The sequence below is a fragment of the Zosterops lateralis genome (genome assembly GCF_965231275.1).
Source record: "Zosterops lateralis genome assembly, chromosome: 24".
In the NCBI taxonomy this organism is placed as follows: domain Eukaryota; kingdom Metazoa; phylum Chordata; class Aves; order Passeriformes; family Zosteropidae; genus Zosterops; species Zosterops lateralis.
The window spans coordinates 5,537,993-5,679,365 of record NC_139784.1 but is presented as its reverse complement, the minus strand read 5'-3'; the positions used below and the strand labels follow the sequence as shown (position 1 = coordinate 5,679,365).

The following is a 141,373-nucleotide window of genomic DNA, read 5'->3' as shown; positions in this document are numbered from 1 at the left end:
CAGGCCTGGGCAGGAAGTTCCCAGCCCTGGAGGTGGCCGAGGTGACACTCGGTGCCCTGGGCTGGTGACAAGGAGGGAGCACAGGTTGGACTTGGTGACCCTGGAGAGCTTTTCCAGCCTGGCCCATCCCAGATTTCTCCAGAGTGCCACCGAGGTCAGACTGGGATATTGGGATTCCAGGGGGGCTGGGGAGGGAAGGAGCTCCAGGGATGGGCAGAGTGGGATTTGGGGACCCAAACCGGGAATTTGGGGAGCTGTGCTGGGAGCAGGGTGGGGCCTTGATGTGGTCCCGGCTTTGGGACAAGTTTTCCAATGTTTTTCTCTGTTCCCAGTGCTGGGATCATCCCAAATCCTGGGATAAAGTCCCAAATACTGGGATAAAGTCCCAAATGCTGGGATAAAGTCCCAAATGCTGGGATAAAGTCCCAAATACTGGGGTAATGTCCCAAATGCTGGGGTAATGTCCCAAGTGCTCGACTAAAGTCCCAAATGCTGGGATAATGTTCCCAGTCTTGGGATAATGTTCCATATGCTGGGATAAAGTCCCAAATGCTGAAATAAAGTCCTAAATACTGGGATAAAATCCCCAGTGCTGGAATAATGTCCCAAGTACTCGAAAAAAGTCCCAAATACTGAGATAATGTCCCAAATTCTGGGATAACATTCCCAGTGCTGGGATAAATCACAAATACTGCAATAATGTCCTCAGTGTTGGGATAATGTCCCAAAAGCTGGGATAATGTCCCCAGTGCTGGGGCAATGTCCCATCCTGGCCTGGGGGTGGTGTCCCCATGCAGGAGCAGCATCCCTGTTTTCCCACCACTGGGAATTCAGACTCCAGCCCTTGGTTTGGGGGTGCTGGACCTCTGAGGGGGGCTCAGCACCCGAATTCCTGGTGGGATGTGCTCGGGAGGGGCAGTGGGGGGGATCAGAGGGTCAGAGGGGGCACCGAGCCCCTGTTTGGGACAGTCTGAGACTCCTCCAGCCATGGCTTTTCCCTTCTCTGGCTCCTTCCCTGCAGCTGTGGCCGAGTCTGGGAACTCTCCTTGGCCTCTTTGTTATTTATTCTTTATTGTCTTTATTAGTTGGTATTTATTCTCTTTACTACTTGGTATTTATTCTCTTTATTATTTATTGTCGTGGTTTGTGACTCGCCCCAAGGTGGGAAATGGAGCAATGGGGGTCCTGCTCAGGTGGGGTTTGGGATGAGAGGACCCCACATTTGGGATGAGAGGATCCCACGTTTGGGATGAGAGGATCCCACAGGGTTGGGATGAGAGGATCTCCCATGGTTGGAATAACAGGATCTCCCATGGTTGGGACGAGAGGATCCCACATTTGAGATTAAAGGATCCCACATTTGGGATGAGAGCATCTCCCATGGTTGGAATAACAGGATCTCCCATGGTTGCATCAGAGGATCCCACAGGGTTGGGATGAGAAGATCCTACAGTGTTTGGATTAGAAGATCCCACAGGGTTGAGATGAGAAGATCCTACAGTGTTTGGATTAGAAGATCCCACAGGGTTGGGATGAGAAGATCCTACAGTGTTTGGATTAGAAGATCCCACAGAATTGGGACGAGAGGATCCCATGGCTGGGATGAGAGGATCCCACATTGGGGATGAGAGGATCCCATGGTTGAGATAATGGGATCTCCCATGGTTGGGACAAGAGGATCCCACAGGGTTGGGACAAGAAGATCCCACAGGGTTGAGATGAGAAGATCCTACAGTGTTTGAATGAGAATATCCCACAGGTTTGGGGTGAGAGGATCCCATGGCTGGGATGAGAGGATCCCACATTTGGAATAAGAGGATCCCATGGTTGAGATAATGGGATCTCCCATGGCTGGGACGAGAGGGTTGGGATGAGAGGATTCTCCATGTCTCTGCACCCCAAACCCTCCCACAATCCCAAAATCCCTCCAAACTCCAGCTCCAACATCCCCAGGACAAACACTCAAGTCCATTTCCCTGAACCTCACAAGATCCTTTCACCCCAAATCCCAAAAACTGTGACTCTGAACCCCTGAACCAACATCTCCATCCCCTCCCAGCCCTGGGGGACACCCCAAATCCATCCCCAGAGCTGTTTTCCCTCCCTGCCCTCCCTCCCCGTGCCGGCTGCAGGTGCTCGGGGCCTCGAGGGCTCTCCAGGCTCAGCCCTCCCTCATTTGCAGCTCAGGGACAATGAAACTTTTGCCGTCAGCTGGTTTTTATTTTATCCCTCCCCTCCCTCCCTCCCTCCCCTGCTCGCTTTCCACTTTCAGAATCCGCGCAAATTATGAGGTTTAGGGGGAAAAAAAATTAAATTTTTTTCAAAAAAAAATTTTTTTTTGAAAGATTCATCTCCAGCAGATTGTGGAGAGGGTGGGAGGGAAAGGAAGGGAAGGGAAGGGGAAGGGAAAGGGAGGGGGGACAAAAACATTTGGGGGTTGTTTGTGTTGTTCTCCCTCTGCTGAAATGTTCTGATTGCGGAGGCAGAGGAGGAGCTGGGTGAGACGGGAACGGGGAAAAGGATGGGAGATGTGGGAGCTGAATCCCAGCTCTGAATCCCTGAATTCCAGCTCCAGACTGGGATTTGTGGGAGCTGAATCCCAGCTCTGAATCCCTGAATTCCAGCTCCAGACTGGGAATTGTGGGAGCTGAATCCCAGCTCCAAACTGGGAGCCAGCGTTCCAGGATTGGGAAAAGGGCTCAGGAAGAGGCTTCTCTCCCCATTCCCACCTCATCATTCCCTGGATTTTCCCCCATCCCGACCCCATTATTCCATGTTTTTCCCCCATTCCTGACCCCATTTTCCCCTGGATTCTCCCCCTGGTGACTCCAGGACATCTTTAGGGTTTGGACCTTGGGAAAGGAGACCGGGAAAAGGGAGTGGGGAGAGGATCTGGATCCAGGTCCTGTCAGGGTGTGTCACTGTCCCCAGGTCCTGTCAGGGTGTGGTGATGTCCCCAGGTCCTGTCAGGTGTGTCACTGTCCCCAGGTCCTGTCAGGTGTGGCAATGTCCCCAGGTCCTGTCAGGTGTGGTGTGTCACTGTCCCAAGGTCCTGTCAGGTGTGGCGTGTCCCCAGGTCCTGTCAGGTGTGGTGTGTCACTGTCCCCAGGTCCTGTCAGGTGTGGCAATGTCCCCAGGTCCTGTCAGGTGTGGTGTGTCACTGTCCCCAGGTCCTGTCAGGTGTGGCAGAGTCCCCAGGTCCTGTCAGGTGTGTCACTGTCCCCAGGTCCTGTCAGGGTGTGACAATGTCCCCAGGTCCTGTCAGGTGTGGCGTGTCCCCAGGTCCTGTCAGGGTGTGTCACTGTCCCCAGGTCCTGTCAGGTGTGGCAGTCCCCAGGTCCTGTCAGGTGTGTCACTGTCCCCAGGTCCTGTCAGGGTGTGACAATGTCCCCAGGTCCTGTCAGGTGTGTCACTGTCCCCAGGTCCTGTCAGGTGTGGCGTGTCCCCAGGTCCTGTCAGATGTGGCAGAGTCCCCAGGTCCTGTCAGGGTGTGACAATGTCCCCAGGTCCTGTCAGGGAGGGTGTGTCACTGTGCCCAGGTCCTGTCAGGTGTGGCAATGTCCCCAGGTCCTGTCAGGTGTGGCGTGTCCCCAGGTCCTGTCAGGGTGTGGTGATGTCCCCAGGTCCTGTCAGGTGTGGCGATGTCCCCAGGTCCTGTCAGGTGTGGTGTGTCACTGTCCCCAGGTCCTGTCAGGTGTGGCAGTCCCCAGGTCCTGTCAGGTGTGGCGTGTCCCCAGGTCCTGTCAGGTGTGGCAGAGTCCCCAGGTCCTGTCAGGTGTGTCACTGTCCCCAGGTCCTGTCAGGGTGGGTCACTGTGCCCAGGTCCTGTCAGGTGTGGTGTGTCCCCAGGTCCTGTCAGGTGTGGTGTGTCACTGTGCCCAGGTCCTGTCAGGTGTGGCAGTCCCCAGGTCCTGTCAGGTGTGTCACTGTCCCCAGGTCCTGTCAGGTGTGGCAGTGTCCCCAGGTCCTGTCAGGGTGTGATGATGTCCCCAGGTCCTGTCAGGGTGTGGTGCTGTCCCCAGGTCCTGTCAGGTGTGGTGTGTCCCCAGGTCCTGTCAGGTGTGTCACTGTCCCCAGGTCCTGTCAGGTGTGGCAGTGTCCCCAGGTCCTGTCAGGGTGTGATGATGTCCCCAGGTCCTGTCAGGGTGTGGTGCTGTCCCCAGGTCCTGTCAGGTGTGGTGTGTCCCCAGGTCCTGTCAGGTGTGTCACTGTCCCCAGGTCCTGTCAGGGTGTGGTGCTGTCCCCAGGTCCTGTCAGGGTGTGGTGCTGTCCCCAGGTCCTGTCAGGTGTGGCGATGTCCCCAGGTCCTGTCAGGGTGTGGTGCTGTCCCCAGGTCCTGTCAGGGTGTGACAATGTCCCCAGGTCCTGTCAGGTGTGTCACTGTCCCCAGGTCCTGTCAGGGTGTGGTGCTGTCCCCAGGTCCTGTCAGGGTGTAGCGATGGCTCCAGGTCCTGTCAGGTGTGGTGATGTCTCCAGGTCCCCTCCTCCTCTCCCAAATCCATCCCCTTGTCCCTTTCGTCCCCCCCATCCTCCCCCTCCAGGGCCTCGGGTGGGCTCCGGGCTGGGGGATTCCAGATCCCAAAAAATTCCCTTTTCCTGCAGAATCCCGGGAATCATCTCAGGGCAGGTGGATTCTCCACGGGATTCACATTCCCGGATTTTGAGGGAATTTTTGGCCGCCCCATCCCGGCCGAGATAACTCCGGAGGGTGAAAATCGGGAGCTTTTCCTGGGTTTTGTCTCCCTTCCGTCCAAATTTTGGGAATCTCGGGTGTTCCCAGGGCAGGTCCTGGGATTTGGGGCTGGGAGCAAAGCCTGGGAATTCATGGTTCCAACTGGGAATTCATGATTCCAACTGGGAATTCATGGTTCCAACTGGGAATTCATTATTCCAACTGGGAATTCATGATTCCAGCTGGGAATTCATGATTCTGACTGGGAATTTACGGTTCCAACTGGGAATTCATGGTTCCAATTGGGAACTCATGATTCCAACTGGGAATTCATGGTTCCAGCTGGGAATTCATGATTCCAACTGGGAATTCATAGTTCCAGCCAGAAATTCATTATTCCAACTGGGAATTCGTGATTCCAACTGGGAATTCATTATTTTGACTGGGAATTCATGGTTCTGACTGGGAATTCATGGTTCCAACTGGGAATTCATAGTTCCAGCCAGGAATTCAGGATTCCAACTGGGAATTCATGGTTCCAACTGGGAATTCATTATTCCAACTGAGAATTCACAGTTCCAACAGGGAATTTATGGTTCCAACTGGGAATTCACGATTCCAGCTGGGAATCCAAACTGGGAACACCCTTGACCTTTCCCCTTCCCTCCAAATTCCCAAGGCGGGCTCGGACAGCTCCGCTCTCCCCGGAAAACCCAAAAGGAGCCACCTTTGTCCTCCTCTTTTCTCCTTTTTCCCGGCTAAAATTCCCAAATTTTCCCCTCTCAGGTGTCACGGGAGACAAAGGAGATTCCCGCAGGTTCCTCTGGCACGTTACAAAATGCGGCATAAATAATTCAGGTTCCTCCGCAATTATCAAAACAAAGGAATAAAGCGAATTTCCCGAGGATTTTCCGCTCACATTCCATGGCTTTTATCCTCTTTTTTTTTTTTCGTTTGTTTCCCTGCCTTTTTAAATTTTTTTTTTTTTTTTTTTTTGATGATTTGCTCGTGCCGGGCGTGAAATTTGTTCCCGGATTTGGGATCCGTGGGCCGGGAGCCGCCAAAATCCCATTTTTTTTAGAGGTGGAACCACCCCAAAAATCCAGGGGAAAAGGATGAAAGGGCTCGGATTGGGGTTTTTTAAAAATCCATTCCAAGGATTCAGCGACGCTCCAGGGAATGCCGAGTCCTCTGGGAGGGTTTTGGGGTGAAGGAAAGGTCATGGGATTTTTGTGGGGTTTGAGTTGCTTCTCACCCTGTCCTGCTCATCCCAAAACCCTAAAAATGAAGGATCAGAGCAGCTCTGGGATGTTTTGTAGGATCAGGGAATGTTTTGGGATCAGCAGACTGGGAATGGGGTTTTCCAGGTCTGGATCCATGGGGTAGGAGGGGCTGTGAATCCTCTTTTCCCTCCCCCAGTTCCCCAATATCCATCATGGGATCCCAGACCTCATGGGAATGAGGTCTGACCACAAAACTGGGCGTGGGAATGGGATTTTTGGGATTTGGGGCCGGCAGGATGAGTGGGATGCTCCCACTCTCGATCCATGGGATAGGAGGGGATGTGAATCCCCTTTTCCCTCCCCAAATTCCCCCATATCCATTATGGGATCGTGGTTGTTCACAGGGGCAGTGCCAGGGAATGGGGTCAGACCCCAAAACTGGGTTGTGAATGGGATTTTGGGATTTGGGGCCGGAAGGATGAGTGGGATGCTCCCAGTCTGGATCCATGGGATAGGAGGGGATGTGAATCCCCTTTTCCCTCCCCAAATTCCCCCATATCCATTATGGGATCGTGGTGGCTCACAGGGATCAGGGCAGTGCCAGGGAATGGGGTCAGACCCCAAAACAGGGTGTGGGAATGGGATTTTTGGGGTTTGGGGCCAGCAGGACACCAAGCCCATGCAGCTTCACTTTAGGGTAAAAAGATCCTTTCTCCAGAAAAAAAAAAAAAAACCACAAAATTCCATGATTTTTATCTTTCCATGCCCTTGACTCTTCCCAATAAAAACCCTCCCGGACCTGAGCCCTGGGACCCCACAGGTATGGGGTGGGATCTTTTGGGGTCAGTTTGCAGCCTGGTTTGGGACATTTCTCTTCCTGTTATGGGACATTTCTCTCCCTGTTTTGGGACATTTCTCTCCCTGTTTTGGGACATTTTTCTCCCTATTTCGGGATATTTCTCTCTCTATTTTGGGATATTTCTCTCCTTATTTCAGGATATTCTTCTCCCTGTTATAGGATATTCTTCCCCTTGTTTTGGGATATTCCCCTCCCTGTTTTGGGATATTCCTCCCCTTGTTTTGGGGTATTCCTCTCCTTCTTTACGGATGTTCCCATCCCTGTTTTGGGATATTCTCCTCCTTCCTTTGGGATATTCCTCTCCTTGTTCTGGGAATTTTTTTCCCCTTTCAGGATATTCTTCCCCTTGTTCTGGGATGTTCCCCTCCCTATTTCGGGATATTCCTCTCCCTGTTTTGGGATATTCCTCTCCTTATTTCGAGATGTGTCTCTCATTTCAGGATATTCTTACCCTTGTTTTGGGATGTTCCCCTCCACATTTTGGGATATTTCTCTCCACAGTTTGGGATATTCCCCTCCTTATTTTGGGATACTCCTCCCCTTGCTTTGGCATATTCTGATCCCTGGTTTGGGATATTCCTGTCTCTGTTTTGTGATGTTCCTCTGCATATTTTGGGATATTTCTCTCCCTGGTTTGGGATTCTCCTCTCCCTATTTCTGGATATTCTTCTCCCTGTTTTGGTATAGTTCTCTCCGTATTTTGGGATATTCCTCTCCCTTTTTTGGGATATTCCCCTCCTTGGTTTAGGATATTTCTCTCCCTATTTTGGGATATTCCTCTCCTTGATTTGGGAAGTTCTCTCCCTTTTTTGGGATATTTCTCTTCCTGGTTTGGGATGTTCCTCTCCCTATTTTGGGATATTCCCCTCCTTGGTTTGGGATATTTCTCTCCCTGGTTTGGGATATTTCTCTCCTTGTTTTGCGATATTTCTCCCCTTATTTTGGGATGTTCCTCTCCCTTTTTTGGGATATTTTGCTTCCTGGTTTGGGATATTTCTCTCCCTATTTCGGGATATTCCTCTCCTTGTTTTGGGATATTTCTCTCCTTGTTTTGGGATATTTCTCCCTTGTTTTGGGATATTCCTCCCCTTGCTTTGGGATATTTCTCCCCTTGTTTTGTGATATTCCCAGCCCCATATCCATGGGATCCATTGGGATTTTCCCTCTTTCCTCCATCCCTCTCCACTTCTCCCCTCCCAGCCCTCTAGTATTTTGGATTTTTCTTTCGCTGCATTTCGCTTGCTCCGCTTCGTTTCTTTCTTTTTGCCCTCCTCCTCCATCTGAATTCCTGGCAAAATAAAATAAAATAAAATAAATAATAATAATAATAATAATGAAAAAAATTCCCATCTGGAATTTCCCGCGGACATTCATCAATCTCCTCCTTTCCTGTCCCTACCCAGGGCTCCATGGAATTGCGGGCGGGAAGAAGCCAGGACTGTGTTCCCTTTGTTTAAAGTCTCCAGGTCAGTAACCCGGGGGTCCAGCACCGTCCTCCCCTTTTTCCCTGATTTTTTTTCCTTTATTTTTTCCATAATTCCATGATTTTCACTCTTTCCCTGCCCCTCTCCCCGAAGCCGGGCCAGGGCAGCACCTGGAACCCGATTTTTGGGATGTTTTTAGGAAGGTCCTGCCCGATTTTGGAATTTTAGGAGGGTCCTGCCTGATTTTCAGGATGTTTTAGAGGCTCTTGCCCAATTTTTGGATATTTTTAGAAGGTTCCTGCCTGGATTTTGGAATTTTAGGAGGGTCCTGCCCAGTTCTGGGATGTTTTAGAGTGTCCTGCCTGGATTTTGGAATTTTAGGGGGTCCTGCCTGGATTTTGGGATGTTTTAGGAGGGTTCTGCCCAATTTTTGGGATGTTTTAGAGGTTTCTGCCCAATTTTGGGGATTTTTTAGGAGGGTTCTGCCCGATTTTGGTATTTTAGGAGGGTCCTACCTGGATTTTGGGATGTTTTAGGAGGGTTCTGCCCAATTTTTGGGATGTTTTAGAGGTTTCTGCCCAATTTTGGGGATTTTTTAGGAGGGTTCTGCCCGATTTTGGTATTTTAGGAGGGTCCTACCTGGATTTTGGGATGTTTTAGAGGGTTCTACTTGGATTCTGTAATTTTAGGAGGGTCCTGCCCAATTTTTGGGATGTTTTAGAGGGTCCTCTCTGATTTTTGGGATGTTTTTGGGAAGGTTCTGCCTGATCTTGGGATGTTTTTGAGAGTCCTGCCTGATTTTGGTTGTCATCCATGGCTGAGGCGTCACTTCCCAAACTTTTGGCGGAGAACATGGTGGATTTGTGGAGTTTCATGATCTTGGAGGATCCTTGGTGATCCTAAAAGGATCCCTGGTGACCCTGGAGAGATTTTGGGTGTTCCTAAAGGGATTCCTGGTGCTCTGAGGGATCCCTGGTGTTCCCAAAAGGATCCTGAGTGTTTCTCTTTTTTTTGGGTTTTATTTTTTGTGATTTAAAAAAAAAGTTGTAATTATTTTTGGGATTCAGTGGCAATGGTCCTTTGGGATTCAATGGTGACATTTTTGGGATTGAATTGCAATGGTTCTTTGGAAATCAATTGTGATTTTTTTAGGATTCAGTGGTGACTTTTTGGGATTCAATGATGATGCTCCTGTGGGATTCACTGGTGATGAGATTTCGGGATTCAGTGGTGACTTTTTGAGGGGATTCAGTGGTGATGTTTCTTTGGGATTTAATGATGATTTTTTTTGGAATCCAGTGGTGATGGGTTTTTGGGATTCAATGGTGGCAGTATTTTGGGATTCAGTGGTGACTTTTTGGGATTCAATGGCTACTCTTTTGGGATTCAACTGTGATTTTTTGGGGGACAACAATGGTTCTTTGGGATACAACGATGATGTTTTCTTGGAATTCAGTGGCAATGGTTCTTTGGGATTCACTGGTGACTATTTTAGGATTCAATGGTGATATTTCTTTGGGATTCAATGGCGACAGCATTTTGGAATTCAGTGGTGATGGGTTTTTGGGATTCAATGGTGACTTTTTGGGATTCAATGGTGACTTTTTGGGATTCAATGGTGATGGTTTTTAGGGATTCAGTGGTGACAGTATTTGAGGATTCAGTGGTGACTTTTATGGGATTCAATGGTGATGTTTTCTTGGGATTCAATGGTGACATTTTTGGGATTGAATTGCAATGGTTCTTTGGGATTCAGTAGTGACTTTTTGGGATTCAATGATGATGCTCCTGTGGGATTCAGTGGTGATGAGATTTCGGGATTCAGTGGTGACTTTTTTGGGGGGATTCAATAGTGATGTTTCTTTGGGATTCAATAGTGATTTTTTTTTTTGAAATTCAGTGGCAATGGTTCTTTGGGATTCACTGGTGACTGTTTTAGGATTCAATGGTGATATTTCTTTGGGATTCAATGGTGACAGCATTTTGGGATTCAGTGGTGATGGGTTTTGGGGATTCAATGGTGATGTTTCTTGGGGATTCAATGGTGACGGTTTTTAGGGATTCAATGGTGACAGTATTTGGGGATTCAGTGGTGACTTTTTGGGATTCGATGGTGATGGTTCTTTGGGATTCAACAGTGACTTTTTTGGGATTGAATTGCAATGGTTCTTTGGAAATCAATGGTGATTTTTTGGGATTCAATGATGATGCTCCTTTGGGATTTAGTGGCGATGGGTTTTTGGGATTCAATGGTGGCAGTATTTTGGGATTCAGTGGTGACTTTTTGGGATTCAATGGCTACTTTTTTTGGGATTCAACGATGGTTTTTAGGGGGATTGAGTGATGATGGTTCTTTGGGATATAACAATGATGTTTTCTTGGAATTCAGTGGCAATGGTTCTTTAGGATTCAATGGCGACAGCATTTTGGAATTCAGTGCTGATGGGTTTTTGGGATTCAATGGTGACTTTTTGGGATTCAATGGTAACGTTTCTTTGGGATTCAGTGGTGACAGTATTTGGGGATTCAGTGGTGACTTTTGTGAGATTCAATGGTGATGTTTTCTTGGGATTCAGTGGTGACTGTTTTGGGATTCAGCAGTGATGTTTCTTTGGGATTCAACGGTGATGTTTCTTTGGAATTCAGTGGTGACTGTTTTGGGATTCAATGATGATTCTCTGGGACTCGGTGATGACGTTTTTTGGGGATTCAATGGTGACGTTTCTTTGGGATTCAGTGGTGATGGGATTTTGGGATTCAGTGGCGACTTTTTGGGGGGATTCAATAGTGATGTTTCTTTGGGATTCAATAGTGATTTTTTTTGGAATTCAGTGGTGATGGGTTTTTGGGATTCAATGGTGGCAGTATTTTGGGATTCAGTGGTGACTTTTTGGGATTCAATGGCTACTTTTTTTGGGATTCAACAATGGTTTTTAGGGGGATTGAGTGATGATGGTTCTTTGGGATATAACAATGATGTTTTCTTGGAATTCAGTGGCAATGGTTCTTAGGGATTCAATGGTGACAGCATTTTGGAATTCAGTGGCAATGGGTCTTGAGATTCAGTGGTGATGGTTCTTTGGGATTCAATGGTGATTTTTTTTGGAATTCAGTGGCAATGGGTTTTTGGGATTCAGTGGTAACTGTTTTGGGATTCAATGGTGACAGTATTTGGGGATTCAGTGGTGACTTTTGTGGGATTCAATGGTGATGTTTTCTTGGGATTCAGTGGTGACTGTTTTGGGATTCAATGATGATTCTCTGGGACTCAGTGGTGATTTTTTTTGGGATTCAATGGTGACGTTTCTTTGGGATTCAATGGTGATGGGATTTTGGGATTCAGTGACAATGGAGTTTTGAGATTCAATAGTGATGCTTCTTTGGGATTCAATGGTGACTTTTTTGGGATTCAGCAGTGATGATCCTTTGGGATCCAGCAGTTGAATGGATCAGGCAGCTCCTGGATGTGTCAAACCCAGCACAGCAAGCACAGCAGAGGGCTGGCTGTAGGATTTGTAGGATTTGTGGGATTTGGGGAATCTTTTCCAACCAACAAATCCCCTCCTGACCCCTTTCCCCCCCCCCAGCTCCAAACCAGGGCCCACAAACCCTCTGTGGCATCTCCTGAGCGCCAGGGTGACATCCCAAAGGACGTTTCTGTGGGATCAGGGGCCGGAATGACGGAAAAAAATCCCCTTTTCCCGACCCTTTGGAACACTTTTCCTGCCTCCTGTCTGCTCCTCCCGCCTCCGTCTGGGGGGATGAAAGCGCCTGGCGGAGGTGACAGCGCCGGCGAGGCCACCGCTAATGGGGACATTAATGAGTTTTGTCTCCCTGCTCCAAAGCTCCTCCTGACCCTTCCCAAAGGTCGGGAACACCCGGAGCCACTTTCATCCCAATGTTCCGGCCGGGAAAAACGCCGGAGATTGTGGAGGTGGCTTTTGTCCCCAAATGTCCTCGAGTTTTGTCACCGAAGTGCCGCTGTGAGGTGGCTGGGACGTGTTGGAGGAGCTGAGGGGGAAAGAGGGAGAGTCTGGGATGGGATGAGCCGGGAATTCTGTGTGGGAAGGATGGGAATGGTCGCGGGTGGCCAGGGGAAGGGGTGGTGGCTCTGCCAGAGCAGGGGACAGGTGGCACAGGGACAGGGGCAGGGTTGTCCCCAAACCTATGGGATAGAGGAAAGTGTCCCCGTGCCACAGGGACAGGGAAAGAGTTGTCCCCAACCCCATGGGACAGGGGAAAGTGTCCGAATCCCAGTAGGACAGGAAAATGTTCCCATCCCAGGGTGGGGGGACAGGGAAAGGGTTGTCCCCATCCCAGTGGGAAACCAGAAAGTGTCCCCATCCCATAGAGACAGGTGTCCCCAACCCCATGGGACAAGGGAAGGGTTGTCCCCATCCCACGGGGACAGGGGCAGGGCTGTCCCCAACCCCATGGGACAAGGGAAAGGGTCCTCATTGCCCAGTGGGACATGGAAAGGGTGGTCCCCATCCTACAGGGACAGGGAAAAGTGTCCCCAACCCCATGGGACAGGGGAAAGTGTTCCCATCCCAGGGGGACATGGAAGGCTTGTCCCAATCCCAGTGGAAAAGGGGAAAGAGTCCCACAGGGATGGGGGCAGGGTTATCCCCATCCCATGGGACAGGGAAAGGGTTGTCCCCAAACGCTCTGGGACACGGGAAAGAGTTGTCCCCATTGCCCTGTGACAGGGGAAAGATTGTCCTCATTGTCCTGGGAGAAAGGAAAGTGTTGTCCCCAACCCTGTGGGATAGAGGAAGTTTGTCCCCATCATGGAGACAGGGGAATGTTCCCACTGGGAAACATCCCCAACCTTGTGGGACAGGGAAATGTCCCCATCCCAGTGGGACAGGGAAACGTCCCCAACCCCATGGGACAGGGAAATGTCCCCAACCCAGTGGGACAGGGAAATATCCCCATCGTGTGGGACAGAGAAATGTCCCCATCTCAGTGGGACAGGGAAATGTCCCCAACCCAGTGGGACAGGTGAATGTCCCCATTGTGTGGGACAGAGAATGTCCCCAGCCCAGTGGGACAGAGAAATGGCCCATTGTGTGGAACAGGGGAATTGTCCCAAACCCTGTGGGACAGGGGAATGTCCCCATCCCAGTAGGACAGGGAAATGTCCCCAACCCAGTGGGACAGGGAAATATCACCATCGTGTGGGACAGAGAAATGTCCCCATCTCAGTGGGACAGGGAAATGTCCCCAACCCAGTGGGACAGGTGAATGTCCCCATCATGTGGAACAGGGAATTGTCCCCAAGGCCCGGTCCCCCCTCCCCTGTCCCCTGTCCCCGTTCTGTCCCTTTCCCAGGGCCCTGCAGGGTCACTCCCGCAGCCGGAGCTTCTCCACAGCCCCGCGTTCCCAGCGCCGCCGTTCGCTTTTAATTACAGCAATCGCAATTAGCACAATTATGGCTCCTCCCGCCGCAGGCAGCTGCATCCCCCTCCTGTAAAATCGGGGAACAAGCAGTGGTGGCCTCACCCTCCTCATCATCATCATCCTCATTCTCCTTCTCCTTCTCCTCCTCACCCTCCTCATGCTCATCATCTTGGTCATGCTCCTCCTCATCCTCCTCCTCATCATCCTCATCCTGCTTCTCCTTGTCCTCATTTTCAATCCTCCTCATTACCCTTATCCTGCTTCTCCTCCTCACCCTCCTCATCCTTATCCTTATCTTCATCCTCCTCATCCTCCTCATCTCTGCATTCTGGTCGTGCTCCTCCTCATCCTCCTCATCATCCTCATCCTGGTCATGCTCGTCCTCATGCTCCTCCTTATCATCCTCATCCTGCTTCTCCTTGTCCTCACTCTCAATCCTCCTCATTACCCTTATCCTGCTTCTCCTCCTCCTCCTCATCATCCTTATCCTCATCTTCATCTTCCTCATCCTGCTCACCCTCCTCATCCTCCTCGTCCTGGTCATGCTCCTCCTCATCACCTTCATCATCCTCATCATCCTCATCCTTCTCTTCCTCCTCATCCTCGTCCTCCTCTTCCTCCTCCTCTTCTTCATCCTCGTCCTCTTCCTCCTCCTCCTCCTCATTCTCCTCCTCCTCACTCTTATCCTTCTTCTCTCCGTCTTCCTCATCCTGCTCATCCTCATCCTCATCATCCTCATCCTGCTTCTCCTCATCCTCCTCCTCCTCCTCCTCCCTGGATCTCTCTGCTCTCCCCAGCCCCTCTCTGCCTCCTGGTTTCCCCGTATCCAGCCCACACCCCCAGACCCTTCCTGGTGGCAATTTTGGATCCACGAGCCATCCATGGGCAGTGCAATCCCCGGGGGTGGAAATTCCCCAGGATCAGCGTCCTGGAGCCTTGGGGACCCACGCGGTGTCGGAGCCATTTTTCCATCCCCAGGTAGAACAGGATGAGGCCGGCGCTCCTCCCGCGGCATGAGCAGCTGTCCGGGGGCCGGGGCAGCGCCGAGAGAGCCCCAAAATAGAGCCGGGAGCGGGGGGAGAGGAGAGGAGGAGAGGAGGAGAGGATGAGGCCCCGGCTCCCCGCGGGGCACCGGCAGCTCCTGCCAGAGCCGCCTGACGGCATCGTCAGAGCTGTACCTATAATTACTGCACCTATAATTACCGTCTGATTTGTGCCGCAATTAGAGCGCCAGCAGAGGAGTTGGAGCAGACGGGAGCGGCCTTGGCTGCCTGCGAGAGCTTTCAGCCATTCCTGGTTCCCTCCAGCCATTCCCAGTGCCTTCTAGACATTCCCAGTGCCTTCTAGACATTCCCAGTGCCTTCCAGACATTCCTGGTTCCAGCCATCCCTTCCCAGTGCCTTCCATCCCTTCCCAGTGCCTTCCAGACATTCCCGGTGCCTTCCAAACATTCCTGGTGCCCTTCATCCCTTCCCGGTGCCTTTCAGACATTCCCAGTGCCTTCCAGCCATTCCTGGTTCCAGCCATCCCCTCCCAGTGCCTTCCATCCCTTCCCAATGCCTTCCAGACTTTCCCAGTGCCTTCCATCCCTTCCCAGTGCCTTCTAGACATTCCCAGTGCCTTCCAAACATTCCTGGTGCCCTCCAGCCCTTCCTTGTGCCTTCCAAATATTCCTGGTGCCTTCCAGCCCTTCCTGGTCCCTTCCAAACATTCCTGGAGTCTTCCATTCCCTCCTGGTGCCCTCCAGTTCCTCCTGGAACCTTCCAGCACTTCCTGGTCTCTTCCAGCCCTTTCTGGTGCCTTCCAAACCTTCCTGGTGCCTTCCAAACATTCCTGGTGTCTTCCAACCATTCCTGGTGCCTTCCAAACATTCCTGGTGCCCTCCAGCCCCTTATAATGCCTTCCAGCATTTCCTGGTCCCTTCCATCCCCTCCTGGAGCTTTCCAGCCCTTCCCGGTCTCTTCCAGCCTTCCAGCCCTTCCCGGAGCCTTCCATCCCCTCCTGGTGCTTTCTCCCAGTCCCTTCCAGCACTTCCCGGTCTCTTCCAGCCCCTCCTGGTGCCCTCCAGCCCTTCCCGGAGCCTTGCAACCCTTCCTGGTGCCTTCCAAACATTTCTGGTGCCCTCCAGCACTTCTTGGAACTTTCCATCCCTTCCCAGAGGTTTCCATCTCCTCCTGGTGCCACCTTCTGGTCCCTTCCAGCACTTCTCCATCTCTTCCAGCCTTGTCTGGAGCCTTCCAGACATTCCTGGAGCCTTCCAGCTCCTCCTGGTGCTTTCTCCCAGTCCCTTCCAGCAGTTCCCGGTCTCTTCCAGCCCCTCCTGGTGCCCTCCAGCCCTTTCTGGAACCTTCCAAACATTCCTGGTGCCTTCCAGCCCTTCCCGGAGCCTTGCAACCCTTCCTGGTGCCTTCCAAACATTTCTGGTGCCTTCCAGCACTTCCTGGAACTTTCCATCCCTTCCCAGAGGTTTCCATCTCCTCCTGGTGCCACCTTCTGGTCCCTTCCAGCACTTCCCAGTGCCCTCCAGCCCCTTCTGGAGCCTCCCAGACCTTCCCAGTCTCTTCCAGCCCCTCCTGGTGCCCTCAAGCCTCTCCTGGAGCCTCCCAGACCTTCCCAGTGTCTTCCATCCCCTCTTGGTGTCTTTCATCTCCCCCAGGTCCCTCCCATCCCATCCCAGCTGTGTCTATCCCTCCTGCACCGCCAGGAGATGGATTTTGGGGGAAATGGGAGATAATGGGGTCGGCCCCACACCCGGGACCTGCAGTGTTGATGTGGAGTGGGGTCCCTGTGGGATCAGGGAATGGGATTTTTCTGGGATCAGGGAATGGTTTGGGATGGAAGGACCTGAAATCCCACCTCCCACCACCCCAGCCCTGTCCAGCCTGGCCTGGGACACTTCCAGGGATCCAGAGGTGCTCTGGGAATTCCATCCCAGCCCTTCTCCACCCTCACAGGCAGGAATTCCATCCCAAAATCCCTTCCCGAGCCCATTTCTCCACCTGTAGAAGAGAAGCAGCGATCCCTGGAGGTGTAAAGGGCTGGAATTTCGGAAGGATTTGGGTTGGAAGGGTTGTCCAAATTCACCCACTCCCACCCCCTGAAGTGGACAGGGGCACCTCCCACCATCCCAAGCCCTGTCCAAATTCCTATTTCACCCATAAAACCCCCAAATCCCTGAGATTTTATCCCATAAAACCCCAAATCCCCCCTCTCAGCGGGGATCCCTCATCCCCACCCTCAGGCCTGAGCTTCCCCACACCCTCCAAACACCCCAAATTATTTCTGATCACAAAATCCTTACACAAAGTCACAAAAATTCCGCAAAAAATTCCCCCAGGAGGGCTGTGAACATCCCTCAACTCCCTCATTTCCTGCTTCCCTCCTATTTTTCCCCCCCAATTCCCTCTTTTTCACCCCCAACCCCAGTTCAAACCACAACTCCCAGCCCCGAGGCGAAGGTTTTAAAGCTTTAATCGGAGCCCGGGGCCCGAAATCCTCAATAAAACCCCACAAAACAACAATGATTCAGAACCTCTCCGCTGCCAAGAGCCGGGCCAGGGCCTCAATTAAGCCATTTGTAAATCGTTAATTTAAGAATTGCTCTCGGATGCCTTTAAAACCCGCTCCCTCCTGCAGGTTTTTCCAGATATAAAGGGAGAAGTCGGGAAATGCCATTTCACCTCTGATTTCGGCACCTTGATTTGAAACCCCGGGGTGGTTTTTGGAGGGAGGGCAGAGGTCCCCAGGTGAGGTGGGACCTGCTGGGAGCTGCCAAAACGCCTGGAAAACATCCAGGATCGCTTCATTTTTAGGCCCTGGAGATGGTTAAAGCCAGAGGAAATTAATGGGGATTTTTTTAAAGCCAGGTGAGGTTTGGTTTTCCTGAAGAATCCCTGGGGTGGGGTTTATCCCACCCTGCAGAGTGTCCCCAGGGACAAGGACAGGCTGGCAGTGTCACAGACAGGAGGTTTGGGCAGTCCTGGGCCTCTCCTGTGGTGTTTTGGGATCTTCTGAACTAAAAAGGGGAAAAAATTTGGGTCTGTCTCATCCCTGGGAGTGTCCAAGGCCAGGCTGGAGCAGCCTGGGACAGTGGGAGATGTTCCTGCCCATGGGAATTAGAGGAGTTTTAGGGTCTCCTCCATCCCAAACCCTCCTGGGATCCTTCCAGCCATCCCAGATCTGTGTGAGGAGAGGATTTCTGCCCTCCAAACCCCCCTGGGATCCTTCCAACCATCCCAGATCTCCATCAGGAGAGGATTTGTGTCCCCAAACCCTCCTGGGATCCTTCCAGCCATCCCAGATCTGTGTGAGGAGAGGATTTGTGCCCCCCAAGCCCCTCTGGGATCCTTCCAACCATCCCAGATCTCCGTGAGGAGGATTTGTATCCCCTGAATTCTCCTAGGATCCTTCCAACCATCCCAGATCTCCATCAGGAGAGGATTTTTGCCCCTCAAACCCTCCTGGGATCCTTCCAACCATCCCAGATCTGTGTGAGGAGGATTTGTGCCCCTCAACCCTCCTGTGATCCTTCCAACCATCCCAAATCTCCATCAGGAGAGGATTTGTGTCCCCAAACCCTCCTGGGATCCGTCCAACCATCCCAGATCTGTGTGAGGAGAGGATTTGTGTCCCCTAAACACCTCTAGGATCCTTCCAACCATCCCAAATCTCCATCAGGAGAGGATCTGTGCCCCCCAAACACTCCTGGGATCCTTCCAACCATCCCAGATCTGTGTGAGGATTTGTGCCCTCCAAACCCTCCTGGGATCCTTCCAGCCATCCCAAATCTCCATCAGGAGAGGATTTGTGCCCTCTGAATTCACCTGGGTCCTTCCAGCCACCCCAAATCTCCATCAGGAGAGGATTTGTGCCCCTGAACCCTCCTGGGATCCTTCCAGCCACCCCAAATCTCCATCAGGAGAGGATTTGTGCCCCCAAACCCTCCTGGGATCCTTCCAACCATCCCAGATCTCCATCAGGAGAGGATTTGTGCCCCCTGAATTCTCTTGGGATCCTTCCAGCCATCCCAGATCTGTGTGAGAGGAGGATTTGTGTCCACTGAATTCTCCTGGGATCCTTCCAGCCATCCCAGATCTCCATCAGGAGAGGATTTGTGCCCCCCAAACCCCCCAGCACTGCCCTCACCGAGGTTTTTTCCTCTCTCCAAACCCAAAATCCTCCTCCTGGCCCCGTCCCTGCCTCCAGCTCTGCCGCAGCCTCTCCTGGCTCTTCTCCCTCTCCCTTCCCACCTCCCTGGGGTGGATTTTGGGGATTATTTCAAAGGCAGAACCGGGCACGTCTCCGCATCTGAGCAAAGTGAGCAAAGGAAAAGGAAGGGAACAAACCCCAAGGTTGTGGAGCAGAGGGGATTTTTGGGGCCCTGCCAGCACCACCGGGTGCAGGGAGTGGGCTCTGGGCTCGCCGGGCGCCAGCCGGGCCCCGGAGGTGTCACTGCAAGCCCCAGGAGGTTGTGCCAGGCTCGCTTTAACTTCGGGGAGGAACAAAAAATTCTCACTTCTCCAGGAGGGGCCGGGTTGGTTCCGTTCGCCAGCTGGGGAGCAAAAGGCCCAAAACCTGCAGAGCGATGCCGCAGGAACAGATTGGGGATGGGAGAGGAGCCCGTGGGAGGCTGGAGGGGACCCGAGGGTGCCAAAATTCACTTGGGCTCCACCTGGCAGAGCTTGGCAGGTCCCGTCTGCCAGAGCGGGGGGCGATGCCAGGCTCGGCAGATGTTGCCCGCAGCCTGTGCCTGTTCCTGAGCTCTGCCTCGACACCTCCGGCTTCTTCTCATCGGGCTTTGAGGAGTTTTTTTGGATTATTTTTTTTCCTTCTTCTTCTTTTTTTGTGTGATTTGAGAACTCATCAGCCGTCACTTGGCTGGGTTTGATCAGGATCCGCATTTCCTGGCCCTGCAGCTGTGAAAGGCTCGGAGCCACGCGGTGCCAAAAGGTCTTTAAAGGAGCTTTTTTGGATTTTTTTGGATTTTTTTTTTTTGTCGCCGCTTAACTCAGTTTCCTACCAGCAAATCCGATGATAACTCCGCCGGCAGCGAGTGGAAAAGGTTTTCCTGTCCACCTCAACGAGGGGATTTTTTTCCCCCTGAGGGTTGGGGTTGGGTGAGGTGTTGTCACTGTCCCCAGCTCTGCCACCCCCGCCCGGGGGTACAGCTCGTGTCCTTTTCCCAGTGCAGGGATTGGGGTTGTGGAGAGAGGAATGGGAATTTGGGGATTTGGGAATTTGGGGAAGCGCTTCCTGACCCGGCTCTGATTTTCCAGCAGCTTCAAGTGTTGTCCTCGTGTTCTTTTCCAGTTGTGTCCTGGGGACAGGCAGGAAATGTTCTCTATCTGTCTGTCTGTCTGTCTGTCTGTCCGTCCTCAGGGGGACAGATGGACTGACAGTGCCGGGAAAAGCTCAAATCCCAAATCTCTGCATCCAGGAATGGGGAACATCCATGCCCACATGGCACTGCCTGAGGGAATGGGGAACATCCAATCCCACCTGGCACGGCCATCCAGGAATGGGGACATCCATCCCTGGCACTGCACATCCCCCTGCCAGGACAACCCCAATGTCCCCTGCCAGGACAATCCCAGTGTCCCCCTGCCCAGGACACCCCAGTGTCCCTGTGCCAGGAGAACCCCAGTGTCCCCCTGCCCAGACAACCCCAGTGTCCCCCTGCCCAGACAACCCCAGTGTCCCCTGCCCAGACAACCCCAGTGTCCCTGTACCAGGACAACCCCAGTGTCCCCTGCCCAGACAACCCCAGTGTCCCTGTGCCAGGAGAACCCCAGTGTCCCCTGCCCAGACAACCCCAGTGTCCCTGTACCAGGACAACCCCAGTGTCCCCTGCCCAGACAACCCCAGTGTCCCTGTGCCAGGACAACCCCAGTGTCCCTGTGCCAGGACAATCCCAGTGTCCCTGTACCAGGACAACCCCAGTGTCCCCTGCCCAGACAACCCCAGTGTCCCTGTGCCAGGACAACCCCAGTGTCCCCTGCCCAGACAACCCCAGTGTCCCTGTACCAGGACAACCCCAGTGTCCCCCTGCCCAGGAAACCCCAGTGTCCCTCTGGAGCGTCCCCGGCACGGCACATCCCCCCCAGGGTTTGTCCCCGCTCCCTGGTGGCCGTGCTGGTGACACAAAGGCCCCTCTGTGTCCCCGTGCCAGGGCACGGCATGTGTGAATATTGCTCTATAGACTCTGCGAGGGAGGGGACAAAGCCCCGCTGTCTGTCCCGGCTCCGGGAAGGCGCCGGCATTCCCCGGACATGACTGTCCCTGTTCCCTGTTCCCTATCCCTGACTGTCCCTGTTCCCGATCTGTGACTATCCCTCTGTCCCTATTTCCATTACTGTCCCTGTCCCCAATCCATGACTGTCCCTATTCCCAACCCATGACTGTCCCTCTGTCCCAAGCCACGACTGTCCCTGTTCCCAATTCATGACTGTCCCTGTTCCAAATCCATGGCTGTCCCTCTGTCCCTATTCCCATGACTGTCCCTATTCCACATCCCTGACTGTCTCTGTTCCTGATCTGTGATTGTCCCTATGTCTCTAATCCCAATCCATGACTGTCCCTATTCCCGACCCATGACTGTCCCTATTCCCAATCCCCATCCACGACCGTCCCTGTTCTCAATCCATGACTGTCCCTCTGTCCCCACCCCTGACTGTCCCTCTGTCCCCATCCCTGACTGTCCCTATTCTCCATCCATGACTATCCCTATTCCAAATCCCAATCCATGACTGTCCCTGTTCCCACCCATGACTGTCCCTATTCCCCATCCCTGACTGTCCCTCTGTTCCCATCCCAAGCCCCACCAGCCACCCCAGGGCATGGCCGGGCCTCTTTGTGCTGCTCTGGGGGGTTTGTGAGGGGGTTTTGTGACCCCTGAGAAGCTCCAGGGGGTTTGTGAGGAGATTTTTGTGACCCCTGTGGAGCTCTGGGGGGTTTGTGAGGGGAGTTTTTGAGCCCTGAGAAGCTCCAGGGGGTTTGTGAGGGGGTTTTGTGACCCCTGAGAAGCTCCAGGGGGTATTGGGGGGTTTTATGAACCATGAGGAGCTTCAGGAGACTTTTTGAGCCCTGAGGAGCTCTGGGGGGGGGGGTTCTGAGGGGGTTTTGTGAGCCCTGAGAAACTCCAGGGGGTTTTGTGAGCCCTGAGAACCTCCAGGGTTTTTTGTGAGGGGTTTTTGTGAGCCCTGAGGAGTTCCAGGGCATTTTGTGAGCCCTGAGGAGCTCTGGGGGTTTTGCAAGGGAGTTTTGTGAGCCCTGTGGAGCTCTGGGGGGTTTGTGACCCCTGAGGATCTCCAGAGGGTTTTGAGGAGTTTTATGAGCCCCGAGGATCTCCAGGATTTATCGAGGGACGTGCTGGGGTGCAGAGGAGGGGACGGAGCAGGGAACGGAGCAGGGAATGAAGGCAGCATCCTCACCCCAAGGGCAGCTCCTGAGAGCAAAACCATGTCTGGGAGCTCAGGTGTGAATGCAGATGTCTCACCCCAGAGCTGCTTTTAGCAGCTTTTTTTAATTTTTTTTTTTTTTTTTTTTTTTGCCTGGGAATTGCTTCGTGGACACTCTGTGTTTCCAGCGGTGTCACCAGCGGGGAGGTGACACCTTTGTCACCGCGCTGCCACCTCAGGGGAGTCACCGCCCTGGGGAAGCCCAAATTGAGGGGGAAAAAGTGGGGACAGTGGGGACAGTCGGGACAGTGGGGACAGTGAGGGGACAGTGGGGACAGTGGGGATAGTGGGGACAGTGGGGGACAGTGGAGACAGTGTCGGGACAGTGTGGGACAGTGGGGACAGTGGGGACAGTCGGGGACAGTGGAGACAGTGGGGACAGTCGGGACAGTGGGGACAGTGGGGACAGTGGGGACAGTGGGGACAGTGTGGGGACAGTGGGGACAGTGGGGGACAGTGGGGACACTGGGGACAGTGGGGGACAGTGGGGGACAGTGGGGAGACAGTTGGGGACAGTGGGGACAGTGTGGGGACAGTGGGGACAGTGGGGACAGTGTGGGGACAGTGTGAGGACAGTGGGGACAGTGTGGGGACAGTGGGGACAGTGGGGACAGTGGGGACAGTTGGGGACAGTGGGAACAGTTGGGGACAGTGGGGACAGTGGGGACAGTGGGGACATGGGGACAGTGGGGACAGTTGGGGACAGTGGGGACAGTGGGGGACAGTGGGGACACTGGGGACAGTGGGGATAGTGGGGGGACAGTTGGGGACAGTTGGGGACAGTGGGGACAGTGGGGACAATGGGGGACAGTGAGGACAGTGGGGGGACAGTGGGGACAGTGGGGGACAGTGAGGACAGTGGGGGGACAGTGGGAACAGTTGGGGACAGTGGGGACAGTGGGGACAGTGGGGACAGTGGGGACAGTGGGGACAGTGTGGGGACGGTGGGGACAGTGGGGACAGTCGGGGACGATTCACCCTCCAGAGTTTTCCCCCCAGTCTCCGCCATTCTCGAGTTATTCCTGGGGCAGGAGAGGGAATTCCTGCGGTCCCGGAGCTGCAGGTTCTGAGCAAAATCCCAGATCTGGCTCTGCCCTGCAGAGTGTCCTTGGTCTCCTCTGCTCGCCCTTTGCTGCCTCAGATGCATCGCCAGGGTTGAGCCAAGCTTTAATTATTTTTAATTATTTTTAATTTTTTAGTATTATTTTTAATTTTAAAAAAAATTAAATTTTTATTTTTTTATATTTTAAAATTATTTTTATGTCTAAGTTTTCTAAATTTTTGCTTTTTATTTTTTATTTTTATTATTTATTTTTAAATAAATATTTTATTATTTTTAATTCTTATTTTTATTACTTTTATTTTAAATTTTTATTTTTAATTTTAATTTTTTATTTTAATTTATTTTAATTTTTGTTATTTATTTTCTACTTTTAAATTTTAATTTTTATTTTTAAATTTTAATTTTAAAATTTATTATAGTTCTTATTAAATTTTTATTTTCAATTTTAGAAATATTTTTATTTTCAATTTTTTCTTTGTTATTTTCTATTTTTTTAATTTTTTAAAAAAATTAAATTTAAAAAAAAATTAAATTTTTAATTTTTTTTTTTTTTGGTGCAATCCCCACCTCTCCTCCTCAACCTCACCTGAACAATACCGAATATTAACAATTCATAAACGTGCAAGGAAAAATTCCCTCAACCCCAAACCGAGTGAGAAAACGAAGGGGAAAATCCAGGAGGGCTCAGCTGGGAGGAGAAGGAATTTTTTGGGGGAAGATTCCTCATGTCGTGAGCACCTCCTGTGCCAGCTGTGACTCAGGGCTGCGGCTGTTGGAGAGTCTGGAAAAGCTCCAGGCAGGAAAAAAACTCTGGAATTTCTCCCTTTTTGGCCCTGCCCCACCTGAGCTGGGATTTGGGAGCTCCATCCGTGCCTCAGTTTCCCCAGCATTAAAAACAGGGAAAATCCAAACTGGTGTGAGCAACCCTGAATTCCAGCTCTTCCCACACTGAGCCCTCAAGGCTCAGGGAGAATTTTTGGGGTGCCAGAAATGGGGGGAATGGGGAGGACAGAAATGAGATTGAAGTTCAAATTGGATATTTTGGACAATTTCTTGGTGGGAAAGGTCGGAAATGCCAAGGTGGGACCTTCCAGCCTGACAGTGACACAGTGACAGTGTCCTTGGGGTTTTAGGGTGACAGGAAAGGTGCCAGGAGAAGTTTAAATTGGATATTTTGGACAATTTCTTGGTGGGAAAGGTGGGAAGTTCTGAGGTGAAAAGGTTGGAAGTGCCAAGGTGGGACCTTCCACCATGACAGTGACATGGTGACAGTGTCCTCACAATTTTAGGGTGACAGGAAAGGTGCCAGGGCAAGCTTAAATTGGAAATTTTGGACAATTTCTTGGTGGAAAAGGTTGGAAATGCCAATGTGGGAAAGGTTGGAAGTGCCAAGGTAGGACCTTCCGTCCTGACAGTGACATGGTGAGAGCGTCCTTGGGGTTTTAGGGTGACAGGAAAGGTGCTGGGAGAAGTTTAAATTGGATATTTGGGACAATTTCTTTGGGGAAAAGGTTGGAAGTGCCAAGGTGGGACCTCCCAGCCTGACAGTGACACGGTGACAATGTCCTCATGTTTTTAGGATGACAGGAAAGGTGCCAGGAGAAGTTTAAATCAGATATTTTGGGACAATTTCTTTGGGGAAAAGGTTGGAAATGCCAAGGTGGGAAAGGTTGGAAGTTACAAGGTGGGAAAGGTGGGAAGTTCTGAGGTGGGAAAGGTTGGAAGTGCCAAGGTGGGACCTTCCAGCCTGACAGTGACACAGTGACAGTGTCCTTGGGGTTTTAGGGTGACAGGAAAGGTGCCAGGAGAAGTTTAAATTGGATATTTTGGACAATTTCTTGGTGGGAAAGGTGGGAAGTTCTGAGGTGAAAAGGTTGGAAGTGCCAAGGTGGGACCTTCCAGCCTGACAGTGACATGGTGACAGTGTCCTCACAATTTTAGGGTGACAGGAAAGGTGCCAGGGCAAGCTTAAATTGGAAATTTTGGACAATTTCTTGGTGGAAAAGGTTGGAAATGCCAATGTGGGAAAGGTTGGAAGTGCCAAGGTAGGACCTTCCGTCCTGACAGTGACATGGTGAGAGCGTCCTTGGGGTTTTAGGGTGACAGGAAAGGTGCTGGGAGAAGTTTAAATTGGATATTTGGGACAATTTCTTTGGGGAAAAGGTTGGAAGTGCCAAGGTGGGACCTCCCAGCCTGACAGTGACACGGTGACAATGTCCTCATGTTTTTAGGATGACAGGAAAGGTGCCAGGAGAAGTTTAAATCAGATATTTTGGGACAATTTCTTTGGGGAAAAGGTTGGAAATGCCAAGGTGGGAAAGGTTGGAGGTTACAAGGTGGGAAAGGTGGGAAGTTCTGAGGTGGGAAAGGTTGGAAGTGCCAAGGTGGGTCCTTCCAGTGTGACACTGACACAGTGACAGTGTCCTTGGGGTTTTAGGGTGACAGGAAAGGTGCCAGGAGAAGTTTAAATTGGATATTTTGGACAATTTCTTGGTGGAAAAGGTTGGAAATGCCAATGTGGGAAAGGTTGGAAGTGCCAAGGTGGGACCTTCCACCATGACAGTGACATGGTGACAGTGTCCTCACAATTTTAGGGTGACAGGAAAGGTGCCAGGGCAAGTTTAAATTGGAAATTTTGGACAACTTCTTGGTGGAAAAGGTTGGAAATGCCAATGTGGGAAAGGTGGGAAGTGCCAAGGTGGGAAAGGTGGGAAGTTCTGAGGTGGGAAAGGTTGGAAGTGCCAAGGTGGGACCTTCCAGCCTGACACTGACACAGTGACAGTGTCCTTGGGGTTTTTGAGTGACAGGAAAGGTGCCAGGAGAAGTTTAAATTGGATATTTTGGAGAATTTCTTGGTGGGAAAGGTTGGAAGTGCCAAGGTGGGACCTTCCAGCCTGACAGTGACACGGTGACAGTGTCCTCTTGGTTTTAATGAGCTTTTAATCAGTGTTTGGGGCTGAGGGACCCTGTGGGGTGAGGTTGGGTTTGGGGTCCCTGAGGATCTCCCTTGGGGGTGAAATCGTGTGAAAACTCCCCAAAATGCGGGAGCAGGAAGGGTTTTATGGGTTTGGATGGAGCGGGAGGAGCGGGCTGAGCCCCTCAAGTGTTCTCCACCTCCTTCCTCCGGGGGAATCTCCTCACCCTGCGAATTTGGGAATGGACAATTCCATCCTGGACCCGTCCAGGTTGTGACCTGAGTGACCAGTGCTGTGTCCTGGGGACAAACCCTCTGCAATTCCTGCCCCGAAGTCCCTTGGGGCTGCTCTGGGATCAGCCACAGGGACATTTTAGGGTGACATCAGGGACATCCCGGTGTCCAGGTTGTGACCTGAGTGACCAATGCCATGTCCTGGGGACAAACCCTCTGCTCTCCCAGGAGCCAGAGCTGGAATTCCTTCCCCAAGCTCCCTTGGGGCTGCTCTGGGATCATCCACGGGGACATTTTGGGGTGACATCAGGGACATCCTGGTGTCCAGGTTGTGACCAGTACCGCCATGTCCTGGGGCCAAACCCTTCACAGACAGGAATTCCTTCCCCGAGCTCCCTCAGGGCTGCTGTGGGATCAACCACAGGGACATTTTGGGGGTGACATCAGGGACATCCTGGTGTCCAGGTTGTGACCAGAGCTGTGCCCTGGGGACAAACCCTCCACAGCCAGGCTCTGCCTGGAGCCAGAGCTGGAATTCCTTCCCCGAGGGAAGGGGAGGAAAAAATAAAACATAAAATAAAATATAAAATAAAATAAAAAAATAAAATAAAATAAAATAAAATAAAATAAAATAAAATAAAATAAAATAAAATAAAATAAAATAAAATAATATCCTCGGGGGCTCTTCAGGGAGCTCCAGAACGGCATAAAAAAAACCCCAAAAAACCGAGCGAGACCCGTCCGCGGAGAGAGCGGAGGGATCCACCGGGAAAAAGCGGGGAAAAGTTCCCAGGGCAGGGAGAGGACGCGAGCGAGAAGCGATGGGAGCTGGCGGAGCATCCGGAGCCCGGAATGTCGCCATGGGGGTGGCCCTGGGAACCGCTCGGTAGCGGGGAGGACTCGGAGCCGGCGGTGAGGTGGCGGTGACGGTGGCGGTGGTGGCTCTGAGGTGACAGCGGTGGTGGCATTGAGGTGACAGCGGCGGCGCTGGATGCGCGGTGACAGCCGCCGCACGGCTGCGGGGTCAGAGCTGCGCGATCAGTTCCCTTCCCTCCCTCCCCGCGTTAATTAACACCATCATCATCATCATCATCATCATCATCATCATCAGCCAGAACCGCCCGATCCCGCTCCCCCCCGACCCTGCCGTGGGGTCACTTTAAGCTGCCCAAAGCGCCCAGCCCCACCGGCCCAGCCCGGTTTAGGGAGATGAGATGAGCCGCGTGTGTTTGTCGCGCAGATTTATTTGGGGACAGAGCCGAGCCGCCCCCCCGCTGTCGCTGTCGCTGTCGCTGTGGCGATGTTGCCTCGCTGGGTAAAACACCCCCCTGGAGCTCCTTCCCCCCGGGCCGTGGGGAGGCTGCGGGAGCCGGGAGCGGCCGGCAGGGCCGGGGAGAGCCGCCCGCCAGCGCTGCTCCTGGGTACGGACCGGGATGGGGTCTGGGGATGGGACTGAGGGGTCTGAGGGGTCCTGGGGGGGGCAGGGGGTGGGAGTGATGGAGGGGGTGTGGGGTGGGGGTGGTGCCAGCTCGGAACAGGGGGGTCTGGGAGGGGGTTATTGTGCCTCGCAGGGGGCTCTGGAGTGGCCTGGGGGTGGTCCCTGTCCCTCATAGGAGGTTCTGGAGGAGCCTGGGGATGATCTCAGCTCTTCACAGGTGCTCTGGGGTGGCCTGGGGATGGTCCCTGTACCTCACAGGGGGCTCTGGATGGCCTGGGGTGGTCCTTGTACCTCCCAGGGGGCTCTGGAGGGGCCTGGGGGTGGTCCCTGTCCCTCATAGGAGGTTCTGGAGTGGCCTGGGGAAGGTCTCAGCTCTTCACAGGGACACTGGAGGGGCCTGGGGATGGTCTCAGTCCCTCACAAGGGACTCTGGAGTGGTCTGGGGATGGTCCTTGTACCTCACAGGGGCTTTGGAGTGGCCTGGGGGTGGTCCCAGCCCCTCACAGGGGGCTCTGGTGTGTCCTGAGGATACCAGTCCCCCACAGGTGGGCTCTGCCTGGCACCTGATGGATTTTGTGGCTGGGGGTTGATCTCTACTCCTCCCAGGTGGGCCCTGGGGTGGCCTGGGGGTGGTCCCAGGCCCTCAGAGGTGGACTCTGCCCCTGAATGAGAGATTGTGTTGGCTGGGGTGGTCCCAGGTGACCCCTGGGGTGGCCTGGGGATGATCTCAGCCCCTCACAGGGGGTTCTGGTGTGTCCTGAGGATCCCAGTTCCCCACAGGTGATGGATGCTGTGGCCGGGGGTTGATCTCTGCCCCTCCCAGGTGACCCCTGGTGTGCCCTGGGGGTGCTCCCAGCCCCTCACAGGGGGCTCTGGTGTGGCCTGAGGGTCCCAGTCCCCCACAGGTGGGCTCTGGTGTGCCCTGGGGGTGCTCCCAGCCCCTCACAGGTGGGCACAGATGGCTCAGGCTGTGTCGTGCCGGGCTCTGAAGGGAGAAGGAGGAGAAGGAGGAGGAGGAGGAGAAGGAGGAGGCTCAGGGCTGCAGGCAGCTGCTGCTGCCCTCCTTTTGCTTGACTAACCCCCGCTGCCTGGACAGCTTCTGACTGCCGCTGGTAGGAGGCGGCGGACGGGGGGGACACGGCTGTGCCCCCCCTGTGCCCGGCAGGGGACACCAGGGGACACCAGGGGACACCAGGAGACAGCAGGGGACAGCAGGGGACACCAGGGGACACCAGGGGACACCAGGGTCTGCTCAGCCCACCGAGGGGTGACATCCCCCCCTGGGGACAGCGCGGTGGCCTTGTCCTTGTGTCACCCCCAGCGTGTCGAGGTGGGATGTGCGAGGCCGGCTCGGTGTCCCCGAGCCCCCCGGGCAGGGGGATGTGTCACTTGTCCCCACAGCCTCCCTGTCCCCGTGGCTGCTCAGGCTGACAGCGAATCCTTGCAGGATTTCACCCCATGTTTTCCATCCCCGAGCACGTTTTCTCTCCCTGCGTTCTCAGAGGCCTCTGAGATTATTTTTTTTTTCTTCTTTTTTCTTTTTTTTCCTCTCAGCCTTTCTGGTTTTTAACGAGCTGTGACTAACAGGGCTGGCACGGCAGGCGGTGACCAACCACCAACGTGCTACCTGTGCTGGGCTCAGAAATAGGGTCTGTTCTCCATCCACACCCCCGCTGGGAGCCTCCTGGGCCCCTCCCCGGGACACCCACCCAGCTTTTCCCAGCTTTTCCTGGCTTTTCCCAGCTTTTTTCCCAGCCTGGCAGTGCCCAGCTCCCTGCAGGACTCACCCAAAGGAGCAGGGACACCCCAAATCCTGCCTGGAAGATTTGGGATCAGGGCTTCGGGCCCCTGGTGGGGGTGGCAGAGCCAAAATTTGGGTGAGTTGGGTCTGCTGTGCCAAGGGTGGGGCTGGGCTGAGCGTGGCCGTGGTCCCAAACCCTGAGAGCCAGGAAAAAATCCCCTTCCCAAGATTTTCCTCATGGAATTGAGGCCTTTGGAGACTCCAGCTTTGTGAGGCAAAGGGTTGGATCCTCCTTGTGAGGATTTGTCCCTCGTGGAGAGGGATTTGGGATGCCAAAGGCCCCGTGCCCAGCCCTGGGCTCGGCCCTGGCAGCTGCTGGTGGCCACAGGACACGCTGGAGGGTCACAGTCCCCTCTGCTGCTCCTCCCATCGGGGAAGTGATGGGGTTTGGGTGGGATTTTGGGAAGAAATTCTTCCCTGTGAGGGTGAGGAGGAGCTGGGATGGAATTCCCTGAGCAGCTGTGGCTGATCCATCCTTGGAAGTGTCCCAGGCTGGGTTGGATGGGGTTTGGAGCCACCTGGGACAAGGGGAGGTGGCCCTGGGACAGGGGGAGGTGGCCCTGCCATGGCAGGGGTGGCACTGGAGGAGATCAAAGGTCCCTTCCCACCCAAACCATTCCAGGATTCTGTGCTGGTGGAGGCCTCGATGTGTTTAGGAATCTCCTCGGTGTCTGATTAAGGGAATTGATTTTTGGTCTTGATGTTTGTCCCCTCCAGACCCTTCTCCTCCTCCTCCTCCTCCTCCTCCTCCCAGCCCTTCCCCGCCCCTGTCCAGCTCCGGGGCCTCTCCAGCCTCTGCCCTTGGCTCTGCCTGTGCAGAGATGAGATCAGAACCAAATCCCAAACCCTGGGATGGGGCCCTGGGTCATCCCAGCAAAGCCTGGGAGTCGGGAAAGGCTGGAGCTGGAACTTCCTGATTGTTCCCTGTCCATCCCTCCATCCCTCCATCCCTCCATCCATCCCTCCATCCATCCATCCATCCCTCCCTCCATCCATCCATCCATCCATCCCTCCATCCATCCCTCCCTCCATCCATCCATCCCTCCCTCCATCCATCCCTCCATCCATCCCTCCATCCATCCATCCCTCCATCCATCCATCCATCCATCCATCCATCCATCCATCCATCCATCCCTCCCTCCATCCATCCCTCCATCCATCCATCCATCCATCCATCCCTCCATCCATCCCTCCATCCATCCCTCCATCCATCCATCCATCCATCCATCCATCCATCCATCCATCCATCCCTCCCTCCATCCATCCCTCCATCCCTCCATCCATCCCTCCATCCATCCCTCCATCCATCCCTCCATCCATCCATCCATCCATCCATCCATCCATCCATCCATCCATCCCTCCCTCCATCCATCCCTCCATCCCTCCATCCATCCCTCCCTCCATCCATCCATCCCTCCCTCCATCCATCCCTCCATCCATCCCTCCATCCATCCATCCCTCCATCCATCCATCCATCCATCCATCCATCCATCCATCCATCCATCCATCCATCCATCCCTCCATCCATCCCTCCATCCATCCCTCCATCCATCCCTCCATCCATCCATCCATCCATCCATCCATCCATCCATCCATCCATCCCTCCATCCATCCATCCATCCATTTTTGCACACAAATTTCCAACTTCCCTTCCCTTCTCCACATCCCGAGCTGTTTTTGGGGCCGTTTCCTCTCACCCAGACCCATCAGGATCCCCATCCCAATCCCAATCCCCTCTGTCCCCTCCCTGCTCCTCTCCCATCTCCCTGCACTGCTCTGGGCAGACAGAATTCATTATTTCCATGTCCTGAGGGAGCAGCTTCTCCCTTTCCCGGCGCCTAATCGATCACAATCCATTTCCAGAACAATTTTCTCAAGTCAGGAATCTGGGATTTGCGCTTTGCCGGGCTGGGGAGGTGACACCCGTGTCCAGGAGGGTGACACTGTGACACTGTGACACTGCTCAGTGCTGGGAACCCTCCCAGAGCAGACCAGCTTCTCCCAGCAGCAAAATTCCCAAAATTTCTCAAGGAAAACGAGGATGGAGCCGCAGCTGTGGGGGTGATGTGGAGGCTCCGGGTCCTGCTGCTGCCTTGGGCTCATCCCAAAGGCTCCTCCCGGCAGGATGAGGATTAGGGGGAGGAGGATGGGGCTCGCAGGGAGAGCTGGCTCTGCTTCCCCACACGAGCGCAGGGCTGAGTCACGGCCCCACGGCTGAGTCACCGCCCCACATCCGCCCCGAGCTGCCGGGAGCCAAAATCCTGCAAAAAACCCCTCCGGTTCTTTCCATTCCCACTGAATTATCCCTCTGCTCCCACTCTGAGAGTGACCCCACTTTCCCTCTCAGCTGCTGCTGGGTGCTCTCAGCACCGCCGGACTGTGTCCCTCTTCTCTGCCTCAGTTTCCCCACCCTGGGTTTGACCCCACCTCTCCTCTCAGCACTCTGGACCCGTGTCGCTCTATTCCCTGCCTCAGTTTCCCTGTAATCCTGCAAAAACTCCGGCTCTTTTCAATTCCCACTGAATTATCTCCCTGCTCCCACCCTGGGTGTGACCCCACCTCCCCTCTCAGCACCGCTGGACCCGCGCCGCCCTCTTTTCTGCCTCAGTTTCCCTGTAATCCTGCAAAAAAACCTTCTTCTTTCCATTCCCACTGAATTGTCCCCCTGCTCCCACCTTGGGTGTGACTCCACCTCCCCTCTCAGCACCGCTGGACGCGCTCCGCTCTTCCCTGCCTCAGTTTCCCCACCCTGGGTTTGACCCCTCCTCCCCTCTCAGCACCGCCAGATTGTGTCGCTCTTCCGTGCCTCAGTTTCCTTGTAATCCTGCAAAAAAACTTCTTCTCCTTTCCATTCCCACAGCGTTTTCCTCCTGCTCCCACCTTGGGTGTGACCCCACTTTCCCTCTCAGCACCTCTGGACCTGTATCGCTCTCTTCCGTGCCTCAGTTTCCCCACCCTGGGTGTGACCCCTGCTCCCCTCTCAGCACTCTGGACCCGTGTCGCTCTCTTCCCTGCTCAGTTTCCCTGTAATCCTGCAAAAAAACTCCGACTCGTTTCCATTCCAACAGAATTATCCCCCTGCTCCCACCCTGGGTGTGACTCCACCTCCCCTCTCAGCACCGCCGGACCCATGTCCCTCTTCTCTGCCTCAGTTTCCCTACCCTGGGTTTAACTTCACCTCCCCTCTCAGCACTCTGGACCCGTGTCACTCTATTCCCTGCCTCAGTTTCCCTGTAATCCTGCAAAAACTCCGGCTCTTTTCAATTCCCACTGAATTATCCCCTGGTCCCACCCTGGGTGTGACCCCGCTTTCCCTCTCAGCACCGCTGGACCCGCGCCCCTCTTCCCTGCCTCAGTTTCCCCACTTTGAGTGTGACCCCACTTTCCCTCTCAGCACCGCCAGACTCATGTCGCTCTTCCGTGCCTCAGTTTCCCTGTCCCGAGGGAGATCCCCGGGTTATTCCCATCGGACTGTGTGGATGGGGGGGAAAGAGTCCACGAAGGCCAGCCTGGCCTCACCTTTATTTTTATTTTTATTTATTTATTTATTTATTTATTTTTATTTTTATTTATTTTTATCCCATGTCCCCAAGCTTCCTTGGCTTGTCAAGGGCAGAGGGAAGATTTTCCCACCCTCTGCCCCTCATTTTTCCTTGGCTTTCCCAATTCTCTGGGAATTGCTTGGGAAGATTTTCCTGTCTCTCCCAGTTGGAATTTGTTCTTCCCTCCCTCTGCTCCTCATTTTCTCCTTGACTTGTCAAGGGCAATTCCCAATTCTCTGGGAATTGGCTTGGGAAGATATTCCTGTCTCTCTCAGTTGGAATTTGTCCTTCCCTCATTCTTTCTGCCCCTCATTTTTTTTTCCTTGGCTTGTCAAGGGCAGAGGGAAGATTTTCCCACCCTCTGCCCCTCATTTTTTCTTTGGCTTGTCAAGGGCAATTCCCAGTTCTCTGGGAAGATGTTCCCAGCTCTCCCAGTTGGAATTTGTCCTTCCCTCCATTCCTCTGCCCCTCATTTTTCCTTGGCTTTCCCAATTCTCTGAGAATTGGCTTGGGAAGATGTTCCTGTCTCTCCCAGCTGGAATTTGTCTTTCCCTCATTCTTTCTGCCCCTCATTTTTCCCCTTGGCTTGTGAAGGGCAATTCCCAATTCTCTGGGAATTGGCTTGGGAAGATGTTCCCGACTCTCCCAGCAGGAATTTGTCCTTCCCTCATTCTTTCTGCCCCTCATTTTTCCTTGGCTTTCCCAATTCCCTGGGAATTGGCATGGGAAGATTTTCCCGACTTTCCCAGCTGGAATTTGTCCTTCCCTCATTCTTTCTGCCCCTCATTTTTCCTTGGCTTTTTGAGAGCAGAGGGAAGATTTTCCCACCCTCTGTCCCTCATCTTTCCCCTTGGCTTGTGAAGGGCAATTCCCAATTTTCTGAGAATTGGCTTGGGAAGATTTTCCCAGCTCTCCCAGCTGGAATTTGTCCTTCTCTCCATCCTTCTACCCCTCATTTTTCCTTGGCTTTTCCAATTCTCTGGGAATTGGCTTGGGAAGATGTTCCCGACTCTCCCAGCCGGAATTTGTCCTTCCCTCATTCTTTCTGCCCCTCATTTTTCCTTGGCTTTTCCAATTCTCTGGGAATTGGCTTGGGAAGATGTTCCTGTCTCTCAAACCTGAAATTTGTCCTTCCCTCCTTCCCTCTGCCCCTCATTTTTTTCCCCCTTGGCTCTCTCCTTCCCTCATGGCTCCGAGCGAGCATCCAGGTGTGCCCGGCCCTTCCCTTGGCACCGCATTCCCGGGATTTTTGGGAGGCTGAACTCGTCTCCCCGGTCTCCATGTGTCCGCGTGGGCGCGATCACACCCGGCGAGGTGGGAAAAGAAGCGGCGGCTGCTTTTTCCAGGCCCGGCCAGATGGGATCATCATCCCCTCATCGATTTTTGGGCTCTGACAAGTGACAGGCAGGATTTATCAGCACTTCCAAAGGCAGGGGCAGCGCCAAAGTGGGGAAAAAACACCAGCTGAGCCCCTGGAGCGGCTTTGGGCCTGAGCTCCGTGTCCTGAGTGGGAATTAACGGGATGGGAACGGGCCAGGATCCCGGGATTTGTCACCGAGAGCGGGCACGGTGCCCCTGCCCCAGGCCAGGCGGGATCCAGGCTCGGCGGGGAAGTTCCTGAAGGAACAATGTTGGATTTTCCGCGCTCTCGCCGAGATTTGGGAGTGAAAGGCGCGGCGGGGAGCCCCGGCAGGGATCCTTGGGAATGGGGGATGAGGCGGGAGAACAATTCCTGCATCCCAGGGACATCCTGGAGTGAGTCTTGTCCCTCATTGTCCCCTGCGGGTGGCCCTGGCTTTTCCCAGAGGACATCCCGGATGGGTTTGTCCCTCATTGTCCCCTGCAGGTGGCCCTGGCATCACCCAGGGGACATCCTGGAGTGGGGTTTGTCCCTCACTGTCCCCTACAGGGGTGGCCCTGGTGTCACCCGGCTTTTCCCAGGGGACATCCTGGGGGGGTTTGTCACTCATTGTCCCCTGCGGGTGGCCCTGACTTTTCCCAGGGGACATCCTGGGGGGGTTTGTCCCTCCCTGTCCCCTACAGAGGTGGCCCTGGCTTTTCCCAGGGGACGTTCGGGGTGGGGTTTGTCCCTCACTGTCCCCTCCAGGAGCGGCCCTGGCGTCCCCCAGCTTTTCCCCGGGGATTTGGTGGCCGCTCCACGAGCAAAGGGAGGATGAGGAATTTCCATCCCAGCTTTGGCTGCTGTGTCGCTGTGAGGGGGACAAAGACAGTCCCCTCATTTCCACGTCCTGGGGCTCTGCTCCCGGCATTCCCACAGCCCCAAACAAGGCTGGAATTCTCTGAGAATTGGCTTTAAATGACCTCACCCGGCCAGGGCCGGAGCTGGCGGTGACAGGAGTGGGGGACACTGGTGTCCCCCGGTGTCACCGCCTTGTCCCTGCTCCTGGCTGTGATTTTGAGCACCTGAGCAGCTCCCAGCTCTTTTTGGGGTGTGAAACCATCTCAAAATGATCGGACATGACCCAGGGACAGCACAGGCTGACTCTGATCCACCTGGCGAGGCGGAATCTCCCTGATCACCGCAGGAATTGACTCTGCCTGATTTCCCCCACCATCAAAATTCCCAAATCTCCCTCCCGCAGGCCTGACTGGGGCCTGACTCTCATTCCCATCTCCGTCTCTGCAGCACCGCACGGGTTAACCCGCTGTGCTCAGGAGCTCCCCCCTCGCTCTCCTCACCTTTCCCGGCAGGGAAGGGGTTATCTCGGGGCCGGGCCGGGCTCTCCGGGGCCGGGGCAGTGCGGCAGTGCAGCCCCGGGAGGGAGAGAGGGAGAGCATCCCCTCCTCCGGCTGCGCCAATGGCCGGGCGCGGGGGATCCGCATCCCTGCCGGGGCTTCCCACCCTGCCGGGCCCTGAATGCGCTCCCCTCCTCCTTTCTCCTCGTCTCTTTTCGTGCCGGAGCTTTCTCGGCCGATTTTTCACGCCTCGTTGACTTTTTATTATTATTATTATTATTATTATTATTATTATTATTATTCTCTTTTTTTTTTTTTTTTTCCCCGCGACCCGCGCGAGATTTTTTTCTTTTTTTTTTAATTTTTTTTTTCCCTCTCTGCCGCCTCACAGGAAGATTTATGGGACTGCAGTAATAAACTGTGTTTGAGAGATTCCTGTGGATGAGAACAAACCCCCGGCCAGCCCCGCGAACAGCGGTGCGGGGAGGAGAGGGGAGGAGAGGAGAGGAGGGATCTCAGGCGGATCCCGCAGCGCGGGGAGGTTTTCGGGAGCTTTTCTCTCACCAACTCCCTCCGAGGCGATTCCTGGAGATTATCCCCTAACCCGGCACCGCTGTTTTCCCGGGATAAAGGACACCATGGCCGGGCCCTGCTAGCAGCTCGGGGCCCCGGCCCCGGGTACCAAACCCTCCGCTGGCAGGTGGGGACGATGGGTGGATGAATCGGCAAAGAGAACCGCGTTCCCTCAACCTCCCTCTGCTCGGGGAAGGGCTGGCCAGGCTCTACCGCGGCATTCTGGCCGTGGTGGGAGCCCTTCGCCCGCCCAAGGAGCCGCCGGTGGCCCCCGGGGAGCGGAGAGCGGCTCCTGCCGCCCCCCCGGAGCCGCTGCCGCCGCCGCCTCCGCCACCGGGCCGGGGGAGCCGCGCCGCGCCCGCGGGTAAGAGACGGGACGGGACCGGGGCGGGGATGGGCCCCGGTGTGGGGATGGTACCCAGTGCGGGGACACGGCCCCAGGGATGTCCCGCCGGGCTGGGATGGATGGGATGGGATGGGATGGGGTGGGGTGGGATGGGATGGGATGGGATGGGGATGGGATGGGATGGGATGGGATGGGATGGGATGGGATGGGATGGGATGGGATGGGATGGGATGGGATGGGGTGGGGATGGGATGGGATGGGATGGGATGGGATGGGATGGGATGGGATGGGATGGGATGGGGATGGGGATAATGGGATGGGATGGGATGGGATGGGGTGGGATGGGATGGGATGGGGTGGGGATGGGATGGGATGGGATGGGATGGGATGGGATGGGATGGGATGGGATGGGATGGGATGGGATGGGATGGGGATGGGGATAATGGGATGGGATGGGATGGGATGGGGATGGGATGGGGATGGGATGGGCAGCGCCTCTGTCACCCCAGTGACCTACTTGGAAACAGCGTCCGGAAAGGGCTGTGAGGAAGGGAATGTTTCTGGTGTGAGAGAGGGAATATTTCTGTGTGAGAGAGGGAATATTCCGGGTTTTAGGAAGGGAATTTTTCTGGTGTGAGGGGGAGAATCCCCAGGTTGTGAGGAAGGGAATATTCCGAGTGTGGGAAAGGGATTTTTTCTGGTGTGAGGAGGGAAATATTTCTGGTGTGAGGAGGGGAATTTTTCTGGTGTGAGGAAGGGAATATTCCTGGTGTGGGGAACGGAATCTCCCAGGTGTGTGAGGCAGGTTTTAGGAAGGGAATATTCCGCTGTGAGGAAGGGAATATTCCAGGTGTGAGGAAAAGAATCTCCCAGGTGTGAGGAGGACAATCCCCCAGGTGTGTGAGGAGGACAATCTCCCAGGTGTGTGAGGAGCAGAATTTTCCAGGTGTGAGGAAAAGAATCCCCCAGTTTGTGAGGAGGAGAATCTCCCAGGTGTGTGAGGAAAACAATTCCCAGGGATCTGCTCTGTGGGTACCTCCATGTTCCTGAACTGCTGGATGAGGAGAGAAAAAACAACCCAAACTTTGTGAGGGATTTGAGATGGAATTAAGCCCAGGAGGGCAGGATGAACACTTTCCTCCTGGCACTGAGGGTTTTCAGGATCCTTTCCTTTTGGGGGGACCTGCTGGTGACACCCTGGAGCTCAGGGCTGGTGGCTTTTCCTCCTTCTCGCCTCCAAAGGGCTTCGCGCATCACAAAATTTGTGCCGTTTTGTGCTGGCTCCGGATGCCGGGGATGGGCCCGGCGGTGGATGCGGCTCCTCCGAGGGGGTGGAAGAGCGGCTGGGGGGGATCCAGCTCCTCCCTGAGCCTGTTCAGATCATCCCTGGAGCGGGGCTGGCGCGTTCCGCTCCCGGAGCGTGAAATGAGGGGAGCGGGAGGGGAAGGGGGAAAGGAGCTGCAAACGCGGCCTCGGAGCCCCGGGGCTGCTGCAGCGAGGCTGGAACAGGCACCAGGAGCTGGTGGAGGAGAACAAACCCCGCTCTCACCGCCCTAAAAAATCCCTGCAGCTTCTTCTGGCTCTGGGAGGGAGAGAGGCTGCAGCTCCTTCCTGCCAGCCCCGGCTCTGCTGCAGCTGCGGCTCCATCCTTGTTCCCGGACAGACAATTCCAGTGGGATGAGGGAAATCTGGGAGTCCTGCGGCTTCATGCCTGGTCCCTGGACCACAATTTCAATGGGATGAGGGAAATTTGGGAATCTCACAGCTCCATCCCTGTCCCTGGACCACACAATTCCAATGGGATGAGGGAAATTTGGGAGTGCTGCAGCTTCATCCCCATCCCTGGACCACAATTCCAATGGGAAATGGGGAATGTGGGAGTGCTGCAGCTTCATCCCCGTCCCTGGACACATAATTCCCATGGGATGAGGGAAATCTGGGAGTGCTGCAGCTTCATCCCCATCCCTGGACCACAATTCCAATGGGATGTGGGAAATGTGGGAGTGCTGCAGCTTCATCCCTGTCCCCGGACATGCAATTCCCATGGGATGAGGGAAATCTGGGAGTCCTGCAGCTTCATGCCTGGTCCCTGGACCACAATTTCAATGGGATGAGGGTAATGTGGGAGTCCTGCGGCTTCATCCCTGTCCCCAGACACACAATTCCAGTGGGATGAGGGAAATGTGGGAGTGCTGCAGCTTCATCCCTGTCCCTGGACCACAGTTCCAATGGGATGAGGGAAATTTGGGGATCCTGCAGCTTCATCCCCGTCCCTGGACACACAATTTCAATGGGAAATGGGAAATGTGGGAGTGCTGCGGCTTCATCCCCGTCCCCGGACACAGAATTCCCATGGGATGAGGGAAATCTGGGAGTGCTGCAGCTTCATCCCCATCCCCAGACACACAATTCCCATGGGATGAGGGAAATCTGGGGGTCTTGGAGCTTCATCCCTGTCCCCAGACCACAATTCCAATGGTATGAGGGAAATGTGGGAATCCTACAGCTTCATCTCCATCCCCAGACATGCAATTCCAATGAGATGAGGGAAATCTGGGAGTCCTGCAGCTTCATCCCCATCCCCGGACACACAATTCCCATGGAATGAGGGAAATCTGGGAATTCTGTGGCGCTCAGGGATTGTTTTGGTGGGCTCAGAGCACACTGTGGGTACCCCAGGATCCGATCCCCGCATCCAAAGCTGCTCCAGAGTTTTCCCAATGCGCTCCAAGGATACAATTCGGGTGTAGTTCGTGCCCAAATTTCTGCTCTGGGGTCACGGGAGAGCGGCCGAGGCAGGGAAGGAGTTTCCCAGCCTGGATCCCGCTGAGGACTGTGAGCTGTGGGGCTGTTGGGGCGGCAGGGAGAGGGGCAGCAGCTCCTGGCTGTCCCAGGTGGGCAGGACACTGAGGACTGTGAGCTGTGGGGCTGTGGGGGCCGCAGGGAGAGGGGCAGCAGCTCCTGGCTGTCCCAGGCTAGCAGGACAAGCTGCTCCATGGGGATTTTCCTGTTGGGGCTGGAATTCCGCAGCCACTGGGAGCTCGTGGTGATGCTCTGGCTGTGTCCCCTCTGCTGTCAGGGTCCCCTGGGGGAATTTGGGGTGTTTGGTGAGGTGGAGGTGCTGCTGTGACCTCCCTGGTGCCACCATGACCTCCTTGGAGACACAGGGACCCCCTCAGTGCCACTGCGACCTCCCCGGTGCCACCATGAGCCCCTTGGTGCCACTGTGATCTCTCTGGTGCCACCATGACCCCCTTGGTGCCACCGTGACCTCCTTGGTGTCACTGTGACCTCCTCAGTGCCACCATGAAACCCTTGGTGCCAGCATGACCCTCTTGATGCCACCATGACCTTCTCATGCCACCACCAGGAGCCCCGTAGTGCCACCATGACCCCCTTAGTGCCACCATGATCTCCCCAGTGCCACCGTGACCTCCTTGGTGCCACCATGACCTCCCTAGTGCCACCATGACCCTCTTGGTGCCACCATGACCTCCTTGGTGCCACTGTGACCTCCTTGGTGCCACCATGACCTTCCTGGTGCCACCATGACCCCCTTGGTGACATGGGGACCCATCAAAGACAGGGAAAGGTTCAGGATCTTCATCCCACCTCCATTCCCTGTGAGAAGGGGGTGACAACCCGGCCAAGGTCACGCTCAGTGTGGGGACAGGAGCTGCTCCAGTGTTTTTTTTTTTGGAAGGGGAAAGCTCTGGGACGTCCCCGTGGTGTTTGTGGAGCGCGTGACGTCCCCGCCGGGCTCGTGCTGGAGCCGCTTGTGCGACCTTGAGAGGAGGAACCACCTCCATGGCCTCGCTGATAACGGTTTATATCGGTTTGATATCAAACTGACCCCGCTGGGCTGATAAATAATTGAAGGAAAAGGGGAAAAAAAAAAACCTCACCGTGATTTCTGTAACCCGGGAGGGAAGGCACGGGGGGAGGGAAGGAGGAGATGAATTATGGACCAAGGTTAAAAGAGGAGCAGGAGGAGAGGGCTGAGTGCTGCAAAATCCATCAGCGGCGGCGATGTGGCCTCGGGCCAGGCTGGCTCTGGCCCAAAGCTGGGTGACATCCCCCAAAGTGGCTTTTTGGGGTGACGCTGCGGCTCCTGGAGCTGCCCCAGGACTGCAGGGTGTCCCCTTGGCGCGGTGACCGAGGCGGTGCCAGGCCCTGGCAGAGCTCGGGGAATTCCAGGCATCTGGAGCCTCTTTCCAGCTTCCCTGGAAGTCAAATCCCAGCGTGCGCTGAATGAGCCATCAGGACGAGTTCCTGTCGCCTCTCTGCGCCCTGGGACCCTCCGGGTGTGCTCCTGTGCCCTCCCCGGCCTGCCCGGGCTGGGCTGAGTGCCGGGAGGGGATTGGGATGGGGCAGAGCATCCCCAATTCCCGGGTCTGGTACCCCGGGCTGGGCTGAGCTCCGGGAGGGGTTTGGGATGGGGCAGAGCATCCCCAATTCCCGATTTGGTGCCCTGGGCTGGGCTGAGCTCCGGGAAGGGCTGGGATGGGACAGAGCATCCCAGAGATCCTGGGTTTGGTGCCCGAGGGCACCGGGAGAGGTTTGGGATGGGGCAGAACATCCCGGAGATCCAGGATTTGGTGCCCCGGGCTGGGCTGAGTGCCAGGAAGGGGCTGGGATAAGGGAGATCCTGAGTTTGGTGCCCGAGGGTGCTGGGAAGGGCTGGGATGGGGCAGAGCATCTCCGTGTTGCCGGATTTGGTGCCCTGGGGCTGGGCTGAGCTCAGGGAAGGGCTGGGATGGGACAGAGCATCCCAGAGATCCTGGGTTTAGTGCCCGAGGGCACCGGGAGAGGTTTGGGATGGGGCAGAGCATCTCCGTGATGTTGGATTTGGTGCTCCGGGCTGGGCTGAGCTCCGGGAAGGGTTTGGGATGGGACAGAACATCCCGGAGATCCCGGGTTTGGTTCTCCCGGGCTGGGCTGAGCACCGGGAACGGCTGGAACAGGGAGAGCATCTCCGTGATGCCGGATTTGGTGCCCTGGGGCTGGGCTGAGCTCTGGGAATGGTTTAGGATGGGACAGAAAATCCCTGGTTTGGTTCTCTCGGGCTGGTCTGAGCGCCGGGAGGGGTTTGGGATGGGACAGAACATCCCGGAGATCCCAGACTGGGGCCGAGCTGGGCCCTGTGAGCAGGATGGGGACTGAACCCCCGTTGGGGTCTTTGGGGGACTGAGCCCCCCGTTGGGGTCTCTGACAGAACTCGGGGGGTCTGTTCCCTCCCCCACCCCCCACAGTGCCGCACACACCACCCTCCCCCCACCCTGCCTGATTTAATTTTCTTTTTGTTCTGTCCTGTGTCCGTGTCCCCCGTGGTGTCCCCTGTGGTGTCCCCCGTGTCCCCCCCGTGTCCCCCCCGTGTCCCCCCGTGTGTCCGTGCTCCGGAGCCGTGCCCCGTGTCTCGTCTGTGCCGTTTTCAGTCACCCAGGGCTGGTTTTGTTCCCGTTTCGCTGCCATCATGTCGGGTTTGGTGGGATCACCCCGTCCCCTCACAGTCCCTGTCCCTCCATCCGCACTGTCCCCTCCCCTCCTGCCGCATGTCCGGGAGTGGGGACAGTGATGTCACCAAGGGGGGGATGAACCCAGCAGCCACCCCCTTCCCCGGGCAACCCAGTGAGGGATGATCCCATTGCACGCATCCCATTGAGGAGTGACCCCACTGAGGGATGGTCCCACTCTGTGCACCCCCATGGAAGGGATGATCCCACTCTGTGCATCCCACTGAGGGATGATTCCCCTCCTGGCACCCTCAGTGAGGGATGATCCCATTCCATGCATCCCATTGAGGTCTGACTCCACTGAGGTTTGATCCCACTCTGGATATCCCCATTGAGGGAATGATCCCATTCCAGACACCCCAATGAGGGATGATCCCAGACTGTGCATCCCCTTAATTGATGATCCCATTCCATGCATCCCAATGAGGGATGATCCCATTCCAGGCACTCTCAGTAAGGGATGATCCCACTCCAGGCACCCCCAGTGAGGGATGATCCCATTCCATGTATCCCATTGAGGGATGACCCCACTGAGGGGTGATCCCACTCTGTGCATGCCACTGAGGGATGACCCCACTCTGGGTATCCCCACTGAGGGAATGATCCCATTCCAGACACCCCACTGAGGGATGATCCCACTCCCAGCAAAGCTCTGCCATCACTCCTTGCTGAAATCCCCCATCCCCAGCCCCAAATCCCAGCCCTCAACCTCTGCCCCATGGCTGGGTGACCCTCCCTTGACCCCACTGTGCTCTCCTGGTGCCCAGATAGATCCCAACAGGACAGTCCCCATCTCTGCCCCACGGCCGGGGACCATCCCCCAGTTTTCCCTATGACCAGGGACCATCCCCACACTCTGCCCCAAGGCAGGGGACCATCTCCCTGCTCTGCCCCACATCCAGGGGACCGCACCCTGACCCCGCTGTGCTCTCTCAGTGCTCAGGTGGACGAGCCCCCATCTCTGCCCCACGGCCAAGGACCATCCCCCAGTTTTCCTGTATGGCCAGAGACCATCCCCCAGTTTTTCCCCATGGCCAAGGACCATCCCCTAGTTTTTCCCCACGGCCAAGGACCGTTCCCCAGTTTTCCCCTATGGCTAGGGACCATCCCCCAGTTTTCCCTATGGCCAGAGACCATCCCCCTGCTCTGCCCATGACCGGGGACCATCCCCCTGCTCTGCCCCACACCCAGGCCCCCTCCCCTGACCCCGCTGTGCTCTCCCGCTGCCCCGCGCAGATCCCGACAGGACGAGCTCGCACATGATCTCCGCGGACGATGCCGAGTACCCGCGGGAGTACCGCACCCTGGGCAACGGCACCCGCCGCTTCTCCAACGTGGGGCTGGTGCACACCTCGGAGCGCCGGCACACCGTGATCGCCGCCCAGAGCCTGGAGGCGCTCACCGGCCTCCAGAAGACCGAGATGGAGAGAAAACGGGACGCCTTCATGGACCACCTCAAGAGCAAGTACCCGCAGCACGCCCTGGCGCTGAGAGGGCAGCAGGAGCGCCTCAGGGACCAGGTAAGAGATTTCCTGTCATTGTCCAGGGGTGGGGGTGATTCTCCATGGGTGGGGCGGTCTGGAGGGGAAGAGGAGAAAGGTGGGCTCTGGAGGAGGCTGGGGGTGGTCCCTGTACCTCAAAAGGTGCTCTGGAGTGGCCTGGAGATGGTCCCTGTCCCTCACAGTGAGCTCTGGAGTGGTCTGGGGATAGTCCTTGTACATCATAGGGGCTCTGGAGTGGCCTGGGGAAGGTCTCAGCTCTTCACAGGGACACTGGAGTGGTCTGGGGATGGTCCCTGTCCCTCACAGGGGGCTCTGGAGTGGCTTGGGGATGCTCCTTGTACCTCACAGGGGGCTCTGGAGTGGCCTGGAAGTGGTTACAGCCCCTCACAGGAGGTTCTGGAGTGTCCTGGGGAAGGTCTCAGCTCTTCACAGGGACACTGGAGTGGCCTGGAGGTGGTCCCAGTCCCTCACAGAGGCTCTGGAGTGGCCTGAGATGGTCCCTCCCCCTTGCAGGGGGTTCTGGAGTGGTCTGGGGACAGTCCCTGTCCCTCATAGGGGGCTCTGGAGTGGCCTGGGGATGGTCCCAGCCCCTCACAGGGGGTTCTGGGGATGGTCCCAGCCCCTCAGAGGTGACACTGCCCTGGGAAGTGATGGATGGTGGTCCCAGCCCCTCACTTTGGATGTGTGTGAAGTTGGGGGGTGGGTGAGGCAGCGTCCTGCAGGGGTGAGAAAAATTACCCAGATGTGAGGAAGAGAATTCTCCAGGTGTGGGAGGAGAACCCCTGCCCTCCCCCAAGACTGCGGATCTCCCAGGGTGGGTTTCCCCTGCCCCATGGATGGATTCAATCCCCCTGATGGGTTTCCTCTGCCCCCTGGATGGATTTAACCCCCCTGGATGGATTCAATCCCCCCTGGCCAGGACAGGAGCAGGACATTTGTCCTCACAGAGCTGGGGGGGTGTGACAGCCATGAGGGACAGCTGGGCCCTGGCTTTGCCCCACAGAGGGGTGACCCCAGCCCGGGGGTGACCCCCAGCCCAGGTCCCGGCAGGTTTGGGGTGGGCAGCAAACCCCAGCCAGGGGGGTCAGTGCTGACACCAGAATGTCCTTTGGCTGTGTCCCCAAGGACCTGCTGGTCCTCGCAGGTGACAGGTCCAGCAGGTGACTCATCTGGTGACCTTTGCTGAGACCAGCAGACCCCAGGGATGGGCTGTTCAGGAGTGGGGTCCTGACCTTGTTTTGGGGTGTGCTGGGGACCCCAAATTCTGTTGTGGTTGGTGCTGAATTCACCACGATGTCCTTTGGCTGTGTGTCCCCTTGTTGGTCCTTAGGGCAGGTGACATCTGGTGGTCTTTACTGAGCACAGCAGACCCCAGGGATGGGCTGTTCAGGAGGGGGTCCCTATCCCTGTGTTGGGGTGTTCTGGGGACCCCAAATCCAAATCCCTTGGGGTCAGTGCTGCGTCCATCATGATGTCCTTTGGCTGTGTGTCCCCTGCTGGTCCTTGGGGCAGGTGACATCTGGTGACACCTGCTGAGAGCCCCAGGGATGGGCTGTTCTGGGGGGTTCCTATCCCTGTTTTGGGATGTGCTGGGGACCCCAAACCCCTTGGGGTCAGTGCCATGCCCACCACCACATCCATTGGTTGTGTGTCCCCTGCTGGTTCTTGGAGCAGGTGACATATGGTGACCTTTGCTGAGCACAGCAGACCCCAGGCATGGGCTGTTTCAAAAGGGGGATCCTATCCCTCTTTAGGGGTGTGCTGGGGACCCCAAATCCAAATCCCTTGAGGTCAGTGCAATGTCCCCCACAATGTCCTTCAGTTTTGTGTCCCCTGGTCCTCGGGGCAGGTGACATCTGGTGGCCTTTGCTGAGCACAGCAGAGCCCTCGGGTTGGACTATTCCAGGAGGGGGTCCCTATCCCTGTTTTTGAGTTTTGGGGACTCCAAACCCCACATTTGGCTTCCAGCAACATTGATATGGCAGCAATAAATCCCCACCTCCCCTCAGGGAGGGGAACCCAAAACATCCAAGGCTGTGGCCGGCAGGAAACCCCAAATCACCCCAAAAATCCCCAGGGGACAAAGGTGACAATTCCCAGAAATGGTGTGGTGGAAGGAAATCCAGATTTACCAGGAAAACCGGCAGAATCAGAGCCCCTGTCCCTCCAAATGTCCCCAGACCCCAAAATTTTGGTGAGGGGACAATAATTTTGGCCAGGGGACAATAATTGATGGTGGCTTTTGCCATCACCATCAGCCACAATCCGTATTTGGAGATGGAGCAGGATCATTTCCAGGCCCTGCTTCACGGTAAATCAACAGGATTTTTTTCCTTATTATTACAGGGATTTAAAGACTTTCCTTTTTTTAAAATAAGCAGCAGCTCCCAAAAGAAAAAAAAAAAAAAAAAAAAAAAAAAAAAAAAAAAAAAAATCCAGCTCAGGTTGGCTCAGGTCTGATAAGCTGCTGAGGATTTTTATAGGTGAAGGGAAGATGATCTGGATTTGGGAATTATTGGGAATTATCTCCTTTATTCCCCAGCCCGTTGGAATGTGGGGGGTGTCTGGGAAAATCTTGGCTCCAGCCAAACCCAGCCTGGATTTTGGGGCTTGGTTGGACCCCATTCCCCACCCAAACACCCCAAAATCTTACAAAATCCTCCTTTTATTTCCTTTCCCCTCCTCCTTTTCCTTCATTTCCGCTGCAGGCAGTAAATAATAGCAGGAACCCAGAAATCCTGGAGAGCTCAGGTGCCAACCTTTAAATGACATTGGGATCCAGGCTCTGACTGGAATGTTTGAAACTCACTTTGATATTCCAGAGCAAAGGAACAGATTTCAGAATTCTAGGCTTTCCTGTTTTATTGGGATTTTTTAAAATAATAATAATAATTAAAACCAAAAAAGACATGCAAGGGAGTTTGGAACATCAGAGGTGAAAAGGAACATCCCATAAACATCAACGTCCTTTCCAGCCTGGCAAAAATCCGTTGGATTTGAGTGTGAGAATGGGAAAGGGAGAGAAATGTTTGGTTTAATCATGGGCAGAGCAGGGGGTGGGGAAAAATATCGAGGGAAAAATTGTGGCAAATCTGCAGGGATGATTTAAAATCCAGGTGGGAAGAGGTGTTAAATAGAAATGTTAAGAATAAGGAGAGGAATGGGAGTGGGAATGGAATGGAATGGAATGGAATGGAATGGAATGGAATGGAATGGAATGGAATGGAATGGAATGGAATGGAATGGAATGGAATGAGAGGCCGCTGGAAATGTTGGCTGTAGGATTTGAGGGTAAATCCTGCCCTGGGAGGGAAAAATATGGCAGGAAAGGGGTAGGAGATGATTTTTAAGCTGCTTTCCAACCCAAATTTTTCCATGATCCCAACGCTCTGGGAATGGGATTCGGATGGAGCCGCCCTGTGATGCCTCATGTTGAGGGTATGGAAATCCGGGACCTGTTGGAAAAATGAGGAATAGTTGGAAAAATGAGGAATAGTTAGAAAAACAAGGAAAATTTAGGGAAATAATCCTGTGGTTGAAGGAGTCACCCCATCCCCACATCCAATATCCCATTGATTTTGGATGTGTTTTTCCACACGGGTCAGGAAAACGTGGTTTGATGCAGATGGATCCTAAATCCTGGGAAAAAAGGGATTAAGGACCCATTTCTCATCCATCACCAGGGAAAAGCTGCATCGTGGTTTAACCCCTTCCTCTCCCCGACTTACCTTGTGGGGTTGAGCCCACCTGGAGTTGAGGCTCCCCCCCAAAAAAAATGAAGGGTCCAAAATCTTGAATTTCAGCCTGGGCTGTTCTGCAGCAAGGAAATAACAACAAAATAAAATCCAGGGAAAGGTGGAGCTGAGTGTTCTGTGCCTGACAGCAGCAGATTTGCAGCTGCCTGGAATAAATCCAGCTCGGGAATAAATCAATGGGAGCTGGGGGGAGTGTCCGGCACCTGAGGGGACAGGGGGACAACGGGGGATGGGTTGGGATGAAGGAAGGGATGAGGGTTGGGATGAAGGTTGGGATCAAGGTTGGGATGGAGGTTGGGATCAAGGTTGGGATGAAGGTTGGGATGGTGATTGGGATGGAGGTTGGGATAAAAGTTGGGGTGAAGGTTGGGATGGACATTGGGATGAAATTTAGGATAAAGGTTGGGATGGAGGTTTGGATGAAAGTTGGGATAAAGGTTTGGATGAAGGTTGGGATAAAATTGAGGATGAAGGTTGGGATAACGGCTGGGATGAAGATTGGGGTTAAGGTTGGGATAAAGGTTGGGATGAAAGTTGGGATAAAGGTTTGGATGAAGGTTTGGATGAAGGTTGGGATGAATGTTGGGATGCAGAAAGGGATTAAAGCTGGGATGAAGGTTAGGATGAACATTGGGATGAAGGTTGGGAGGAAAGTTTGGATGCATGTTAGGATAGAGATTGGGATGAAGGTTTGGATGAAAGTTTGGATGAAGGTTTGGATGAACATTGGGATGAAGGTTGGGATGAAGGTCAGGAGGAAGATTGGGATAAAGGCTGGGATGAAGGAAGGGACGAAAGTTGGGACGAAGGTTGAGATAAGGGTTGGGATAAGGGTTGGGATGAAGGTTGGGATGAAGGTTGGGATGAAGGTGGAAGTGCAGATGGAGAGGCCGGGAAGGAAGAAGGAAGGGATGAAGGTGGGGCAGGGAGGGATAAGATTTGGGGTTCATCTGGGCGCAGGCAGGGATGAGGGAAGGGATGAAGGAGGAGGGACAGGTCGGGATCCAGACGTGGCCTCCTGCGGTTCAGCTGGAGCAGAGATGATCCTGTGGGAGGGTGCAGTTTTCCTCTGAAGGTCCAGTGGTGCTGAGATGAGTCGGGTCTTCCTCTGGGAATCCAGTGGGAACAGGCTGCTGTGCTGTTCCAAATCCCAGATTTTATCCAGGCAGGAATGCTGTGCTCCTCCCCCTGGATGGAGCATCTCCCAATGGGATGATGGAATTTTATCAGCCCTGCAGTGAGCCTTGATGGCCCATTAACAGCAGATATCAGCAGGGAGGATGGGATAGATAAGGAGAGATAAGAACACTGCCCCACCTGGTTTAACAGCAGATCTCCCCCAGAGTGATAAGGGGCAGGTCCTGGAAGAGATAAGAACACTGCCCCACCTGGTTTAATAGCAGATCTCCCCCAGAGTGATAAGGGACAGGTCCTGGAAGAGATAAGAACACTGCCCCAGCTGGTTTGAACAGCTGCCCATTAACAGAAGATTCCCCCAGAGTTAAGAGGAATGGTCATGGAAGAGATAAGGAAAACACCTTCCCAAAAACCCATCTGGTTTCAACAGCTGGGAATAGAACACAAACTGCTGGTCACATCCTGCATTGTCACCCAAGGCACCAGTGCAGGACAGGCTGGGCTGTGTCCCCAAGCTGTCCCCAGCTCTGCTGTCACTGAGGGTCTCAGCCATGTCCCCGTTCTGTGCTGTGCTGTCACCAGGGGGGTCCCGGCTGCATCCCCTCCTTGTCTCCAGCTCTGCTGTCACCAGGGGGATCCTGGCCATGTCCCCATTCTGTGCTCTGCTGTCACCTGGGCTCCTGGCCGTGTCCCCAAGCTGTACCTGGCTGTGCTGTCATCTGGGGCACCCAGCTGTGTCCCCCAGCTGTACCTGGCTCTGCTGTCACCTGGGGGGTCCCAGCTTTGTCCCCCAGCTGTCCCCAGCTCTGCTGTCACTGGGGCCCTCAGGGGGCTGAAATTTGGGGTGGGGCTGTGTGTCAGGGGCAGCAGGTGCTGCTCTCCAGGTGGGAGAGGCTGTTCCAGGGAATCCTCTGCCCTTCCTGGTGGTGCCGTCTGATGGCTCTGAGGGCTGTGCAGGGAACACAGGTGGCACCGGTCACAGGTGGCACTGGGGTCCCACAGAGGGGTCCTGCACAGCCAGGGCACAGGGGGAGCCCGCAGGGGCTGTGCTGGGGGGGCTGATGGAGGGCTGTGAATCCAGGTGTGAATCCAGGTGTGAATCCAGGTGTGTGTGAATCCCTGTGCACTTCCATATGCACACCCATGTGTGGACACATCCCTGCGTGTATCCGTTTGTGTTTCCATGTGTGTATCCCTGCGTTATCCATGTCCACATCCATGTCTATATCCCTGTATTTCCATGCCCATATCCATGTCCAGATTCCTTTATTTCCTTGTTATCCATGCCCATATCCATGTCCATATCCATGTCCATATCCATATCCATGTCCACATCCCTGCATTTCCACATCCATGTATTTCCCTATATTTCCACACCCATGTCCATATCCATATCCCTGTATTTCCATGTCCATATCCCTGTATTTCCTTGTGTTATACATGCCTATATCCATCTCCACATCCCTGTATTTCCCTGTTATCCATGTCCATGTCCATATCAATATCTCTGTATTTCCATGTCCATATCCCTGTATTTCCCTGTGTTATCCATGCCCATATCTATGCCTATATCCATGTTCATATCCATGTCCACATCCCTGTATTTCCCTATATTTCCACACCCATGGCCATATCCATATTCCCGTATTTCCATGTCCATATCCCCGTATTTCCATGTCCATATCCCTATATTTCCCTGTCCATATCCCTGTATTTCCCTGTCCATATCCCTGTATTTCCCTGTATTTCCCTGTCCATATCCCTGTATTTCCCTGTCCATATGCATGTCCATATCCCTGTGTTATCCACGTCCATATCCCTGTATTTCCATACCAAATATCCATGTCCATATCCCTGTATTTCTCTGTATTTCCCATCCATATCCCTGTATTTCCCTATATATCCCTATATTTCCCATATCCATATCCCTACCCCTGTATTTCCACATCCCGGTATTTCCATTATTCCCTCCCCTCTTTGCCCCTCCCCATCGCAGGCCCCGCCCCCTCTCTCTCAGCGCCCCCTGCCGGCGGCTAGGCAGGGGGCGTGGCCGAGGCGCGGTTGCCATGGTGACGGCGCCGCGGGCGGGGCGGGGCGGGGCGTGCCCGGCGGCGGGAGGTGGCGGGAGGTGTCGGCTCCGAGCCGAGCGCGGCCGAACGCGGCCGAAGGGGGCCGAGAGGTGCCGAGAGGTGCCGAGCGGGGCCGAGCGCGGCCGAGCCGAACCGAGAGCGGCCGAGCGCGGCCGAGCGGCGGATCCGCAGCGCTCACCTGCCGCAGGTACCGGGCGGGAATGCGCGGGCTGGAGCGGGCTGGAGCGGGATGGAGCGGGGCGCATCCCCCCGGGTGCTCACGGAGCCGGTGTCCGCCGCCCGCTGCTGCAGCTCCCCGCGCCGATCTCCCCTGCCCGAGCTGTCCTGGTGTCGCTCCTACCTGCCGCAGTATCCCCCTCCCCAAAATTCCCACCCCGAGGTGCTGGTTCTCCTCTCCCAGCCCCATCAGCAGCCGGGGGTGTCCTTACCCTGGCCCCAGACCGGGGGCTGTCTCTCCACCTTCTCTTTTCCTTTAACCCCCCCTTTTTCCCCGGTCCCCCCTTTCCCGGGGTCCCCTCTGTCCCCAGTGTCGCGGTGGGGAGGGGGTGGCATCGTCCCCGCGCTGCCCTTTGGTGCAGCAGCACAGGGGGGGCTCCCCCTGTCCCCTCCGGGTGCACCGGGGCGGGGGGGGGGGGCGGGCCGTGCAAAACCCTGGCCCTGCTGGTGCCACCCCCCCATGAGCAGCCCCCGCTGTCCCAGGGCAGCTCCTCCTTGTCACCCGTGTCCCCTTGCCCCGTGTCCCCCGATTCCTTCTGCCCCCCTCGAGCAGCGGACAGGGGCAGATGGGTGGCCTGGGGACACAAATTTTGTCACCTCCAGCTCACCTGGCGCAGCGTCCTTCCCGCGGGGACACCCAGGGGTGCCCCCAAACCGGCCCCCTGCGGTGGCAGGAAAGGTCTGACCTCACCCCCAAACCCCCTTCAGGAGGGACCTGGGGGTGCCCTGTTGGGCCGGTTTGGGGCTACAGGGGCCAGAGGGGACCCTCGGGGCTCTTCCCCGCGGTGTCATCTTGGTCTCCAGAGGTGCAGAGTGACGGGAGGCGCTGAAATGGTGGAGCGGGGCGCGCGTGTGGCTGCCGGGAGTAACACGAGAGCGCTGTGTGTGTGTGTGCGTGTCCCCGGCACTGCAGCCCGAGCCGGCCCTATCGATTCCCTCCTTTTCCTCCCCCCCCCGACCCCGCCGGCGGCGATTCCCGGCTCGTTCCCGGCTGGGAATGGGGGTCTGGAGTCAGGCAGAATTCCCTGCTTCTCCTTGTTTGGGGTTTTTAATGGGAGTGGGGCTTGAAGTCCTCCAGAAGTGGGTAAAAAGCAGGTTGGGGATGGTGGTGACAGCAGCAGGGAGGGCAGGAATGAGTTAATGGCAGTCCGGCAGGGAGAGGGCCGGGAGTGCCCAGCAGGAATTGGAGGTGGGATGTGGGATTGGCACCGGCGGGCTCGTGGAGCTCCCCCTTCCTCCCCCTGGAAGGGCTGTGAGGATTCCTGCTGCCCCCGGCACACACGGGCAGGTGGAGGTGTCCATCCCTCCTTCCTTCCATCCGTGGATTTATCCATTCCTCCATCCATGGATCAGTCCATTCCTCTGTTCATCCCTCCTTCCATCCATCCGTGGATCCATCTATCCCCCTATTCCTCCATCCCTCCTTCCATCCCTCCATCCATCCCTCCATCCCTCCATTCATCCATCCCTCCATCCCTCCATCCATCCATCCATCCCTCCATTCATCCATCCCTCCATCCATCCCTCCATCCATCCATCCATCCATCCCTCCATCCATCCCTCCATCCATCCATCCGTCCATCCATCCATCCATCCCTCCATCCATCCATCCATCCATCCATCCATCCATCCATCCATCCATCCCTCCATCCATCCCTCCATCCCTCCATCCATCCATCCCTCCATCCCTCCATCCATCCCTCCATCCATCCCTCCATCCCTCCATTCATCCATCCCTCCATCCCTCCATTCATCCATCCCTCCATCCATCCCTCCATCCATCCATCCATCCCTCCATCCATCCATCCATCCCTCCATCCATCCATCCATCCATCCATCCCTCCATCCATCCATCCCTCCATCCATCCATCCATCCATCCATCCATCCATCCATCCATCCATCCCTCCATCCATCCATCCCTCCATCCATCCATCCATCCATCCATCTATCCATCCATCCATCCATCCCTCCATCCATCCATCCATCCATCCATCCATCTATCCATCCATCCATCCATCCATCCATCCATCCATCCCTCCATCCCTCCATCCCTCCATCCCTCCATCCATCCCTCTCTTCCCTGAACTTTCCCTCTGTTCCCAACCCAAATTTCCCTCCTCCTGCCCATCACCTCGGGGGTCGTGACGAGCCGGTCCCCGCGGTGGCTTTTAGGGGAGGGGACACAAATCCCCGCAGCAGCAGCCGCTCTGCCATCCCTGCGGCTCCGCCAGCCCCGGCTCGGGAGGGGACAGAGGAAGGGCAGGGCGGGCTCCAGCGGGGTCTTCCTCACCCACCGGGGTCTTCCTCACCCACCGGGGTCTTCCTCACCCGCAGCTTTCCCGTGGCTGCTGAGCCCCCCCCTCATTGCCCCCTCCCCACCCGGGGGGACCCTGCGGCTGCTGTGACCCCCCTGCGGGAACCTCCTTGTCCTTTGCTTTTCCCAAGGATTTATCCATCTTTTCTGGCTTTAGGGCTGCCGGATGGATTTGTGGGGAGGGGGGAATCACCCCGGGGGTGGGTCAGGGCTGTGCGCTGCTCGCTGCCCGTTCCCTGCCGGCTTTTTTACCTTGCGCGTCCCCTATTGTGTTTGGTCCACCTACGCCGTGCCGTTGCCATGGCCACGGTGCCATCTGATCTGCCCAACTCCTGCCAGCTCCCCCTGCCCTGCCCTGCCCCAAAAAACCCTTCTCCGGCCCGGGCAGCGCGGGGGAGGAGGTGGCAGATGAAGGGACACCTTGACCCCCGTGCGGGGCTTTGGGGCTCTCCCGCATTAAATCAAATACTCTCCCCTCCCGAAACTCATGAGCAGGCTGGGCACGAAATCGGGGTCCCCAGGGGCTCGGGAGAAGGGGCTGCCCTTGGCCGGGGCTGCTGCAGGAGGGAGATTTTGGGATGGCTGCTCCTCCCCAGTCCTGGTGCATTCACCGCTCCCAGCGCTGCGGATTCGCCTCCAGTTCACCAGGAGAGGTGCAGCAGGAGGAGATGGAGGAGGAGGAGGAGGAGGAGGCTGGAGACAGGGCCAGACACGCCAAAGCCACCCGCGGCCAGCGGGGTCGGCGCTCCGGTGTCACCGCGCTGTCCCCAAGGGCCCGGAGTGGAGATCGGGCTGTAATTGGGGCTCGGAGAGGAAGAGGAGGAGGAGGAGGGGGAGGTGGAGGGGCCTGGAGGGGAAAGTTGGAGCTGAGGGGGCCGCGCTGACGTTGAGTGGCCGTGACAGGCGCTGTGGCATCTCTGATGTCACCCCCATGGCCGGCAGAGTGGGAGAGCCCGAAAGAGGAGCGGCAAAAACCTCATGGGGGGGACACGGGGAGGCACCTGAGGAGCCCAGGGGGACAGGAATGATCCCCAGCCCTCCTGCATCCCGCCCTGTCCCCGTGTCCCCTCCCCTGGCCGCCTTCGAGAGGTGCCTGCGGTAATTTCCAGACCTCAGGTGCCAAAATCTGCATCCTCAGGTGCCAAAATCCGCATCCCCAGGTGCCAAAATCCGCATCTCCGCTCCGCCCGGTCACTGTTTGCATTCCTCTCCCTCCTCTCCTCATGCTGCTCTTTCCACTTTAATTCACTTTCACTGGCGCTGAAAAGCATTTTAAAAAAATCCTAAACAACAACAACAAAAAACTTTAATAAGGAGAAACGGATTTAAATCACTTTTGGGCTGTTATTTTTTTCAAGGAGATTTTTGTTTGTCAAGACGCGGCGCCCGAGGGGTGGTGGGGAGGGGAGGGGGGGGACTCGATCGGAACTCCTGGAAACGAGTTAATTAAAAAGCCGATGAAGCCGGTTCTGTCCTCCCTCGGAGTGCCGGCTTTGAGAGGGACACGGCCGTGCCTCGTTAATCACCAGCAGATTTGTGATTTAATTGCCAGCCAGGGGAAGTCCCCCTCGGTCAAGGCGCTGACTCACTTGTGCTTCATTTCATTTACCTCCCGTCTGCTCCTGGGACAGCCACAACCGCCGTTTAATTTATTTATTTGATGGGTTGGGTGTTTTTGTTGTTTTGTTTTTTTTTTTTTTTTTTTCAAACTTAACTCTCGAAATATTCCCGATGACATCACTCCAGCCTCGCTTTTCCTCCTCTGTGTGCGCGTCCATCCCTCCGAGAGCTCACGGCGGCATCTCCAACCCCTCCCTGCTTTTCCTGCCCCTCGTCCCCGGGGCTTTGGGGACCTTCAGCTCCTCGTTATCCCCTCGTTGGGCAGCACCCCGGACATGACTCTCATTGTAATCATAAATCGCAGCCTCTGTAATTCCGCCCCCCCCGCACCTTCCTGCTGCAAGAGCCGCTGCTTTATGGCTCGGAACGAGCTGTCGCTTCCAATCCTCTCCCGGCCCATTATCTCCCCTTTGATGCTTTTGAAGAGCCAGCGAAATGTTAATTCCTCTCCTCTCCTCTCCTCTCCTCTCCTCTCCTCTCCTCTCCTCTCCTCTCCTCTCCTCTCCTCTCCTCTCCTCTCCTCTCCTCTCCTCTCCTCTCCTCTCCTCTCCTCTCCTCTCCTCTCCTCTCCTCTCCTCTCCTCTCCTGATTTTGGACAAATCCAGCCTGGAAAGTGCTGACAGGGACATCTGGGGGATGTCCCTGCTGTGTCCCCGAGTTTGGGGGTGCAGCAGGGATGGTCCTGGCAGGAACCTGGACACCACTCTGGGATTGTCCCCACTCTGTCCCCGGGTCTGGTGATGCAGCTGTGGATGTTCTCACGGTGTCTCAGGGTTTAGAGGTGCTGCAGGGATGTCCCCACGATGTCCCAGGGTTTGGGGGTGCTGTAGAGATGTCCCCACTGTGTCCCCAAGTTTGGGGAAGCAGCGGGGATGGTGCTGGCAAGGACATCTGAGGGATGTCCCCTCTGTGTCCCCAAGTTTGGGGGTGCAGCTGTGGATGTCCCCACGGTGTCGCAGGGTTTGGGGGTGCAGCTGAGATAGTGCTGGCAGGGGCCTGGACACCGTGCTGGGGATGTCCCCACTGTGTCCCCAGGTCTGGGGGTGCTGTAGGGATGTCCCCACTGTGTCACTGGGTTTGGGGGTGCAGCAGAGATGGTGCTGGCAGTGACAGCTGTGGATGTCCCCTCTGTGTCCCCAGGTCTGGGGGTGCTGCAGGAATGGTCGTGGCAGGGACATCTGTAGGATGTCCCCACAGTGTCCCCAGGTCTGGGAGTGCAGCTGTGGATGTCCCCATGGTGTCCCAGGGTTTGGGGGTGCTGTAGGGATGTCCCCACTGTGTCACCGAGTTTGGGGGTGCAGCTGGGATGGTGCTGGCAGGGACAGCTGGGGATGTCCCCAAGTTTGGGGCTGCAGCTGGGGGTGTCCCTGCTGTGTCCCAGGGTTTGGGGGTGCTGCAGGGACCTGGACACCACACTGGGGATGTCCCCTTTGTGTCACCGGGTCTGGGGATACAGCAGGAATAGTGCTGGCAGGGATGTCCCCGCTGTGTCCCCAAGTTTGGGGATGCAGCTGTGGATGTCCCCTCTGTGTCATTTGGGGGTGCAGCTGAGATAGTGCTGGCAGGGGCCTGGACACCGTGCTGGGGATGTCCCCACTGTGTCCCCAGGTCTGGGGGTGCAGCTGGGGATGTCCCCACTCTGTTCCCGGGTTTGGGGGGGCAGCAGGAATGGTGCTGGCAGGGACAGCTGTGAATGTCCCCACAGTGTCCCCAAGTTTGGGGGTGCAGCTGGAACAGTGCTGGCAGTGACAGCTGGGGGTGTCCCCTCTGTGTTCCCAGGTTTGGGGGTGCAGCAGGGATGGTGCTGGCAGAGACAAGTGGGGGATGTCCCCACTGTTTCTCCAGGTCTGGGGGTGCAGCTGTGGATGTCCCCACGATGTCCCAGGTCTGGGGGTGCAGCTGGGGGTGTCCCCACTGTGTCCCTGGGTCTGGGGGTGCAGCTGGGGATGTCCCCACAGTGTCTCAGGGTGTAGGGGTGCAGCTGGGATGATGCTGGCAGTGACATCTGGGGATGTCCCCTCTGTGTCCCCAGTTTTGGGGTGCAGCTGTGGACGTCCCCACAGTGTCTCAGGGTTTAGGGGTGCTGCAGGGAAGTGCTGGCAGTGACATCTGGGGATGTCCCCTCTGTGTCCCCAGTTTTGGGGTGCAGCAGGGCCGTGTCTGTCCCTGCCCCCCCATCCCTGCTCCACATCCTCGGCGTTTTTTGGTCCGTTTGTGATGGGTGGAGGACACGCAGGGGGTGGTGGCAGCAGAGCCAGCGGGGACAGATGGAGCCCACAAAGTGCCAGCGTGGCGCTGCCACACTTGGCACTGCCCAAAAACCAACAGCAGATTGTCAGCCCTGGATGCTCCTGGCAGGGGACGGGCAGCGTGTCCCTGTCCCCAGGGCTCTGCCACACCCCTGGGGACAGGTGGGACCCACAGGTGACGGTCCCCAGCCCTGCCAGAACCTTCTGGAATCCCTCCAGCAGTCGGATGTGGAGCCGTGGCGTGTGGTGGGGCTGTGATTTATGGCCTTGGGCTGATAAGCTTGTCCAGTCATCCCCAAAATGATAAATAAAATAAAAAAAAAAATCCGCACCCGGCGCTGGCAGCAGATAGGATCAGCAATATCAGGGCAGGGGAAAATTACTGAGGGCTCCTCGACAGGGAAATGAAGAGAGGGGAGGGAGGAAAGGAGAAAAAAGTTGTGGGGAAGGGAAAAGTCCAGGAGTGTCCCCAGCCCCCTCTGGAGAGGGAAATAAGGAAAAAAATGGGAATAATGGGAAGAATCCCCAACTCCAGTGGGGACAGGTGCATCTCCAGCCCCTCTGGAGAGAGAAATAAAGAAAAAAATGGGAATAATGGAAAGAATTCCCCATTCCAGCAGGGACAGGAGCATCTCTGACCCTTCTGGAGAGGGAAATAAAGCAAAAATAGGAATAATGGGAAGAATTCCCCATTCCAGTAGGGTCAGGAGCATCTCCAGCCCCTCTGCACAGAAAAAATAAAGAAAAAGATGGGAATAATGAGAAGAATTCCCCCTTTCTCCTGCCACAAACCGGGCTGGGGCCTTTGGGGACTGGCTGCAGGTCCTGGGACATCAGATCTCATGGAAAGCCCATTCCAGCCGCTAAATGGAAGGAATTAGGGGAATTGAGGGATTCAGAGGGGGCTGAGAGTCTGAGTGTCCCCCTGAGTGTGACCTGGGCACCTCCAGACCTCGGGGCTGAGCTGGTGGGGAGGAGCAGCTGCTGGAAGGGATTGGGAAATGAGTTCTGTCCACTCAAAATCAGCTGGAGGGAAAAATCCTGTGTTTAAAATCACATTTGTCGATGCTCCCTGGCGCAGACATCCCCAGGGAAAAGCAGAGTGACAGGAGAGCTGTCCCTGCAGATCCTGGGGACATTCCCAGCTCTGGGCAGGGCTGGCACATCCTGGGGGGAGCTGGGGCTGGATCCCAAGCCCTGGGAGCTGCTGGAGCCTCTGCTGGGGTTGGAGGTTTGGGATGGACACGGGGCACTGCTGGGATTGGGGTTTGTCCCTGTGCAGGGCTGGGGAGGGACTGGTTTGTCAGTGCCCAGTGTCCCCTGTATGTGTCCAGTGTCCCTTGTCTGTGCCCAGTGTCACCTGTGTGTGCCCAGTGTCACTTGCCCTGTGTCCACATCCCTTTCTCTGTGCCCAGCATCACTTGCCCCATCCTCAGCTCCACTTCCCCATCCCCACATCCTTTCCCTATTCCCTGTCCCCAGCTCCAATTCCCAGTCCCCAGTTCCCTTTCCTTGTTTTGTGCTCCCATTCCCTGTCCCCAGCTCCTTGTTCCCACATCCTTTCCCTGTTCCCAGCACCCTTTCCCTGTCCCCTTTCCCTGTCCCACATCCTGTCTCTGTCCCTAGCTCCCTGTCTCTGGTTCCCTTTCCCCGTTCCCAGCTCCATTTCTGTGTCCCCACATCCTTTCCCTATTCCCAGTTCCCTTTCCCTGTCCCCAGCTCCTTTTCCCTGTTTTGAGCTCCCATTACCTGTCCCCAGCTCCCTTTCCCTATTCCCAGCTCTGTTTCCCTTTTCCCCGTTCCCTTTCCCTTGTCCCCACATTCTTTACCTGTCCCCAATTCGCTTTCCCTGTCCCCAAATCCTTTACCTGTCCCCAACTCGCTTTCCCTGTCTCCAAATCCTTTCCCTGTCCCCAAATCCTTTCCCTGTCCCCAAATCCTTTCCCTGTCCCCACACCCTTCCCCTATTCCCATTTCCCTTTCCCAAACCCCCTCCCAGCAGCTCCGTGCCCTCACCTCCCCACTCGAGGTGTCTCCGTTGATTTTCCCCCAAACCCAAACCCCGAGGCGGCTCCTCCTTTTCCCGGGAATATTTTGGGAACATCCCAGCGGTGCCTTGGGCTCCCTCTGGGCTTTATCTCCATCCTGGTGATCCCGGTTGGGAATTTTTATTCCCGTGCCCTTGGAAAAGACCTTTGTGCCTCCAGGCTTGTCTGCGGGAAACCTCGGCGCTCTTTGACTCAAAAAAAAAAACATCTAAAACGCTTTTTAAATTCCTTTTTTTTGGGGGGAAGTGAGTTGGTCGAGGCTGAGCTCGGGTTGGAAACTCCCGGCGTTGTGTGCGGAATGTTGATGTGAGCTGGAATGGGAAAGGGATGGAATAAACTGAGGTTTGGGGTGAGGAGGGCAGGTGGATTTGTGTTTGTGCTCGTGGGCAGCAGGAGGGGAGGGAAGGGAACAGCAAATCCGCCCACGGATACGGGAATTCCTGGGATAAAAATTCGGTCCAACATTTCTGCAGCTTCTCCCGGCACTTCCTCGGACTGGGAACCCAGTTTGGATTTAAAAAAATAATTTAAAATTTAAACTCGGTTTGGATTTAAAATAACCATTGGAAATTTAAACCCGGTTTGGATTTTAAATAATCATTGAAAATTTAAACTCACTTTGGATTTAAAATAATGATTTAATAATATTTTTTTAAAATTTATCTAAGCAAAAAAAACCCACCCAGGTTTGCAGGGGAATAAAAGCCAGAGGGTGGGGGGGGTGTGAGAGGGGAGGATGGAGCAGAGGAGAACTTTGATCCCAATAAAATCCCGTCGGGACAAAAGCTGCTTTGTGCTCGTTTCTCCCACCTCAGCCAACATTATCCTGGTGATTTCTCCTCCCGGACATGTGGATCCCACTCCTCACCCCTGGATCCCATCCTGTGTCCCTGGATCCCACTCCTTGTCCCTGGATCCACTCCTTATCCCTGGATCTCACTCCTCATCCCTGGATCCCATTCCTTTTTCCTGGATCCATCCCTTGCCCCTGGCTCCCACTCTCTGGTGTTTGTGGTACCACCACCCCGAGCACCCTCAGGGATTCATTCCAGGCTCCTTGGGATCCCTGGATCCTGCTCCTTTTCCCTGGATCCCTCCCCTTTTCCCTGGATCCACCCCTTGCCCCTGGATCCCGGTCCTCATCCCTGGATCCCACTGCCTGTCCCTGGATCCCACTGCCTGTCCCTGGATCCCACTGCCTGTCCCTGGATCCACTCCTTTTTCCTGGATCCCACTCCTCATCCCTGGATCCAATCCTTTTCCCAGGATCCCACTGCTTGTCCCTGGATCCACTCATTGTCCCTGCATCCCTCTCCTTGCCCCTGGATCTCACTCCTCATCCCTGGATCCAATCCTTTTCCCAGGATCCCTCTTCTCATCCCTGGATCCCACTGTCTGTCCCTGGATCCCATTCCTTTTCCCTGCATCCCTCTCCTCGTCCCTGGATCCCACTCCTTTTCCCTGGATCCACCCCTTGCCTCTGGATCCCATTCCTCATCCCTGGATCCTTCTCTCTGCATCCCACTCCTCATCCCTGGATCCAATCCTTTTCCCTGGATCCCTCTCCTCATCCCTACATCTCACTCCTTGTCCCTGGATCCCACTCCTTTTCCCTGGATCCCATCCCTTGTCCCTGTATCCCATCCCTTTTCCCTGGATCTATCCCTTGTCCCTGGATCCCTCTCCCCATCCCTGTCTCCCACTCTCCGGTGTTTGTTTCACCCTCGGGCACTCCCGGGATTCCCGGCTCTCCCACGGGCGGTCCCCGGGGCTGGGGGAGCTCCGGCCAGGCCGTGAGCGGTGCCAGCTCCTGTCACCGGCCGTGTCACATCGCTGTGACAGCGGTGACAACACCATGCAGGGAAGGGGAGTTGGGGGAAAAAAAAATCCCCTGGAAAATGAAGATTATTGTTCGTGTTTTGGGGTGGAAAATGAAGATTATTGTTCGTTTTTTGGGGTCGAAAATGAAGATTATTGTGATTTCCATTGCCAGGACGGGCCGGGCACACCGGTGACACCAGTACCACTCTGGGCTGTTCTGCCACCCCCTTTTCCCTCCTTTTTCACCCCAATTTTCTTCAATCCCACCCCCTTTTTGCCCCCCAAAATCTCCAACAACCCTTTGAGAGGGGCAGGAACCAGAGCAGGTTTAAACCCTCAAAGGGAAGAAAAAAAAAGTCAAACCAAGAATCTTAATGGTATTTTTATTTTTTGTTTTTGTTTTTGTGTGTGTGTGTTTTCTTCTGTTGTTTTATCTTTTATTTTCATTGTTGTTGTTGTTGTTAGCAACCCAACTACTGGAGCTTTAAGGTCAGTATTTTGGATTTTTTTTTCCTGCTTTCTCTTTGAAATGCATGTGGCTGTGGCTCTGGAGGGGGAGGTGGGAGCTCGGGGTGGATTTATTTTTATTTTTTTATTTTTTTTTGGATGAGGATTCCTGAGCCTTGTTTAGTCTCAGCTGCATTTGAAGGTCGTGAGGGGGATATTTTGGGCTGTGAGCTGTTCCAGGTGGCCTTGCCCTGGCTCTGAGCACTCACCCCGCAGCCACGGCCCCTCTGGAGTCGTTTCCTCACAGCAGAGACAAAAAAATTGGGGAAAATGAGGGGGAAAAGGCGGTTCTGGATGGGAAATCCACACTCAGCTCCATCCCGGGCAGGGATTCAGGGATTGCTCTGGTTTCCAGCCTCCTCCTCCTCCTCCTGGGGCTGTGGATCTGATCCTGTCCCTTTCCCATCACTCACTCTCTCCTTGCCCAGCCCCTCTTCCCTTTCCAGCCTCCTCATCCCCCCTCATTCCCCAAAAAATTCCCAAATAATGGGGCAGGAGATGAGTTTAGGAGTCTCAGAATGGGAGAGGCTGGGCCAGCTCCTCCCAGGGTGGATGGAAGGGGAGGAGGATCCTCGGGCTTTGTGCGTTTGGTGTTGGGAGATTTCTGGGTGAGAGGGAAGAGTTAAAGGATTCCCAAACTGGAATTTGGTGTTGGGAGATTTCTGGACCAGAGGGAAGAAAGCCAAGATTCCCAGACTGGAATTTGGTTCTGCAGATTTCTGGGTGAGAGGGAAGAGGAACAGGATTCTCAAACTTGAATTTAGTTCTGGGAGATTTCTGGATAAGAGGGAAGAATTAAAGGATTCCCAGGTTAGAATTTGATGTTGGGAGATTTTTAGACCAGAGGGGAGAGGAATGGGATTCCCAGGCTGGAATTTGGTGCCGGGAGATTTCTGGCTGAAAGAGAAAAGTTACAGAATTCTCAAGCTGGAATTTGGTGTTGGGAGACCAGAGGGAAGAGGAATGGGATTCCGGAACTGGAATTGGGTGCTGGGAGATTTCTGGGTGAGAGGGAAGAGGAACAAGATTCCCAAGCTGGAATTTGGTAGTGGGAGACCAGGGGGAAGAGGAATGGGATTCCCAAGCTGGAAAATTTGGTATTGGGAGATTTCGGGGTGAGAGGGAAGAGGAACAGGATTCTCAAAGTTAAATTTTGTTCTGGGAGATTTCTGGGTGAGAGGGAAGAGGATTCCCAGGCTGGAGTTTGATGCTGGGAGATTTCTGGACCAGGGGGAAGAGGAACAAGATTCCCAAACTGGAATTTGGTGTTGGGAGAGCAGAGGGAAGAGGAAAATGGGATTCCCAAACTGGAATTTGGTTCTGGGAGATTTCTGGATGAGAGGGAAGAGTTACGGGATTCCCAAACTGCAATTTGGTGCTGAAGGAATCTCCAAGCCAGAAAACAAAATTCTTTGTCCATCTGGAGTTATCCAGGAAGGGATCCCATCCCCATCCCCCAGCGCTCCAAAATCCCAGGAAAAAAAAAAAAAAAAAAAAAAAAAAAAATCCTCAAAATTCTCTTGGAGATCTTTGTCCCTAAAGCCACCTGTCCCCTGCCTGGTGGCACCTCGGGGACAGCCCGGGGTGGGTGAAAATCCTCTTGTCCCTCCTCCTCCTCCTCCTCCTCCTCCTCCTCCTGGCCACGTTTCAAGGTCGCCCTCGTTCCCGGCTGACCTTGGCTCGGTGTCCCCAGTGGGTTGGTGCAAAAAAAAACAAACCCAAAGCAGAAAAAAAAAAAAAATAAAAAAGAAGAAAAAGAAAAAGAAAAAAAGAAAACAAACAAACAAACAAACAAACCCACACCCAAACAAAACAAAACAAAAACCCCCAAAAAACCCCACAAACAAACAAAACAAACAAACAAACAAAAAAAACCAAACCAAAAAAACCAACCACCACCACCAACAACAAAAAAACACCAAAAAAAACCCCCCAGGGAATCCGAGAAATGCGGGGTTTTGTCCCGAGTTTTCATTCCCGGAATATTTTTGCAGGTGGGGAGCTTTTTCTGGGATTTCCAAAGGGTGGAAAATCCCTCTAGAATTCCAATGGAGAGGAATCCAAATCCTTCCCACACTTTTCCATCCCCTGAATCCCATCCAATTCCCGAAAATCCTGGGCGGTTTTTGGGATTCCAAACCCAGAGGGTTTTTTTGGGACAGGGCCATCCCAGAGCTTTTTTTTGGGACTTCCAAGGGGTGGAAAATCCCTCTGGGAATTTCAATGAAGAAGAATCCCAGTCTTTCCACACTTTTCCATCCCCTGAATCCCATCCAATTCCCAAAAATCCCGTGTGGTTTTTGGGATTCCAAACCCAGAGGTGTTTTTTGGGGGACAGGGCCACCCCAGGGTTTTTTTTGGGACTTCCAAGGGGTGGAAAATCCCTCTGGGAATTTCAGTGGAGAGGAATCCCAGTCCTTCCCACACTTTTCCATCCCCTGAATCCCATCCAATTCCCAAAAATCCCGGGCAGGGCCATCCCAGAGATTTTTTTGGGACTTCCAAAGGGCAGAAAATCTCTCTGGGAATTTCAATGGAGATGAATCCCACACTTTTCCACACTTTTCCATCCCCTGAATCCCATCCAATTCCTGAAAATCCCGGGCAGTTTTTGGGATTCCAAACCCAGAGGGGTTTTTTTGGGGACAGGGCCATCCCAGAGCTTTTTTTGGGACTTCCAAGGTGCGGAAAATTCCTCTGGGAATTTCAGTGGAGACGAATCCCGTCTTTCCACACTTTTCCATCCCCTCAATCCCATCCAATTCCCGAAAATCCCGTGTGGTTTTTGGGATTCCAAACCCAGAGGGTTTTTTTGGGGACAGGGCCATCCCAGAGCTTTTTTTTGGGGACTTCCAAGGGGTGGAAAATCCCTCTGGAATTCCAGTGGAGAAAAATCCCAGTCTTTCCACACATTTCCATCCCCTGAATCCCATCCAATTCCCGAAAATCCCAGGCGTTTTTTGGGATTCCAAACCCAGAGGTGTTTTTTTGGGACTTCCAAGGAGTGGAAAATCCCTCTGGGGGGAATTCCACTGGAGAGGTCGTGGCGCTCCCGGGCGGTTTTTGGGATTCCAAACCCAGAGGTTTTTTTTGGGGGGACGGGGCCACCCCAGGGGGTTTTTTGGGACTTCCAAGGGGTGGAAAATCCCTTTGGGAATTCCACTGGAGAGGTCAGGGCTTTCTCGCCGTGCTGATTCTCGGGGTGTGGCGGCTCCCACTGGGATTCCAATGGAACGGGAAGATCCAAAAGCTCCTCAGAGCTCCTTTGGAAGCCGGAGCTTTAAAAGAACATCAAAAGCAGCCGAGAAAAAAAAGATACAGAAGTTAAAAAAGATACAGAAGTAAAAAAACCCGGCAGGGGACACACAGGACGAGTTTGTCTTTAAAAGGAAGAGTTTGGAGCGGGTTTTTTTTCCCACATCGGGTTCGTTCTCCACCCTTGGGATGGCTGGGGATGGTTCCCAGGGATCAGAGTTTCCTTGTGGGAAGTCAATTCCACCTCAAGAGTGTGGAAAAAAAACAGAGTTTGATTTCCTGGTAAATTTTAAGAAATAGGTATAATAATAATAATAATAAAAATTAGGAAACAGATTAAGCAAAAAGGAAGCATGGCCTTTTTTCAGCCAAGTCCACAACCTGCTATTTCAGAGGTTTTTAAATTTTTTTTTTAAAATTTTAGATTTCAGAGTCTTTTTTAAAAAATAGCCCTCGATCCCCAGCCAAGGCTTGTCTCTTGTCCCTCTGTCCCTCTGTCCCTTGTCCCTCTGTCCCCTTGGCCCCTGTCCCTTGTCCCCCTGTCCCTCTGTCCCTTGTCCCTTTGTCCCTCTGTCCCCCTCTCCATTGTCCCCCTGTCCCTTGTCCCTCTGTCCCTTGTCCCTTGTCCCTCTGTCCCCTTGTCCCCTGTCCCTTGTCCCCCTGTCCCTTGTCCCCCTGTCCCTTGTCCCTTTGTCCCTTGTCCTTCTGTCCCTCTGTCCCTCTGTCCCTTTACCCTCTGTCCCCCTGTTCCTTGTCCCTTGTCCTTCTATCCCCATGTCCCCTGTCCCTTGTCCCTTGACTCTCTGTCCCTCTGTCTCCCTGTTCCTTGACCCTCTGTCCCCCTGTCCCTCTGTCCCTTGTCCCTCTGTCTCTTGTCCCTCTGTCCCCCTTGTCCCTCTGTCCCCTGTCACTCTGTCCCTTGTCCCTTGTCCCTCTGTCCCCCTGTCCCTTGTCCCTCTGTTCCTTGTCCCACTGTCCTTCTGTCCCTTGTCCCTCTGTCCCTTTACCCTCTGTCCCCCTGTTCCTTGTCCCGCTGTCCCCTGTCCCCTATCCCTTGTCCCTCTGTCCCCTTGTCCCTCTGTCCTTCTGTCCCTTGTCCCTTGTTCCTCTGTCCCCCTGTCCCTTGTCCCTCTGTCCCTTGTCCCTTGTCCCTTGTTCCTCTGTCCCCCTGTCCCTCTGTCCCTCTGTCCCTCTGTCCCTTGTCCGCCTGTCCCCCTGTCCCCTCTCATCCCCCGGCCTTGCCCCCCATCCCTCAGCCTCCCGAGGATGCCGTAATTGGGTTATTTTTGGACGATTCCGTCACCCGAGGCAGAGCAAGGACCGAGCTCAGCTCAGCTCCAGTGGGGAAAGGGCTGGGTGGGGGTCGAGGAGTGTCATCCTGACCCCAAAAAGCATCTCCTGCCACCCCCATCCCTGTCCTGGGGTGCCCCAGGGTCTCACGGTGGGATGGATTCCAGGCTCATTCACATTGGAGACATAAGGAGAGGAAATCCAGGGATAAAAACTTGCCTGGATTTACCGGGAGTTAAATAATTAATGCCAGGAGAGGGGTGAGCACTGCACATCCCCTCACTGGGGGCTCATCCCAATCCCAATCCCAATCCCAATCCCAAATCCCTTCCAACCCCACCAGCACCTTCTCCCACCCCTCTGCAAGCAGCTGCATCTCCAAATCCGCTTTTTTGGGGGCAGAAAAGGAGCATTTTTAGGGCTGAACGCAGATCCCTGGGATCTCCCTTGTCCCGGGAAGATCCCGACCCCCATCCCAATCCGGGGTGCCCCAGGGTCTCACGGTGGGATGGATTCCAGGCTCGTTCCCATTGGAGACTGAAGGAAGGGAAATCCAGGGATAAAAACCCATCTGGATTTACTGTGAGGTGAATAATTAATGCCAGGAGAGGGGTGAGCACCGCGTATCCCCTCACTGGGGGCTCATCCCAATCCCAATCCCAATCCCAAATTCCTTCCAACCCCACCAGCCCCTCCATGAGCAGCCACACCTCCCCAGCCGCTTTTTTGGGGACAGAAAAGGAGCATTTTTAGGGCTGAACGCAGATCCCTGGGATCTCCCTTGTCCCGGGAAGATCCCGGCCCCATCCCTGTCCCGGGGTGCCCCAGGGTCTCACGGTGGGATGGATTCCAGGCTCATTCCCATTGGAGACTGTAGGAAAGGAAATCCAGGGATAAAAACCCATCTGGATTTATCAGAAGGTGAATAATTAATGCCAGGAGAAGGGTGAGCACCACATGTCCTCTCACTGGGGGCTCATCCCAATCCCAATCCCAATCCCAATCCCAATCCCAATCCCAAATTCCTTCCAACCCCACCGACACCTTCTCCCACCCCTCTGTGAGCAGCCGCACCCTCCCATCCGCTTTTTTGGGGGCAGAAAAGGAGCAATTTTAGGGCTGAACGCAGATCCCTGGGATCTCCCTTGTCCCGGGAACATCCCGACCCCATCCCGACCCCTCTGAGGATGGGGATGAAGATGTGGAAAAAAAAAATAAATAAATCCCAAAAGCGTCCCATCACATCTGGAAGGGGATGGTCCCCTTTCCTTTAGTCAAGGGGGCCCGTTTTGGTTTTTCTTTAAAAAAAACAACCCTTAATCCGATTTTTGAACGCAAATCCTGTTAACGTCGAGATCGGGATTAATTCTGGGTTAATCGGGATAATCCTGACAAAATGTTGAGCATTAGACGCTGGTGAATTATTGCTGCCGGCGGCGGGAAGGGTTTTAATTTATTTGGTGGCGAGACGGGGATGGGGGAGAGAGGGGAGGGGACTGGGAATTCCGAATGGAGAGGCCACAAGCCCTTGGATTGGGGGAGACTCCTGGAAAAACCCCTTTGGGTGGTGCTCAGAGCACCCTGGACCTCTCATTAGGTCAAAATTACCTCCTGTTTTCCCTCCTTTCCTTCCCAGCTGGGCATCTCCCAGCTCCTCCAGGTCCAGGGGCAGGAGCTGGGAGGGTGGAATTCCTTCCTGCCTGGAATTCATCGCTCCTGGCAGGTGGAGATGAGGGGTTGGGTTTCGCCCAGATCCAGCTGGGATGGGATGTCCCAGCAGGGAATGTCGGGCACTGGGATGTCCTGGGATGCAACTGGAGCTACCTGGGCTCGGGAGGTGATGCCTGGGGACCGGGAATGCTGAATTCCCATTGGGAATGCTGAGTTCTGGTCAGGGATGGTGTGTTCCAGTTGGGAATGCTGAGTTCTGGTCAGGGTTGTTCTCTTCCAATTGGGAATATAATTTTCTGGTCAGGGATGGTGTGTTCCAGTTGGGAATGCTGAGTTCTGGTCATGGATGCTGCATCCCAGTTGGGAATGCTGGGTTCTGTTCAGGGATGGTCTATTCCATTTGGGAATGCTGGTGTATGCTCAGGAATGCTGGGTTCTGCTCAGGGATGGTCTATTCCATTTGGGAATGCTGGTGTGTGCTCAGGAATGCTGGATTTTGCTCTGGAATGCTCCATTCCATTTGGGAATGCTGGTGTGTGCTCAGGAATGCTGGGTTCTGCTCAGGAATGCTCCATTCCAGTCGGGAATAGCGGTTTTGGGTCCATTGTCCTCCAGGATCTTTTCCAGGGAGGAATTCACATCCTGCTGGGAGCGAGGGGGTGTCTGGAGGCTGCAGGAGTGTTCCACTCCCCACTCCCCACTCCCTGCTCCTGTTCCCCATTCCTTGTTCCCATTCCCTGCTCTCATTCCCAGTTCCCATTCCCCTTTCCCATTCCCAATTTCCCTTTCCCATTCCCCTTTCCTGTTCCCGTTCCCCGCTCCTGTTCCCTGTTCCCCGTTCCTTGCTCCTGTACCCTGCTCCCATTCCCTACTCCCACTACCCATTCCTGTTCCCCACTCCTATTCCCCGCTCCCCGTTCCCCTCTCCCCATTCCCCTCTCCCCTTCCCCACTCTACGTTCCCCCCTCCCTTTCCCCTCTCCCTTTCCCCTCTCCCTTTCCCCTCTCCCTTTCCCCTCTCCCTTTCCCCTCTCCCTTTCCCCTCTCCCTTTCCCCTCTCCCCGTTCCCCTCTCCCCGTTCACCTCTCCCATTCCCCACTCCCATTCCCCATTCCCCTTCCCCTCTCCCATTCCCCTCTCCCCATTCCCCTCTCCCCATTCTCCTCTCCCCTTCCCCTCTCCCCTTTCCCATTCCCCTCTCCCTTTTCCCTCTCCCGTTCCCCTCTCCCATTCCCCGTTCCCCCTTCCCTTCTCCCCATTGGGAGGGAGGGAAGGGCAGGGACCACCTGGCTGAGCCCTGAGCTGGGGGACCCCCAAAAGGAACTGGTTGGACTGGGGGAAGCCCCTCCAGGGATGTTGTGAGAGGTCAGGAAGGCAGAGAAATGATTGGGGGGTATTGCAGGTGTGGAGAGCTTTAATTCCCCTTTTCCTTTTCCCTTTTTTACCTTCCCCTTCTCCCTCCCCTTCCCCTTCCCCTTCCCCTTCCCTTTCCCTTCATAGGAAATACTCGAGATAATTTAATTTTTTTAGTATTTTTAATTAATCTTTTTATTTTTAACCGTTTTTTGGTGGGTAGGGAGACAGGGATGGAGAGAGGGGGGGACTCCACATGGGGTATCCCATTATCCTGCCATCCCATGGCTCTTCCCGGAGCCTCTGCAAGGAATTCTGTGCTGGGGGTGGCACAGGGAGGTGCAGAGCTGGTCTCAGAACCGGGAATATCCACCTGGCAATGATTCCCAAACCTCCTTCCCTGCTCCCAGAACATTCCTGGAGCAACTCCAGCACCCATCCCATCCCATCCCATCCCATCCCATCCCATCCCATCCCATCCCATCCCATCCCATCTATCCATCCCACCCCATCCTACCCCATCCCACCCCATCTATCCCATCCCATCCCATCCCATCCCATCCCATCCCATCCCATCCCATCCCATCCCATCCCATCCCATCCCATCCCATGGATTTCATCCCACAGATCCCACCCCATGGATCCCACCCTACAGATCCCATTCCATGGATCCCCTGGATCCTGTCCCACTCCATGGACTCCATCCCATGGATCCCACCCCATAGGATCCCATAGGGATAGTGTATTCCTGCTGGGAATCCCAAGAGATCCCATCTCATGGATCCTATTGACCCCATCCCTCCCATGGATTTTATCCCATTGATCCCATCACATCCCATCAATGCCATCTTATTGATCCCATCCTTCCCGTGGATTTCATCCTATGGATCCCATCCCATGGATCCCATCTCACCCCATGGACCCCATCCCATCCCATTGATCCCATTGCATCCCCCATATGGATTTCATCCCACGGATTCCACCCCATGAATCCCATCCCACTCCATGGACCCCATCTCATCCCATCAATCCCATCCCCATCCCATCCCATGGATCCCACCCCATGGATCCTATCCTATGGATCCCATCCCATGGATCCAACCCCATCAATATCCCATCAATCCCATCCCATTGATCCCACCCCATCAATCCCATCCTATGGATCCCATCCTACCCCATAGATCCCACAGATCCCATCCCATCCCACCCCACAGATCCCATCCCACCCCAGAGATCCCCGGGCCGGGCACCAGATGGGACCCTCAGCAGGACACGGGGATTACGGGCTGAGATCGGGATCAGCAGGGGATTAATCCCGACCCGTGTCCAACCAGGGCTCTGTGCTCTGGGTAAATAACCTCCCCCTGCCAGCTGTTCCCAGCTGTTCCCAGCTGTTCCCCGAGGATTTCGGGGCCTCCCTCCCATCATGCAGAGGAGCTGCAGAGGGGAAAACGCTGCCAGGACCTGCCAGGACCTGCCAGGACCCACCAGGGCCATGGCTGAGCACCCATGGGGGGTGATTTTGGGGGGTCTGGGGGCTCCTGGTGGGTGCAGCCCCCACCCCAGAGCGGCCCAGCCCGGCCTGGGGGGCTCGTCCCGGTGACAGCAGGGGACAGCTGGTGGCCTTGGGACAGCCGGTGGCATTGGGACAGAGAGGGTTTGGCCATCCCAGGTCTGTTTTTGGGGTTTGTCTTGGGGGGTTTTTGGGGTCTGGAGCTCGGGGTGGGGTGGGAATTGGAGCTCTGGGAGTGGCAGGAGGGGAAGGAGCCACCAGGGATGCTTCTGACCCTGCTGGAATAAGGAATTCTTCCCATTATTCCCATTTTTGGCCTGATTTCCCTCTCCAGAATGGATGGAGATGCTCCTGACCCTGCTGGCATAGGGAATTCTTCCCATTATTCCCATTTTTTGGCTTCATTTCCCTCTCCAAAGGGGTCAGGGATTCTCCTGTCCCTTCTGGAATAAGGAATTCTTCCCATTATTCCCATTTTTTGCTTTATTTCCCTCACCACGAGGGCTCTGCCAGGGATCCACGGATGCTCCAGCAGGATCCCCTGGGCTCGGGAGGGTTCCCGGGGGGTTTAATCCAATTTAATCCCGGGTGGAATCTGTGCTCACCCCGAGTTTGGGATTTCCCCTCTCCCCCGCTCTCAGCCCCGAAATTCCCTTTTTTTTTTTTTTTTTTTTTTTTTTTTTCTTTTTTTCCTCAAGCGACCTTGAGCGGCTTTTATCTCCCTTTTACCTCAATTCTCTCACTCCCGTTTCAAACATTCCCCTGCCGGAATTCCCACGGGAATTCACACTCCAGGATTCCCGGTTTGGAGCCGGCGGGGCAGGAATTGGGTCATTTCCCAGCTGGAGCGAGGACAGGAGCAGGGGGAGGACCGGGATCCCCTCCCTCCACCCCTTCACCGCCACCGGGGCGAGTTCAGATCCCTGGGGAACGCTCTGGGGGGATTTTGGGATGAAGAAACCCCTGGGGAAGGGATAAAAGGGGGGACAGGGGTGAGAAATTAGAGGGGAAAAGGTTTTGTGGGGTTTTAGGATGAGGTCAATCTCAGGGAATTTTGGGATGAAGAAACCCCTGGGGAAGAGTCTGGGTTTGGATAAAAGGGGGAACAGGGCTCAGAAATAGGGTGGGACAAGGCTTTGTGGGGTTTTAGGGTGAGATCGATCTCAGGGGATTTTGGGATGAAGAAATCCCTGGGGAAGGGATAAAATGGGGGACAGGAGTGAGAAATGAGAGGGAAAAGGTTTTGTGGGGTTTTAGGGTAAGATCAATCTCAGGGAATTTTGGGATGAAGAAACCCCTGGGGAAGGGATAAAAGAGGGGACAGGGGTGAGAAATTAGGGGGGAAAATGCTTTGTGGGTTTTGTTTGTTTTTTTGTTTTTTTTTTTTGTGAGGTCGATCTCAGGGAATTTTGGGATGAAGAAACCCCTGGGGAGGGGTCTGGATATGGATAAAAGGGGGGACAGGGCTCAGAAATGGGGTGGGATAAGATTTTGTGGGGTTTTAGGGTGAGATTTGGGATTTATCCTGAGCTTTTCCCAGCTGGGAGATGTCCCCTGCATGGCCTGGGTGGGACAGGGGTGACAGAGGTGACAGAGGTGACAGGGGACATCCATCCTGGCACCCTCAAGGCAGGATCAGGACATCCCACCCCCCAAAAAAAATCTGGAATTTCACAGGGATGGCACCAAGGGTGACCATGGCCATGTCCTCCCTGCTCAGGGCGCTGTCACAGGGGCTGGGGGACAGCAGGGACACCCCCGGAGTGACAGGGACAGGACGTCAGGGGGGTTCAGGTGTCCTTTGTCCTCATCCCAGAGCAGGAGGAGCCACCAGCCGGGCAGAGCCATCAAACCAAATTTTCCCGGGAATTAATGGGCTGCTGGAGGACGAGGCCACAGCAGTTTGTTGTCCCCTCTCTGAGCAGGACTTGTCCCCTCCCTGGGGACCTCAATTCCCATTTCGGGTCCATCCCTGGGGCAGGAATTGGGCAGAGACCCCTCCCATAACACTGGAATTGTGTCCCCACCCCACGGGGTCTGTCCTTTCCTGCACCCCTGGATAGGTGAGGGGGTCCCATGAACACTTGGGGGGGTTCTGTGCCCACCTGGGGGGTCTTGTGCTCATCTAGAAGGGTCCTGTGCTCAGCTGGGGGGGTCTGTCCCTATCTAGGGGGTTTTGTCCTCATCTGGGGGGTCCTGTGCCCACTTGTGGGGGTCCTGTGCTCATCTAGAAGGGTCCTGTGCCCACCTGGGGGGTTCTGTCCCCATCTGAGGGGGTTCTGTGCCCACCTGTGGGGATCTTGTGTCATTCTGGGGGGTCCTGTCACCACCTCTGGAGGTTCTGTACACATCTGAGGAGTTTTGTCCTCATCTGGGGGGGTCTTGTGTCTATCTGGGGGGATCTGTGCCCATCTTGGGGGGGCTCTATCCCCACCTGTGAGGGTTCTGTGCCCACTTGGAGGGTTCTGTCCCCATCTGAGGAGTTCTGTCCCTACCTGGGGAAGTCCTGTCCCCACCTGTGGGGGTCTTGTGCCCATCGGTGGGGTCCTGTGCCCATCTGGGAGGGGTTTCTATCCCCATCTGTGGGGGTTCTGTGCCCACTTGGGGAAGTCCTGTCCCCATTTGTGGGGGTCTTGTGTCCATCTGGGGGGTCCTGTCCCCATCTGGGGTAGTTCTGTGCCCATTTGGGGACAGTCCTGTTCCCATATGGGGGTCGTGTCCCCATCTGAGGGGTTCCTGTTCCCATATGGGGGTCCTGTCCCCACCTGGGGACAGTCCTGTGCCCTCAGGGCTGCCCTGAATTTAGGGAAGGGGGGGCTGGGGTGGCTCTGGTGACAGTTTTGGGGGCTGGGGCCAGCCCATCATGCAGAGCACCAGGGCAGAACGATCCCTTCGGGGCTAAAATCCCATTAAGGTCCATTCAGCCTGCCCGGCTTTGCTTTGGGTTTTTCCCTTTGTTGTTTGTTTTGTTGGGTTTTTTTCTCTGTGGTTTGTCGGATTCCATAAATTATCCACAGCGGGTGAGCTCCGGTCCCCGGGGCAGCTGCAGGGACAGGAGGGAGCTGGGGTCACCTGGGGACAGGGACAGGTGTCCTTGTCACCCCTGGGGTGTGGGGGCACCAGGGTGTGGGGACTGGGGGGATTGGGGTGGGGAGTGGGTACAGGAATGGAGGGTTTATGATTTATTGATTTAGGGATTTAGGGCAGGGTGAGATCCCAGAGAATGGGAACAGGGCAGGGACAGGAGGTGTTGGGTTCACCTGGGACAGGGACAGGTGTCCTTGTCACCCCTCAGATGTGGGACACCAAGTGTGGGGACTGGGGGGATTTGCGGGTGTGGAGTGGAAGGGATGGATGCAGGATGGAGGATTTAGGATTTAGGGATTTAGGGCAGGGTTTGGGATTGGGAATGGGGAGCAGGAGGTGGAGGAGGCTGGAGCTGGAGCTGGCGTGGAGTGGAGGGTGAAATAAATCAGATCCTGAGTTCAGCTGGGAATGTGAGATGGAGCATCTCTGGGTGTGGATGGAGAATCCCTGGATATGGGATGGATCATTCATCCCTGGATGTGGGATAGAACATCCCTGGATATGGGATGGAACATCCTTGGGTGTGGATGGAGCATCCCTGGATGTGGGATAGAGCATTCCTGGATACGGGATAGAACATCCCTGGATATAGGATTGAGCCCCCTTGGATCTGGGATAGAACATCCTTGGCTGTGGGATGGAGGACCTCTGAATGTAAGAACCCCTGGATATGGGATGGAGCTCCCCTGGATATGAGATAGAGGATTCCTGGATATGGGATATGGATCATCCCTGGATGTGGGATGGAGAATCCCGGGATATGGGTGGCGCATTCCTGGCTGAGGCTCAGCCCAGGATATGGGATAGAACATCCTTGGCTGTGGAATGGAGGATCCCCGGATGTAGATGAGAACCCCTGGATTTGGGATGGAGCTCCCCTGGATGTGGGATAGAGAATCCCTGGATATGGGATGGCACATTCCTGGATGAGGCTCAGCCCAGGATGTGGGATGGAGGATCCCTGGATATGGGATTGAGCCCCCCTGGATGTGGATGGAGCATTCCTGGATATGGGATAGAACATCCTTGGGTGTGGGATGGAGGATCCCTGGATGAGGATGGAGGATCCCTGGGTGTGAGACGGAGCACTTTTGACTTTTGGGAAGGTTTTAACTGAACCCTCACACCTTTAACACCCCCTGGGTCTTTTTGTTACTCACTGACACAGGCTTTTATTTATTTAATGCACTTAAAACCCCTCTCTATTTATTTAAAATGAACTCATCCTTTTACCTCATTTCTGGGTGGATTTCTGGATTTTGCCTCTATTTATTTAAAAACGAAACTCTCATTTCTGGATTCTTGACTTTTGGGAAGGTTTTAACTGAACCCTCACACCTTTAAACATCCCTGGGTCTTTCTGTTACTCACTGACACAGGCTTTTATTTATTTAAGGCACTTAAAACCCCTCTATTTATTTAAAATTAACTCACATTTTTACCTCATTTCTGGATTTTTGACTTTTGGGAAGGTTTTAACTGAACTCTCACCCCTTTAACCCCCCCTGGGTGTGTACGGACTGACCCCAGGGGTATTTTTACCCCTCTCCTGTTGCAGACCAGGAGCTCCAGGCACTCCAGGCCTCCCAGCCCGGCCTGGCCGACCAAGCCAAGCTGTCCTTCGCCTCGGCCGAGTCCCTGGAGACCATGTCGGAGGCGGAGCTGCCTCTGGGCTTTAACAGGATGAACCGGTTCGCCAGAGCCTGCCCCTGTCCCGCTCTGCCAGCCAGACCAAGCTGAGATCCCCAGGTACCCAAAAACTGCTCCCTGAAGGGCTGGGAGAGGGGTTGGGTGGGGTTGGCCCAAGAAAACCTCCGGGAGGAACATCAGGGTGGCCCAAAGGGATGAGTGGGATACAGCAGGGTGACGGTGGATGGCCTGATGTCCCCCCATACCTTTTTTTTGGGATGTCCCAGAACCTTCAGTAGGGCGAAGTTGAGTGGCAAGAAGTTCCCCAACTCCTTTTTTTTGGGGTACCCCAGAGTCCTCTAGGGTGACCTCCCCTCACCAGGATGAGATTGGGCAGCCAAAGTTCCCCAAACCCTTTTTTGGGTGCCTGTTTTGGTTTGGATAGACAGGCATCTGCAGGAAGATTGGAGTCTCCCCTTGGAATGTAAACCCTCCTCCTCCTCCTTTTCAAATTATTATAAATTTGCAATTAAAAGGCTGTCAGGCAAAGATTTTTGGGAATAGGTACAGCAGTTCTTTACTAGGGATATTAAAAGTACAAATGTTATAATACAAAAGAATAAGCAAACAAACAAACAAAAAATCTTGGAAAACCCTGACAAAGTCAGAAATTCAACCTGACACCCTGTTGGTTGGGGCGTTGGGAACAGTCCAAAGTCAGCCCTCCTGGAGTGGCAGATGTGTCCTGGTGGAAGCAGAGATGATGATCCTGTGGAGCCAAAGGGGCCAGAGATGGGTCTGATCTTCCTTTGGGAGTCCCGTGGGAACACCAGAGTGCCTGGGGACACTTGAGGCTCCTTTTTATCTGGGTGGAAACGGTTTGGCTCCTCCTCCCTGGGTGGAGCATCTCACACTGGGATGATGAAAAGTGTGATGTCACTGGTGAGCTTTAATGGCCTATTAACAGGAGATAACAAACACTGGGATGATGTAATGTGAGATGTCATTAGTGAGCCCTGATGGCCCATTAACAGGAGATAATGAACACGGGGATGATGTCATGTGTGATGTCACTGGTGAGCTTTAATGACCCATTAACAGGAGATATATCCCAATGGAGGAGATAACACTGGGGTGATGTAATGTGTGATGTCACTATGAGCTTTAATGGCCCATTAACAGGAGATAAGGAACCCTGGGATGATGTCATGTGTGATGTCATTAGTGAGGTTTAATGGCCCATTAACAGGAGATAATGAACGCTGGGATGATGTCATGTGTGATGTCGCTGGTGAGCCTTGATGGCCCATTAACAGGAGATATCTTCTTGGAGGCAGTGGAAGACTGAGCAGAGATAGGAAACCCCCAACCCCCTTTTTTTGGGTGCCCCAAAACCTTCCACCGGCACCAGGGTGAGGTTGGCTGTCCAGATCTCCCCTATCCCCATTTTTTGGGGTGCCCCAAAACCTTCTGTCTTCACCAGGACAAAGTTGGGTGGCCAGAAATTCCCCAAGCCCTTTCTTTGGGTGCTTCAGATCCTTCCACCTTCACCAGGGAGAGGTTGGGTGTCCAGATCTCCTCAATCCCCATTTTTTTTTGGGGTGCCCCAAAACCTTCCACCTTCACCAGGGCAAGGGTGGATGTCCAGAAATTCCCCATCCCTTTCTTTGGGTACCCCAGATCCTTCCACCTTTACCAGGGTGAGGTTGAGTGTCCAGATCTCCCCCATACCCATTTTTTGGGACACCCCAAAACCTTCTGTCTTCACCAGGGTGAGGTTGGGTGGCCAGAAATTCCCCAATCCCTTTATTTGTGTGCCTCAGATCCTTCCACCCTCATCAGGGAGAGGTTGAATGGCCTGATCTCCTCAATCCCCATTTTTTTGGGGTGCCCCAAAACCTTCTACCTTCACCAGGGAGAGGTTAAGTGTCCCGATCTCCCCCATCCCCATTTTTTGGGGTACCTCGGAGCCCCTCCAGGTAAAAACCCCATTCCCTCAGTGGAGGACCCCCCTGACCCCCCTCTCCCTGTGCCCCCCTGCTCTCCCAGGGGTGCTGTTCCTGCAGTTTGGGGACGAGACCCGGCGGGTGCACATCACGCACGAGGTCAGCAGCATGGACACCCTGCACGCCCTCATCGTGCACATGTTCCCCCAAAAGCTCACCATGGGCATGCTGAAATCCCCCAACACCGCCATCCTCATCAAGGATGAGGCCAGGAACGTCTTCTACGAGCTGGAGGATGTCAGGTGAGCAAAGGGAAAAGGGGGGTTTTTAAAAAAGTCCTAAAGGGTCTGAGCTCAAATCCCTTTGAGTTTTATGGTGATGTGAAAATCCCAAAGGGTCTGAGGTAAAACCCCTTTGACTTTTAAGGTTCTGTGAAAATCCTAAAGGGTCTGACCTCAAACCCCTTTAAGGTTCTGTGAAAATCCCAAAGGGTCTGAGGTAAAACCCCTTTGAGTTTTAAGGTGATGTGGAAAATCCAAAGGGTCTGAGGTCAAATCCCTTTGAGTTTCTGTGAAAATCCCAAAGGGTCTGAGCTCAAATCCTTTTAAGGTGATGTGAAAATCCCAAAGGTCTGAACTCAAACCCCTTTGAGTTTTCTTTGGGATTCAGCCCCTGTGGTTTTTTGGAGAGGAAGATTCGATCCTGTTGTCCCAAAAGGAATTTTTATAATGTGAAAATAACAAAGAATAAGGTGTCCACTGTATGGGAGAGGACTGGAGCAAGGTGGTAATAGGGGGCCAAAGGCAAAAAAAGGCAAAAAAAAGGCAAAAAAAAGGCAAAAAAGCAAAAAAAAAAAAAAAAAAAAAAAAAAAAAAAAAAAAAAAAAAGCAAAAAAAAGGCAAAAGGCATTCTCTTGGCTCAGACAGATGTGGAGGAGAGAGTTCTTTAACTCCACCACAAGCCAGGAAATCTGTGGGATGATGGAAAAAGGGGTCGGTGGGTGCACCAATGGGATTTTTGGGGTTTTTTTTCGGGTGCTCAGGCTCCGATTTTGCTTCCAGAGACATCCAGGACAGGAGCATCATTAAAATCTACCGGAAAGAGCCGCTCTACGCCTCGTTCCCGGCCTCACACATCACCAACGGAGACCTGAGGGTGAGAGGGGACAGGGGACAGCCCTGGGGGACAGGGGGACAGTCCTGGGAGGACATGGGGACAGCCCCAGGGGACACGGGGACAGACACGGGGACAGCCCTGGGGACATGGAGACACCCTCAGGGGACACGGGGACAGCCCCATGGAGGACACCCCCAGGGGACACGGGGACAGCCCTGGGGACACGGAGACACCCTCAGGGGACACGGGGACAGCCCCATGGAGGACACCCCCAGGGGACACGGGGACAGCCCTGGGGGACACCTCCAGGGGACATAGGGACAGCCCCAGGGACACGGGGACAGCCCCAGGGAGGACATGGGGACAGCCTTGGGGACAGGGGGACAGCCCTGGGGGACACGGGGGACACATAAAATTTTAGAATCTCACAGAATTACAGAATCACCAAATCACCCAAAAATCACCCAGAATCACAGAATCTCACAGAATTGCAGAATTAAAAGAATCACAGAACCACGCAGAACCACATAAAATTACAGAATCACAGAGAATCACAGAATTACAAAATCACACAGAATCACACAAAATCTCGCAGAATTACACAGAATTGCAAAATCACAGAGAATCACACGGAATCACAGGATCACCAGGTTGGAAGAGACCTTCAAGATCATCAAGATCATCCCTAAAAAACTTTTTCCTGATCCAACCGATGTGGGGTTGGTCTCTTTCTCAGGCAGCACTGGCAGAGGAGAGGGCACAGCCTTGAGCTGCACCAAGGGAAATTTAATCTGGATGTCAGGAAAAAGTTTTTTATTCAAAGAGTGATAAAGTGCTGGAATTGTCTGCCCAGGGAGGTGGTGGAGTCACCATCCCTGGATGTGTTTAAATAAAGTTGGGATGTGGAGCTCAGTGCCAGGGTTTAGTTGAGGTGTCGGGGCTGGGTTGGACTCGATGATTTTGAAGGTCTCTTCCAACCTGGTGATTCTGTGATTGTGTGAATTCGGTGAATCAGTGAATTCTGTGAATTTTTGAATTCTGTGAATTCTGTGATACTGTGAATTCTTTGATTCTGTGATACTGTGAATTCTTTGATTCTGTGAATTCTGTGAATTCTGTGAATCCTCTGTGATTCTCTGTAAATTCTGTGACATCCCCCTTGCTAACCCCCTATTTCCCTCTCCCCCATTATTCCCGCAGCGAGAGATGGTCTACACTTCCCGAGAATCCTCTCCCACCCGCCGCCTCAACAACATGTCCCCGGCCTCCCACCTGGCCTCGGGCTCTCCCCCTCCCGTCCTGCAATCCTCGTCTCCATCCCGGTCCCGCATGTCCTACAGCGGCGGCCGCCCCCCGTCCTACGCCGGCAGCCCCGTGCACCACAGCGAGCGCCTCTCCAGCCTCCCCCCGGCCCAGGGAGTGTCCCCCAGCCCCAGCGCCATCCTGGAGCGCCGCGACGTCAAACCCGACGAGGACCTGGCGGGGAAGAACGTGATGCTGGTGAAGAACGAGGGGCTTTACGCGGATCCTTACGGGATGGTGCACGAAGGGCGGCTCAGCATCACCTCCACGCAGTCGCTGGCGGGCATGGGGGACCCCTTTGGCTATTCGGGGGGGCTTTACAAGAGGGGCTCGGTGAGGTCACTCAGCACCTACTCGGCGGCCGCGCTGCAGACGGAGCTGGAGGACGGTTTGTACAAGCCCAACGCGCCCATCTACAGCGACACGTACGGCCCCGGGCTGGGATTTCGGATGCCGCCGTCGTCCCCGCAGAAGATGGTGGAGCCGGGGCAGAGCCCGCACAGCCCCTACTCGGGCCCTCCCAGCCGCTCCTCGCCCGTCCGGCAGTCGTTCCGCAAGGATTCCTGCTCCTCGTCCGTGTTCATGGACAGCCCCGTGGGGAAGACGCGTAACCCCAGCTCGTCCGGCCCGCCAGAGCTGTTCCCCGGGCCTGGGGACCGGCCGCTCTCGGGGTTCGGTTCGCCCGGCCCGGCCAAGGACACCGAGACCAGGTGAGACAGAGAGAGAGAGGAGGGATGGGTGGGAAACTCTTCCCAGGTGGGTTTGAGGTTTAGTGAGCCCGGGGATTTGTGTGAGGAGGAGGAGCAGAGGTGTTGCAGTAAGACATGAAATAAAGATGTTTGACTTCAGTTAGAAGGCATTGAAAGAAGGGATTCTCTAATCAGAGGATTGTGAATCAGAAGGTTTTATTTACAACTCATTCAGCCCTTTTATAACATTCTCTGCTAAAGAAACCCCACATTATTGGTCCATAGGGTTGACACCTCTCCCATGGGCTGAGGAACAGGAATAGCAAACAACACCTGTTGTTGTGGGAAAGGAATAATTGTTCACACGAGGTCGTTTTGGGAAAAAGAAAAACCGTTGAAAAGTTTCCCTTGGGAAGAGCTCAACAATTCTCAGGCTCAGAAAAAAAAAAATATCGAGTCCACACAGAGGAAGGTGGAGGTGGTGGGATGGGGAATGAGGAGAGGAGAGGAGAGGAGAGGAGAGGAGAGGAGAGGAGAGGAGAGGAGAGGAGAGGAGAGGAGAGGAGAGGAGAGGAGAGGAGAGGAGAGGAGAGGAGAGGAGAGGAGAGGAGAGTGACAGCAGCATCCCCAGCTCCCGGGGTGTGGCAGGGGTGTGACCAGGGCTGGGGCCAGCCCAGGGGTGGCAGATCCAGCTGCTGACCCCGTCTCTCTGTCCCTGTGTCCGTCTGTCCCTCTGCAGGGAGCGCATGGAGGCCATGGAGAAGCAGATCGCCAGCCTGACGGGGCTGGTGCAGAGCGCGCTGCTCCGCGGCTCCGAGGCCGAGACCCCCAGGTGAGACCCCCGGAATGTCCCTCCTCGGGGGTGGGTCTTGTCCCCCCTGCCCGGGGACACCGACCCCGCCGTGCCTGGCCCAGCTCTCTCAGCCCCTGCTCTCATTGCAGCGAGAAGACAGAAGCCACCAACGGCGGGACCCCCCCGTCAGCCTGTGAGTGACCCCCGGGGTCCCCTGCAGGACCCCCCTGTGACTCCTGGGTGACCCCCACCCCGTCCTGGGGACAACCCACCCCATCCTGGGGACCCCCCACCCCATCCTGCTCTGGGGAGGGTTAACATGGATGGGGGGGATTTTAGAGACATTCTGGGCATTTCTCACATTTCGGGGCATTTCTCACGTTTGGCCCAGGGGGATTCGTGCTCCAAGGTCTCCCCCCACCCTCTCTCTGAACCCTGAATGGTTAAATTAATTAACCATTAATTTAATGGTTAATTATTGAATTAATTTAATCATTAATTGCTTTGTTAACCATTTGTTGAAAGGGTTGGAGCACATGAGGCATCATTATCAACACAATTATCACAACGACTGACTAACATTTATAAACCCCACTTTTAAAAATTATTTAAAAAAAAAACTCTTAAAAACCAGAACTGAAGGATCGAGTGAGGACACCCAAAACCTGTCCTGGGGTGGATGTCGCACTCAACATCTCCCTCTGTCTCTGAGCCCTGAATGGTTAAATTAATTAACCATTCATTTAATGGTTAATTGCTTTATTAATGATTTATCAAATGTGTCAGAGCAAATGAGGCATCATTATCAACACAATTATCATGATGACTAATATTTATAAACCCCAGTCTTAAAAATTATTTTTTGAAAACCTCTTAAAAAACCAGAACTGAAGGATCAAGTGGGGACTCCCAAAACCTTATCCTGGGGCAGGTGTGTCGTGGTTTGAAAGCAAAACGAGTGAGAGGCTCCAAGTCAGAAATACAATTTAATAAGAAGAAAGGTAAAAAGGTAAAAAGGTAAAATAAAATAAAATAGAATAGAATAGAATAGAATAAAATAAAATAAAATAAAATAAAATAAAATAAAATAAAATAAAATAAAATAAATGCAGTAACACAAAGGAGCACTGACAGAGTCAGAACACACCCTGAGCAGGGTGGGGGGAGCAGTCCAGGTGAGGGGCTCTTCCTGAAGCAGTGATCCCACAGAAAGGTCTGGGAGCTCTGCTCCTCTGGGAATCCAGTGGCTCAGGGCTGCTTGTCCTGTCCCAAATCCCAGATTCTCTCCAGGTGGGAATGCTTGGCTCCTCCCCCTGGGCATTGGGAGCATCTCCCAATGGGATGAGGAGTCGTGCAGTGGCTCCTTGATGGCCCATTAAACAGAGAGAGCTCCTGGAGGGAGTTCCCTGTGAGTCCTGGGCAAGGCATTGATGGGCCATGAGCAGAAGAGCCCAAAGGAGGGGCCTGGGAAAACACTGCCCCACCTGGTTCCAACAGCTCATGGGGATGGGGATGGAATAAATACTGTGTGCACATCCTACACCACAACCCAGGACAGGGTGTCACCCCTCACCAACCTCCCCTCGCCCCCCAGCAGCCACCAGCCGCAGCGGGATGGGGACCCCGGTGCCGGCCCCGCCGCCCCCCTCGGCCACCAGCACCCCGGCGGGGCAGCCCACGGCCATCACCCGCCTGCACATGCAGCTGCACCTGCACGACCTGCAGCAGAACGCCAGCGACCTCCGCAACCAGCTGCAGCAGCTCAAGAAGCTGCAGGTGGGCGCCCCGGGCAGGGGGGATGGCAAATCTGGTTGTGGAAATCTGATTTTTTTTCCTCGTGGGGTTGGGGTGGGGGAATCTGGGGATTGTTCCTGAGGCTGAGGTTGGGGATTGTTCCTGAGTGCAGGTGTAGGGATCCTTCCTGAATCCCAGCTCGGGGATCTTTCCGAAGTCCAAGCTCAGGGATCTTTCCTGAATCCAAATTTAGGGATCTCTCCTGAATCCAAGCTTGGAGACCCTTCCTGAATCCAAACTCAGGGATTCCTCCTGAATCCAAGCTCAGAGACCCTTCCTGAATCCAAACTCAGGGATTCCTCCTGAATCCAAGCTTAGGGTTCCTTCCCAAACCCAAGCTCAGGAATCCTTCCTGAATCCAAATTTAGGGATGATTCCCAAATCCAGGCTCAGGGATCCTTCACCACTGTGAGCTCAGGAATCCTTCCCAAATCCAGGTTCAGGGATCCCTCCTGAATCCAAGCTCAGGGATCCTTCCCAAATCCAAATTCAGAGATGATTCCCAAATCCAGGCTCAGGGATTCTTCACCACTGTGAGCTCAGGGATTCCTCCTGAATCCAAACTCAGGAATCCTTCCCCACACTGAGCTTGGGGTTCCTTCCCAAATCCAATCCCCGGGATCCTTCCTGAATCCAAACTCAGGGATACTTCCTTCCCAAATCTGAACTCAGGGATCCTTCCCAAATCCAAGCTCGGGGATCCCTCCCCACTCCAACCCCAGGGATCCTTCCCCACTCCCAGCTCAGGGCTGGCCCCTTGTCAGGACCCATTTCCCATCTTGGGGAGGGGTCTCTCTCAGCCTGACCTCATCCTCCTCCTCCTCCTCCTCCTCCTCCTCATCCTCCTCAATCCTCCTCATCCTCCTCAATCCTCCTCATCCTCCTCCTCCTCCTCATCCTCCTCCTCCTCCTCCTCCTCCTCCTCCTCCTCCCCATCCTCCCATTCCCGCCCGCAGCTGCAGAACCAGGAGACGGTGAAGACGCTGCTGCGGCGGACGGAGACGGAGCTGAGCGTGCGGGTGACGGACACGATGCGCAAGCACGAGGACCCTCTGCAGCGCCAGCGCAGCCTGGTGGAGGAGGAGCGGCTGCGTTACCTCAACGAGGAGGAGCTCATCACCCAGCAGCTCAAGTGAGCCCGGGCGGGGGGCACCGACCCGCCCCGGGGGGGAGCAGCGGCTCTGCAATGACCTGGGGGTGTCCCCGAATGAGGGGGGGGTCCCCTGAAGTGACCTCGTGCTTGAGTGAGGAGGGGTCACCATGCAGTGGTCACATCTCTGCATGAGGAGGGGTCTCAGTCTGGTGGCCTCATCCCTAAATGAGGAGGGGTCCCCAAGCAGTGACTGTGTTCCTGAATGAGGAGGGGTCCCCATGCAGTGATTGTGTCCCTGAATGAGGAGGGGTCCCAGGTCCGCATGAGGAGGGGTCCCCGGCCCAGTGTTCCCCTCTCCTGTTGGGGACCTGCACCCCTCGGAGTTTCCCACCCTCCTGACATAGCAGTGACCCCCCAGTGTCCCCTCAGTGTCCCCCCAGTGACCTCAGTGACCCCCTGCCCTCCCCACTGACCCCACTGACCCCAATGCCCACACAGTGACCCCATGCCCTCCTGGTGCCCCCCCCCAGTGACCTCAGTTATCCCCCAGTGCCCCCCCTCAGTGATTCCCTGCCCTCCCCAGTGATCCCAGTGCTCCCCAGTGTTCCCAGTGACCCCCTGCCCTCCCCAATGATCCCAGTGCTCCCCAGTGCCCATACAGTGACCCCAGTCATCCCCCAGTGACTCCACAGGGACCCCCTGCCCTCCCCAGTGACCCTCAGTGTCCCTCCCCTGTGCCCTCCCAGTGACCCCCTCAGTGACCCCAGTCATCCCCCAGTGCCCCCCCCCAGTGACCCCCTGCCCTCCCCAGTGCTCCTAGTTATCCCCCAGTGACCCCCAGTGACCCCCTGCCCTCCCAGTGACCCCCTGCCCTCCCCAATGACCCCAGTGCTCTCAGTTAACCCAATGCCCCCTCAGTGACCCCATGCCTTCCCAGTGCCTCCCAAGTGACCCCCTGCTCCTCCAGTGACCCTCTGCCCTCCCAGTGACCCCCTGCCCTCCCCAATGACCCCAGTGCTCCCAGTTATCCCCCAGCGCCCCCTCAGTGACCTAGTGCCCCACGGTGTCCCCGCAGTGACCTGGAGAAGTCAGTGGAGAGGATCCAGAAGGATCTGGCACACGGCCCCCGGCTGGTCCCGGCGCAGGAGCTGGAGGAAAAGGCCGCGGTGCTGCAGCAGCTCGGGGAGACCCTGACAGAGCTCAAGGGTGAGCGGGGGGCTGGGGGGACAAACGGGGGGTTTCCTGGATCCAGGGATGTCCTAGGGATGCTCCAGGGGGTCCTGGGTTTGTGTGCTCGCACCTGGGATAATCCAGGTTTTCCATTGTCCCTGGATATTCCAGGATTTCCTTTATTTGACTGTTTGTACCTGGGATACTCCAGGTTTTCCCTGTCCCTGGAATTGGGTATTGGCACCTGGGATATTCCAGGTTGGCCTGGATTTGGGTGCTCACACTTGGGATAATCCAGGTTTTCCACCGCCTCTGGATTTGGGTTTGTACCTGGGATATTCCAGGTTGTCCTTGATTTGGGCGCTCACACCTGGGATAATCCAGGGTTTTCCATTGTCCCTGGATATTCCAGGATTACCTGGATTTGACTGTTTGTACCTGGGATGCTCCAAGTTTTCCCTGTGCCTGGAATTGGGTATTGGCACCGGGGATATTCCAAGTTGTTCTGAATTTCAGTGTTTGTAACTTGGATAATCCAGTTTCTCCATTGCCCCTGGATTTGTGGGTTTGCTCCTGCCGGGGTGGCACTCCCTGGTGTCACCCAGTGCTGTGTCTCTGTGGAGGGGACACCTCCAGCCCCCAGGGGACACCCCAGGGGACACCTCCAGCCCCCAGGGGACACCTCTGGGAGGTAAAACCAGGCAGCAGGATCAGGGATGGACACAGAAATCCAGAATTTCCCTGGATCCATGCCCTGGGGGTCTCCTCTCCTGACAGCAGGAGGGGACAATGCGGTGACAGCAGTGTCCCTGGGCAGCGAGAGGGGACACAGGAGGGGACACGGCGGTGACACTCATGTCCCCTGGGAAGCGGGAGGGGACACGGGAGGTGACACAGCAGTGACACCGATGTCCCCTCCGGCAGCCCAGTTCCCCAGCCTGCAGAGCAAGATGCGGGTGGTGCTGCGGGTGGAGGTGGAGGCCGTCAAGTTCCTCAAGGAGGAGCCCAACCGCCTGGACGGGCTCCTCAAGCGCTGCAAGACCGTCACCGACACCCTGGCCCAGGTCCGCAGGTGAGCCCCCAGCCACCCCCTCGGTGTCCCTTTGTCCCCAACAGCTCCAGGCCACCTCCCCCGGGCACAGCCCGAGCTCAGGGAGGCGAGGGAGGGAGAGGGGTGGTGAGAAAAGGCTCGTTTTTCTGCTTAAAGGACCCGCCAAAAAATACCTGAAAAACTCATTTTAAAAAATTAAAGAAGTCTAAAAATAAAAGCAAAAATAAAAGAAACTTTGCTTTTATTTTTATCTTAATAATTGCAATTATATATAATAATATATATAATATATGCTATATATTATATATATTACATATATATGTCCTAATATATAATATATTGTATATAGTAATATATAATATTACTATATATTATATATAATATAATAATATATATTATTTTATATGTACTATATTATATTATATATATTAATATATAGATTATATATTATAATATAATATAATAATATATATTATAATATATTACTATACTATATATAGTATATAATGTCTCATATATAATATAATCTAATTTTATGTATTATTATATTCGATTATATATTATTACTTTACATATTATTATAACACAATATAATATTATATAATGCCATAAACAAAATAATATATAATATTATTTATTATATAGAATATGTAATACGTAATATATAATATACTATATATAGTATATAGTATAAAATAAAATACATTATATATTATGTATTATATATTATATATTATATATTATATGTTATATATTATATATTATGTATTATGTATTATGTATTATGTATTTTATATAATGTAGTTTTTATATATTATTATATTAGATTATATATTATTACTTTATATATTATTATAACACAATATAACATTATATAATGCCATAAACAAAACAATGTGCATTCCCAACCCCAGGCAGGTGGATGAGGGCGTGTGGGGCTCTCCCGGCAGCCTCAGCCAGTCCCCCAAGAAAGTGGCCCCGGAGACGGATTTCAGCAAAGGGCTGGAGCTGGAGATGCCCACCAGCCCCCCGGTGAGCCTGCACCACCTGACGGCCACCCCCGAGCCCCTGGGGGTCCCCAGCTTCGGGCACAGCCCCCCGCAGCCCCAGGGGCACCCCAAGAGCAATAACCCCGCCCGAGCCCCCGAGATGGTGCCCGCCAAGACACAGACGGGGCCCGAGACCAGTGGGAAGAAGAGCGTGGACAAAGCCGTGTCCGTGGAGGTGAGAGCCCTGCTCGGGGCTTGGGGGGGTGCTCGGGTTTGGGGAGGCGGTGTGCAGCTTTTGGGGGGCTCCTCTGGAGGGTCTGCAAAGGTGAAAATGGGAGTGGGAGCAGTGCCCACCCTCCTCCTCCTCAGTGAAGGGAGGGGCGACCTGGGAGTGCCTCTACTGCTTGGAGTGGGGGGGGGTTGAAATTTGGGATGAAATTTGGGGTGGGGGCAAAAACGTTGCCCCTCCCAGCCCCTCCCAGTGGAGCTGGGGACTATGGGAGAGTCACAAGACCCGCAGACCTTCAGCCAGAAGGTGGGAATGGGAATGGGAGCAGCTCACATCCTTCTCCTCCTCAGTGGAGCGCCTCTACTGCTTGGAGATGTTTAAATTTGTGGATGAGGGCCAAAATGTCACCCCCTCCAGCTGGTCCCAGAGGGTCTGGGGGTGTCCCAGGGCCGGGGCTGCAGCCAGGGGTCACCCCCTGTCCCGGGGCCGGGGCTGCAGCCAGGGGTCACCCCCTGTGCCAGGCCCAGGGCTGCAGAGGGGTCTCTGTGTCCGCAGGCGGCCGAGCGCGACTGGGAGGAGAAGCGGGCGGCGCTGACCCAGTACAGCGCCAAGGACATCAACCGGCTGCTGGAGGAGACCCAGGCCGAGCTGATGAAGGCCATCCCCGATCTGGAATTCGCCGCCAAGCACAAACCAGCCCCGGGGGGCGGCTCCGCCGGCAGCGCCGCCTCCACCCCCGAGCACAAACCCTCCAAACCACAGCACGGCCCCAAATCCGGGGGCAAAGGGGACCCCAACGGCCGCCGGGGCTCAGGTATGGGGTGGGATGGAGAGGTTCACCCCCAGAGGGGAGGATGAGGGGCCCTGGTGTTGTCCCCGTTGTTGCTAGACTGACATGAAAGGACTACACCCAACCCAGCCAGGTAGTGAGAAGGAAAAAGAAGTTTATTTGGGATTTTGACTTATGTAGTTGTCGTGGTTTGAAAGCAAAACCAGTGAGAGGCTCCAAGTCAGAAATACAATTTAATAAGAAGAAAGGTAAAAAGGTAAAAATAAAATAAAATAAAATAAAATAAAATAAAATAAAATAAAATAAAATAAAGGCAATAACACAAAGGAGCACTGACAGAGTCAGAACACACCCTGAGCAGGGTGGGGGGAGCAGTCCAGGTGAGGGGCTCTTCCTGAAGCAGTGATCCCACAGAAAGGTCTGGGAGCTCTGCTCCTCTGGGAATCCAGTGGCTCAGGGCTGCTTGTCCTGTCCCAAATCCCAGATTCTCTCCAGGTGGGAACGCTTGGCTCCTCCCCCTGGGCATTGGGAGCATCTCCCAATGGGATGAGGAGTCGTGCAGTGGTTCCTTGATGGCCCATTAAACAGAGAGAGCTCCTGGAGGGAGTTCCCTGTGAGTCCTGGGCAAGGCATTGATGGGCCATGAGCAGAAGAGCCCAAAGGAGGGGCCTGGGAAAACACTGCCCCACCTGGTTCCAACAGCTCATGGAGAGAATAAATACTTTGTGTACATCCTGCACCACAACCCAGGACAGTAGTCTTTGGAGTTTGATTAGGGATGGGAGGATGAGGTTGGCACCTCTTTGACCCCATTGGTCAAACTAGAGGTCAATTAATTAGTTTAAGTCTATTAATTAGTTGAAGTCTCTTAATTAGTCTTTCCCCCAGGAAGGAATTGCACAGTTTTCAAAACATCTCTTTACGTTATAATAACACGTGAGAACTTCAGTCCTTGTAAAACATCAGAAAGGCTGAAAAAAAAACCAAATCAAGGCGCCAGTCGCTGAGGATGAGGAGGGTGGGATCAGAGGGGCTCTGCCCTCACAGCCCCCTCTCTTTGTGCCCAGACGAGCTGACGGTGCCGCGGTACCGAACCGAGAAACCCTCCAAGTCTCCGCCGCCTCCCCCGCCCCGCCGCAGCTTCCCCTCGTCCCACGGGCTGACCACGACCCGCAGCGGCGAGGTCATCGTCACCAGCAAGAAGGAGACCGGCTTTATGAAGGTAGGGGTGGGGCCGCTGGGCTGGGGTGGGTGGTGTCCCCCCAGTGTCCCCTCGGTGCCTCCCAGTGTCCTTTGGTGTCCCCTCGGTGTTCCCCCGGTGTCCCCTGGTATCCCCTAGGTGTCCCCTTGTGCTTCCTCGGTGTCCCCTTGGTGTCCCCACCTGTTCCTCCAGTGTCGTCTGGTGCCTCTCAGTGGCCCACTCAGTGTCCTCCCGGTGTTCCCCAGTGCCTGTCGGTGTTCCCCGGTGTCCCCTGGTGTCCCCCTGTGTAGTGTCCTGCAGTGTCCCCGCTGTCCCCTGGTGCCTTCCCGTGCCCCCTCGATGTCCCCTGGTGTCCCCTCCAGTGCCTCCCAGTGCCTCCCAGTGTCCCCTGGTGCCCCCGCTGTCCCCATCAGTGTCCCCCAATGCCTCTCGGTGCCTCCTGTCACCTCCCGGTGTCCCCTGGTGTCCCCTGGTGTCCCCAGTGCCCCCCATTGGCCCCCAGTGTCCACCCTGGTGTCCCCTCAATGTCTCCTGGTGCCTCTCAGTGTTCCCCAGTGCCTCCTGGTGTCCCCTGGTGTCCCTCCCGATGTCCCCCGGTGTCTCTCCCGATGTCCCCCCAGTGTCCCTCCCGGTGTCCCCTAGTGTCACCTGGTGTCCCCTCAGTGCCTCCCGGTACCTCCTGGTGCCCCTCAGTGCCTCCTGGTGTCCTCCTCGGTGTCCCCCTGCCCCATCTCCCCCGGTGCCTCCCAGTGTTCTCTAGTGTCCCCTGCTGTCCCCTGCTGTCCCCGGGTGTCCCCGGGTGTCCCCTGTCCCTCACTCCCCTCTCCCCGGCAGAAGGCAGAGTCGGAGGAGCTGGACTCTCCGAAGCCGCAGGTGAAGCTGAGGCGGACGGTGTCCGAGGTGGTCCGGCCCGCCTCCACCCCGCCCATCATCGCCTCGGCCATCAAGGACGACGACGACGAGGACCGGATCATCGCCGAGCTGGAGGTGAGCGGGACCCCGCCCCAGAGGTGACACTGCCCGGGAGGTGACACTGTCCGGGAGGTGACATCGCCCCCAAGGTGACACTGCCCAGGGGGTGACACTGCTCCATAGGTGACACCTCTCCTGAGGTGACACTGCCCCAGAGGTGACACTGCCCCAGAGGTGACACTGCCCAGGGAGGTGACACCGCCCCATAGGTGACACCACTCCTGAGGTGACATTGACCTCGAGGTGACATCGCCCCTGAGGTGACATTGACCTCGAGGTGACATCGCCCCTGAGGTGACACTGCCTCCGAGGTGACATTGCCTGGGAGGTGACATCGCCCCCGAGGTGACACTGCCCGGGAGGTGACACTACCCCCGAGGTGACATTGACCCCGAGGTGACACTGCCCAGGGGGTGACACTACCCCCGAGGTGACACTGCGCGGGAGGTGACACTGCACGAGAGGTGACACCATCCCAGAGGTGACATTGCCCCCAAGGTGACACTGCCCAGGGAGGTGACACCACCTCAGAGGTGACACCACTCCTGAGGTGACACTGCCCCAGAGGTGACACTACCCCCGAGGTGACACTGCCCTTCTGCTCTGGGGACAGCTCGAGGTGGGGTTTGGGGTGTGACATCCCCGGTACCAGCACCACTCCTGCCTGGCCCATGGGGACAGAGAGGTGGCACTGCTGGGGACAGAGACGTGGCACTGCCAGGGACAGGGAGGTGGCACTGCTGGGGACAGGTGATGCACACCTGTGACACCCTCCCGCCCTGGGGTTTGAGGCAGACTCACCTGGCTCTGAGCACAGCACTGGGGCTGCAGTGGGATGGGGATGGGGTTTCCTTGGATGGATTTTCCTCGGATGGTTTTTTCTTGGATGGTTTTCCCCCAGGAAGGAGGAGAACTGGGCGTGGTGCAGGTGTGGGACAGGTGACAGTGCAGGGGACAGGTGATGGCATAGGGGACAGGTGATGGCACAGGGGACAGGTGATGATGCTGCAGGCACAGGAACTGGACCAGTGATGCTGTCAGACTGGGCCTGTGACACTGCTGGCTGGGGGACAGGTGACACTGCCAGCTGAGGAGCAGTGACACTGCTGGCCCAGGGACTGGTGACCCTGATGGCCAGGAGAGAAGGGACACTGCTGGCCAGGGGAGCAGTGACACTGATGACTGTGGGAGCAGTGACACTGCCAGCTGAGGACCAGTGACACTGCTGGCCAGGGGACTGGTGACACTGCTGACCAGGGGACTGATGGCACTGCTGGCTGGAGGACAGGTGACCCTGCCAGCAGCACAGGGGGACAAGTGACACTGCTGGTCGGGACGTTGATGGCACTGCTGGCCAGGGGACAGGTGACATTGCTGACTGGGGAACCAGTGGCACTGCTGGCCAGGGCTTTGATGGCACTGCTGCCCAGGGGACAGGTGACCCTGCCAGCAGCACAAGGGGACAAGTGACACTGCTGGTCGGGACGTTGATGGCACTGCTGACCAGGGGACAGGTGACATTGCTGACTGGGGAACCAGTGGCACTGCTGGCCAGGGGACTGATGGCACTGCTGCCCAGGGGACCAGTGACCTTGCCAGCAGCACAGGGGACAGGTGACACTGCTGGTTGGGGCTTTGATGGCACAGCTGGCCAGGGGACTGATGGCACAGCTGGCCATGTAACCCGCCAGCAGCACAGGTGACAACGCTCCCTCTCCCCTGCCCCCCAGCTCTCCCCCTGCCACCAGCCCCGCTCCAGCCTCGATCCCTGCCCGCCCTCCCTCCAACGGCCGTGTTTGACTCCCCAGGTGTTCGAGCGCAGCTCGGCCTCCCCTTTCCTCCCCTCGCCCCGCGGTGACCCCCTCCAGGCCGTGTCCCCGGGCCACTGCGAGCCGTGGCCCGACGGAGCCCCAGGATGGAAGGTAACAGCTCCCTCGGGGCTGCTGCTCTCTCACCGCCTTCCTCCTCTTCTCCACTCACTCCTGCTGCTTTTTTTTTATTATTATTTTTTCTCTGATTTAACCGACTAATTAATTAACGGCTTCTCTCCTCACTTGCTGCCTCGCTCACGGCACTGACCCGGCACCGGAGCCAGCACTGACCCACCACAGCTGGGGCTGCTGCAGCCCCTCACCGGGCACGGCTCGGGCACCGGGCACGGCTCTGGCACCGGGCACCGGGCAGGGCTCACGGCACGCCAGGGGCACCGGGGGGTGGGCGATGCACCGGAGACACCGCCCCGGGAGCACAGGGAGGGAAGGGAAGGGATGGAGCCAAGTCCGGGGGTTTGGATCTGCCTGGAGTCAGGTCTGGCCCCATCCGTGCTGGGCTCTGGGGTGGAGAGAGCCTGGAGAGTGGCTGGGATGGAGCAGGGAATGCCAGGATGGAGCAGGGAATGCCCAGGTTGGGAAGAGCAGGAGGAAAATGCCTGGAGAGTGGATGGGATGGGGCAGGGAATGCCCAGGATGGAGTAGGAAACATCCAGGGTGGAGAGAGCTGAAGGAAAATGCCTGGAGAGTGGCTGGGATGGAGCAGGGAATACCCAGGATGGAGTAGGAAATGCCCAGGATGGAGCAGGGAATGCCCAGAATGGAGCAGGAAACACCCAGGATGGAGCACAGAATGCCCAGGATGGGAAGGGCAGGAGGAAAATGCCTGGAGAGTGGCTGGGATGGAGCAGGGAATGGCCAGGATGGAGCAGGGAATGCCCAGGATGGGAAGAGCAGGAGGAAAATGCCTGGAGAGTGGCTGGGATGGAGTAGGGAACACCCAGGTGGAGAATATCCCAGGGAACATCCTGGTGGGATGTAGTGCTGGGTAGGAGACAGCTGAGCACCCCTTTCCAGTCCCTGTCCACGCTTTGGGTGCTGCTGGATGTTTGGGATGGGCAGGAGGGAGCTGAACGTCCCTTTCTTGCTCCTGTCTGTGCTCTGGATCCCAGCAGGATGTGGGGGCTGAATATTCCCTTCCAGTCCCTGTCCATGCTCTGGGTCCAGTGGCATGTAGGGCTGAACAGGAGGGAATTGGAGATCCATTTCCAGTCCCTGCCTGTGTTCTGGGTCCCTGTGGGATGTCAGGGCTGGAGGAAGGAGCTGAGCATCCCCTTCCAGTTCCTGTCCATGCTCTGGTCCCTGTGGGATTTATGGGCTGGGCAGGAGGGAGCTGAACATCCCTTCCCAGCTCCTTTCCATGCTCTGGATCTTACTGGGACATCAGAGCTCAAGGAGGGAGCTGAGCATCGCTCTGCATTCCCTGTCTGTGCTCTGGGTCCCTGTGGGATGTTTGGGATGGGCAGGAGTGAGCTGAGCACACCCTTCCAGCCCCTGTCCATGCTGTGGGTCCAGTGGGATGCGGGGCTGGACAGGAGGGAATTGAACATCCCTTTCCAGTCCCTGTCCTCACTCTGGATCTTACTGGGACGTCAGGGCTGGACAAGAGGGAATTGAACATTCCTCTCTTTCCAGCTCCTCTCCGTTCTCTGGATCTCAGTGGGATTTATGGGATGAACAGGAAGAAGCTCAACATCCCTTCCCATCTCCTGTCCATGCTCTGGATCCCAGTGGGATGTCAGGGCTGGGCAGGAGGAACCTGAACATCCCTTTCCAGCTCCTGTCCACGCTGTGGATCCTACTGGGAGGTCAGAGCTCAAGGAGGGAGCTGAGCATCCCTCTCCATCCCCTGTCTGTGTTCTGGATCCCAGTGGGATTTATGGGATGGGCAGGAGTGAGCTGAGCACACCCTTTCAGCCCCTGTCCATGCTGTGGGTCCAGTGGGATGTAGGGCTGGACAGGAGGGAACTGAACACCCCTTTCCATCCCCTGTCCATGCTCTGGATCCCTGTGGGATGTCAGGGCTGGACAAGAGGGAATTGAACATTCCTTTCTTCCCAGCTCCTGTCCGTGCTCTGGGTCTTGATGGGATTTATGGGATGGACAGGAGGGAGCTGAACATCCTTTTCCATCCCCTGTCCGTGCTCTGGATCCCAGTGGGGTGTCTGGGATGGGCAGGAAGAAGCTCAACATCCCTTCCCATCCCCTGTCCATGCTCTGGATCCTACTGGGATATTTGGGATGGGCAGAAAGAAGCTCAACATCCCTTCCCAGCTCCTGTCCGTGCTCTGGGTCTCGGTGGGATTTATGGGATGAACAGGAGGGAACTGAACATCCTTTTCCATCTCCTGTCCATGCTCTGGATCCCTGTGGGGTGTTTGGGATGGACAGGAGGGAGCTGAACATCCTTTTCCATCTCCTTTCCATGCTCTGGATCCCAGTGGGATGTCAGGGCTGGGCAGGAGCGAGTTGAGCCCCCCTCCCTTCCCAAACTCCCCCCGGAGCTCTGCCGTGCCCGGCACTCCCGCCTTGGGGGGGACCCCAATAACTCCCAGCGCCCCGTGGTGCCTCCCCAGGCCAACCCCGCTCCCTCCCGGCCCCTTAACCTGTCTGAATTCTCTGCCTAGGAGCCGCTGGCAGCCCCGGCCAGCCGAGCCTTCTCCCTGCCCCAGATCGTGCTCACCGAGTGGGTGTCGGAGCCGCCGTCCCCCGAAGCCGAGCCGGAGCTCTGGGTGGCACCAGCAGCAGCAGCAGCAGCAGCAGAGGGACAGCTGCCACCCCAGGGGACAAGGAGAGGCCGTGTGGCCGCTCCTGGCGGCTCCCCAAAACCCCAGGAACGCCCTCCGGCTCCTCTCCCCTCCCGGGAGTTCCCTTTGGCGGCCCCGCCTTTCCCCAGGGATAAAATGTGGGGGCGAGGAGGGGACACGGCTCTGGGCGCTGCCAGCGGGGCAGGAGGAGGTGACAAAACTTGTCCCCAAAGTCCTGTGGCTGCTCAGCCTCCTGGGAGCCGCGGGGAAGGTGCTGGAGCTGCTGCGGAGGGCGCGCTCCCCTCCCTGAGTGCCCAAATAATTCCCCAAATAATTCCCCATGGGGACTCCCAGAGAGGAGCCGGGCTCGCTGCCGGACACTCCGCCGGGGCTCTGAGGGAGGAGAACCCGCCAGCCCCGGGCCGGGAGCCCCCGGCCAGCCCCGGCATTCCCGCGGGAAGGGATCCAGCGGGACATTCCCGGCCGGAGCAGCCCCTGGAGCGAATCCCTGCCCGCGGTGCACCGCCGGGATGGGATGGAGCAGCTCCGGCTGCCGGGGGAGAGCCCGGAACGGGAGGGAACGTGTCGGAGGAGGATTTCTGCAGACACCATTCACCCCCCGGGCGCCCCGCGGGCAAAAAGGAGATTTATGAGGACACCTACCAGAGGCTGGACAGCCTGGAGGAAACCATCCGCGAGCTGGAGATGACCATCAGCGAGATCAGCAGCCACCCCGCCGTGGAATTCCTGCTCCCCAAGGGCTCGCCGGGATCCCAGGAGGACAGGAAAGGCCTGGGGGACCTCGGGTGTGACAGCTGTGACAGTGACACCGCTCTGGACCTCAGCCAGGCCAAGGGGGGCCCTGCCAAGAGCCCCTTTGGCAGCAGGACCAAGCCAGCGCTGCTCCCCAAGCCGCGGCTGCCCCCCGGCGCTCCCCAGGTTCATTTTCTCTTCTCCCCCGTGCCTTGCTCTGCCCTGGATTCACTCTGGTGTCTCTTCCTCTGCCTGCTCCCCTCTCTCTGTGACTCTGAGGTGGAGAACGGATCCTTCCTCTTCTCCCTGAGGCTGGGAAGGGTTTGGGAAGGGCAGAGGGAAGGGAGATGGTGCTGGGTGGTGTTGGCTGATCCCGGCCTGGAATCAGACCCTGGGTGAGGTGGAGTCTTCTGCCCTGGGAGGTTTTTTTGGAGTGCCAGGTCCAGGATGGGCATCCCATGGGGTCCAGGAGTACCCAGCAGGATCCATGAACATCCCACGGGATCCAGGAGCATCCCACGGGATCCACAGGTGTCCCATGGGATCCTGGAGCATCCCACGAGGTCCACAAACATCCCACGGGGTCCAGGAGTATCCAGCAGGATCCATGAACATCCCATGGGGTCCAGGAGCATCCTACAGGATCCACAGGTGTCTCATGGGGTCCAAGAGCATCCCATGGGATCCATGAGCATCCCAAGGGGTCCAGGAGCATCCCACAGGATCCATGAGCATTACACTGGTGTCCCATTGGGGTCCAAGAGCATCCCACAGGATCCATGAGCATTACACTGGTGTCCCATTGGGGTCCAAGAGCATCCCAAGGGGTCCAGGAGCATCCCATGGGGTCCAGGAGCATCCCATGGGATCCAAGATCATCCCACAGGGTCCACAAGCATCCCAGAGTGTCCAAGAACATCCCATGGGGTCCACGAGCATCCCACGGAGTCCAAAAGCATCCCACGGGATCCTGGAGCATGCCAAGGGGTCCATGAGCATCCCACGGGGTCCAGGATTATCCCACAGAGTCCATGAGCATCCCATGGGATCCTGGAGCATCCCAAGGGGCCCAGGAGCATCCCATGGGATCCTGAAGCATCCCATGGGGTCCAAAATTATCCCACAGGATCCAAGAGCATCCCACGGGGTCCAGGAACATCCCACGGAGTGCAAAATTATCCCACATGATCCATAACCATCCCCTGGGGTCCATGAGCATCCCACGGGATCCACGAGCATCCCAGAGGGTCCAGGGTCCAAAGCACCACTCTCAGTTTCACCATTTTGCATTAATGCCCCTCTCCTGATGAGCAGCAGCCGGAGCCCTGGCAGATGTTTCTCCTAATTAACCCACAGCCATCCCAAATTGCTTCCTGCCGGAATCCAGCTGAATATCTGGGAATAAAAACAACAGGGAGGGGGAAAAATCCGCCCTGAGCAGCGTCAACCTGCTCCTTTATGAACAGCCAGGGCTGGGGAATAAATCTCTTTTTCCATTTGGAGCCATCCTCTTCCCTCCTCCGGGGGCTCTCTGGGGGTGCAGCTGCAATTTTTCCCCATTTTTGTGGGTTTTTTGACCCCAGGAAACGAGAATTGGAGCTGTGGGATGGATTTGTCACCTGGGGTAAAGCCTGGCTAAGGTTAAGGCAGGACAGGCTGCGATGGGTCAGTCCTAAAGCAGAACAGGGGTTGGGGTCACATTTCAAGGATTCTGCACCGGGAATTCCTGGGATGATGGTGTGGGTTCTCCAGGGCTGGGAATTGGACTCTGGTGATCCCTGTGGGTCCCTTCCAGCTGAGGATATTCCATGATTTTAGGATTTCCTTGTGCTGTGGGGCTCAGGAATCCCCTGTGTCCCCCTTCCAGCTGGGCATATTCTGTGATTTTAGGATTTCCTCGTGCTGTGGGGTGCGGGAATCCCTCATATCCTCCTTCCAGATGAGGATATTCCATGATTATAGGATTTTCTTCTGCCATGGGGTGTGGGAACCTTCATATCCCCCTCCCAGCTGAGGATATCCCATAATTTTAGTGTTTTTTCCTGCTGTGGGGTGCAGGAATCCCTCATATCCCCCTTCCAGCTGGGGATATTCTGTGATTTTAGGATTTCCTCGTGCTGTGGGGTGCAGGAATCCCTCATATCCCACCCATGGGGACACCTGAGGACCCCCAGGGCTCAGGATTTCCCAACCTGGGTTGGGACAGGACAAGCAGGAGGCCACCAGGAGGGGACACTGGCACGGGAGGGGACACTGGGGGGGGGTTCTGTGACACCACTCTCTGTATCCTCACCTGTGCACAGCCATGAATAAACTCCTCTGTATTCCCACTGCCGCCGTTCCCACCTGGAATCTGCTTCTGCCTGCCGCCGCCTCTTTTTTCCCTTTTTTCTCTGTCTCTGGGCCCCGCGGGCTGTCCCGTCCCGCCCTCGGTGTCCCGATGTCTGCCCTAAACTCCCTCTCGGGTGTCTCCTGGTAAGTTCCCGGTCAGGGGGGTGGTTTTTTTGGAGCTCACGGTGACTTTATCCTCACCTGGCATTGTCACTACAAGGCTGTGCTGGCGCAGCGTGGGGGGAAAGGATCCAACAGATGATTTTAACCTTTTTCCTTGGATTTTTTTCCTTTTGTGTGTGTCCTGGCAGAGCGGTGGAGTCTCCATCCCGGCCATGAAGGTGGTGAACCCGGCGTCCAGGCTGAAGCAGGGCCAGCAGGGCAGCCCCGACAAGGGCAAGCACATCAAGCAGCGCATGGAGTACATGCGGATCCAGGGCCAGCAGCAGGTACTGCACCCGCAGGGCACGGCCTGAGCCGGGACAGCGCCAGGGAGGTCATTTTTGGGGACTGGGTTCTCTTTTGGCTTGGGTCGAGCCCGGCCGGGGTTGCTTTTGTCCCCGCCTTTATCCCCAAGATTTTTGTCTCCAGGGTTTTTGTCCTCACCTTTATCCCCGAGATTTTTGTCTCTGCCTTTATCCCAAGGATTTTTGTCCCCGAGGTTTTTGTCCTCGGGTTTTCTGTCCCTGCCTTTATCCTCAGGTTTTCTGTCCCCAGGTTTTTTGTCCCTGGGTTTTCTGTCACCACCTTTATTTATCCCCGGGTTTTCTGTCCCCAGGTTTTTTGTCCCCAGGTTTTTTGTCCCCGCCTTTAGCCCCGGGTTATTTATCCCTGGGTTTTTCTGTCCCGGCCTTTGTCCCCAGATTTTCTGTCCCCAGATTTTTTGTCCCTGGGTTTTCTGTCACCGCCTTTATTTATTCCCGGGTTTTTTGTCACTGCCTTTAGCCCTGGGTTTTCTGTCCCCGGGTTTTTTGTCACCACCTTTAGCCCCAGGTTTTTTGTCACCGTTTTTTTGTCACCACCTTTAGCCCGGGGTTTTCTGTCCCTGGGTTTTTGTCCCCACTTTTTTGTCACCGCCTTTATTTATCCCCGGGTTTTCTGTCCCCGGGTTTTTTGTCACCACCTTTAGCCCAGGGATTTTTGTCCCCAGGGTTTTCTGTCCCCGCCTTTATCCCCGGGTTTTCTGTCCCCAGGTTTTTTGTCACTAGGTTATTTCTCCCCGGGTTTCTGTCCCCGAGTTTTTTGTCCCTGGGTTTTTTGTCACCACCTTTATTTATCTCTGGGTTTCTTGTCACCGCCTTTATTTATCCCCAGGTTTTTGTCCCCAGTTTTTTGTCACCGCCTTTATTTATCCCTGGGTTTTCTGTCCCCGGGTTTTTTGTCCCTGCCCTTAGCCCCGGGTTTTTTGTCACCGGTTTTTTGTCACCGCCTTTAGCCCCAAGTTTTCTGTCCCCGGGTGGTTTTGTCCCCACCTTTATTTATCCCCGGGTTTTCTGTCCCCGGGTTTTTTGTCACCACCTTTATTTCTCCCCGGGTTTTTTGTCGCTGCCTTTGGGGACAAAAAGGGCTGCGGCTGTGGTGGTGCAGGAGTGGCTCTTGTCACACTGGGGGCTTGGGGACAGGGACATGGCTGAGAGTCACAAGCTGGTCCTGGCTGTGGGGTGAGGCTGAAGCCCGTTTGTCCCCAGCCCTGGCGGTGTCCCCTCGCCCCAGGGGACAGTGACACCTCCTGATGAGTGTGTCAGAGCCACAGCAGCTCTGGGACTTGGGGATTCCCTCCCTGGGGCTCCTGTCCCGGGAGGTTTTTGGGGTGTTGGGACCCCCCCCACACACACACACCCACAGAAGCAGCTTGTGGGGTGTCACAGGCGGGGTGGTGGCACTGGGACACTTTGGGGACAGGGTGAGCGGGCCACAGCAGCTGGAAGAGAAGCGTTTTGGGGTGGGATGGAGCACCCCCAACCCTCCAGCCCTCAGCACTGACCCCTCCCCATCCCAGAGTGGGGGACCCCCCGCTCTGTCACCTGCTGTCACCCCAGTGCTGGCCAGCACTCCCAGCTGGATCACAGCCACTTGGGTGACCGACCTCCCTCCCTGTCACCTCCTGTCCCCTGTCCCAGCACCCCTGTCCCCCTCAGGGTCCACCCTGACCCCTCCTCTGCCCCCACTCTGTGTCTCGATCCCCTTTTTCCACCACCAAAACAACAATAAACCCGATTCTGCTCATTCTCGTGCATCCCCTGCCAGAGGAGCCAAAGGTTTATCCCAGCTGCTCAAAGCACGGGTTTTGGGGGTGGATTTAGTGGAATTTGGGCAAATGTGGAATGAACAAAACGGGCAAGAAGGGTCAAACCCCACTTGGGCTGCTCCGTTCCCAAAAAATCCTCTCCAGGGAGGGTCTGTCCTTGAGCTCGGGGTGTCCCTAATTGTCCCCTCCTGTGGAATTAGGGAGGGGACAGGGACTTCCCTCTGGATTCCCTGGACAAACACCGGCCTGAGGGGCTGGGAAACATCTCCTGACCCCGTGAGGCCACCCAGTCCCCTCCCCTGGAGGCCACCCAGTCCCCTCCCCTGGAGGCCACCCAGCAGCACTTTGATGACACTTCTGTCCCCTCTGTGGTGCCACCAACCAACCAACCAACCAACCAACCAACCCCCCGGGCCTGGCTGCGGTGACTTTTGTCCCCTCCCTGTCCTCACCAACCCCTCACTGAGGGCGAGGTGGGGCTGGAGGATTCCTCTCCTCATTCCCTGTGGGATTTTGAGCACAATTGCACTGCTGTGGTGGCCCCGGGACCAGCCGTGGGGACAGGGGACAGGGACAGGGACAGGGACAGGGACAGGGTGGGCACCGTCACCCTGGGGGCACCACCAGGGCTGTGCCCGCTCTAACGCTGCCCCTTCTTGTCCCCCCTGTGCCTCCCCCCCCGTGTCCCCTGTGTCCCCTGCCCTGATGCCTCTGTGTGTGTCCGTGTGTCCTCGTGTCCGTCCGTCCGTCCGTCCGTCCGCTCCTCTCTCTCTCTCTCTCTCGGGGTTTGTCCCCCCTGCCCGTGCAGTGACACTTTGGGACCCGCTCTTTGTCGTGCTGTTTGTGGTGGCCCCTTTTTCCAGCTGCTTTGACCTCAGGCCTGACTCAGTGCTGCTTCTGAACGAAATTCCCCTCTCGTGGTTTCTCGGTTGTTTTGGGATTTTTTTTTTTTTTTCTGTCCTCGTTTCTTTTTTTTTTTTTTTTTTTTTAATTATTTTATTTTACTTTCTTTCGTCTTTTTGTTTAAAGCTTTTTTTTTTTCTTTCTTTTTTTCCTTTTTTTTTTTTTTTTTTTTTTTTTTTGGACTTTCCACCCCTCTCTCCTCCTCCTCGTCCTCCTTGAATCTTGCTTTTCTTTCCAGGCCACTAGACCATCTAAAGAGGCCAGTGAGACTTCCCCCACGGTCTCAGAAAAACCCGCAGCTGGCAGAACATCCATCCCCGTATTGACTTCCTTTGGGGCCAGGAACTCCTCCATCTCATTCTGAGCGCCCCTGCCAGCTCCGCCCGGCCGCTCTCCTCCTCTTCCTCCTCCCGGGGGCTCCTCCTCTTCCTCGGGCTCCTTCTTCCTCCCTGGGACTTGGCTTCTCTTCTTTGAGGCGCTCTGGAGGGAAAAAACCGCCACCTGTGTCCCCCCTCCTCTTTCTGTTCGATCCATGTGGGGTTTATTTATTTTATTTTATTTTAATTTAATTTTTTTCTGTCGCCTGCGCTCCGCCAAAAGAACTTTATTTTGTGTGTCGCCTCGGCCCGACCTCTGTGTCCCCTCCCGCTCCGCCATGGCCAACCAGCCACTTTCTGTTTTTCTCTCTCTCTTTCTCTTTTTTCCTCCTTTTCTCTTTTTTTTTCTCCCTTTGGATCGCTGTTGGTTTGGTTCCCCTCTCTCCCTTTTTTCCCCTTTTTCCCTTTCCCTCCCCGCCGTTTTCTTTTTGGTTTTTTTTTGGGTTTTTTCCCCGTTTATTTAAAGAGCTCTCAGAGCTTCCCCCCGCCGCCCGCCTCCAGCCAGGAGCAGCTTCCAGCTCCTCCCTCCGAGCGGAAAATCGGGAAGAAACGACCACCGAGGACACCCCCGGAGCGACCCCCGGGAGCGGCCGCCTTGTCCCCGCAGGAGGAGAGGACAGCCCCGGGCAGGGCTCGCCGGGGGGCGCCCGGCGGGGACACCTCGGGGACACCCCGGGCCGCTGTCACCGCTGTCACCGCTGTCACCACGCCCGGCTCCCCCCGAGGGGCGCCCGGGGGTCCCCGCGAGTGCCGGAGGGGCCGCAGGGCGCGGGTGTGAACTGGGGTTTGCTGGGGGGGTCACCTGGGCCGTGGGTTTGTCCCCAAAGGGAGGGGACAAATCCGGCTTGGAGCCCCCGGGGAAGCGGCCCTGAGCCGGGTGTGTCACAGGTGTGTCATAGGTGTGCCTACCTGCACCCAGGTGTGTCACAGGTGTGTCACAGGTGTGTCATAGGTGTGCCTACCTGCACCCAGGTGTGCCACAGGTGTGCCCAGGTGTACCTACCTGCACCCAGGTGTGCCACAGGTGTGCCCAGGTGTACCTACCTGCACCCAGGTGTGCCGCAGGTGGGCTCCAGGTGTGCCACAGGTGTACCTACCTGCACCCAGGTGTGCCACAGGTGTGCCCAGGTGTACCTACCTGCACCCAGGTGTGCCGCAGGTGGGCTCCAGGTGTGCCACAGGTGTGCCTACCTGCACCCAGGTGTGCCACAGGTGTGTCACAGGTGTGTCATAGGTGTACCTACCTGCACCCAGGTGTGCCACAGGTGGGCTCCAGGTGTGCCCAGGTGTACCTACCTGCACCCAAGTGTTCCCCAGGTGTGTCACAGTGAGCCCCAGGTGTACCCAGGTGTACCTACCTACACCCAGGTGTGCCACAGGTGTGCTCCAGGTGCACCCGCCTGTGCTCAGGTGGACACCAGGTGTGGCCAGGTGTGTCCAGGTGTGCCCCAGGTGTATCCAAGTGTACTCTAAGTGTGTCTAGGTGTGCACCAGGTTTGCACAGGTGTGCACCCAGGTGTGTCCAGGTGTACTTTAAGTGTGTCCAGGTGTGCTCCAGGTGTACTGAAGGTGTACCCAGAAGTGCCCAGGTGTGCCCAGGTGTGCTGTAGGTGCACCCAGCTGTGCCCAGGTGTGCTCTAGGTGTGCTGTAGGTGCACCCAGCTGTACCCAGGTGTGCCCAGGTGTGCTCTAGGTGTACTCCAGGTGCACCCAAGTGTGCCCAGCTGTGCCCAGGTGTGCTCTAGGTGCACCCAGCTGTACCCAGGTGTGCCCAGGTATGCTCCAGGTGTGCCCCAGCTGTGCCCAGGTGTGCCCAGGTGTGCTCCAGGTGTGCCCCAGCTGTGCCCAGGTGCACTCCAGGTGCTCCCAGGTGTACCCATATGTACCCAGCTGTGCCCAGGTGTGCCCAGGTGTGTGTGTGTGTGTGTGTGTGCAACACGAGATCCGATCACTCCTTCCGTTCTCTGTTTCGTCCTTGGGTTGGTTATTTTCGGTTTTTTTGTCTTGATTTCGATTCCTTTTTTTCTTCCTTTTTCCCCCCTCCTCTGGTTTTTTGTTAATTTTTTTTTATTTTGTATCTCGATCATTTTTGTACAGAAGAAACGAGAGCCTTTTTTTGAATAACAAAGAGAAAACACAAAAATGGACAAAAAACCAAAAAAAAAAAAAAAAAAGACCAAAAAAAAGAAAGAAAAAAAAATGTTTAAAAAAAATCATGATGCAATTTCTTTGGATTGCAAAAAAAAGCAACTCTTTACATTTAAGTGAAGTGTCTTAACATTTTATATTGTTTTAAAAAATATATTTACATATTATATATATATAATATACGTAATATAAATCTATATATAAATATTTAAAGAGGGGAAAGAAAAAAAAACCTTAAAAAAAAAAGAAAAAAAAAAAAAGAAGAGGAATAAATCATAAAGTCTGATATTATTTAAAGGGGGTGGATTTGAAATCCCTGCTTTAGGTTTAGAGCTCCTCGTGGTTTCCAGAGCGGCTTCGTCGCCCTCGCGCTGAGTCCTCGCCCTCTTTCCTTGTCCCCAGCCTGTCCCCAGGTCCTGCTGGTGGCCCTGGGGACACCCCCAGTGCCAGCAGCAATAGCAGTCACTTGATGCGTTGGGAATTAATTTAATTTTTGATGATGATGATGATGATGATGCTGATTTTCTTTTCTCGGTACCAAAGTGAATTCACTGTAGCAAAGCCGCAGCTCCTGGGGGTGGCACCTGGCGCTGTCACCTCCCCTGTCCCGCTGTCACCTCCGCTGTCCCGCTGTCACCTCCCCACCTCCAGCACGGGGCGGTGTCACCTTTTGTCACTTTGTGTCACCTGAGGGGATGGGTGACACAGCCCCCACACCCCACTGCTGGAGGGTGAGGAGGTGACAATGCCACTCTCCCTTGGGGACATTGATGTGGCGGGTGACAATTGCCATCCTCCATGGGGACACCCTCAAAAATGTCACAGGAGTGACAATTGTCATCCTCCATGGGGACACCCATAAAAATGCCACGGGGGGTGACAATTGTCACTCTCTTTGGGGACACCCAAATGGGTGGGTGACAATTGCCACCCTTGTGGTGACACCCTCAAAAATGTCATGGGGAAGTGACAATTGGCATCCTCCATGGGGACACCCATAAAAATGACATTAGGAGGGTGACAATTGTCACTCTCTTTGGGGACACCCACACAGAGGGGTGACGAGTGCCACCCCTGTGGGGACACCCACAAAAATGACATGGGGAGGTGACAATTGCCGTCCTCCATGGGGACACCCTCAAAAATGTCATGGGGGGGACGACAATTGCCACCCTTGTGGTGACACCTGCAGAAATGTCATGGGGTGGTGACACTTGCCATCCTCCATGGGGAGACTTACATGGGGGAGTGACAATTGCCACCCTTGTGGGGACACCCTCAAAAACGTCACAGGAGGGTGACAATTGCCATCTTCCTTGGTGACACTCTCAAAAATGTCACAGAGGGAACGACAATTGCCACCCTTGTGCTGACACCTGCAGAAATGTCATTGGGGGGGTGACAATTGACACTCCCTTTGGGGACACTCACATAGGGGGTGACAATTGCCGTCCCCTTTGGGGATACCCACATGGAGAGATGACAATGCCACCCCTTTTGGGGACACCCTCAGAAATGTCACTGGGGAGGGACGACAATTGCCATCTTCTATGGGGACATCCCCAAAAATGTCATGGGGGGTGACAATTGACACTCCCTTTGGGGACACCCACATGAGGGGGTGACAATTGCCATCCTCCATGGGGACACCAACATGGGGGGGTGACAAGTGCCACCCTTGTGGTGACACCCACAGAAATGTCATTGGAGGGTGACAATTGCCATCCTCCATGGGGACACCCACATGGGAGGGGTGACAAGTGCCACCCTTGTGTTGACACCCACAGAAATGTCATTGGGGAGAGTGACAATTGCCATCTTCCTTGGTGACACCCTCAAAAATGTCATGGGGGGGTGACAATTGCCATCCTCCATGGGGACACCCACAGAAATGTCATGGGGTGGTGACAATTGCCATCCTCCATGGGGACACCCACAGAAATGACATTAAGAGGGTGACAATTGTCACTCTCTTTGGGGACACCCACATGGGGGGGTGACAAGTGCCACCCTTGTGGGGACACCCACAGAAATGTCATAGGGGGGTGACAATTGCCATCCTCCATGGGGATACTCCCAAAAATGATACAGGATGGCGCTGTCCTTGGTGTCACCCCAGTGTCCCCACCTGGGTGTCCCCACCTCGGTGTCCCCACCCCAGTGTCCCCACCCCGGTGTCCCCACCTCGGTGTCCCCAGGCTGTCACAGATTTTGGGACAGTCCATCCCTTTGTCCCCATGTCCCTCCTCCCAGCTCGGTGTCACTCGTGCAGAGCAGGGAGGTGACAGCGCCGAGCCGGGGGGTGACAGCGCCAGGCGAGGGGGTGGCAGGTCCCTCCCTGTCCCCAAGCCCCCCCCAAATGTCCCTTTTCCCCGCTGGTGTCCCCGTGAGCGTGATGTCCCCGCGTGCGTGTGCGTCCGTCCCCTTCATGGCATCGTGCAAATCCCTCGCCGAAGCAAGAAGACGACAACAAAAAAAAACCAAAATAATCAAAAATTTTAAACAAAACAAAGTTCTGGTTCAGACCAGGATATAAAAAATACTTTAAAAAGACAAAAAAAAGAGGAAAAAGTGTAAAAATCATCAAAAAAAGGCCCCAAATCCAAGCGCTGCCTGCATCGTGCATGTGTCGGAGGCGCCCTGTGCATGCGCTCCCCGCTTTGCTCGTCTGGATGTTGTTTCAAAACCAAAAAAAAAAAAAAAATCACAAAAAAAAATTGCCTACAGCTCTGAAAAGGAAAAAAAAAAAAAAAAAAAAAAAAAAAAAAAGAACAAACTGAGAAGAAAAAGCGAAAAAGAAAAAAAAAGCAAAAAAAAAAGAGAAAAAAATAGGAAAAAACTGCAAATTTCTGGTTCTCTTTAAAAGCTGTTTTGGGGTTTCTACGCCGTCGTGTGTCTCTCTCTCTTCTCTCTTCCGCATGAATTTTCTCGTGAACTGTTTTAAAAAAAAATATTAAAAAGGGAAAAAATAAAAACGAACAAAAAGGAGAAAAAAAAGGAAAAAAAAAAAAAAGAGAAAAAACGAAGAAAAAGATGTTAAAAAAAAAAAAATAAATAAAGCCTCGCGCAGGGGAAAAAGCGGGGGAGGGGAGGGAGGGGACCCGCCCGCCCTCTGCCACCCTGTGTCACCTCCCGCCGCCGCCGTGTCCCCAAGTGTCGCCGTGGATGCCATGGGTAGTTGTGTGTGACCGTTGTAATTTCCCGTGACAAAAGGGTTGCTTTTTATTTTATTGTTTTTTATTTATTTATTTTTCCCTTTATAACTTTTCTTTTCTATCAGAGTGTCTGGCTTTAATAAAATTACTTTTTTTTTTTTTTTTTTTTGGGTCGTCTCTTTTTCTTGCTTTTTTTTCCTCCTCTCCCCTTCCAAAATTGAGAATTTTGATGAGGATGAGGCATCCCCCAATTTTCTTATTTCCACCCCACAGGCTCAGAGAAAAACGAGATTTATCCTCTCAATGAAAACTCCCAGCACCCAGGAATTTTGGGGTCTCTGCCCACCAAAAAAAAAAAAAAAAAAGGGAATTAACACCAGCAAAACCTTGAATAACCAGTTTATTTCCAATATATAGACCAGGACTGGAGGTGGGAAGGGGGCCAAAGCAAGGGGGGGATTTTTGGGGTGGGTTTTTTTGCAGTTTTGCAGATCCCGACGGGGCCAACACGCCGGGAATGGGATTTTTGGGCTTTTTGGGGTGGGGACATGCAGGAGGGTTTTTAAAAAGTCACCACTGGTCCAGCACGTCCCCTGGCGCGGGGCTTGGCCTTTCCGCTGAGCAAAACGTCTTTAAAAAAATCCTTATAAATCCTTTGGGATATGTTACACGGGCAGAGACGATATTTACAGGGGGGGAAATGAACCGAAAAAAAAAAAAAACCAAAAAACAACAACGACAAAAAAAAATTCGAAAAGAAAAAACAAAACGACTTTACAGTAAATATTTGCATAACGTATGAGAACGACACGGAGAGAGAGAGACGGTGACACGGGGATTTGTGACACGAGGCCACCTGGCTGGTGGCACTGGTGTCCCCTGCGTGTCCAGGCCTGGGGGTGTCCCCTGTGTCCCCTTCCTAAAGTGCTTCTGGCCTGGGGGGGCAGGAAGGGGACAGCCATGGGAGGGGACAGGGACAGGGACATTCCGGGTGTGGCGGGGTGGGTAAAGGATGGCAGTGTCCCCTCCCCTGCTCCAGGTGTCCCCTCTCAGTGCCAGCCCCTCCCCGGCTCATGGGGACCCCCCAAAGGGCTCAGCAGAGTCTCCCAAGGTCAGGGTGACAACGCTGATGTCCCCAAGGGACCCCAACACATGGTGGGAGGTCTCTGATATGGGACCCCCAAGGTGCTCAGGGGAGTCACCAGGGTCACCAGGGCAGGGGTCTCTGTCCCTGAGGTCACCAGGGTCCTCAAGGTCACCAGGGTCACCAGGGTCACCAGGGTCACCAGGGCAGGGATCTCTCATTGAGGTCCCTGAGGTCACCAGGGTCCCTGAGGTCACCAGGGTCACCAGGGCAGGGGTCTCTCATCGAGGTCCCTGAGGTCACCAGGGTCACCAGGGCAGGGGTCTCTCATTGAGGTCCCTGAGGTCACCAGGGTCACCAGGGCAGGGGTCTCTCATCGAGGTCCCTGAGGTCACCAGGGTCCCCAAGGTCACCAGGGTCCCCAGGGCAGGTGTCTCTGACCCTGATGTCCCCAAGGTCACCCCAGGGCAGGGGTATCTGACACCAGGGGCCCCAGGGTAGGGGTCTCTCATTGAGGTCCCCAAGATCCCCGAAGTCCCCAGGGCAGGGGTCTCTGACCCTGATGTCCCCAGAGTCCCCCAGCACAGGAGTCTCTGTCCCTGAGGTCCCCACGTTCCCTCAACACAGGGGTCTCTGACCCTGATGTCCCCAAGGTCCCCAGCACAGAGTCTCTGACAAGGTCCCCAGGGTCCCCAGCACAGGGTCTCTGGCCCTGACATCCCCAAGGTCCCCCAGGGCAGGGATCTTCGACACCGATGTCCCCAGGGTCCCCCAACACAGGGCTCTGTGACACCGATGTCCCCAGGGTCCCCAACCCGGGGCAGGTCCCCGCCCGGAGCAGCCGCAGCTCCCAGGGAAGTGCCCGCACTTCGCCCCGCCCCGGCTGGGGACAGCAGGGCCACCGCTGGGGACAGCAGGGCCACCACTGGGGACAGCAGGGACACCACTGGCGACAGCTGGGACACCACTGGCGACAGCTGGGACACCGCTGGGGACAGCAGGGACACCACTGGGGACAGCAGGGCCACCGCTGGGGACAGCAGGGCCACCACTGGGACAGCAGGGCCACCGCTGGGGACAGCAGGGCCACCACTGGGGACTGCAGGGCCACCGCTGGGGACAGCAGGGACACCACTGGGACAGCAGGGCCACCGCTGGGGACTGCAGGGCCACCACTGGGACAGCAGGGCCACCGCTGGGACAGCGGGGCCACCGCTGGGGACAGCAGGGCCACCACTGGGGACTGCAGGGCCACCGCTGGGACAGCAGGGCCACCACGGGGGACTGCAGGGCCACCGCTGGGGACAGCAGGGCCACCACTGGGACAGCAGGGCCACCGCTGGGGACTGCAGGGCCACCACTGGGACAGCAGGGCCACCGCTGGGGACAGCAGGGCCACCGCTGGGGACAGTCCCCGTGCCCCCTGCTGGCACTGCCCGGGGGCTGCGGCACCGCCGGTCCCCAAAGCGTTGGGGACAAAGTGGCTTTTGTCCCCCGCCCCAACGCGGGCCAACGGGACCTGTTAAATAACAAGAGCGGCTCATCCGGAGCACAATTAAATACGGGGACAAGGGACAGTCCTTAAATTAAACACCGGGCGGGGCGGGGCGGGGCGGGGTCAGAGACACCGCGGGAACAGGGGCACCCCGGGGCTGCCCCCGGGACTCTCGGTGGCCGTGCCCGGGCTGGCAGCGCCGGGCGGGGCCGGCACAGGAACCGCCGGCCGGGCTTTGGTGGATTCCAAACTGCTGAGCCCCGAGTCCTTGTCGCGACAAGGCGCCGGCGTCCCCTGCAGCCCGCGGGGCTCTTTCCACTCGTTGAAATTGAGGTCCTTGAGGCCGCCGGGCACCACCACCGTGTGCCGGCGCCAGCTGCTCTTCCTGCGGCGGGTCTCCGGGGAGTGGGCGCGGCGCAGGCGGACCCCCATGTCATCGGCGGAGCCCCGCAGGTGCTGCCGGAGCTGTTCCCGCAGCGGGGCCCGCCCCGGGCTCCCCCAGCTCGGCTCGTCCCCGCCGCTGTCCCCAGCCTGTCGCGGCCGCCCCAGTTTCCTGCGGGCCAGCGTGTCGCACTGGATCAGGCGGTGCGAATTGAAGGACGGGCGGCCCAGGGGTGACTTGTCATCGTCGCCCGTCCCCTCCCCGGGCTGTCCCGGCCCCCGCGGGGCTCCCTCGCGGCTCTCCGTGTCCGTCTCCATGTGGCTGAGCTCGCTGCGCTCGTCATCCGCCTCCTCCCCGCGGCTCCCGGCCACCGAGTGCACCTCGGAGCACAGGCTGCGGTCCATGGTGGACAGCGTGGAGTAGCCGGACACGATGGAACGGGCGTCGGGCGCCGGTTCGGGGCCGGCCGAGCATTCCCGCTCGGTGCCGGTGGCGCGGGGGGCTCTGCCCGGGGTCACCGCGGGTCCCTCCCGCTGCTGCTGCCGGCCCGGGCTGTCCCTGCGCTCCGCGTCGTCGTCGGTGCTGCTCCCGACGCCCTCGGCCTCTCTCCTCTTCTTCCTCTTGCGGGCGGCGGCCGAGACGAAGGGGATGGCGAGGAGCTCCCGGTGCGGCGGCGCTTGGCGCGACGGCCACGAGCCCTGCGGGGACAGCGACAGCGGGGTCAGGGACAGGGACAGGGACAGAGGGGTCAGGGGTGGGGACAGGGACAGGGGGGTCAGGGACAGGGACAGGGACAGAGGGGTCAGGGGTGGGGACAGCGACAGGGGGGTCAGGGGTGGGGACAGCGACAGGGGGGTCAGGGACAGCGACAGGGGGGTCAGGGGTGGAGACAGGGATAGAGATGGGGATGGGGAACAGGGACAGGTATGAGGATGGAGGGGGCAGGGATGGGGATGGGACAGGGACAGACACAGGGATAGAGATGGGGATGGGGACAGGGATGGGGACGGGGATGGGGATGGGGATGGGGACGGGGACTGGAACAGGGACAGGGACAGGGACGGGGACAGGGACAGGGAGAGGGATGGGAATGGGGATGGGGACAGGGACAGGGACAGGGACAGGGACAGGGATGCGACAGGGATGGGACAGGGATGGGGATGGGGACGGGATGGGAATGGGGATGGGACAGGGACAGGGACAGAGACAGGGATGGGGACAGGGATACAGATAGGGATGGGGACGAGGACAGGGACAAGGATGGGGACAAGGATGGGGATGGGGGGACAGGGATAGGGAACAGAGACGGGGATAGGGATGGGAATGGGAACAGGGACAGGGATGGGGACGGGGACAGAGACAGGGATGCAGACAGGCCCAGGGCCAGGCTGAGTGTCCCCATCCCCACACCCCACCCTGGGACCCCTCTCACCTTGGGTTTGGCGGAGCCGCTGCGGGTCGAGCCTGGAAGGCAGAGGGGAGAGGGGAGGTTAGAGGGGTCCCCGGGGGTGGGGGGGATGTGCTGGGGAGGGGTCTGGGGTGGAGTTGGGGACACTGCTCCGATCCCCCAAAGCAGGACGGGGACACAGCGGGACTGTCACACCGGCTGGCCCCTGGCAGGGGGTGGCAGGAGGTGACAGCAGGGGCTCCGGTGGGGACAGGGGGCATTGCTCGCCTCACCCAGGCTGAGGAGTGGGGACAAAGGAGACACACAGCACACACAGCCAGGACACACAGCCAGGACCCCCGCGGTGGGACCCCAACCCCTCCCGTGGCCACAGGGGACAGAGGGGACAGGGACAGGGCGCTGTCACCGGGGTGGAGTGTGGGGAAGGGAGAGGGGACAGGGACAGGCCGAGGGGTTCCGGGGTATAGAGGGGACACAGAGGGGACACAGAGGGGCCACAGAGGGGACAGGCAGCCCTGGCCCTGCTGCTGCCACCGTGTGAAGGACAAGGACAGGACACAGACCCCTCTCCCGCCCCGCATGCCCAGGACAGGATTAGCAGCTGCTGACAACGAGAGAGGGGGAGGCAGAAAAAGGGGGTGCTGACCCTCCCAGGGCCTTTGGGACCCTCATACCCCAAAATTTGAGGGTTCTGGGACACCCTGCAGTGAGATGCCACCACAGGCACTGGCAGAAAATCAGAGTGAAAAGGATTTGGTGACATTGGGGACCCTGGGGACAGTGCCAGGCAGGACACAGGCCATGGGCATTGGCAGGACATCAGAGTGAAGAGGATTTGGTGGCACTGGGGACCCTGGGGACAGTGCCAAGCAGGACACAGGCCACAAGCACTGGCAGAAAATCAGAGTGAAAAGGATTTGGGGATCCTGTGGTGGCCTTGGGGACCCTGGGGACGGTGCCAGGCAGGACACAGGCCACAGGCATTGGCAGAAAATCAGAATAAAAAGGATTTGGGAATCCCCTGGTGGCCTTGGGGACTGTGGGGACAGTGCCAGGCAAGACATGGGCCACAGGCACTGGCAGAAAATCAGAGTGAAAAGGATTTGGGGCTCTCCTGGTGACCCTGGGGACAGTGCCAGGCAGGACACGGGCCATGGGCATTGGCAGAAAATCAGAGTGAAAATAATTTGGGGCTCCCCTGGTGACGTTGGGGACCCTGGGGACAGTGCCAGGCAGGACACAGACCACTAGGAGTAGAAAATCAGAGTCAGAAGGATTTGGGGCTCCCCTGGTGACATTGGGGACCCTGGGGACAGTGCCAGGCAGGACACAGGCCACAGGCACTGCCAGAAAATCAGAATGAAAGGATTTTGGGCTCCCCTGGTGACCTTGGGGACAGTGCCAGGCAGGACAGTGTCCCCTCCCTCCCTCTGCTCCCGCTCTCTCGAGGTCCCGCAGGGTTAGTGCTGAGCAATGCACCCGGGATCAGACTGTACCCGCTCTAGCTCTCGAGGAGATCCGCTGGAGGAGGAAGAGGAGGAGGAGGAGGAAGAGGACAGCACAGAGAAGTTCCAGGAAAGAACGGAAGAAATCAGTCCAAGTTTTCAAAAGGCTCCCCCGGTCTCCAGGTTGGGCAGTGAGGGGGTCCCGAGGGGCACCCAGAGGGACAAGGAGTGGCCACCAGAGAGGAGGGTGACAGGGACGGGGGGGCTCGTGGGGTATCCCCAGGGGTCGTTCCCATTTTTGGGGGAGAGGTGGGACTGGGATGTCCCAGCACAGCCACTGATTGCCCAGAGATGTGGGCAGGCCTCGGGGACAGAGATGTGGGGAGGGGACAGAGGGGCCAGCAGAGGAGGGGACAATGTCACAGATGCCACCCCCCCTCCCTCACCTGCGGCATCGCCGGGCGCCGCGGTCCTGCCGATGTTGGGCAGCAGGTACTCGATGTTTGGCACGGACTGAGCCTCCTTCTCATCCACAGGGGTCTGCAGGGGGGGAAAAAGGGGGTCAGGGGGCTGCCAAGAGCCCTCCGAGCTCCCAGCTGGGGGTCTGCACCCCCCTGACCCACAGTGAGACCCCCAGGACTCACCTTCTCGCCCTTGTTGTCCTCCTTGTCACTGAAGAACCAGTCTGACTGTGGGGGGGGACAGGAGAGGGGTCAGAGATCCATCCCCGTCCTTGGGGTGCAGATCCCGCCCTCCCCTGCCTGTTGGATCTAATTAGTATTAATAATTATTACTAATTATTAATAATTAGTTATTAGACGGGGTGGCCAAGAGCCTTTCCACGAGTTTTTTTATTCCATTATCAACCCTAGTGAAAGTAGATACACATAAAAGATGACAAAACTCAGGCCACAACAATGGCAGCTGAAGTTCCAAAGGCCTCTTAAAGAGTTTTTCAGGGTGATTTTACCCTGATAGTTATTTAGGCTGATTTTACCCTGATAGTTATTTAGGCTGATTTTAGCCTGATAGTTTTTTAGGCTGATGCTAAAAGCTTTTGTCCACTTCAGCCAGCCACTAAACACTACACCTACACCTCACAGCATACAATGGTTGCTTGTTCTATTTGTTGGGTTGGTTTTTTTTGCAGCTCAGAAACTTTCTGTGCTCCAAATATTTCAAAATTCAGCTGTTTCAAACCTCGATCTATTGCAAGCCCTCTGCTTTTTCAGCTCCTGTTGGAGCCCCGGGCACTGAGGATTTCAGGATTTCTGTGCTGACCCCCAAGCAAAGACTCCATTTGATGTGGAGCCGTGGGAGAGGCTTCCAAAATTGAGTGACAGCCCTGGGATTGTGGGGGTGTGGTTTGAATAGGAGTGTGTGATAGCACAGGGTGGAAAACTCAGAGTTTAAGGGTTTAGAATATAGTAATATATAAAATATATAATAAAGTAATATTAATATATAAATATTATATTTTAAAATATTATAAATATATAAATTATAAACATATAGACATATAAATATATAAATGTTATATATATATATAAATGTTATAAATATATAAATATTTTATAATTTAGAATATTTTAACGATTATAAATATATAATTAAAATATATAATAAAGTAATATATATAAAGCAAGATGGAGGATTTAGGGTGTAGGGTGAGTTCTTCTTTTTCACCTTCTCCTCCTCCATGCGTTTGGGTGGATTTTTGTAATTAGGAAAATTGCAAATAGAAAAATCTGCATTGCAGGCCATGGGCGGCCAGTTATTTGGTTAAAAATAAAAAAATAACTTCATAATAATAATTTCATACTAATAATTTTATAATTGGGCAGTTTGTGCTTAAAAGACCTTGGGAAGAGTGAGAGACACTTTGTTAGCCAGAACTCACAACTCGTGAGACCATAACATCAACAAGAATTAACAACATCTGAGTCCCAACACGAGAACAAATGTCCCTTGACCATTTAACCCCAGCTCTAACAGAAGAAAAGAAGATTAAAGACCCCAAAAATCCCCCACTCAGGGGTGCCACTCACGTGCTGGATGAGGGTCTCCACGATCTTGTAGCGGTCGGGCATGTGCGTCACCATGTCGGTCATGTTGTCCTCGGACGTCCTCACCAGCGTGGGCCCGAACACCAGCGCCAGGTTCCGGGGCTCCATCTGCCACCAGAGCAGTGTCAGAGCCCCAGCCCACCTCTGGGGGTGTCACCCTGATTTTTGGGGGTTTTTTTCAGCTTTCTGATGTTTGTTGTTTTGTACTTTTCTCACGCGTTGTTTTGTAGTTTTTTTCTCATGTAATGTGAATGAAAAGTGATGTTTGGGAAAAGTGCATGTTCCTTCCTGGGGGAAGGATAAATTGATGGGCTTCTGGTTTGGCCAGTGGGGTCAGAGAGGTGTCAACCTCATCTTCCAATCCCTGATCAAACTCCAAAAACTATTTAAACTCTAATCCCAAAATAAACTTTCTTCTTTTGCTCACACAACCTGACAGTGTGATTTTTGATTTTTTGTGTCTGTCTGGCGACACTGGGGGTCTTCAGGTGGGGCAGAAGATTCCCAGGATGAGGGGGGTCAGTACCTTGTTCTTCTCCGAGTGGTCAGCGATGGTCTTCAGGTGACCCACCAGGAATTTGAGGGTCTCGTAGTAGTGGCCTGGCAGGTCCCGAATCTGTGGGGAGGTATCGGGTCACTGTCCCTGTCCCCTCTGTCCCTCACTGTCCCCACCCAAGGGGGGCTCCAGAATGGTGTCCCCACCCCTGTCCCCTGTCCCCTGTCCTCTGTCCCATGTCCCATGTCCCCTGTCCCATGTCCCATGTCCCTACCAGCTTCCTCAGCGTCCTCATCCTCTCGCTGGCATCTTCAATCCGGTTGGCTTCGATGAAGTCGTTGTATTTATCTGAAATGGGGACAGGAGGGTGTCACAGCTGGGTGGAGGGGACAGGAGGGTGTCACAGCCGGGTGGAGGGGACAGGAGGGTGTCACAGCCGGGTGGAGGGGACAGGGCCACCCCTCCCCGAGTCAGGTGACACCCAGGTGAACCCGCTGGAGATACTGGGGAAGGGTCTCAGTGCTGGTCACACTGCGGGGCAAGGAGGGATAAGGACAGGTGGCCTTGGTGACACGGGGTCTGCATTGTCCCCCACTGCAGGTGGCTGTGTCACTGGGTTTGGGGACATGTCCCCAGTGCACGGGGATGGGGTTTGGGGCTCTGGTGGCCCCGGGGGACAGGGACTCACCATCAGTGAAGAGGGGCTCGGGCAGCTTTCGGAAGAAGGATTTCAAGAGGCTGCTGATGACGTTCAGGTCCTGCCACCGCTGCGGGGGACAGAAGAGGCTGCTCAGAGGGACAGCCGGGGACAGGACAGCGGGATGAAGTCCCCAAGGCAGGGACAGCCCCGGCGACAGGCAGGGAAAGTCCTGAGCCACCGAAGTGCCAGGGGACAGAAGTGACCCCAGGATGTCACCTACAGTGCCGGCGGCCACCGCCAGGCGGCGCCACCACCACAGGGAAGGGCACGGGGATGGAAACGGGGATGGGGGACAGGGACAGATGGGGACAGGGACAGTGGGGACAGGGATAACGGGGACAGGGATGGTGGGGACAGGGATGGCGGGGACAGCATAATGGGGACAGGGATGATGGGACAGGGACAGTGGGGACAGGGATGGTGGGACAGGGATGATGGGACAAGGAAAACGGGGACAGGGATGATGGGACAGGGACAGTGGGGGCAAGGATAGGCATGATAGGATAGGAGATAGGCATGATGGGGATAGAGATGATGATGGCGACAAGAATGATGACAGGAACAGGGATGATAACAAAGACTGGGATGATGACGGGAACAGGCATGATGGGAGCAGGGATGATGGGGACAAGGATGGGGACAGGAACATGGATGATAACAAAGACTGGGATGATGACAGGGACAAGGATGATGATGGGGACAAGAACAATGACAGGAACAGGGATGGTAGCAAGGACAGGCATGATCATGGGGACAAGGATGATGATGGGGACAGGAATGATGACAAGGACAAGAATGATGACAGGAACAGGGATGATAACAAAGACCGGGATGATGACGGGGACAGCCATGATGACACAGACCAGGAGAGCATTCCAGAGCCATGATAGGGACAAGGACCAGGATGGGGCCAGCTGTGGGGACAGCCACCTGCCCTGCCCTCACCTCGTCCTGCAGGTTGATCTCGGTGGCTCCCTTGTTGAGCTGCTCCTGCAGGCTGGACACCACGGCGTTGTTGCCGGGCACACGGTAGATGCCCATGTACTCCAGCCCCCGGTCCTCCACCACCTTGCAGCACGCCTCCACGATCAGGGGCACGTTCTGCAGGGGACAGGGACGGGCTCAGGGCGTGCCAGGGCTGTGCAGAGTCCCCGAGGGCCGGAGCTGGTGGCACGGCCGTACCTTGTTGTCCGGGGCGGGCTGACAATCCTCCAGCCTCACGCCGAAAGCGCGCGGGGCCGATTTCTTGTTCTTCTTCATGATGTTGATGCCCCACGGGGCTTTTTGGGAGCTGCTTTCATCTGGGGTGGGGGAAAAAAAACCAACACCAAGGGATCACTTGGGATAAGCAGGAAGAGCAGCCCCACAGGGATAAGATGGACACAAAGCACCCCGGGTTTGCTGTCCTGGGGTGTCCCAGGTACCTTTTGTGACAGCTGCATCCTGCCTGGGGGACCGGGGCGCGCTGGTTCCCGTCTGCTTCAGGAACTCGGCTCGGATCCCCAGCCCACGAGGGCCCTTGGGTGACGAGTCGGGCTTGGTGCCCGCAGGGCTGCAGGGAGAGCGGGGAGGGCTCAGGTGGGGCAGGGTCAGGGGCACAAAACCTCCCGGTGAACCAGCATCGCTCCCAGACTTCTCAGCCATCCTACAGAGACCCCCGGGGAGCACCGGGCTGCTCCAAACCCTGTTTAAAATGCTCAGTGCCACTTTGGCTGAGCCTGCGAGCCAAAGATTTTAGCCTTGATGGCAGCTGCTCATTTTTTTCCCAAGGAAAAAATTTCTCAAAAAAGTTTCTTCTCGAAGCAGTCTTGGCAAACAACTATCCTTTTTCTCAAAATAATCTTTCTCCAGGTGGTGTTTTTCTGGGTTTTTTTTTCTGTTCAGGATGCAAACCCAGGTCGTGGCAGTGAGAGCACCAAATCTTAACCACTAAGACCACCAGGGAAAGGCTGTTTTGAGAAATGACAGTTGTTTGCCGAGATCGTTTTGAGAAAAAACTTCCTTGAGAAATTTTTTCCTTGGGGAAAAAAGTTAGCAGCTGCCAGCAAGGCTAAAAATCTCTCAGGCCCACAGCTGAGCCCAGTGTAGGTGGCTCTTCCATCACCACCCTGTCCAGGGAGCTGCTGGCTTTGCTCTGTCACCGTCACCGTCACCCCAGGGTGACCAACGCCCCCGGGGGGTCTCGGTGCCCACCACCCCCGGTCCGTACCTCACTTTCCGGTAGTCGTTTAACTTCTTGCTGATAAGGGCTTGGCTGGCAAAACCGGGGTCCTGGGGAGGCAGAGAGAAGAGGGGAAGGGAGAGCTTGAGCAGCGCGTCCGCCGGACATCCCCCGGGCAAGTCCACGCTCTGCCGGGCGCCGCGCGGGGCCGCGGCTCCGGGCCAGGGCAGCACCAGGTCCCCGCTGCCCCGGGACAGCTGGAGGTCACTGCCCCACTGCTGTCCATCGCTCCAGGCCGTGGTGTGGGGTCAGAGCCGGACACAGGTGTGTCCTTCCTCACACTGAGCCATGCAGGCTCCACGGGCACGGAGCTGTCCCTGAGGGATGCTCCTGACAGCGCCGCAGCACCGATGTTTGCCCAGACAGCTACACGTGCTCCAGCCCCAGAACACTGTCTGATTCTGACCTGGAAGAACCATCCGGTTCTGATCCAGCTGAACCATCCGGTTCCAAACCAGCACCACCGTCTGGTTCTGACCCGGCAGAACCATCTGGTTCTGACCTGGCAACACCATCCAGTTCCAAACCAGCAGCACCGCCCAGTTCTGACCCAGCATCACTGTCTGGTTCTGACCCAGCAGGACCATCTGGTTCCGATCCAGCAGGACCATCCAGTTCCAACCACAGCAGCACCGTCAACGGCAGCACCATCCAGTTGTGACCCAACAGAACCATCAAGTTCCAACCCAGCAGCACCATCCACTTCCAAAACAACTCCACCATCCAGTTCTGACCCGGCAGAACCATCCAGTTCTGACCTGGCAGCACCATCTGGTTCCAAACCAGCAGCACCATCCAGTTCTGACCCAGGAGAACGATCCGGTTCTGACCCGGCAGTACCATCCAGTTCCAACTCGGTAGAACCATCAAGTTCCAACCCAGCAGAACGATCCAGTTCCAAAACAGCTCCACCATCCAGTTCTGACCCAGAAGAACCATCTGCCAGGTTATGAGACCCCCCTGGCAGGGTGTCATAATGTCAGGGACAGGCCACACCACGGCACAGTCACGTCACAACACAGCAAGGACATGTCACAGCCACATCACACCGTGGCAGGGACATCTAATGGTCATAAAGTCTCATAGCAAAGATCTTAAATGCTCATGTATTTGTTTTTGCTCTTTAGAAATGTTCTGAGCCGGCAGCACCGCCTGGTTCTGACCATGGCAGCACCATCTGGTTCTGACCCAGCAGAACCACCAAGTTGCAACCCAGCAAAAGCATCCCAGTTCCAAACCAGCACCACCGTCGGGTTCCGACCCGGCAGAACCATCTGGTTCTGACCCAGCAGCACCATCCAGTTCCAAACCAGCAGCACCAACCGGTTCTGACCTGGCAGCACTGTCCCCACTGAGCCCTCTGTGCCCACCGGGGCAGGGCTGTGCAACAGACAACCAGAACCTGCTCCAAGCCCAGTGCCACCACTGCCACCAAACCGAACCACACGGCACTGCAGCCGGCCCAGAGCCGGCACGGCATCCCAGGGATCCACTGCTGGAGCCGAGACCAGCCCCGGGGGCGGTTCTGTCCATCTGACACAGGGCTGTGCCCATCTCACACCGAGCTGTGCCCATCTCACACCAAGCTCTGCCCATCTCACACTGAGCTGTGTCCATCTCACAGTGGGCTTTGCCCATCTCACACTGAGCTGTGTCCATCTCACAGTGGGCTTTGCCCATCTCACACTGAGCTGTGTCCATCTCACAGTGGGCTTTGCCCATCTCACACTGAGCTGTGTCCATCTCACACTGAGCTCTGCCCATCTCACACCGAGCTCTGCCCATCTCACACCAGGCTCTGCCCATCTCACACCAGGCTGTGCCCATCTCACACTGAGCTCTGCCCATCTCACACCGAGCTCTGCCCATCTCACACCAGGCTCTGTCCATCTCACACCAGGCTGTGCCCATCTCACACTGAGCTCTGCCCATCTCACACTGAGCTCTGCCCATCTCACACCGAGCTGTGTCCATCTCACACCAGGCTCTGCCCATCTCACACCGAGCTGTGTCCATCTCACACCGGGCTCTGCCCATCTCACACCGGGCTCTGTCCATCTCACACTGAGCTCTACCCATCTCACACCGGGCTCTGCCCATCTCACACCGAGCTCTGCCCATCTCACACTGAGCTGTGCCCATCTCACACCAGGCTGTGCCCATCTCACACTGAGCTCTCCCCATCTCACACTGGGCTCTGCCCATCTCACACCGGGCTCTGCCCATCTCACACCAGAGCCACTCATCACAGCCCACGGCTGCCCAGGGAGGGCTCGGCCTCAGCACCACCACAAGGGCACCGTGCCTGGACATCTCTTCATGAACAGAACCACATCAAACCCTGGCAGAGCCACATCAAACCCCGGCAGAGCCATGTCAAACCCTGGCAGAGCCACATCAAACCCTGGCAGAGCCACATCAAACCCCGGCAGAGCTATGACAAACCCAGCACAGCCACGTCACACCAAGGCAGGGACAAGTCACACCAGGGCAGGGATGTGCCACACCATGGCAGAGCTGCATCAAACCACAGCAGAGCCACATCAAACCACACCACGGACAAGTCCCATGGCACAGCCACATCAAACCATGGCAGGGACAGGTCAAACCACGGCACAGCCACATCACACCGTGGTGGGGACACATCACACCATGGCACAGCCACATTGCCCCCCACCAAAGCCATGTCACACCATGGCTCAGCCACATCGCTCCACACTAAAGGCATGTCACACCATGGCACAGCCACGTCACACCATGGCAGGGACACATCCCACCTCATCAAAGCCATGCCACACCATGGCACAGCCATATCAGACCTCAGCAGAGCCAGGACACACCATGGCACAGCCATGTCACATCATGGCACAGCCACATCACATCATGGCAGAGCCACATCACATCATGGTGGGGACACATCCCACCCCACCAAAGCCATGCCACACTATGGCACAGCCACATTGTAACTCACCAAAGCCATGCCACACCATGGCACAGCCACATCACATCATGGGGGGACACATCCCACCCCACCAAAGCCATGCCACACTATGGCACAGCCATGTCAGACCTCACCAAAGCCATGGCACAGCCACATCAGACCTTGGCAGAGCTAGGACACACCATGGCACAGGCCATGTCACATCATGGCACAGCCACATTGCCCTGACCAAAGCCATGTCACACCACGACAGAGCCAGGACACACCATGGCACAGCCATGCCAGACCTCAGCAGAGCCAGGACACACCATGGCACAGCCACACTAGACCTCGGCAGAGCCACACTCCTACCAGACACCGACACAGCGGCTCCGGCGCCGGCCCCGCCTGCAGAGCCACGGCCCCTCCGCTGAGCATCCCACACACCCCCTGGCCCGGCCTGGGCCGCGGGACCACCACACTCTTCTTGGACACCACGAGCCCCCAACGCCCCCCTGGGAGCACGGCACGGGCCTGGCCGTGGCCTGGGGAAGCAGCACAAGGCAAAGAGCCGGAGAGAGCCGAGGCGGTTAGTGCCGGGAGAGCCAGAGGCAGCCAGGAGCCCCATGTGGCTCTCACCTCGCCCTCAGCCTTGCTGTTCTCCCTGATGACTTTGATCCAGGCCAGCATGTCTTCCCGATCCTCTGCCTGAAAGAGATATTCACAGAAGTCAGCGGTCGTCAGGCGGAAGACGTGCTTCCTCTTGGTCTCGCTGTAGGAGATGTCCACCAGGCACGCTTGGATGCTGATCGGCGGCTCCTCCTCACCTGGGGCCGGGGCGCAGGTCACCGCCTCCCGCCTGTCCTTGCACAGGTACAGCGAGTGGGTGCGCAGCACGGCGAAGACGCGCTTCCACTGCCGGATGCCTCCACCGACCTTCTGCGGGGAGAAGGGGATGGAGCGCCGGCCTCAGGGAAAGGCTCCCTCCCCTCTCCTCCATCCCTGACCCCCAGCCTACCTTCCCCTTTTTGGTGAGGATCTGCTTGCAGTGGAGCCAGCCCTCCTTCCTCACGGCGCTGAACGGCACGTCCGAGAGGTCGGAGGTTGAGTGTCTTTTGGAACGGGCGTCTTCCGATGTGCCCAGGCTGTCCAGAGACTGCGAGGGGACGGAGGGAGGTGTTGGGGTGAGAACCTATCGGCACCCCCAGAGAATCCCCCGCGTTGTTTTAGGGCAGCCCCCAGCCCAGCAGCACTCACCCCATCGGTGAAGAAGCTCCTCAGCATGCGGAGGCTGGGGACCCGGCTGGGCATCCTCCTGGGGGGAGAGCAGCCCCCGTCAGAGGGAGGGGGACACACCTGGGGAGGGCGGTGGGACAGGGGAAGGGTGTCCAACCCTACCTCAGGATCTTCCCCTCGTCCCGAAACGCGTTCAGACCATCGTCGCAGGACTTGGAGCGCTCGGTGGTGATGGCCAGCAGGTAGGAGGAGCGGCGGCCCGCCTTGATGCTGCCTGCGGTGGGGACAGGGGGCAAAACCCACCCTGCTCAGCCCGGGGGGCGCCGGGCAGGGCTCTGAGGTAGGGGGCTGTCCCTCTCCGAGCCTCCCAGGGCGGTTCCCCCTCCCCAGCACTTACTGCAGTCCTGGGAGTAGTGGCGGGACAGGGCGAAGGCGAAGGTGGGCGAGGCGGGGCTGGTGGCCACGGCGGGAGCCGAGTTCATGGCACTGGACACCACCGAGGAGGCCGGGACGTGCTTGGCCTTCAGGTCGATGCTGGGGCTGGTGGGTTCATCTGTGAGGAGCGTGGGCAGGGTTGGAGGGGGAGTTTGGGGCAGGGGAAGTCCCTGCTGGGACCCCCTCCCTACCCCGTAGCTTCTGGGTTTGGTGTCAGGGTTGGGCTGGGGACACGCTGACACCCCCAGGGGATGGTGGGGCATGAAGACCCTCACCCAGAGCAGCCCTGAGACCCCCGTCCCTGCTCCATCCCCTCCCTTCCCGTCACATCCCACCCAGTTCCCTCCCTGGGCAGAGCTGTGGATTCCTAAAATCATCTGGATCCTGGGCAGGGAGATCCCAGGGGAGACGGGGACAGGGACAGGGACAGGGACAGGGACAGGGACAGGGACAGGGACAGGGACAGGGACAGGACAGGGACAGGGACAGGGACAGGGACAGGGACAGGACAGGGACAGGGACAGGGACAGGGACAGGGACAGGAACACAGACAGGGACAGGGACAGGGACAGGGACAGGGACAGGGACAGGGACACGGACACGGACACGGACAGGGACAGGGACAGGGACATAGACAGGGACACGGACAGGGACACGGACATGGACAGGGACAGGGATATGGACAGGGACAGGGACGGGACAGGGACAGGGACAGGGATATGGACAGGGACAGGGACGGGACAGGGACAGGGACAGGGACGTGGATAGGAACAGGGACATGGACAGGGACAGGACAGGAACAGGGACAGGGACAGGGACAGGGACAGAGACATGGACAGGGACAGGACAGGGACAGGAACATGGACATGGACAGGGATATGGACAGGGACAGGAAGAGGGACAGGGACATGGATAGGGACAGGGACAGGGCTGTCCCCAGCTCAGAGCAGGGCAGGAGTGGGCAGGGCTGCAGGTCACACCAGTAAGGGGCACCAGCAGCTGGGCAGGGGGTGCAGGACCAGAGGGAGGGACGAGGGTGCTCAAACCCAAACCCTGGCACAGCACCACCCACCCTGGCCCTGCCTGGGGGCAGCAAATCCAGAGGGGTGTGGGGCACTGTGGGGTGAGGAGGGGTGCAAGACAGGACTCTGTGGGGTGTGGGACACTGCAGGACGCTGTGGGGTGTGGGACACTGTGGGGTGAAGAGGGGTGCAAGATGTTGTGGGGTGCAGGACTCTGTGGGGTGCAGGACACTGTGGGGTGCAGGACAGGACTCTGTGGAGTACAGGACAGGACTCTATGAGGTGTGGGACACTGCAGGACACCATGGGGTGCAGGACAGGACTCTGTGGGGTGTGGGACTCTGTGGGGTGCAGGACTCTGTGGGGTATGGGACACTGTGGGGTATGGGACACCGTGGGGTGCAGGACAGGACTCTGCGGGGTGTGGGACTCTGTGGGGTGTGGGATAGTGCAGGACAGGACACCATGGGGTGCAGGACAGGACACCGTGGGGTGTGGGGCACTGTGGGGTGCAGGACAGGACTCTGTGGGGTGCAGGACTCTGTGGGGTGCAGGACTCTGTGGGGTGCAGGACAGGACTCTGTGGGGTGTGGGACTCTGTGGGGTGTGGGATAGTGCAGGACAGGACACCGTGGGGTGCAGGACAGGACTCTGTGGGGTGCAGGACTCTGTGGGGCGCAGGACTCTGTGGGGTCCCAGGCATTGAGGGCACTGCCAGTGCAGCCCCATCCCATCTCCACTCAGGCCACAGACGGGCACTCTGCACTTCTGACCCCAAACGTGCCCTCCCCGCCACGGAACCTCCTAAACCCCAAACCCCAAACCCCAAACCCCAAAGCCCTCCCCGGACTCACCGATGAAAGGGATGGACGCCAGCGAATCCTCGGGGGCGGCCAGAGGCGCCACTCTCCGTCCCGGCCGCTCACTGCCCGGCCTGTCCCCTCTCCCCGCGGCCCCGCCGGCCTCACAAACATCCGTCTCCTTCACCCCCTCGGCGAACACGAAATTCATCTGTCTCAGCGGCGCGGGCACCTTGCGGCCCGTGGGCGGTTTCTGCCGCAGCACCACCTCCTCCCTCCTCTCCTCCGGCTGCTGCTGCTGCTGCTGCTCGCACCCCCGGCTCCCCTCGGGGGACGCGCCGCTCACCGCCGGGGCGGCCGCGGAGGGGGCGACAGGGCTGGCCCCGGTGTCCCTGAGCGGGGCCACGGCCCGCTGGGCGATGCTGAAGGTGGGCAGCCCCCCGAAGGCCGGGTCCCGGCAGGCCAGGGCGTGCAGCAGCCCCGTGCGGCGCTGGAAGGACGGGCTGTAGCTGCGGTAGCCGATATAACCCGAATCGTCCGCGCTCGGCAGGTTGGGCTGCGATGGGTGTTTTTGCACCGGTTCCCGCGAGGAGGAGGAGGAGGATGAGGAGGAAGCGGCGAAGGAGGCGGCTGGGATGGGCTGCACGGAGGAGGCCACGGCGGCCCTGCAGAGCCTTTCGGGCCAAGCGGAGCGCTCCGAGTGCGGCGAGAGCAGCGCGCTGGGCTCCAGCGCCTCCATGGAGCGGCCGTACCTGCCCAGGTAATGCTCGGAGCGGGCTCGGGGGGCCCAGCCCTCACGGCTGGCCTGCAGCAGGGTATCGTGCGAGGCGCTGTGCGGCCAAACCCGGCCGGGCGCGGGCCCGGAGCCGCCCAGGCGATCGTGGGACACGCTGCGGTAGCGGGGCATGGCGTGTCTGCGCTCCCCCGAGGAGCTGCGCCGCGGCTCCTGGCTGCAGAACCACCGCGACAGGGCCTGCTGGCACTCCTGGCGGCCGGGAACGCGCTGGGACCCCGACACGTCCCGGGGGGGCCTCCCGCTGGCCGAGAACCCCCCGAGTCCCTCCTTGAAGCCGCAGTGAGTCCGGTGCTCCGGGAGCGGCTTGGGGATGCCGTAGCAGGAGGCGGCGGCCGGGGACAGCCCGTAGCGGTCGGGAGCGGTGTTCGGGGAGCAGGAGGGGCGGGAGAAGGAGCCGGGGGGCCCCTGGGGGGCTGCGGGGCGCGGGGAAGGACCCCCGGGCTGCGGCTCCTCGGGGCGGTGAGCGGGGCTGCCCCCGGGGCCGGGGTCGCTGCGGGCGCCCAGCGGGGGCGAGGGGCCGGCGGGGGCCGGGCGGGGGGCGCGGGGCTCCGGCGGCGGGCCCGGGGCGGGCTCGGCTGGCCGGCCTTGGAAGGGGTAGGTTTTCCGTGGGTAGCAGATGGGAGGGGGCTCGGGGATGCTCTGAGCCCCCCCGGAGTAGGGCTCGTTGCCTTTCAGGTACGCGTCCTGGGAATAGGCCTGGGAATAGAGGAGGGGGACAGGGAGAGGGGACAGGGTGACAATCCTCCTCATTCCCTCTGTAGGGGTGGTCTCTGCATCCCCCAACCCCTGAGCGAACCTCCCGGGGGCTGGGCCGGGCTGGATGAAGACCCCTCACATCCACCTCGCTTTCCCACAGGGTGTCCCCGGCTCGGGGCAGCGCTGTCCCCTCCTGCTGTCCCCTCCTGCCGCTGTCCCCTCCTTCCTCTGTCCCCTCCTGCCGCTGTCCCCTCCTGCCGCTGTCCCCTCCCCTCCTTCCTCAAATCCCATCCCTGCGGGCCCGTCTCACTTTTCACACCCCCCTGACTCCACACCGGGGGATTCCCGAGCCTGGAGCAGGCGCACATGGGGACCCCAAAATAGGACAGGAGTTTTTCTCACAAGCAGTGGGGGGGGGACCCCAAAATCCATCGAAAATCCAAGCTGGGGTGGGAGGGGCATCAGGAGGAGCCCAGGTCACCCTGCCAGGGCCACTGTCACCCCCAGATGGTGGCACAGCCATGGCAGAGACACTTGGGGGGTCCTGGATAAGCCAGACCCCAAAACTTGGGATTATCACCCCAAAATCACAGGGGCCACATCTCCCCTTGTTCCTGCCCCAGTGCCCCCAGTTCTGCACCCATTGCTCCTCCACGGTGGAGCCCTGTCCCCAAGTGTCCCCGAGTGTCCCCAAGTGTCCCCGAGTGTCCCCAAGTGTCCCCAGGAGTCCCCAAAAGTGTCCCCAAGGCAAACTCACCAGCTGGAGGATGTCCTCGTCCTTGGGCATGATGGAGAGCTCCAGCACATCGTCACTGGGGACAGGGGACAGAGGGGTCAGGCTGGACAGGGACTGTCCCCACCTGTCCCCAAGTCACACCTGGCTGGATCCCCCACGAGACAAACGTCCCTGTCCCCACGTGGTGGTGACAGCACGTTGTTTCCTGTCCCCTGAGTGCCTCAGGGCCTCTGTCATGGCAGTGACACCCAGAGGGGACAGAGCCTGCCGTGACGTGTCCCCAGCCTGTCACCCCCATCCCGGGCAGGGACACTCACCTGTTCTGGATCAGGGCGATCACCTGTGAGTAGGTTTTCCCGATGATGCTCTCCCCGTTCACCTTGACCAGGCGGTCCCCTGCAGAGCCAGGGGAGGGGACAGTGTCACACAGTGTCACCACCGGGCGGTGGTGACACCTGGATGTCCCCACGGTCACTCAGGGCAGGGTTTGAGCAAAGGGAGCAATGAGGAGACCCCAAACCCAGCAGAGCCCCCAGAGACCCCAAAGCTGCTCTGAGCACCAGAGTTCCTCCCAGGACCAGAGAGAAGAGGGAGGAAAGAGCAGGAACACCAGGAAAAAAGAGCAAGAGAAGCCAGAAATTAATAATAATAAGGCATAATAAATATAATATAAATATATATATTATATTATATTTATATTATAAATAAATAAATAATATCATATAATATCTATATATATTATATGTATATTTTTATATTATGCTATATATGTAATATTGTATAATATATAATTATATATAATTATTATATATTAATATAATGTATATAATATAATATTATATTATATATATACACTATATATACAATATATATTGTATATGATATTATATATGTTATATTGTATATTATAATAATTATAATTATTATATAATATAATTATATATTATATAAAACAAATATTATATTATATTGTATTATATTATATTATGTTATATTATATTATATTATATTATATTATATTATATTATATTATATTATATTATATTATATTATATTATATTACATTATATTACATTATATTGTATTATATTATACTATATTATACTATATTATACAATATAGTATAATATAATATAATATAATATAATATAATATAATATAATATAGTATAATATAATATTTGTATTGTAATAATAATAGTAATAATAATAATAAATAAGGCAGAGGAGGTGGAGCATTCCCGGGATCCCCCCCGGCCCCGCTCACCCGTTCTCAGCCCCGCCTGATGCGCCGGCCCGTCCTCCCGCACGTTCTTCACGAAGATCGTGTCCATGGGCTCCAGGCGGCTCCGGGGGGGCCCTGCTCCGTGGGGACAGACAGCGGGCTGTCACCGCGGCCAGCCAGGGATGTCACCTCCTGTCCTCTCCTTCCCCAGACCCCCGCCAGCCCAACCGGGGCTTCTCCCAGACCCCAAACCCCACCAGGGACCCCAAACCCCACCGGGGACCCCAAATCCACCGGGAGCGAGGCCCAGGTCCCCCCAGCCCTGCTGGGTTTGTCACCGGCTGCCCGTGTCACCGCTCCCGGCCCCGATCCGTTCTGACACCTTCACATTGGCTCATGTCACCCCTGAGCCTCCGGGAGGGGACAGCAGGGCCGCACCTCCCTGTCCCCAAACACCCTGGGGGCCCCTCGGGCTGTGACAGCAGCTCCCCCGGGGTGGGAGGGTTGGGGACACCGGTGTCAAAGGTCACCAAGCTGCCACCAAAGCTCCCCCAGGGCAGAGTTTGGGGACACCGGTGTCAAAGGTCACCAGGCTGCCACCAAAGCTCCCCCAGGGCAGGGGGGTTTGGGGACATCAGTGCCAAGGGTCACCAAGCTGCCACCAAAGCTCCCCCAGGGCAGAGGGGTTTGGGGACATCAGTGCCAAGGGTCACCAAACTGCCACCAAAGCTTCACCACTGGGTGATATTTATGGTTGTGGTGACAAAGCAACACCCTCTGTAAAGCCCCGTGTCCTCCCCCTGTGTCACCCGCCCTGTGCCACCCTGTGTCACCCCCCTGTGCCACCCTGTGTCACTGTCCCCAGGTCCTCAGTGTCCTCACCTGCTCGGTTCCCATTCTCTTCCTCCTGCCAAAAAAAAATAAAAAACAATGAGAAAAGCATTGATTTGGTGGCGGGGACGTGACCAGGGGACAGGAGGGGACCGGAGCGGGGGGTGGCATCGCACCCTTCACCCCAGGCCACCCACCCCGGCCGGGGAGAGCCCGACCAACCCCCTGTCCTGGGTTTCCAGGGGTGGGATCCATCCCATGGTGGGTGAATCCTCATCCCTGCCCATCCCTGCCCATCCCTGCCCATCCCTGCCCATCCCTGCAGCCTCCCAGGGCACTGATGTGTCCAGTGAGGTGGGAATTGTGTCAAATCTCTGCTTTTTTAGCCCAAAACCCCCTCGGGGGACCCCCCAGCAGAGCAGCGCTGCCCAGGCGGGGGTGCCAGGCTGGGGTGAGGCACAGGGTGGGACTCACATTCCCCTCCCAAGGCACCTGGAAACGGGAATTTGGGAATTTTCACTCCAGCGGTGCCAGATTTTTCCACGCCGGGCTGAGAGCACAGGCCTGGCCACAACCTCCGGCCGGTGGGGACACAGCCCTGGTGTCCCCAAGGTCCCCCCGGGGTGCCAGGAGGGGACCGGCCTCCACCCCGGTGCCACGGGCAGACATTCCCAGCCCGCCAGCGGCACCAGCGCAGGAAAATCCACATTCCACCGCCCTCAACGGGGCCGCGGCCAGACCTGGGGCCACCGAGAGCCCCCGAGGGCACGGACTCATCCTCCCCTCCCTGCCCGTCCTCGCCCTGCGGCACCCCCAGAGCCCTGCCCGGCCCCGGGGCCATCCCGGCGGCTCCCTGGGCTCTCCTCCCCTCCCTGCTGAGTCAACCCCACCGAAACTCGGCCCCCGGAGCTGGCGGGGTGCCGCTCCCCGGGGTGCCGGTGCTGCTGGGCCGGCCCCACCGCGCCCTGCCCTGGGAGCCGTTCCCAGCCTCTTCCCAAGAGCATCTCCCAGCTCCCGGCGTTGATCCTGCTCCTCCTTCCCGGCTGTTCCCGCCCGTTCAGGTGCCCAGAAGGGCAGGATCAATTTTTTAAATTTTTTTTTTTCCTTTTTCCCTCTCTTGGAGCTCCTTGGAGGAGGTTCAGGACGTTTCCCATGACAAAATCTCGCCGCGTTTCCCGGCGCAGGAAAGGCAGGAAGGGGTTGGAGAGGCGGGATGAGGAGCCTGGGTGGGGAAAAGCGGCGGGGCCGGAGGATGGAGAGCCGGGGGGGATTCCGGAGAGCTCGGTTCCCCCCCACCCTGTGAGTCACTTCCCCGGCTGCCAGCGGGGCCCTGGGGCAGCTGTGGAGCTCCAGGGGTGATCCAGGGATGCGCCCGGCCTGGAGCAGGGAATGGGATCTCCGGGCTCTCCTCTCATCAGCCACAGGAAATGGGGAGAGGAGCGGGGTCTGAATGCCAGGAGCTTGAGCTGGCTCATCCCTCGGGGTGTGGAGAGCTCTCCATCCACGCTGGAAACGGCTGCTTCTCTCTGTGCCCCTGAGGGGATCTCTCCATCCCTGAAGGGATCTCTCGGTCCCTGATAGATCTCTCCATCCTTAATGGGATCTCTCCATCCCTGATGGGATCTTTCCATCCCCAATGGAATCTCTCCATCTCCAGTGAGATCTCTCCATCCCTGAGGGGATTTCTCCATCCCTGAGGGGATCTCTCCATCCTTCATGGGATCTCTCCATTCTCAATGGGACCTCTCCATCCCTGATGGGATCTCTCCATCCCTGAGGGGATCTCTCCATCCACACTGGGATCTTTCCATCCCTGATGGGATTTCTCCATCCCCAATGGGATCTCTCCATCCCTGGTGGGATCTCTCCATCCTTGATGGGATCTTTCCATCTTTGAGGGGATCTCTCCATCCTCGATGGGATCTCTCCATCCCTGAGGGGATCTCTCCATCCCTGATGGGATTTCTCCATCCTCAATGGGATCTCTCCATCCTCGAGGGGAAAGGCCCTGCCTGGGTCGGGCCTCAGAGGTGCCAAGCCAGGGCTGTGTCCTCCCAAAAGACGTCACACGGATGGGGGTGACCAAAACACAGATCCCAGGGCAGATCCCGCTGGAAAATCCAGGAATCCGGGAGCCAAAACTCCACCAAAGCTCAGGGGCTCTGAGGTGCCTTTTCCTGCCGTTCCCAGCGACGCTGCAGCCGTTGTCTGGAGCTGAAGGATTCCCTCAAACAATCCCACACCCCAAACCGCTCTGGGATATCTCAGCTTGCCCAGAGCTCATCTTCCAGCAGCTCCACAGGGGTGGGATCACCACGAATCCCCAGGAATCCCAACAAAGCAGGTGAAGGACGCTGCACTCCTCACCTCCCAGCCCACCCTCAGCCCAAACAGGATCATCCTTCATCCATCCAACCTCTTCCCAGCCCATTCCCGGGTGGATCCCGGCCCTACCTTGGCCGAGTGCACGGCCGATTCCGGGGGGTACACGATGAAATGCCGCAGGGTGAAGCCAAAACCTCCCTGGGAGCTTTTCCGCAGCGCCACCGTCTTGGGGCCCACCCAGGGGAAGGATCCCCCCTCCGGGGGTGCGTTGGCATTCGGGGACGCCCCATCTCTCCGGCCCGGCGTCGGCTGTGGGGACAAGGACAAAGTGTCACCTCCATGTGCCCGCCCTGAGCCCTGGGGTGGGGGCTGAGCTCTGCCCAAAAAGCTGCTCCATTCCCAAATTCACCCCTCCATTCCCAAAAGTTTGTCCTCATTCCCAAACTCATCACCACCCCCCATTCCCAAACTCAGCCCCCATTCCTGAACTCGCCCCCTCATCCCTAATCCCAACCCCTCCACCAGCAAATTCCAGCCCCCCCCCTTGACTCCTCCTGTGGGAAGGAGATGAATGGAAAGGAAATCAAAATAAATGAGAATAAAAGAGCTGTGCCTGGGGCTCTGGATGGGACCCAGGAGGGGAGATGAGGGGACGGGATGTGGCACTTGGGGACAAAAGGTCCCTTCTGACGATGCCACAGCAATAACCCTGGGCAAAGCCGGAAAGAGGGGCCGGGGAGGTGGTGGGATGAGTGAGGCTTCCCAAAACGGGACAGGGAGCTGGCAGAGCCTTGGGGTCTGGCAGGGGACACCGCCCAGAGCAGCCAAAGGGATGTGGCTCCATCCCACAGCTCCCAGGGATGTGCTGGGAGAGGGAACAGGGCTGTGGGGAAGGTGGAGCAGCCACGGGCACCTCTCCTGGCGTCAAGGTTGGAGAAACAACCCTGGGATGTGCCAACACCTGGGATGAGTTCGGGAGGGCCCAGCACTGCCCCAGTGGCTGCACATCTGGCAGCACATCTGGCTGGGCCCAGGGGAGCAGAGGGAACTGCCTGATGTCCTGGCACACCCCCGCTCTGCCAAAATTCTGGGAGAAATCAGGAAATCTGGGAGCAGGAGGGACAGGCAGGGATCACCCTGCCCGAGCTCCCGGCCCCTTTCCCCGCTGCAGCAGCCGCAGTCGGGCCGCGCTGGGATGAGGGTGTTAAAATTCAGGGGCTGTCTGGGTGGACGGGGCAGCGGGGAGGGGACAAGGGACACAAAGGGACAAGGCACAAAAAGCCTTTGTTGTGTGCCTGTGCTGAGTGAGCCTTTTCCCTTTTCGCTGCCGGCGCTGGGGACAGCAGGGCCCGGGCTGTGTCCCCTTGTCCCGCACGTCCCACACGGGGTGACCACGGCGGTCTTGTGTCCCCTCTGTGTCCCCACGCTGAGGACACACCTCTGACACAGCACTGCCCCCCTCACCTTCCCCAATCCCCCCAAAAAAACCCCCCACAGAACCCCAAAAACCACCAGAGGCGCAAAAACCCCGCTGCCAACACCACAACCCTAAACCCCAAGGGATAACCCCAAACCCCAAGGGATAACCCCAAACCCCAAGGGATAACCCCAACCCCAGCTGGCAACAGGCCCCCCCCGATCCCTCCCTGTGTCCCCCCGAGGGGCCGGGGGAACATCCCGGCGGCGCCCGGGCCCATCTGCGCCCTCCTCCCTCCATTGTGTCGGCCGGATTATTTTTAAGCTGACAGCTGAATGTGCCCCGCTGATTTTAACCGGCACGGACAGGCCCGGGAGAGGGAAGGAAGGGCTCGGCAATGGCTGCAGACACCGGCGGCAGCTCCGGCCCGCGGGGACAGGGATGTGTCACCGTGTCACAGCAGTGACAGCGGCGCGGGGACGCGTCCTCAGGTGTGAGGTGACGGTGGGAGTGATCCTGCCTGCTGTGCCTCAGTTTCCCCCGCCACCGCTCGGGTTTTTGGGGTTTCAAAGGTTCCCCTTGTTGTGGCCTTGGGCACCCACCCGGTGCTGGGTGAGATGCTCCCGCTGGTGACACCCAGTTTGTCACCTCAGTTTGTCCTCAGAGCCTTGTCCCGAATTTCTGGCGCGGTTTTAACCTCGCCCTGGTGGCTCCACCAGCTGAGTCCTCACCCCAGCATTCCCAAAGCCCCATCCCACCCTCTGTGACATCCAGACCCCCCCAGGCTGGGTCACCCCCATTCCTGTGAGCTCCCCCAGCCCCCCAGCGCAGCTGTCACCACGTCCCCCATGTCACCGAGGTTGGGGACACGGTGGGGACAGGTATCTCCTGCCCTGCAGAACAAAGGAGCCTCGTCCCCACATCCTGGGGCACAGGGCTTGCCCCCTCCCCAGCAGGAGCAGGATTTAGGGGCCGGACCCCGATCCCAGCCCTGCCTGGGGGACAGAGGGGACCAAGGGGACACACCGCCCCCTCCCCTCTGTGACAGCCACCCCACCCTCCCTCCCGGGACCCTCCCCAGCCTCCCAAATTTTCCCTGGCACCCCCCAGGCGCTCCACCCTCCTCCTCCTCCTCCCCTGGGCTCTCACCCGGCGGCTCCGCTCAGTTCTCAGCCCGCGGGCTCCGGGGGGCGGCCGGGGGTCGCGGTGGGGCCCGGGGGCGGCGGCGTGGCGGCGCAGGCTGCTCAGCCAGATGCATCGAGGCTCCGGAGAGCTGCAATCCACCCCCACCGGCCGCTCCAGGCGCCAGCCCCTCCCGGAGCGCTCCACGCTCCACAACCTTTTGGGGCTGGGGGCCGGGGGGGGCCGGCAGGGACCCCGCCGAGACCCCCGGGCAGCCCCTCCGGAGCTCTCCTCCACCATCCCGGCCTTCAGGGGCTCTCGGCTCGGCTCGGGACCTCCATGGGGGTCTCAGCCGCCTCCCCAAGGGTGGGCGGGGGGCGATGAGCGGAGCTGGCGGAGCTGCCTCAGCTCCTGTCGCTGCTGGATCCGTGTCCCCCCGCCCGGCCACCCCCCGAGGGAGGGAGGGATGGAAAAGAGGAGGGAGGGATGGATGGAAGGATGGACGGAGGGACGGCCCGGCTGCGGCTCCAGCTGCTGGCAGGGATCAGTGCCCAGCCCACCGCCCCCGGCCAGACCCCCGCCCCCAGCCCCCCCCCCTCCCCAGCCTCCCCAGCGGGGTTACTTCGCCAGGACTTTCCCTTTTTTTTTTTTTCTTTTTCTTTTTTTTTTTTTTTTTTTTTTCTTTTTTTTTTTTTTTTTTTCTTCTTCTTTTTTTTTTTTTCTTTTTTTTCTTTTTTTTCCAATCCGCCTCCTTCTTCCTTCCATCACCCCGGGCAGCATCCCACCCTCCCCGCTTCCTCCTCTCCCTCCTCCCCGGCCCCTTCCTTCCTTCCTTCCCGCAGGGCACCGGGCGATGCCGGGGACACGGAGCGCGGGGACATCCTCGCCGCTTTGTCACCCTCTGCCACCGCCGGGGCTGTGCCAGGGGAGAGCTGGGGGGACCCCAGGGCCCCTCGGTGTCTCCAGAGACAGACACAGCACCTCCGGCCCCTCTCAGTGCCAAAACTGCCATTTTCTGCCAGCTGGAAATTCCAATTCCCAGCTGGAATTAAACCAATTAACCCCCCTCCCCTCCTCACTTCTCATTCTGGGGATCCCCAGGAGTGGCGGGTCCCCTGTTGTCCCCCCAGGCACAGCGCCACCCCCCCTGACAGCGCTGGTGACACTTGGGACAACAAATCCCCTTCCCCTGAGCCGTGTCTCCCAATGGCAGCCAAAAAATTTGGGAGGAAAAAGGGAAAGAGCGGCACCTCGGGGAGCCCCCGGCACAGGTCGGGCTGGCAGAGTCCCCTGGCTGTCCCCTCCCGCTCTGCCCGTGCTGTCCCCGCTCCAGGGGGGTCCCGGCCGCATTCCTGCCGTGCTGGAGGCCCCGGGGAGCCGGGCCCGTGCGGCCACGCCGGGGAAATGCCGGGCATTGCTGGGATTGCGGCCCCGGGGGCGGCCAGGCCCCTGTCCCCTGAGTGTCACCTCCTCCTCCTCCTGTCCCCTGCGTGTCACCTCCTCCTCCTGTCCCCTGCGTGTCACCTCCTCCTCCTCCTGTCCCCTGCGTGTCACCTCCTCCTCCTCCTGTTCTCCTGGGCCTCGTGTCCCCGCCGGGGGATGCCACAACCCCCCCGGGATGGCAGCGAGGGGACACTGCTGGGTGCGGTGTCACACTGATCCCTGTGTCCCCCACACTGTCCCCAGTGTCACACTGATCCCTGCCCTCTGCACTGTCCCCAGTGTCCCCAGTGTCCCCAATGTCACACTGAGCCCCCCGCCCTCTGCACGCTGTTCCCAGTGTCCCCAGTGTCCCCAGTGTCCCCAGTGTCCCCAGTGTCCCCAGTGCCACACTGACCCCCCCACTCTCTGTATGCTGTCCCCAGTGTCCCCAGTGTCCCCAGTGTCATGCTGACCTCCACCTTCTTCATACTATTCCCAGTGTCCCCAGTGTCACACTGACGCCCTGCCATCTGCATGCTGTCCCCACTGTCCCCAGTGTCCCCAGTGTCACACTGATGCCCTGCCGTCTGCATGCTGTCCCCAGTGTCCCCAATGTCCCCAATGTCCCCCCAAAGTGATGCAGCTCTGCCCCAAAACATCTGACTCTCGGCTGGGTGGGGTGGCGCGGTGACAGCCGTGTCCCCAAGGACCCCTCTGCACCCCCAGGTCACCTCCACACGGCACAGCCGTGACAAACCGGGACAGACAAGGTGGGCACCAAATCCCCTCCACCACCACCCCCGGGGCCACCCTGATGTCACCCCCGGGGCCACCCTGATGTCACCCCCGGGGCCACCCTGATGTCACCCGGTGCCTGCGCCGCAGGAGGACCCTGGGGACAGCCTGGTGGCCTCGGCCCAGCCCCGGGGGACAGGGAGGTGGCGTGTCCCAGCTCGCAGAGCAACCAGACAGCCAGACAGGGCTGTGGGTGCCAGCAGAGCCCGGGGGGCTCCCGGACCAAAAGGGGGAAAATCCAGCCGGGAATGGGGGGCTGGATCAGGATGGGGGTCCCAGGAGAGCTGGAGCAGCGCTGGGAACAATGAGTGCCAAAAGGGGGAAAATCCAGCCGGGAATTGGGGGCTGGATCCAACCAGGGAATCCCAGAACTGCTGGAGCAGCACTGGGGACAATGAATGCCATGAGAGGAAAAATCCAGCCGGGAATGGGGGGCTGGATCAGGATGGGGGTCCCAGGAGAGCTGGAGCAGCACTGGGGACAATGAGTGCCAAAAGGGGGAAAAATCCAGCCGGGAATGGGGGGCTGGATCAGGATGGGGGTCCCAGAACTGCTGGAGCAGCGCTGGGGACAATGAGTGTCACACTGTCACCTCCCTCAGTCCCTCCCCGCAGCCTGGGGGGGCTCAGGGAGGGGGTCCCCAACCCTGGCCAGGGGAGGGGACAGGGAGGGGACGATCCCTGGGATTGTTCCCGCAGGCCAAAGCGGGAAAGGTCAGGCGGCGTTGGCGGGGGCAGATTCCAGCCCCGAGGAATGCGAGCGCGCCTGGACGCCTTCCAAAAACCTCGTGTTTGGTACAGGAGTGTCCTAAATACCGGAGCTCCCGGCAGGCACCGCGGCCGCCCGGGGACACACCGACAGGGGGACACCGACAGGGGGACACGGACAGGGGGACACGGACAGGGGACACACGGATAGGGGGACACATGGATGGGGGACACGGATAGGGGGACACATGGATGGGGGACACGCAGGACAGGGGGACACACGGACCGGGGACACATGGACAGCGGACACACGGACAGGGGGACACACGGACAGGGGATACACAGATATGGGGGCATGTGGATATGGGACACACAAGGATAGGGGGACACATGGTCAGGGGACACACGGACAGAGGGACACATGGACAGGGGGACACGGACAGGGGGACACGGATAGAGTGACACACGGACAGGGACACACGGACAGGGGGACATAAGGACAGGGGATACACGGATATGGGGACATGTAGATATGGGACACACGGACAGAGGGACACACGGACAGGGGGACACGGACAGGGAGACACGGACAGGGGATACACGGATAGGGGGACACGGATAGGGGGACACACAGATAGGGGACACACGGACAGGGGCACATGGACAGGGGGACACATTGACAGAGGGACATATGGACAGAGGGACACACGGACAGGGGATACACGGACAGGGGGACATGTGGATATGGGACACACGGACAGAGGGACACACGGACAGGGGGACATGTGGATATGGGACACATGGACAGGGGGACACGCAGGGTGACACACAGATGGGGGATACATGGACAGAAGGACACATACACAGGGGACACACAGACAGAGGGACACATGGATCAGGGACACACAGGATAGGGGTACACACAGACAGAAGGACACACAGACAGAGGGACACACAGGGGGACACACGGATGGGGGACACATGGATAGGGGTACACACAGACAGAAGGACATGCAGACAGAGGGACACATGGATAGAGGGAACACATGGACAGGGGGACATGTGGCCCTTGGGGACACACGGCCACGGGGACATGCAGACAGAGGGACACACGGCCATGGGGACACTAAGCCATGGGGACACACGGACAGGGGGACATGCAGAGAGAGAGACACATGGCTATGGGGACACCCGGCCATGGGGACACACGGCCATGACACACGGCCATGGGGACATAGGGCCATGGGGACACACGGCCATGGGAACATGCAGACAGAAGGACACCCGGCCATGGGGACACACGGCCATGGGGACACACGGCCATGGGGGCACACGGCCCTACTCCCCCACCAGCCTGTACCGAGACATCCCCACATTTTCCCCCGTGTCCCCTCCCCGCGCTGTCCCCAAACCCCACCCCGAGCGCGGTGACATCTCCGCGATGCTGCCGCTGCTCCCAGCTGGGAACACGGTGACACACACGCCACCAGCTGCGGGTCCCCGGCCAGCCAGGGCTGGCACAGCGCGGGGATAACGTCACCCTTTGGGCAGCGACAGCGACAGGCGACAGCGACAGGCGACAGCGACAGGCAGAGCTGCCACCACACACCGCCCTCCTCCCGGGGGGACACAGCCCTAATCCCTGTCCCCTCCCCAGAAGGGCCGGCTGGGATTAGGGTCAGAAAAATGAGGTTTTAATGGGATTTTGGAGCAGGGGAAAGCCCCGCTGAGACAATAACACATTTCCAGCCCTGCGGTGGCAAAGCTGCTGCCGCCTCCCCATGGGGGAAAAGGGTTGAGGGGTCCCACACGCCCTTTTTTGGGTTCTAAGGAGAGTTTGGGGGGAGCTGCGGCCCCAGAAAGAGCTGAGATTGATCGTGAGGACCCAAAAAGGGCCCAGATTGATGGTGCAGCCGAGATGGATGGTGCAGCCCCAAAACAAGCTGGGATCAATGGTGCAGCCCCAAAAAGAGCCCAGATTGATGCTGTGGCCCCAAAAAGGGCCCAGATCAATGCTGAAACCCCAAAAAGAGCTGAGATTGATGATGCAACCCCAAAAAGAGCCGAGGTGGATGCTGTGACCCCAAAAAGAGCCCAGATTGATGCTCTGGTCTCAAAAAAGAGCCCAGATCAAGTGTGCAGCCCCAAGAAGAGCAGAGATTGATGGTACATCCCCAAAAAGACCCGAGGCCGATGCTGTGACCCCAAAAAGAGCTGAGATTGATGCTGTGACCCCAAAAAGGGCCCAGATGGATGATGCAGCCCCAAAAAGAGCCGAGGCTGATACTGTGACCCCAAAAAGAGCTGAGATCGATGCTGTGACCCCAAAAAGGGCCCAGATCGATGGTGTAACCCCAAACAGACCCGAGGCCAATGCTGTGACCCCAAACAGACCCGAGGCCAATGCTGTGGCCCCAAACAGACCCGAGGCCAATGCTGTGGCCCCAAAAAGGGACCAGATCAATGGTGAGGCCCCAAAAAGAGCCGAGATCGATGGTACAACCCCAAACAGACCCGAGGCCGATGCCGTGACCCCAAAAAGACCCGAAATCGACGCTCCCCCGGGGGCAGCGCCCACCCACAGCCCGGGCAGGGCAGGGAGAGGGGAGGGGACCAAGTGACAGGTGACAGCAGGACAGGGATGGGGACAGGGATGGGGACAGGGACGGGCCACCAGGCCGGGCCATCCGGGCATCCCCCGCTGGCCCCGGCCCAGGCTCCGGGATTAGGGATCGGCGGGAGAAAGCAGTTTAATTCTCTTTAACTCCACCCGGGGCTGAGGAGCTTTGCAGCTCAGAGGGGATTGCAGGGCAGGGAAAGGGGGGGAGGGGGGTGTTGGTACCCCCCGGAATGTTCCAGCCCCACTGAAATGCCCCAAAGACAATCCCAAAGGGCTGGATCCTGCTGGGAATGGGGGGAGAGGAGGGTGGGGAAAGGAGGGGAAGGAGGGGAAGGGAAGGAAAAGTGGGGAAAGGGGGAAAAAGGGGGGGGAAAGGATGGAAAAGAGGGGGGGGAAAGGAGGGAAAAGGGAAAAGGGGGGAAAATGAGGGGAAGGGGGGAAAAAGAGAGGAAAAAAGGGGGGAAAAGGAGGGAAAAGGGGCAAAAAGGAGGGATAAAAGGGAGGAAAACGAAAGGGGAAAAAAGGGGAAAAGAAGGGGAAAGTGAGAGAAAAGGGAAAAGGGGGGAATAGGAGGGGAAAAAAAGGGGGAATAGGAGGGGAAAGGGGCAAAAAGGAGGGAAAATAGAGGGGAATAGGAGGGAAAAAAGAGGGGAAAGGAGGGAAAAGGGGGGGAAAAACACCTCAGGGATGGATAGAAACTCCCACCCTGGTGCCTCCCCGTGCCTGCCCAGCCCAGGCAGGATCCCTGGGGAGGGTGGGAGTGCTGGGGATGACTCTCAGCTGATGCCAGTTTGCTCCAGGCATCCAAGGAGATTCCCAACAGCCTCTTTTCCCATGGCCTGGCTGTCAGCAGCACCCCCTGAGCCCCTCACAGCACCACTGGGACCCCACAAACCTCTCAGACCTCATTGGGGACATGGAAAAGCCACCAGGGCCCAGGGCTAGGAGGTCCCTGTCCTCACTGCCAGCCCTGGGGACAGCCCAGGACAGGGAGATCCAGCTCTGAGGGCTGGATGGGCACTGCCCCACTCCCAAATCCCACCCCACACCAGCCCAGAACCCACAACCACATCCCTGTCACCTCCAGAGCGGGGTGGGGACACTGCCCAGGTGACACCAGAGCCAAGGAGGGGCCACCAACCATCCCTGTGACATTCCTGCTGCCCCAGGTTGGGTGTTAATGTGGGGAAAGAAATCCCTTCCCTTCCCTGAAATTCCCTTCCCTGAAATTCCCTTTCCTGGAATTCCCTTCCCTTCCCCAACTTTTATCTGGACACCATCTCCTCCCCATCCCCTCCAGGCCCTGTCACCACACCGAGCTCCCTCCTGCCACTGTCCCTTACCCCTGGATCCTCAGGGATCTCATTCCTGCCACATCCAGGAATTCCATCTCACTCCTGCTGCTGCCACATGCAGAGGAAATTCAGGAATGTGGCCCCAGAGCCTCATTCCCTCCCCTCGCCAGCCCTGGTGGCTCTGCCCGTGTCCCTGCTGGTGGAATTCCTGGGCTGGAATTGTTGGATTGTCCCCCTGAACAGCCCCGCAGGTGTCACCAGCTGGTGTCACCAGCGTTGAGGTGACAGTGTGCGTGTGTCACAAATCCAGGGCAGGACACGGCTCCATCCCAGTCCCTCTGGGTGGTGGGGACAGGGGACAGACCCACGGGGCTGTGGGACACTCACAGCGTCCCCAGGTCACATCCAGGACAGGCAGGGGTGGCTTTGGGGACACTGTGTCCCCTTAAAGGCAGCAAATCCCTCTCCAGGGCGCCGTGCTCTGTCCATCCCCACACTGTTGGTTTTCTTAATTTCTGTTCTCCGTGTTAGAGCTGGGATTAAAAATCCAAGAAATTTGCAGTTTGCAGAATTCCAACACCACATCCCAGCCCTGCCAGCTCCTCATCCCTCCTGGATTGTCCCCAGTGCCAGCAGGGAATTGTCCCCAGTGCCAGCAGGGAATTATCCCCAGTGCCAGCAGGGAATTGTCCCCAGTGCCAGCAGGGAATTGTCCCCAACACGCAGTGCCAGCAGGGAATTGTCCCCAACACCAAGTGCCACCAGGGAATTGTCCCCAACACCCAATGCCAGCAAGGAACTGTCCCCAACACTCAGTGCCACCAGGGAATTGTTCC

At 56.4% G+C, this 141,373-nt stretch overlaps 2 protein-coding genes across 2 annotated transcripts; one reads left to right on the top strand and one right to left on the bottom strand.

The window, feature by feature from the left end:
• The first annotated feature begins 43,394 nt into the window (after positions 1-43,394).
• On the top strand, positions 43,395-102,137 carry SRCIN1 (SRC kinase signaling inhibitor 1). Its single transcript, XM_083877772.1, is given in 20 exon segments — positions 43,395-43,678; positions 61,377-61,400; positions 75,145-75,160; positions 75,163-75,279; positions 75,282-75,335; positions 77,265-77,463; positions 78,223-78,316; positions 79,478-80,289; positions 81,008-81,100; positions 81,211-81,254; positions 82,659-82,837; positions 83,812-83,987; positions 85,024-85,154; positions 86,043-86,190; positions 87,084-87,393; positions 87,943-88,201; positions 89,245-89,399; positions 90,213-90,365; positions 98,322-98,459; positions 101,400-102,137. Coding segments are annotated over 20 exon segments (3,489 nt in total). The 5' UTR covers positions 43,395-43,417; the 3' UTR covers positions 101,526-102,137.
• Positions 102,138-109,357: 7,220 nt separating this feature from the next.
• Positions 109,358-133,998, bottom strand: ARHGAP23 (Rho GTPase activating protein 23; the record flags this gene model as incomplete). The annotated part of the gene is made up of 24 exons (XM_083877661.1): positions 109,358-110,500; positions 111,235-111,266; positions 113,102-113,195; positions 113,300-113,344; positions 114,704-114,829; positions 115,248-115,337; positions 115,492-115,565; positions 115,906-115,984; positions 116,863-117,018; positions 117,100-117,218; positions 117,342-117,469; positions 118,127-118,188; positions 121,698-121,997; positions 122,077-122,214; positions 122,316-122,373; positions 122,457-122,568; positions 122,692-122,847; positions 124,606-126,043; positions 126,801-126,855; positions 127,097-127,175; positions 128,046-128,138; positions 128,886-128,910; positions 131,289-131,468; positions 133,726-133,998. 24 exons carry the CDS (start codon positions 133,996-133,998, stop codon positions 109,544-109,546), a joined length of 4,869 nt encoding a protein of 1,622 aa, XP_083733787.1. The 3' UTR covers positions 109,358-109,543.
• Positions 133,999-141,373: the final 7,375 nt, after the last annotated feature.